The 115478-nt window shown below is 41.9% G+C and overlaps 2 protein-coding genes across 4 annotated transcripts; one reads left to right on the top strand and one right to left on the bottom strand.

Annotated features, from left to right (window-relative positions):
• Nucleotides 1-9734: 9734 nt before the first annotated feature.
• On the top strand, nucleotides 9735-29332 carry TAF7L (TATA-box binding protein associated factor 7 like; the record flags this gene model as incomplete). Its single annotated transcript, XM_082865124.1, has 13 exons — nucleotides 9735-10014; nucleotides 10687-10874; nucleotides 13980-14045; nucleotides 14881-14959; nucleotides 16312-16445; nucleotides 17087-17213; nucleotides 19313-19365; nucleotides 20857-21004; nucleotides 21337-21450; nucleotides 21877-22095; nucleotides 22292-22404; nucleotides 23709-23768; nucleotides 29288-29332. The coding sequence occupies 13 exons, from the start codon at nucleotides 9735-9737 to the stop codon at nucleotides 29330-29332; spliced, it is 1626 nt and encodes a 541-aa protein (XP_082721250.1).
• Nucleotides 29333-36845: 7513 nt separating this feature from the next.
• DRP2 (dystrophin related protein 2) lies at nucleotides 36846-64362 on the bottom strand (the record flags this gene model as incomplete). Of its 3 annotated transcripts, none has more annotated exons than XM_082864487.1 (22): nucleotides 36846-36970; nucleotides 37280-37400; nucleotides 38563-38800; nucleotides 40589-40732; nucleotides 41622-41687; nucleotides 41952-42017; nucleotides 42339-42475; nucleotides 43729-43840; nucleotides 45724-45890; nucleotides 46236-46393; nucleotides 48298-48383; nucleotides 48606-48807; nucleotides 49721-49795; nucleotides 51245-51306; nucleotides 51622-51682; nucleotides 53371-53449; nucleotides 53893-54039; nucleotides 54409-54677; nucleotides 56684-56804; nucleotides 58219-58375; nucleotides 59961-60124; nucleotides 64246-64362. In XM_082864487.1, the coding sequence occupies 22 exons, from the start codon at nucleotides 64360-64362 to the stop codon at nucleotides 36846-36848; spliced, it is 2874 nt and encodes a 957-aa protein (XP_082720613.1). The 3 variants fall into 3 exon arrangements, with proteins under 3 accessions (XP_082720613.1, XP_082720614.1, XP_082720615.1); XM_082864488.1 differs by having other exon boundaries at nucleotides 48298-48402; nucleotides 48649-48807; XM_082864489.1 differs by lacking the exon at nucleotides 64246-64362 and adding an exon at nucleotides 61388-61396.
• Nucleotides 64363-115478: the final 51116 nt, after the last annotated feature.

Below are 115478 nucleotides of genomic sequence, written 5' to 3'. Positions count from 1 at the left end.
GAAATCGACAGTAACACAATAATAGTGGGGGACTTTAACACCTCACTTACACCAATGGACAGATCAACCAAAATGAAAATAAATAAGGAAACAGAAGATTTAAGTGACACAATAGACCAGAGAGATTTAATTGATGTTTATAGGACATTCCATCCAAAACCAGCAGAATACACTTTCCTCTCAAGTGCGCACAGAACGTTCTCCAGGATAGATCACATCTTGGGTCACAAATCAAGCCTCAGTAAATTTAAGAAAATTGAAATCATATCAAGCATCTTTTCTGACCACAATGCTATGAGATTAGAAATGAATTACAGGGAAAAATATGTAAAAAACACAAACACATGGAGGCTAAACAATACGTTACTAAATAACCAAGAGATCATTGAAGAAATCAAAGAGGAACTCAAAAAATACCTAGAGACAAAGGACAATGAAAACATGACTATCCAAAACCTATGGGATGCAGCAAAAGCAGTTCTAAGAGGGAAATTTAGAGCTATACAAGCCTACCTCAAGAAACAAGAAAAATCTCAAATAAACAATCTAACCTCGCACCTAAAGGAACTAGAGAAAGAAGAACAAACAAAACCCAAAGTTAGCAGAAAGAAAGAAATCATAAAGATCAGAGCAGAAATAAATGAAATAGAAACAAAGAAAACAATAGCAAAGATCAGTAAAACTAAAAGCTGGTTCTTTGAGAAGATAAACAAACTTGATAAACCATTAGCCAGACTCATCAAGAAAAAGAAGGAGAGGACCCAACTAAATAAAATTAGAAATGAAAAAGAAGTTACAACAGACACTGCAAAAATACAAGTCATCCTAAGAGACTAATACAAGCAACTCTATACCAATAAAATGGACAACCTGGAAGCAATGGACAAATTCTTAGAAAGGTATAACCTTCCAAGACTGAACCAGGAAGAAACAGAAAATATGAACAGACCAATCACAAGTAATGAAATTGAAACTGTGATTAAAAATCTTCCAACAAACAAAAGTCCAGGACCAGATGGCTTCACAGGTGAATTCTATCAAACATTTACAGAAGAGCTACCACCCATCCTTCTCAAACTCTTCCAAAAAATTGCAGAGGAAGGAACACTGCCAATCTCATTCTATGAGGCCACCATCACCCTGATACCAAAACCCAACAAAGATACCATAAAAGAAGAAAATTACAGACCAATATCACTGATGAATATAATGCAAAAATCCTCAACAAAGTAGTAGCAAACAGAATCCAACAACACATTAAAAGGATCATACACCATGATCAAGTGGGATTTATTCCAGGGATGCAAGGGTTCTTCAATATATGAAAATCAATCAATGTGATACACCATATTAACAAATTGAAGGAGAAAAACCATATGATCATCTCAATAGATGCAGAAAAAGCTTTTGACAAAATTCAACACCCATTAATGATAAAAATTCTCCAGAAAGTGGGCATAGAGGGAACCTACCTCAACATAATAAAGGTCATATACAAAAAACCCAAAGCAAACATCATTCTCAATGGTGAAACACTGAAAGCATTTCCTCTAAGATCAGGAACAAGACAAGGTTGCCCACTCTCACCACTATTATTCAACATAGTTTTGGAAGTTTTAGCCACAGCAATCAGAGAAGAGAAAGAAATAAAAGGAATCCAAACTGGAAAAGAAGAAGTAAAGCTGTCACAGTTTGCAGATGACATGATACTCTACATAGAGAATCCTAAAGATGCCACCAGAAAACTACTAGAGCTAATCAATGAATTGGTAACATTGCAAGATACAAAATTAATGCACAGAAATCTCTTGCATTCCTATACACTAATGATGAAAAATCTGAAAGAGAAATTAAGGAAACACTCCCATTTACCACTGCAACAAAAAGAATAAAATACCTAAGAATAAACCTACCTAGGGAAACAAAAGACCTGTATGCAGAATACTATAAGACACTGATGAAGGAAATTAAAGATGATACCAACAGATGGAGAGATATACCATGTTCTTGGACTGGAAGAATCAATATTGTGAAAATGACTATACTACCCAAAGCAATCTACAGATTCAATGCAATCCCTATCAAATTACCAATGGAACTAGAACAAAAAGTCTTAAAATTTGTATGGAGACAAAAAAAGACCCCGAATAGCCAAAGCAGTCTTGAGGGAAAAAACGGAGCTGGAGGAATCAGACTCCCTGACTTCAGACTATACTACAAAGCTCCAGTAATCAAGACAATATGGTACTGGCACAAAAACAGAAACATAGATCGATGGAACAAGATAGAAATCCTAGAGTTAAACCCACGCACCTATGGTCAACTAATCTATGACAAAGGAGGAAAGGGTATACAATGGAGAAAAGGCAGTCCCTTCAGTAAGTGGTACTGGGAAAACTGGACAGCTACATGTGAAAGAATGAAATTAGAACACTCCCTAACACCACACACAAAAATAAACTCAAAATGGATTAGAGAACTAAATGTAAGACCAGACACTATAAAACTCTTAGATGAAAACATAGGAAGAACACTCTATGACATAAATCACAGCAAGATCTTTTTTGATCCACCTCCTAGTGTAATGGAAATAAAAACAAAAATAGAGAAATGGGACCTAATGAAAGTTAAAAGCTTTTGCACAACAAAGGAAACCATAAACAAGACAAAAAGACAACCCTCAGAATAGGAGAAAATATTTGCAAATGAATTAACAGACAAAGGATTAATCTGCAAAATATATAAACAGCTCATGTAGCTCAATATAAAAAAAACAAACAACCCAATCCAAAAATGGGCAGAAGACCTAAATAGACATTTCTCCAAAGAAGACATACAGATGGCCAAGAAGCACATGAAACGCTGCTCAACATCACTAATTATTATAGAAATGTAAATCAAAACTACCATGAGGTATCATCTCACACCAGTTAGAATGGGCATCATTAGAAAATCTACAAAGAACAAATGCTGGAGAGGGTGTGGAGAAAACGGAACCCTCTTGCCCTGTTGGTGGGAATGTAAATTGATACAGCCACTATGGAGAACAGTATGGACGTTTCTTAAAAAACTAAAAATAGAATTACCATATGATCCAGCAATCTCGCTACTGGGCATATACTCAGAGAAAACCATAATTCAAAAAGATACATGCACACCAATGTTCATTGCAGCACTGTTTAGAATAGCCAGGTCATGGAAGCAACCTAAATCCCATCGACCGACGGATGGATAAAGAAGAAATGGTACATATATACAATGGAATATTACTCAGCCATAAAAAGGAATGAAATTGGGTCATTTGTTGAGACGTGGATGGATCTAGAGACTGTCATACAGAGTGAAGTAAGTCAGAAAGAGAAAAACAAATATCGTATATTAACGCATCCATGTGGAACCTAGAAAAATGGTACAGATGAACTGGTTTGCAGGGCAGAAATTGAGACACAGATGTAGAGAACAAACGTATGGACACCAAGGGGGGAAAGACGTGGGGGGTGTTGTGTGATGAATTGGGCGATTGGGATTGACATGTATACACTGATGTGTATAAAATTGACAACTAATAAGAAACTGCTGTATAAAAAAATAAATAAAATAAAATTTAAAAAAAAACACAATGAAAATGATGGCTATATATGTTCTGTGCAAGCTAGTTTGACAAGAGTGTTGCTTCTGGGAATGGATGTGATTGCTCTTTTTTAACGTTCTAGGGATTTGTTCAACAATACATCTAATAAAGATGAATACGAGTGCTAAAAAAGAAAGCCCACAGTGAGATACCATTACATACCCATTAAGATAGCTGTTGTTTTTTAAAAATGGAAAATAATAAGTGTTGGTGAGTAGGTGAGGATGTGGAGAAATTGGAACCCTGTGCATTGTTAGTGGGTTGTGAAATGGTGCAGTCACTATGGAAAACAGCTTGGTGTTCCCTCAAAATTTAAAACATAGATTTACCATATGATCCAGCAATTCAACTTCTAGGTATATAACCTGAACAATTGCAAGCAGGGGCTCAGATACTTGTACACCACTGTTCATAGCAGGATTATTCACAGTAGCCAAAGGTAGTAACATCCCAAATGTCCATGGGCAGATAAATGGATAAAGAAAATGTGGTATATCCGTACAATGAAATATTATTCAGCCTTTAAAAGGAATGAACTCTGATACATGCTACAACAGGGATGTACCTTGAGAATATTATGCTAAGTGAAAGAAGCCCGATACAGAAAGACGAATGTTGCACAATTTCATTTATATGAGGTACCTGGAATAGGCAAATTCATAGAGACAGAAAGTAGAAGTTACCAGGAGCTGGGGGAAGAGGGGGAATGGTGAATAACTGTACAACTAATTGTTTAGGGGAAGTCCGAATATGTAGACATAGACACAGAGTCAAATGGAACTGAACTTAAATTCAATATTGGCTCTGCCATTTACTAGATGTGTGACATGAGTCAAGATAACTTTTTAAAATCTTAGTTTACTCATCTGAAAAAAGCAAAAACAAAAACAAGAACAGGATCATAGTCACATCAAACTCACAAAGCAGTTGTGAGCATTAAATGAGATAATGCATGAAAAACACTTACTAAAGAGCTTAGGGGAGAAGGGGAAGATGGCGGAAGAGTAAGACGCGGAGACCACCTTCCTCCCCACAGATACATCAGAAATACATCTACACATGGAACAAATCCTACAGAACACCCACTGAACGCTGGCAGAAGACCTCAGACCTCCCAAAAGGCAAGAAGCTCCCCACGTACCTGGGTGGGAAGAAGAAAGGAAAAACAGAGACCAAAGAATATGGACGGGACCTGCACCAGTGGGAGGGAGCTGTGAAGGAGGAAAGGTTTCCACACACTAGGAAGCCCCTTCGCGGGCGGAGACTGCGGGTGGTGGAGTGGGAAAGCTTCGGAGCCGCGGAGGAGAGCGCAGCAACAGGGATGCGTAGGGCAAAGCGGAGAGATGCCGACCGGCACTCACCAACCCGAGAAGCTTGTCTGCTCCCCTGCCGGGGCGGGTGGGGGCTGGGAGCTGAGGCTCGGGCTTCGGTTGGAGCGCAGGGAGAGGACTGGCGGTGTGAACACAGCCTGAAGGGGTTAGTGCACCACGGCTAGCCGGGAGGGAGTCTGGGAAAATGTCTGGACCTGCCGAAGAGGCAAGAGACTTTTTCTTCCCTCTTTGTTTCCTGGTGCGCGAGGGGAGGGAATTAAGAGCGCTGCTTAAAGGAGCTCCAGAGACGGGCATGAGCCGTGGCTATCAGAGTGTACCCCAGAGACGGGCATGAGATGCTAAGGCCACTGCTGCCACCACCAAGAAGCCTGTGTGCGAGCACAGGTCATTATCCACACCTCCCTTCCAGGGAGCCTGTGCAGCCCGCCACTGCCAGGGTCCGGGGATCCAGGGACAACTTCCTTGGGAGAACGCATGGCATGCCTCAGGCTGGTGCAACGTCACACTGGCCTCTGCCGCCGCAGGATCGCCCCGCACTCCGTACCCCTCCCTCCCCCCGGCCTGAGTGAGCCAGAGCCCCTGATCAGCGGCTCCTTTAACCCCGTCCTGTCTGAGCGAAGAACAGATGCCCTCCGGTGACGTACACACAGAGGCGGGGCCAAATCCAAAGCTAAACCCCAGGAGCTGTGCGAACAAAGAAGAGAAAGGGAAATTTTTCCCAGCAGCCTCATGAGCAGCGGATTAAATCCCTTTCATTCTGAGCCGTGTGGATGAAACGCTCTTGGTGCTGCAGCCAGGAGTCACTGCTGTCCCTCTGAGGTGGGAGAGCCAACTTCAGGACACTGGTCCACAAGAGACCTCCCAGCTCCACATAATATCAAACGGCGAAAATCTCCCAGAGACCTCCATCTTAACACCAGCACCCAGCTTCACTCAACGACCAGCAAGCCACAGTGCTGGACACCCTATGCCAAACAACTAGCAAGACAGGAACACAACCCCACCCATTAGCAGAGAGGCTGCCTAAAATCATAATAAGTCCACAGACATCCCAAAACACACCAACAGACGTGGGCCTGCCCACCAGAAAGACAAGATCCAGCCTTATCCACCAGACAGAGGCACTAGTCCCCTCCACAAGGAAGCCTACACAACACACTGAACCAACTTTAGCCACTGGGGACAGACACCAAAAACAACGGGAACTACGAACCTGCAGCCTGCAAAAAGGAAACCCCAAACACAGTAAGAAAAGCAAAATGAGAAGACAGAAAAACACACAGCAGATGAAGAAGCAAGATAAAAACCCACCAGACCTAACAAATGAAGAGGAAATAGGCAGTCTACCTGAAAAAGAATTCAGAATAATGATAGCAAAGATGATACAAAATCTTGGAAATAGAATAGAGAAAATGCAAAATACATTTAATAAGGATCTAGAAGAACTAAAGAGGAAACAAACAATGATTAACAACACAATAAATGAAATTAAAAATACTCTAGAAGGGATCAATAGCAGAATAACTGAGGCAGAAGAACGGCTAAGTGACCTGGAAGATAAAATAGTGGAAATAACTACTGCAGAGCAGAATAAACAAAAAAAGAATGAAAAGAACTGAGGACAGTCTCCGAGAGCTCTGGGACAACTTTAAAAGCAGCAACATTCAAATTATAGGGGTCCCAAAAGACAAAGAGAAAAACAAAGGGACTGAGAAAACATTTGAAGAGATTATAGTTGAAAACTTCCCTAATATGGGAAAGGAAATAGTTGATCAAGTACATGTAAAAGTAGGAGATTAGATCACTCCCTAACACCATACACAAAAATAAGCTCAAAATGGATTAAAGACATAAATGTAAGGCCAGAAACTATCAAACTCTTAGAGGAAAACATAGGCAGAACACTCTACGACATAAATCACAGCAATATCCTTTTTGACCCACCTCCTAGAGAAATGGAAGTAAGAACAAAAATAAACAAATGAGACCTAATGAAACTTAAAAGCTTTTGCACAGCAAAGGAAACCATAAACAAGACCAAAAGACAACCCTCAGAATGGGAGAAAATATTTGCAAATGAAGCAACTGACAGAGGATTAATCTCCAAAATTTACAAGCAGCTCATGCAGCTCAATAACAAAAGAACAAACAACCCAATCCAAAAATGGGCAGAAGACCTAAATAGACATTTCTCCAAAGAAGACATACAGATGGCCAACAAACACATGTGAATGCTCAACATCACTAATGAGTAGATAATTGCAAATCAAAACTACAATGAGATATCATCACACACCAGTCAGAATGACCATCATCAAAAAAATCTATAAACAATAAATGCTGGAGAAGGTGTGGAGAAAAGGGAACACTCTTGCACTGCTGGTGGGAATGTAAATTGATACAGCCACTATGGAAAACAGTATGGAGGTTCCTTAAAAAACTACAAATAGAACTACCATACGACCCAGCAATCCGACTACTGGGCATATACCCTGAGAAAACCATAATTCAAAAAGAGTCATGTACCAAAATGTTCATTGCAGCTCTATTTACAATAGCCAGGAGATGGAAGCAACCTAAGTGTCCATCATCGGATGAATGGATAAAGAAGATGTGGCACATATATACAATGGAATATTACTCAGCCATAAAAAAACGAAATTGAGTTATTTGTAGTGAGGTGGATGGACCTAGAGCCTGTCATACAGAGTGAAGTAAATCAGAAAGAGAAAAACAAATACCGTATGCTAACACATATATATGGAATCTAAGGAGAAAAAAAAAAGGTCATGAAGAACCTAGGGGTAAGTCAGGAATAAAGACACAGACCTACTAGAGAATGGACTTGAGGGTATGGGGAGGGGGAAGGGTAAGCTGTGACAAAGTGAGAGAGTGGCATGGACATATATACACTACCAAATGTAAAATAGCTAGTTGGAAGCAGTCACATGGCACAGGGAGATCAGCCTGGTGGTTTGTGACCACCTAGAGGGGTGGGATAGTGAGGGTGGGAGGGAGGGAGACGCAAGAGGGAAGAGATATGGGAACATATGTATACGTATAACTGATTCACTTTGCTATAAAGCAGAAACTAACACACCATTGTAAAGCAATTATACTCCAATAAAGATGTTAAGGGGCTTCCCTGGTGGCACAGTGGTTGAGAGTCTGCCTGCCGATGTAGGGGACACAGGTTCGTGCCCCGGTCCGGGAAGATCCCACATGCCGCGGAGTGGCTGGGCCCGTGAGCCATGGCCGCTGAGCCTGCGCATCCGGAGCCTGTGCTCCGCAACGGGAGAGGCCACAACAGTGAGAGGCCCACATACCACAAAAAAAAAAAAAAAAAAAAAAAAAAAAAAAAAGATGTTAAAAAAAAGTGCTTAGCACCTAATAAATGCTTAATGATTATTAACCTTAGAACAGTTCCTGGCACATAACTCAAACTTCTGTTGAAGGAATACATGCAACTGCATATTTCCTATAATGATGAAATTGACTGAAGCCATAGTTAAGGGAGAGGGAGGAAGGCTTTGGAGGGAATGGGGGTTCAGAAGAAGATATCAGAGAGACAGCAACATGACAGGACAAAACCCAGAAAAATATTCTGACAATATGACAGTATGTATATGACAGGTTTTTACCTGTACATCAGAGCTACTTCTTGGATCTGCTCTCCCCTACCAACAGAAACCATAATTCGTGCCTTTTCCTTTTTTTCACTTTTCATTCCATTCTTTCTCAAGAAGGGGCTGGAAATCTGGCAGTAAAGGAAAAAATTACATATGTGTATGTTTGTGCCTTAATTTTTGCCTCCTTTCATGAAAGTCTTACCATATTTTAAGCATTTAATAAATATTTCAAATCAAGTCTGGCATATTAGATTATCAGTTAATATTTGTTGGATGATTGAATTTATAAGTGAGCAGTTACTTACTATGCTCCCCTCCTTCACCCATAGGGATACTCCCTGTGACACTTCTGTCAGAGCACTATTTTTATTTATCTAATATTTATATCTGCTTCTCTTCACAAAAAGTTTTGAAGCAGTTTTCAGTGTTATGTACCACACCAGATAAAAATAATTAGGGATTGGGAGACAATGTGATGATTCAAAACAAGAGATCAACATATGCCAGTGAGGTTCACAGTTGTTAGAGGTGGGTTGCAAAATTGATTCTGAGCTTCCTAGCAGCCATCAAAAGGAAAGTTAATTACATAATTCACATTGTCCAATGATTCAAAACACACTATTAATGGGGGTATTTCAGTTACTGAGAATAGAAATTTTCCTTTGAGTTATTATTAAAGAATAATTTTTGATATAAATGCCATCAATAATTTTCTACTGTACATGAAAAACGAGTTTCATTGGTCCATTCTGTATTATAATCTTCAGTGTACCTCACCACATTATGCTAAAGTAAAGATCAGTGGATGAATTCTCAAAGGGACAAAAAACGGTTTTGTCTCGGCCTGAAGCTCTGGCAATTTAGCTTCACTGAAGGGAAAAAAATATCACGTATCCAGAAGAAAAGACTGTACCACAATTAGTCTTCTAAAAATATTTATTCCTTACCATGAAGTTTAGATAAGTGAAGGCAACAGAGACTTCACGTCTATAATCTCTAAGAGGCACCACTTAATGTCTCTAATGTTACCCCTGTGTCTTTAAGGACACCATTTTAGGAACGGTTTCATTTTTAGGAAAGTTCTGGAAACTTTTAGGTCACATGACTCAATAGGAAGCCATTTTATGACCTCAGCGAGAGACCATGGAGTGCCCTGAGGGACGGCGCCGCAGTTCCTCAGAAAATGATTTAACACCGACTTCAACATCAGAAGTAATGAGCCTCCGATATTCCCAAACTGCCGTTAACCATGGAGCTGAAACTGCCGGCGGTTTTGGCGCCCAAACTGCCAGCGGTTTTGGCGCCCAAACTGAAGGCGGTCTTGGCGCCCAAACTCCTGCCGACTATGGCGCCCAAGCTGATGCCGCCATCGGCAACCAGGCTGCTGCCAGAACCCCTCTGGAAAACTTACGAGAAGGGACAGGTAAGTGGTTTTAAGATTTTTTCCGTACATTAAGGATCTATGGGAGAAACGAACTGCTAGAAGTTTATTTGAACCACGATGCCCATTTAAGAGAAATAAGCGGAGTACGCTGTATCTCTGTCCAAAAGATGTAAAATAGTGACTGTTTCGAAGGGATCAGCTAGTTAGAGTAGTTTGGGCGCGGATTCTAGTTATTTAATGCGTTTGCGCGGCGGTGTAGTTTTCACCAGGCGAGGTCACGTCACCAAGGAACAAATCGGTCCAACCTAACAGATTTGTGGAGCAACCGATTCTGCCACCCCTTTTACAGTTATCACTGTGTGCTGGTAAAACCCCCGTGGCCGACCCAAGGGTCGTCCCTGTGTAAAGGGTATTTGTTCTTTTTTTTTTTTTTTTTTTTTTTTTGCGTTATGCGGGCCTCTCACTGCTGTGGCCTCTCCCGTTGCGGAGCACAGGCTCCAGACGCGCAGGCTCAGCGGCCATGGCTCACGGGCCCAGCCGCTCCGCGGCATGTGGGATCTTCCCAGACCGGGGCACGAACCCGCGTCCCCTGCATCGGCAGGCGGACTCTCAACCACTGCGCCACCAGGGAAGCCCGGGTATTTGTTCTGAAGCCTTGCTCCTCGAGGTACTTGAGCGGCCGCAATCAGCACCCTTCGAGTTACCGCCCAGGCACGCGGCGAGCTGGCCGCCGCCTCGAGGCCATCCGCCTATCCGCGGTGGCGGAAGTGTGGGGAGGGGTTGCGCGCGAGGCTCCTCCCTGTCGCCACACGGTCCGCCCGCCGCCGGGAGCCCACTTGCTCCCTCTGGAACCACCCAGTGCAGAGAGGCCGTCCCGGCGCGAGTCGGCTGAGGGGCGTGTGAGTCCGGCGGTCGGAGGGCTCAACGAGGCGCCAAGGGCTGCTCGCTGCTCTTCCCTTGCCAGCCCACCTGGGGTGGCGCGAAGGCTTAGGGCCCCTTGGCCTGGTGGGAGGTTTTCTAGGGAAATGGGATCAAAGCCTAGGGCTGCGGTCTTCCCTTGGGAGCCTAGTGCCCCTGGGATAAGGATGGAGTGGTCATTGCCTCCAAACTGCAGCTAGCAGCTATGAACTTGAGAAACTACCAATTTAGTTTTGTGCTGACTTGTGCTAATGGGAGCTTGCGGTCAGGCGCCCTCCATTTAATCATAATTCTGATTCCAATTCTAATTCTGATGAAGTGAGATGGAGCTGGCTGGGTGGGGGCGGTGAATGGTGGAGAGAGGCCCTGTTAATTTAATTAGGTATCAAAGAGTGCTTGCTGGAAAAATGTGGATGGCTTTTCTTAAAAGAAATATGATGCAACCAGTTCATTGTATAAATGCAGATAGCAAATCTAAAAAATCATTAAAACTCATTTCTACCAGGGATGTCTACCTTCTCTGAAATGGTTCCAGTTCTTACATTCTTTCTTTCATAAGAGAGGAGTTGCCAGAAAGGCACTGAAATGAACAAAATGCCTTAGTCTTAATTCTGCTGATAAATCTAAAAGTTACTACTGATCTGATAAAATCTTGCTTAGCAGCTAGTTCTTCAAATCTGTATTTCTGCTTCCAACCTTAAATGTTTGTTACTCTTATGTTAGGCAATGTACCCAGTCCCAAGATTTTTTATTCAATTTATTTTATTTTAATTAACTTTCCCCCTTACCTTTACATTTAGTTTTGTGTGTGTGTGTGTGTGTGTGTGTGTGTGTGTGTGTGTGTGTGTGTATAACTGTATGAGGCAGGAAAAGGAGAGAAATGGCTATCACAAATAATCAATCTCTTTTTCTCCCTTTCTCTTTTTCTCTCTCTCTCTCCTCCCCCCCACCCCACCCTCCCATCCTGGGTGTCTGATTTTTCACTCCTGATTTCTCTTGTGCTTTCTATGCCTTTCTGGTAGTTTCTGAAGTCAGCCTAAAGGACTGAAATCATAACTGGTGAGTGGTTTACCTGTAATAGGGTCTCAGACTCACTTGTATGAGGTTTTGTTTGTTTGTTTTTCCTTTTCTCTATTTTAACTGGTAGTGCTAAATATTCTTTGTCCTCCCCCCACTTTTTCCAATTTTTTTAAATTGAAGTATAGTTGATATACAATATTATATGTTACAGATGTACAATATAGTGATTCACAATTTTAAAGATTATGCTCTGTTTATTGTTATTATAAAATATTGGCTATATTCCTCGTGTTGCACAATATATCCTTGTAGCTTATTTTATTATTTTTTTTCTTGTAGCTTATTTTATACCTAATAGTTTGTACCTCTTAATCCTCTACCCCTACATTTCCCCTCCCCTTCCTCTCTCCACGGTAACCACTAGTTTGTTCTGTATATCTGTGAGTCTGCTTCTTTTTTGTTATATTCACTTGTATGTGTTTTTTAAAAAGGTTCCAGTGCTTTTAAGTGAGATTCAAATTCAAAACTCAGAACTCAATTAATGGTTTACAGAGTATTAGGGGCTATACATTATCTGGAGCTTTTCATCTAACTTAAATTATAAGATTTTATAACTTGGTGTATAGCATAGTGTCCTTAGAACATAAGAAAACTTTTTCAGTTTTCATATATGTACACTGCTTTTTTCCATTTATTTATTTATGGCTGTGCTGGGTCTTTGCTGCTGCATGCGGACCTTCTTTTTAGTTACGGCGAGCAGGGACCATTCCTTGCTGCAGCGCGAAGTCCTCTCATTACGGTGGCCTCTCCTGTTGTGGAGCACAGGCTTTAGGTGCGCGGGCTCTAGGTGCATGGGCTTCAGTAGTTGTGGCACATGGCCTCAGTAGTTGTGGCTCGCGGGCTCTAGAGCGCAGGCTCACTTGTTGTGGCACATGGGCTTAGTTGCTCCACGGCATGTGGGATCTTCCTGGACCAGGGCTCGAACCCGCATCCTCTGCATTGGCAGGCAGATTCTTAACCACTGCACCACCAGGGAAGCCCACTTTTTTCCATTTTTGAGAAAAAATTTCCTCAGAAGTGGTGTGGGCCCTAAAACTCAAAATGCAAGCCACTACAGATATATCCCTAATAGATGGAAAATAAGATGAAAAAATGAAGATCAACTTGGAGATTATTCACTTTACAGAATGTGCATTATATATATATGTGTGTGTGTGTGTGTGTGTGTGTGTGTATGGATTCATCTTAGGATTCCTTCAAATGGCTCTTAGGGGTATTTCAAATAAGTGGTGGTTGTGAGGATTAAATGAAATAATAGACCTTATGCACTCAATGTAGAGCCTGGCACATGGAGTGCATGCAGTAAATGTTAGTGATGAATAAATCAAATTAGATTTTATGTTTTTTCATTATCATCCCTTCAGAAATGAGTCTATTCCATGAAGTTAGATGTACTTATATAGATAGCCCAGCCATAAGACTGGGGCTCCTAACTTTTCCCCGAGATAGCTCAGAGCTGTTGATGTTGGCTTTAGAGTCATAAAAAGCTGCCTGCTCTCACACGGACTGTTTAATTCCTACCATTTTATTGATCATTAAGGTGAAATACTGAAAATTAAGCTCTGTTTCCTTCAAATCATCATAGAGCATTTCTGCCAGTGGTTTTTGGGGTTGATTTTGGCCTTTGGTTGGCAGTCTTCTCTGCAGAGGTATGTAGCTTACTTGCTTTGGTAGTCACCACTGTATTGATGAGTTAATCCTTTACCGGAGAGTCTAAGAATATTAAGAAGACTAAATCATGTGTAACAGCTCTTACTTCATTTGTTATCATGTAATTAGTATTAACGTTGGAAAATCTGCACATATGGGAGGGGAGATAAGGTGACTTTATAAATAATCAAGTTATGTCAAATAAAGTGTTTTGAAGCTGTACACACATCATTCCAGTGAGGGTTATCAGCAAGATATTGTATAATTTTACCAGAAGTGGTCAGTAGAGGGGGCAAGAGGAGTTTTTGGTAACTCTGTTGGTTTTGTTTTTGTTTTCGTGAACTCAAAAACAAGAGATGAGTAGAAGCCAGGATGAACCTCCTTACGAATTTGAGAAGCAGTTTATATTGCGTCTGCCTCTGGTAAGAAACCCTTGTATCTCAGGCCAAATATCTTCAGGGCATAAGTATCAGCCCTGCTTGGATTCTGTAGCATTTCTGATTATTTAATGTAGGCTATAAAAACCAAGAACATTTGTTTCCCAGGAGTTGTGTTGTATTTAGCAGTCCTATTCTAGCGTGTACTCCTTTAAGCAGCATTTCTTTTGTCCTGCACATGCCACCTACTGTGTGGGTTGATTTCCTGGCAAACAGGTGGGACAATGATGGATTCAGTCACTTATCACAGATGCCAACAGCCTTGTTCACTGGACAGCCAAGATAAGACTCTTCTAAAAGAGAGTTCCTTTCTGTCACCTCAAAAAGGGGCAATGGAGGGGTTAGCACTGTCTCCTCAAATTCATCATCATGCAAGGCTGTTGAAGCTCATTTCAGCATTGTGTTAGGGTCTCTTCCCCTATTGACACCTGTATTTAAGTATTATTTAGTCTAAGAAAGGTACATTAAGGATGGGCTTCAGAAAGGTATTTCCCTAATTAGGGTTAGTTAATATAGCCAGTAAACTGCAGCTAAGCCTTCCCGTAGCAACTACAACTTGAAGGGTAACAGTGAGAAACAGGAAGGTACAGCTAGGAGAAGGCATTATCTGTAGCTACTAAAAGACAACAATGAGATTAGAGTCAACCTCATCCTAACTTGACTTACCCAGTGCACAGTATCTCATGGTACATGGCATTGTTCCTAACATTTGGGAAGTTTAAGGTTCTATTTAAGGGAGGACTGTCTCTGACATATCTGTTCTATTACCTGCTAAGTAGACAATTCATCCTTCTGATATTTCAATCTACCTCCTTTTTAGGAACATGCTTCTACTGCCAGAAAGATAATACGGTCTGGAAGTGCTGCCATGAAGGATAAACTGAAAATTGACTTATTGTGTAAGTAGTTAATATCCATTCACCATACATTGAACAGTAATTTATTAAGGGATTGCTATGTGTCAGGCACAATACTAGATAACAAGTATGTGACAAAGAATAGAATGTGGTCTCTGTCTTGATGGACTCAAAGAGAGGCTTCAGTCACTTCCATCTCTTCCTTTTAAGAGGAAAGGAAGTAGAACTTATACAACTTGAGGTAATTATCATGGTGTGTATAAAGAAGAACTTGGAGGTCAACTGTGGGATTTGCATACTGCTGATTGTCTCCTATATGAAACTTGTGATTTCTGACTGTCCAGGGGAATGACAGGTGGATGTACTATTCTTTGTTTACAAAAGTGACATATCTTTATCTTTTTTAAATAATATTTATTAGAGTTTTAAATACAGAGAAGTATATGAAGAATAAAATTTTAAATGGCCCATAATCCCACCACTCTGGTAGCCCTTACTGACACTTTTAAAAAAAGGAATACAAATGCATGGCTAGAAAATTCAAATAAAACAGAAAGGTTCAAAAGGAGAAGTGAAACTATCCTTCACAGTGCCTCAACCTCAATGCCAAGGATAACTAATATTGGCCTTTTCTCCTTGTGTTTCCTTATAGACAAAACTTTTATGCATAATACCAACGTATAAATAATCTCTCTATATTTTTAAAGATAATTTACACAAAAAGGATCATGTCAAACATAGTTCTGCATCTTTCTTTTTTCACTTAATATTAGAAGATTACAGTTGAATCCTTTTGTATCAAGAGACGTTCATGTTTGAGACATCTGGGCAGGATTCAGAGTTGTCAGTATATAGCTGACTCTCTCTCTCTCTCTGTCTCTCTCTCTCTCTCTCTCTCTCTCTCTCTCGCTATTGTGTAGAATTTTATCTAGAATTTTTATCTAGAATTTTAACTAGAGATTATAACTTGAGACTTATTAGTACTATTCTAGAATCAACCCTCCCCTTACCCAACCCTTTGAAAACACCCATGTACAATGACATGATCGAATGCTCCTAATGGTATCCAAACGAATGGGTTTAAATGAATGGAGTTGGCCTTTCAAGATGAGAATGAAACAGTTACCACTTCATTCACTTTAGTTCACAACCATGACCAAGAAACTCAGCTACTTTTGATGGAATGACATAAACTAGAAAAAAAGAGCTCCATATGCTCTGCCTTCTTTGCTGTGGGAAGTTACTAATTGCGTACACAATTCTGGCATTGTGAGAAATAGTAAGTTTCAATGAAAGACTCCTCTGTCCCCCATAAGTCTTCATTATTCAAACCCCAGGAGTCTTGAGAGTACATTGGGAAGATGTCAGCTTTAATCTTTTCTACTTCTGTTCAGCTGATGGACGTCATGCAGTTGTTGGGGTTGAAGATGTCTCACTATCTGCTAAGCTGGTTGATTTGCCTTGTGTTGTTGAAAGCCTGAAAACTCTGGATAAAACAACTTTTTATAAAACGGCAGATATTTCCCAGGTATGGACAAGTTTTCTTAATCTACTCGCCCACACATCCTTCAAGGATTTACTTTCTCCCTCCTTTTCTTTCTTTCAATTCTCTTTTCACCTGCTTGTCATTTCTAATTTCCAGCTCAATTGCACGGGGAATACAATGTCATGTTCTGGTTTGGTGTTTGATCCATCACTTTTCACTACTTTATCCAAATAGCTTTTAGAGCCTCCTGTTTGCCATTTATAGTGCCTTTCATTATTTGAAAAATATGAGCATCTGGGATCTTCGTCTGAAATTCCTGTTAAAGCAGTGTGCTGTTAACTCTGGAGGTTTACATTGGTTCTTATTCATCATCTCTACTGTTGATTTTTTGTTTCCTTTATAAATCAAAATGCTAAGATATATCTTGTTTTCAACACATTCCTTCCGCAGTGGTAAGCACTGGAGCTAAAAAAGACAACAACAAACTCAGAGTCCATATGCTGTGCTGCCGAGATAGAGAGAGAATGCATACGAGTGTATGTAATACTTGGTTTTCTGGAAATGCCAAGTAGCATTCTCCTTACTTTTGTGCTCCAGGATTTCTGGTGGTAAGAATGATCATTATCCATTACTAACCCAAGATTTGTGGCCACAGTCAACTTCTTTGTCTTTGTTAAATGCAGATGCTTGTGTGCACTGCTGATGGTGGTGTCCACTCTCATCCTGAAGAACCGGTTACCTCTACTGATCTTAAAGCAATCAGGAAAAGTAAAAAGGAGAGACAGAAAAAACATATCTGGAAGCATGGCAGTAAGTCATCAGTCCCTTGCTCATTCTGGCTAACTACATTTATCTGCTGGATCCTAATTACTTGTGAGCCAGGGATCTGTTACCACACTTAGGTATTTGGTTCAGTAGGCATCCAGACACTCTTACAGGAACGAGTCGTGTCATGAGCCAGTGGCTTAGAGCATAACCTTATCAAATTCAGACAGATATGTGACTACCTTCAGTCATATATACATTTCACCATGTTGAATTTATTTTAGTTACTCCACCACTTAGGAATGTCAAAAAGAGAAGCTTCTGCAAAACAACAAAAGAGGTTAGTGCCATGCTATTTCTGTGTCTACTGGTTGGATTGGAAGAGGATTATGAATGGGGGGGAAGGGAGACAGTCAGTTGGGTATTCATTTTTTCAGTCATTTATATGTCCAATAAACATTTGCTGAGTATGAGCAACATGCCAGGCACTGTGTGCTAACAATTGGAAATATGTAAAGAACAAAAACAGACTTGACCCTTGAAGTTATAGGGTAGTCACTTAGGGATCTAGATGTGTCATGAACTTGAAACTCCTGCTAACGCTTTTAAAAGTTTCCAACTGCAAAATCTTGTTTTAAAGTGAACACATTCAGAACCTGAGAATTGGGAATTGTGGTTGTATTTCTAACCTTAACTCAGACTTGTAGAACCCTGGGCAAACTACAGGAGTACTATACCTTGGCTTCTTTTTTAATTAAATTTTTTATTTTGAAATAATTGTAGATTTACATGCAGTTGTAAGCAATAGAAAAGAGATACTGTGTACCCTTTACCCAGTTCTTCCCATTGTAACATTTGCAAAACTATAGTACAGTATCACAAATAGGAAATTGACATTATTACTATTCACTAATCTTATTCAAATTGCTCCAGTTTTACTTTCTCCTGTGTATGTGTGTGCATGTGTTTAGTTCTATGCAATTTTATCCCATGTGTATGTTGGTGTATCCACCCACGCAGTCAAGATACTGAACAGTATTGTCACCACCAGGATCCCTCATCTTGCCCTTTTAAAGCCACACCCATCTCCTCCTCACCCCAAACCACCAGGCTCTAACCCCTGCTAATCACTAATATGTTCTCCATCTCTATAATTTTGTCATTTCGAGAATGTCATATAAATGGAATCATAAAAAGTATAACAGTTGAGACTGGCTTTTTTTTTCACTCAGATTAATTCCCTTAAGGTCCATGTGGATTGTTGCATGTATCAATAGTTCATTCCTTTTTATTGCTGAGTGGTATGCCGTGTTATGAATGTACCACAGTTTGCTTAATTGTTCACTCATAGAAGTACATCTTGGCTGTTTCCATTTTTTGACTATTATAAATAAAGCTGCCAGCAGGTTTTTGTGTGAACATAAGTATTCATTTCTTTGGCATAAATGCCCAGGAGTGCAATTACTGGGTATGTTGCATGTTTAGTTTTATAAGAAACTACCCATAGTGTTTTCCAAGTGGCTGCACCATTTTACATTTGCCCCAGAAATGTATGTGTGATCCAATTTCTTTACATTTTCACCAGCATTAGGTGTTGTCACTATTTTTTATTTTAGCCATTCTTATAGATGTGTAGTGATCTCATTGTGGTATTAATTTGCATTTCCCTGATGGCTAAAGATGTTGAGCATCTTCTCATGTGCTTGTTTGCTATCTATATGTCCAGTTCAGTGAAGTGTCTGTTCATGCCTTTTGCCCATTTTCTAAATGGATTGCTTTTATTGTTGAGTTTTGAGAGTTCTTTTTTATATTCCAAATACTAGTTTTCAGATACGTGGTTTGCAAATATTTTCTCCCAGTCTGTAACTTGTCTTTTTATGTTCTTCACTGGGTCTTTCAAAGAGCAAAAGGTTTTTTGTTTGATGAAGTCCAATTTATTGATTTCTCCTTTTAAGGATCATGTTTTTCATGTCAAGTATAAGAACTGTTTGCCTAGCCCAGATTCTGAAGATTTCTCCTATCTTTTTTAAGTTTTATATTTAATTTAAGTCTGCAATCTATTTTTGAGTTAATTTTTGTAAAAGGTTTGAGGGTTAGTTCAAGGTTGTTCTTTTTTTTCCCCTTTGCATGTCCAATTTTTCCAGCACCATTTGTTAAAAAGGCTACCCTTTGTCCGTTGTATTGCTTCTGCACCTTTGTAAAAACTAAGTTGGGCATATTTGTGTGAGATTTTTTTCTGGGTTCCATTAATCTGTGTTGATCACCGATTCCACAGTGTAGCTTTGTAATAAGCCTTGAAATCAGGAAGACTGATCTCACTTTTCTTTATTCAAGATTGTTGTAGCCATTCTAGAGTCTGTAACTTTCCATATACATTTTAGAGTAAGCTTGTCTATGTCTATAGAAAACCTTGTTGGAATTTTGATAGGAATTGCATTAAACCTATAGATCAATAGCTTTACTATGTTTAATCTATGAACATGGTTGTTCTGGTTTTATACTGTCAGTCAACAGCATTCATTGAGTGCCTACTAAATATAAAACTACATTAAGGGCTTCCCTGGTGGTGCAGTGGTTGAGAGTCCGCCTGCCGATGCAGGGGACACGGGTTCGTGCCCTGGTCCGGGAAGATCCCACATGCCGCGGAGCGGCTGGGCCTGTGAGCCATGGCCGCTGAGCCTGCGCGTCCGGAGCCTGTGCTCCGCAACGGGAGAGGCCACAACAGTGAGAGGCCCGCCCGCGTACCGCAAAGAAAAAAAAAAAAACTACATTAAGAATGGTTCTAGAACTCTTTAAGCTTTAGTAAAGTACAACAATTATAATATAACTTCATTGTTCATTGTGTTTTATTTCATAGGTCACTGATATCAAACAAACTGAAGAAGTCAGCTTTCCTGAGGTAGACAAATCGTAATATAACTTTATTGTTAACCTATGCTGTGTTTTATTTCACAGCTCTTTAATTTCAAACAAATAAAAAAATCATAAAGATTGCTTTCAAGCCTTCCTTCTCACCTGTAACCCCCACTCCCATACACATACACTGAATTTGATTCACTGAAAAATGAATTCATTGTTCAATGTCTGACAACTCCAAGAGCAAAAGATACAATTTGATCAGTGACCCTGTGTATTTTAATCTGCTTCTTTTCTGTGATATTTATTTTTAAAAACCATTTCTTGGAAGCCAGGGTTCACTCTTACCAGCAGTTGTTTGTAATTAGTTATTCCCCCTCAAAGTTCTAATCTCTATTTGTGGCATGATGAATTGGTTGCTGTGGAGATAATTGTCTAAAACTGGATTTAAGGGAGAATATGTGGCTAAGACCCAGTTTTTATAGGAAACTCTCTAATAATAAAGATGTGGAGAAGTGGAATCTGGGATTTTGGATCTTTAAACCAAATTACTTCCAAGTAACAAAAAAATTATAGTTCTTTGCCAGTGTGGGTCAGCACAAATAATTAACAACTGAGGCTTAAGGGTCATGCCTCTGAGGAGGTCTTTAATATAGAGTTGCAGATTGAAAAGATTAAATGTCTCAAGTAATTTGATTGGGAAAAAATAAGCTTACTGTACAAAAATATAGACCCTGATCAAAGTTTCCTTCATAAATAGCATTGTTTAAAGTAGAAATTTGATTGGATGTATCTTAAAGAGGCCTAATTATTTGAATTCATTTGTATGTAGGAAGAGGACATTTCTGCAGAACACAGGGTGTTAAGTGATGTTACTGGTATTCCTTCTTCTTCAACTTTGGTTCAGCATGTTGAACCTCCTGATGTGGAAAAGGAAGTGAAAAGACTACTGCACTCAGATGCTGAAGCTATCAGTGTCCGTATCCTTTATACTAAATATTTTCTGTGTAGTCTGGTCCACCCAGAATGCACTTGGTGACAAGCTCGCATTTCTGATATTGTGTGCTGATGTTAATGTACAGAACTTATGATTTTTGGAAATGTTACTTTCTAGCTAGGAACAGTACATTCATGTAATAGAAATTATTTACTTGCGTAATTCAGTATAAGGCACTTTTCTATACTAGGAATCCAGATACAAATGGCCTGAAGTTGGACCAAATTAAATAGCACTTTCAGCCAGAGAGCTCTTCCCTTTCAAGTTTGCCTTCTGCTTTCTTTCTGCTTTTTCCTTGACTGCCTCTCCTTTCAGGATGGGAGGTCATTGCCGAAGGTGAAACCAAGGAAATAGAAAGTCAAGGCTTCATTCCAGGCTTTGAGATAGCCTCAGAAATGAGTGGCTGTAAGCAGCGTCATACCTTACCAGGTGCATTAATAAAGGCAAAGCAGGAGCTTCAGAGAGGGCAGGTGTTGACTGTGTGTAGGACCATTCTCTGTAAACTCAGGCCAATCACAGAAAAAGGGTGCCTTTGCCCTTCTCTCCTCATATTGGTCGACAAGTTTAGGGGTTTTAGATTGGGGTTCTAATATCCCATCCATCTCTGCTATTCTAAATTCCTGTGGGCCCTTGGATTCTCTGAATATTTTGATCATTGAGTACATGAATGAATGTTACAGTGTTTTGCCTTTCCTGTCCTTGTTTTATAAAGGGAATAATCTTCCTGTGAGAAAAATTATTTTTAAAATTCATTGGTTGCCCAGTAAACTTGAGGGGGAGTATAATTGCAGCTGGAGTGGGAATTATTTGAAAAGCTTCAGATGGTTTCACCTTCCTTTTGCTTAAAACCCATAGAATATGGTGTGTTTCGGGAGATGGTCAATGACTCTAGCAGTAACAGTGAAGTTGAGGATGATAAGGAGGAAGATGAAGAGGGAGAGGAGGACTATGATGATGCGGATAAAGACAAGGAAGAGGAAGAAGATTATTATGAAATGTATATGGAAAGGGAGCTACAGGACAAGTTCACTGAATCTGGCCAGTATGAGGCAAAGGAGGGAACCAGCTCAATGGGTAAGTTAGGGAAGAACAAAGGGGTGGGACAGAGTGGGTGGCAGTACTAAAGACTGACTTTAAACACGTGTTAGTTGCAAAGTTAAGTTTGAGAAATTATTGCTCAGATGTGTAGTGGAGTTTTAGTTGATTTGGATCTTGGTCCACTAGTTTAGGCCATGTTTAGATACATGAAGTTTTTGTCTATCTCTGTTAGTCATGAAAATTCAGAAGCAGACTCATTACGTGGAGAAAAAACTCCAAGAGATTCAGTGCAAAGCACAAAGACAGAAGAAGCTCATTATGAAAGTGGAAAACCTAATGCTCAAGGTAAATTCTTGTTGGCTGGTATAAATATATCCTGATATCTTACTTTCAAAATCCCATCTTTGTGTTTCCACTCATGTCATCTCTGTGCAGCATTCTGGCTCATTCATGAACCTGAACAACCTCTTAGATACCCCTAATAAAAGATAGCCCTATTTCCTTTTACCTGAGTATTTTTGATCATCTTATATAAGCATTTTTGGGAGGGGACCAGGAGACTTGAGATAATAATTGCCAATATTGAACATTTAACTATGTGAAAGGCATGTACAGAGCTAAGCATTTTACGTGTATTATCTCATTTCATCCTGACATCCCTGAAATATAGGTGCTGTCACTATTCCCGTTTTATAGATAAGAAATTGAAATTCAAAGAGATTAAGTAACTTGCCAAGGACCACAGTAAGTGGTAGGGCATAGATTGAACCCTGTTGCTCTGTACCAAAACATATTCATTACAATGAAAGAGAAACTAAATTAATTTAAAATTTTTATGATGCCTGCTTGAACAAAAATTAATATCATGCTTTATTTTTATTAATATGCATTAATACATATTTTATTAATACACATATCAGCAAAAGGAAAATGTATGTTTAGGCCATGTTTGCTTCCCTTTTTATAGTGAGGGAAATTCTGAAGCATCTGGAGAATTCCTTGCCAGATTTGTTTTTCTATAGAGCTGTTGTCATCAAAGGGGAGCAACTTGACACAGAACTATACTTATTTAGAGTGTTGTCCTTCAGAATAACCAAGTTAGATAATAGATGTGGACATACTTTGAAAGATACAGATATATGGTATTATGATTGTTGTCGTGTGCAGTAGTAGTTAAGAATGGTAATATTCTGCCCTAGTGCAGGGGAATGAAGGAGTCAGCACCAGATTCCAAGCCAGCTCTTTAAGTAGGTCACCACAGTCAAAGGATTTGTGCTAAACTAGAAAAAGGTAACATGAAGGCATTCTAACTCTTTGTTTTAGGGCAAGAAAAAAAGTGCCATGTAGGGTGTATAAAATCAAATCGAATGGCCCTGCAGTTGGAGAGTGTAGTTTTTATACTCTAAATCCTTTTTAAAATGTGTTTTTATTGAAGTAGAGTTGATATACAATGTGCCAATCTCTGCTGTACAAAGTGACTCAGTTATACACATAGAGACATTCTTTTTCCAAATCCTATTTTAAAAGTACTCTTTTGTTATGACTGACAGTTTTCTTACTTATCAAATTATTTGCCAAACTCTTTGTCTCTCTTGGTTCTCTTTTCCTTTGAGACTCAACATTCATCTTTTATATAATTCGTTTTCCAGAGTCATTTACAGTCTGTGCTGGAGCAGCTTAAGCTACAGGAAAAACAAAAAAATGAGCAGGTGAGAAGTGTGTTTTCACATCAACCAGAAAATATTTGATGCAAAGAACCCCACCCCCCATCTCATTTCTGGCTGTTCTTTCACAGGAACAGTAGTGGCCAAATCTTCTAAATGAGGGTAGCAGGTTGGAACAAAGTCTTTGTGAAAATTTGTTCATTCAGCAGATATTGAATGTTTATTAAGTGGAAAGCACTGGATGTACACACAGTGTTGAATAAGACACATACAATACTTTTCCTCATGGAGCTAACAGTCTAGCAGGGAAGATCAACAGCAAACAAATTATCATACAAATATAAAGGTGCAAATCATAAAGAAGGGCTGTGAAGGAGAAAGAGTCAGTGGTGCTATCTGAATAGAGTCCTGAATTAAATTGGGGAGATCATAATCAGCCTTTCTGAGGAAGTGATACTTAAGAGACCTGAAGGAAAAGTCCAGGCAAAAAGTGTATGAAGAGCTTCTTGGGTGGAGTGTATGCCAGGTCCCACATTGGAAAAGAGCTTGGCCTCTTTGAGGACCTCTGCAGTATTTAAAGCGAGGAAGAGAGTGACTTAAGGTAAGGTTGGAGAAGTAGGCAGAGGCCATATTGTATGGTCCCTTGCAGTCCATGATAAGGAGGATGGGTTTTAGTCTTAAGTGCAATGGGGAGCCCTTGGAGAGTTTTAAGCAGGAGAGTCACATTTAATTTAGAAGTTTTAAAGATCACTTTGATTATTATCTGGAGAATGGATTGTGGGAGGGCAGGACTAGAAGCAGGGAGGCCAGTTAGGAGGCTGTGGGGTCGTCTAATAAAAGGTGATGGTAACTTGAAATAAGGAGGTGGCAATGGAGATGGAAAGAATAAATATTTTTTCTTTTTTTATTGAAATGTCGTTAATTTACAGTGTTGTGTTAGTTTCAGGTGTACAGCAAAGTGGTTCAGTTATATATATATGTATGTGTGTGTGTGTGTGTGTGTGTGTGTGTGTGTGTGTGTGTATTCTTTTTCAGATTCTTTTCCATTATAGGTTACTACAAGATATTGAGTATACTTCCCTGTGCTATACAGTTGGTCCATGTTGTTTATTTTTTATCTATTTTATATATAGTAGTGTGTATATGTTAATCCCAAACTCCTAATTTATCTCCCTTCCCCCCTCCTGCTATCCCCTTTGGTAACTATAAGTTTGTTTTCTATGTCTGTGAGTCTATTTCTGTTTTGTAAATAAGTTCATTTGTATCATTTTTTTAGATTCCATATGTAAGTGATATCATGATATTTGTTTTTCTCTGACTTACTGCACTTAATATGATAATCTCTAGGTCCATCCATGTTGGTGCAAATGGCATTATTTCATTTGGAAAGAATATATATATATATTTAACGGCAATAAAAATGTGTTATAACAGCTTTATTGGGATATAATTCATATACCATACAATTCATCCATTTAAATTGTACAATTCAATGGCTTTTAGTATATTCACAGAATTGTGCAACCATCACCACAATCAATTTTACATTTTTATCACCCAAAAAAGAAACCTGTACCCATTAGCAGTCATTTCCCGTTTCTTCTGACCCTCCCACTCACCACGACCCCCCCACCCAGTTCTAGGCAACCACTAATCTACTTTCTACTAGCCTATTTTGCCTATTCTGGTTATTTCATATAAAAAGGAAACATATGTCCATGCCTCTCTCTCACTTTGTCACAGCTCACCCTTCCCCCTCCCCATATCCTCAAGTCCATTCTCTAGTAGGTCTGTGGCTTTATTCCTGTCTTACCCCTAGGTTCTTCATGACATTTTTTTTCTTAAATTCCATATATATGTGTTAGCATACGGTATTTGTCTTTCTCTTTCTGACTTACTTCACTCTGTATGACAGACTCTAGGTCTATCCACCTCATTACAAATAGCTCAATTTCATTTCTTTTTATGGCTGAGTAATATTCCATTGTATATATGTGCCACATCTTCTTTATCCATTCATCTGAAGATGGGCACTTAGGTTGTTTCCATCTCCGGGCTATTGTAAATAGAGCTGCAATGAACAATTTGGTACATGACTCTTTTTTTTTTTTTAACATCCTTATTGGGGTATAATTGCTTTACAATGGTGTGTAAGTTTCTGCTTTATAACAAAGTGAATCAGTTATACATATACATATGTTCCCATATCTCTTCCCTCTTGCGTCTCCCTCCCTCCCACCCTCCCTATCCCACCCCTCCAGGCGGTCACAAAGCACTGAGCTGATCTCCCTGTGCTATGCAGCTGCTTCCCACTAGCTATCTACCTTATGTTTGTTAATGTATATATGTCCAGGCCTCTCTCTCACTTTGTCACAGCTCACCCTTCCCCCTCCCCATATCCTTAAGTCCGTTCTCCAGTAGGTCTGTGTCTTTATTCCTGTCTTACCCCTAGGTTCTTCATGACATTTTTTCCCCTAAATTCCATATATATGTGTTAGCATACGGTATTTGTCTTTCTCTTTCTGACTTACTTCACTCTGTACGACAGACTCTAGGTCTATCCACCTCATTACAAATAGCTCAATTTCGTTTCTTTTTAGGGCTGAGTAATATTCCATTGTATATATGTGCCACATCTTCTTTATCCATTCATCCGAAGATGGGCACTTAGGTTGTTTCCATCTCTGGGCTATTGTAAATGGAGCTGCAATGAACATTTTGGTACATGACTCTTTTTGAATTATGTTTTTCTCAGGGTATATGCCCAGTAGTGGGATTGCTGTGTCATATGGTAGTTCTATATATACACTACCAAATGTAAGGTAGATAGCTAGTAGGAAGCAGCTGCATAGCACAGGGAGATCAGCTCAGTACTTTGTGACCGCCTGGAGGGGTGGGATAGGGAGGGTGGGAGGGAGGGAGACTCAAGAGGGAAGAGATATGGGAACATATGTATATGTATAACTGATTCACTTTGTTATAAAGCAGAAACTAACACACCATTGTAAAGCAATTATACCCCAATAAGGATGTTAAAAAAAAAAGAAAAGAAATACAGTGATGCTGAAGAAATTTAAAAAAAAAGGAAACATACACTACAAGGTCTGTTGTGTCTGGCTTCTTTCACTTGGCATAATGTTTTCAAGGTTAACCCATGTTGTGGAATGTATCAGTACTTTATTCCACTTTACGGCTGAATAATATTCCATTGTACAGATATACAACATTTTGTTTATCCATTCATGCATCAGTCGACATTTGGGTTGTTTCCACTTTTTGGTTACCATGAATAATGCTGTTGTGAACATTTATATATGAGAGAATGTATTTTAAAGGTAGAATTGATGGGAATTGGGCCAATTACTGAGTGTTGAAGGAGAAAAGAGCATTAAGGATGTATGCCAGATTTCTAACTTGAAAGACTATCATTTAAAGCCACAAGAGAGTGAGCAGAGTGAAAAGAAAAGAGGGCAGTGTGGGATAAGTGAGGGTCAAGTAGCTGTATAGAAATGTATGCTGGTTCCAGCCCTATACTGTTGAGGGTAGAGTAACAGTTTTAAAGAGACTGGAGGTCGTATTATGAGGATGGACTTAGCATGGAGCTTTTTTAGGGGGGGGGGCCCACGCCGCGCATCTTGCAGGAACCCGCACCTTCAGCAGTGAAAGTGTGGAGTCCTAACCACTGGACCGCCAGGGAATTCCCGAGCATAGAGCTCTTAAGGTAGTGATGCCATCCCCCATGCTCATCCCCATACAAACAAGGCCAGGAGAATTCTTATGTTCTGTATATTCCCTTCCCCTCAGCACATCACTCATCCAAGTACTGCTTATAAACAGCCATGTGAACAGTTAATGCCAGGATTGCTTTAGCACCCACTAAACATCTTTGTTTTCCTACATGTAAGTAGTTAGTATTGGGGAGTGCTATTTTCAACATAGAACTACAGTTGTAAACTTTATTCACTCAGAACCCTTTATGTTAGCTCATTTATTCAACATAGATTTATTGGGCACCTACTTAAAGCTAGGTTCCACAGGGAACTACAAAATGCTTATGACATAGTCTCTGCCTCCAGTTGGGGAGAAATACATGAGAGGGATAGGAATTTAAAGGAATGAGAGCTCACTTTTGTCCATGGAGATTAGGGGAAGCTTCATGGAGAGATGGTGTTTGGGGCCTTAAGAGGTGGGTAAGGTTCTAATAAAGAGATAGAGAAATGAAGGCATTCTGTATAGAAAGTAGCATTCACAATGGCTCAGAGGTGGTGATGCCAGGCTTAAGAGTTTAGATTTTTGGTGTAGGTCATAATAAGCCCTAAAAGCTTTTTCACCTGGGGAGTTACTCAGGAAATTTTCTCTGCTAGCAGTATATAGGAGAAATTGGAGGGGGGAAAGACTAGAGGAAGATGCAAGTGATAGAAGGAATCAGAACTTAAAAATTGATTGGATTTCCAGGACAAAAAGGGAACAAGGAGCCTGGGTGACTGGAAAATGGTGAGCCACTAACAGGAATGAAGACAACTTGAAGAGGATTCTTGGGGGGTGGAGGATGGAGAAGATGATGAGTTGAGTTGGAAGCACTTTTTAAAATGGGAGATTGGAGAGTGCCTCATGCATAGAAATGATCATTGAAGCTGTGGGGATAGATGAGTTAGCCAGGTTGACTGTTCAGCAAGAAGTCTGAACCTAAGGAAAAACCTCCCTTTAGGAGGTGGTGGGAGGAGAAAGTGCCAATAAAGGAGAAAGAACTGGAGAAGTCAGTGGTGGTAATCATGGTCAGCATCTGAGTGAAAAGGTGCTCTCAATTACTACAGCTAGCAATTATAGCAGTTTGGTAGCTCATGTCCAGCACAGGATCATTTTGTAATGCTCCATTCCTGTCATTCCACAAAATGAAAATCCACACTGATATGGGGTGAGCTAAATTGAATAATACTCAAAAACAATCTTTGTCTCAAAGACAGTATACCTGAGTGTCATTGGTCACTTTGCCATTTCAAGTAAATAAAAAAAATAAATCTTACATCACAAAATGTTCAGGGCTTCTGACTTAAAAAGCATCAGGGTAAGTAGAACGTCATCAGACTTGTTATTGGTTAGGACTCTGAGCCAGTTTTCAAGGGTCTCATAACATGGCAGGAAGCAGCAGCCATGACTCGGTTTAAGACACGGTGCGTTCAGTGGGGCAATCGGCTATCACAACTGCCTTATCTTCTGAGTCTTAGACTATGGCTACAGTGATCCCATCTCCTTTGCCCCTACAGTGAGCTGTGACCTCTGTACACTCTTCCCAGAAGTACAAATTCTTAACAGCAAGCATATTTAATTTCTTTAGTATATTCAATTTTGAAGCTTCCTTTTATAAGTTTGGCATGATAAAGGACAGCATCATTGTTTGTGTTCTTGACTGTGGCACTGTTCTTTGGAACATTGTAAGACTAAGATAACCTTATAAATGCCAAATTACAGTCTTTCTTTTTGGTTTATATAAGTAAATTCTAGATCAAGTAATGGAACTTAAGATTTCAGATGAATTTTTCATGTTTTTCTGCCTCTCCCTACAGCTCATTTATCTACGGAAAAGACTGAACTATTTTCTGAAGAAGTGAGGAGAGCCTTCAGCCTGGCACACAAACCTTGGCTTCACCATCCAGACTGAAGACCTAGATGAAATTGTACCTGTTTCTTCTCCTTTCATTGCTTTATGTTGCATCATTTGTATTTGTTTCTCTGAACTTTTTTTTTTTGCTAGTTATATTCAAAGTTTGTAGCCATGTAGAAAGGGACAAAGTATTAAAAAGTAGTAGACCTGAAGACCCAACTTAACTATGGGACTTTGCTTCTCTTTATCAATTTGAGAATTAACTTAAATTGTTTCTCTTTTATGGTGTCTCAGATGATTCAGCCATGCTTGCCAAAGGCAAACAGTCTAACCTGAAGGCTATACAGCTGGTTTGCATAGATTTTTAGCTTTTTCTTCTTCTGTTTGTTCCAAATATTTCCTAAAACATAGAGTCAAACCATTTCTACCATGGGCTAGCACCTGCCACAGTGAATAAGTGCCTATCTGGCAGCAGTTGATACTAGGTTGTATCCTGTCTCTGTTCAGGCATTAATGGCTGCTTTCTGGCTCAGGGATGATTTCTTGCTGCTGCTATCTTTGTTCTGTTGTTAATGGTTTTAGGATTGTGTCTGGTTGTTATTTGGCAGCTATGGGACTAGTTAGAACAGAGATGATATTCTGAGCTGTTATCCTTATTCTGGGCCTCTTCTTCCTAACCCCCATCGGAAAAGGTTAGGAAAAAAAACAGATACCTGTGGGAGCTCCCTGGTTGCCTAGTGGTTAGGATTCCAGGCTTTCACTGCCATGGCCTGGGTTCAGCCCCTTGTCTGGGAACTCCCATAAGCCTCGTGGCAAAAAAAAAAAAAAAAAAAACCGAACAAAAAACAGATACTTGTATTGCCTGTGAAAACTTCCTTAAAAACCCTGGGCCAGTTTGGTGATTTTCAGCTATGTTAAGATTTTATAGTCTGTATTCCTTAAGCAATAAATAAATTCCTTAAGTGGATTACTGTCACTTTATTAAACAGCTCCCATGATAAGTACATTCATATCCAAAAGGAAACTGGTGAGACAAGCAATAAATTCTGCAGTTAGGAAATTAAAGAAGATGCTGTCAGCACTGGGACATCCTTCTAAAGAGCTCTTAGGATAACTCCTAATGAACTAAGCAGATCATCTCATATTCACCATAAATCATTGGGATTTTGAGAGAAGGTACAGAGAAGTAACAAAAATGGCAGCTCCAATATTTGCACTGAATTATGTTGTAGTGGAAGGAACACAAGGTTGGAATCCTGGCTCTGCTACCTACCTTGGGCAAGTCCCTACACCTCTTAGAGCCTCTGTGTCCTTATCTGGAAATCAAGGGTGATAATGCTTATCACCAAGAGACATCTGAAGGTTTTCTGGAAGTAGCCCAGCTAGACCCAGGTCTGGTCCCAATTGATGAAGTCGGTGCCACTCTAGGAAATGAACCCCCAAGATTTCTCTGCCACTTTTAGTTCTCTCATTCCAAGTTGAAGGTAATAAGCCAAGGGCAGAGAAGGGGAAGTCAGTATGCATGGGCAGGGCCTATGGAGAAGGGATGAAGGCAGAAGGAATGCTGGGGACAAATGCAGGGAAGAAGTGGGTCTAAGGGCGAGAGACATGGACAAACAAAATGAAGCCAAGATTAGGAGAAAAGTTAGAGGATAGCTTGAAAACCAAGATGGTTTTTTGAAGTTTTTTTTTTTCAGAAACCCAAAATTTAAAAGATGAGAAGAAAGAATAGGGAAAAGGACTTGTCAGAGGCAGAAGGTGGGGGAAGAGGCAGGGTTTGAAAAGAAGATAGACCTTTCCAGATGAAGGATGGCATAGGACTGGGGCAAAAACATAAAAAGTACCCTGGGGATGTGGCTGGAGAGACTGAGGCCGGAGAGAGTGGCACATAGACCACAGGTGGCATCCAGGGGTGAGAGAAGTAGAAGAGCCCTAGTCCAGCCTCTGTCCAATACTGTAGCCCAAGAGCAGCCAGAGCTCTGCTGAGAGGCAGTGGGGAAGGGAAGACAACGGGAAGGAGCAAATTCGTGTATCTGTGGTGCCCTTCTGTTCCCTCTACTACCACGTCTTGTAACCCTGGGTAACTGCTTCACCACTGCCCTCCAGTCACCCAAGGCTTGTTGCCGCCCTGACTCCCTCCCTCCCCCAACACATACACGTAATATATCATGAAGGTTTCCTTTTCTACAGCTCAGTGATTGTGACTTTGGCATGTTACAGAACTGCACTGTCCAATATGGTATCCACTAGCCATGTGTGGCTTTTGAGCACTTGACATATGGCTAGGCCAGCCTAGGCCAAATTGAGGTGTGTCTTTCCACATAGGCAAGGCTCAACTGCAGGTGGCCCCAGGCCTTGGCAGAATGCCCTGTGATCCTCCTGGAACCTGGGAAGACGGGCAATCTCACGAGGATTTGAGACAAGACCATTTCTCACCTCCCTGTTTTGAGGGAGGCTGTCATGGGGCAGTTTCTCATCTGCCTCCCTCATTCTGGTGAGCATGAGACTTTCTGCCTGCCTCCCCACTCCCCTGCCCTTGCCCCAGAGGGTCCAGCTGCAGGCCATAGAGCTGCTTAGCAGCGGTGTGGAGTTGGTACTCAGCAACATGGTGTCCTGCCATTCATGTTGCATGTCATCTGGCCCCTTTTGTTTCAGTGTCATCCTGTGCAACAGCGACATGGAACGGATCCCATTGCTGGTCTTGCTTTTGCTGTCTCTAAGTAATAAAGTGCCTGGATGTATGTGGGTTTCCTGTTCTTTTTTACCAGTTGAATCTGTCAGCTTACTTGACAATTTCCAAGACTTAGTAAAAAAAGAAAGAATATAAAATATCTCAATAATGGTTTTATACTGATTACATGTTGAAATGATAATACTTTGCATATATTGGGTAAAACGAAATATTAGTAAAATTAATCTCACCTGTTTTTTACCTTTTTAATATGGCTGCTAGAAAATTTAAAATTGCATATGTGATTCACATTATATTTCTGTTGGACAGTGATGTTATAGATCAGTGAAGAAAGAAAAATTGGTGGTGGGGAGGAGGGACTGACAGGGTTTTATTTTGCCAGAAAATGGCATTAAAAAAAAAAAACTATCGCCACCAATTCACAGGGACATTTTAACACACACCCCAAATATATAACCATAATCTCAGAATAAAGGATAGACTTTTAAATTGATTATATGTAACTTTATGGAAACTCACTGCATTGTCCAGATTTTTCTCTTAATGCTTTAGGCTGGTGAAAAATTCCTCAGATTGATGAGGATGGTGTTGAAGAACCATTGCTACAAAGAGCTCATCCCATGAGCTGATAACTAGCTAATTTGTGTGGGGCTTTGAGAGGCGACCAGTCCAGGTAACAGTGGTGGATGGGGCTAGTGGGGGGTGTCTTCTTGTCCTGTAGGTGTTGGACTCTTCTGGTGGCCTATGTTTTGCAGTGTTCCTGTGGCTTCTTGGCCCCACCCTCTTCTCCCACACCCAAATAAGGTAAAGATGTGGAGTGTCAGAGTCAAAGAGTGTAACCAGAGGAACCAAAGTAAACAAATACGAATTTATTCTTTTCAAAGCAGAATTTACGGGAAAGGGGAAAAGCACCACAGTGAGTGGCAAAGTTAACTAATTTGTCTCCAGCCCCGCCCCTTCATCCCAAACTTTTCTAGACTTGTGCGCGGCCCTTGCCACTTCCCCAAATCCCATCCTTGTGACCAGTCCTTGCAGCCAGCGAGCAGCATCGCAGGCTTCGGTCTGGCCTCAAGACTTCCCTGGGGACAGCAAGGACATTGAGCAGGTGCCCCTCCAAATGCGGCAGCTGTGGGAGGAGATGGAGACTGGGAGCTGAGCCCTGGCCTTGAGCCTTTCCCTCTCCCACAGTCATTGGTGTTTAAAGAACAAGAAGGAGCTGAAGTATTCCTTTGTTCTCAGGGCCAGATTTTGGCAGGAAGGCCCAGAGACAGAACTGCCCAGCTGAGCAGGTGAGTCTCCACAGCCCTAGGGCAGGGCCCCCACTTTCTCCTCCAGGACTGTTCATCTTAAGGTAGCTACTTTCTTGGTTATCTGTCACCTATGTCAAGGGAACTTTGATGAGAGTCTTGGCCTGAAATGGTCTCGGAGGTCGTGAGTCTGCCATTGAGAATGCCTCTTCAAGGAATGCTCTAGCCCAAAGCTGACTATGGAGCCCAGATCCCAAACACACACCTCAAGCATCATGGGTATTCCTTAAAATTCATCAGGAAGGAAACCATCTCCCAGGATTTGCCTCTGCTTGGCCTCAGGGTTTCGCATTACCATGGCCTGCCAGCCCAGCTCCTAAAGTACAACAAACTCAAACAGGTTTCTCTACAAGGAAATATCTCCAAACTTTGGGCCTGGAAGGAAATGGACATTTGAAGGTCTTTCCATTCTGGAGGGAAGGGTGCATATCCTCCTGGGTAGGACCCTCTCTAGGGAACCATACAACAAACAGCCTGATGTCCTCCAGCCAGTCAGCCTTCCTTAATAATTTCCCAGTCAACCTGACTCCACTCTGCTCTCACTAGAAGCAGAGGCACCCTCATAATGGTTTTTTGGCCTCTACCAGATTCTGTCGAGAATACATCACCTATCAATCCTAACTGTTCCCCGATACTATTTGACAACAACCCCAGCAAACACATTCCTTATCGCTGATGCTAATCCCACAAGCCAGGGGTTTTCATTAGGTTGCCTACCAAGCAACTCCCTTCACCACCCTTCCAGTACGGGGCCAAAAACTACGCAGCATCACACACAATACCTCTAGGAGACAAGATACACGACAGATGCTTAACAACATGCAACACATCTCCGTAAATCCCACCTTAATTTGAATTCACAGTGCCCAAAGACCCGTTTACCTCACTGTGGGAAAACTCTCCACACATGCTGCAGTGACTATCACTGGACTCTCAAGCGATATACTCACCTTGGGCATCAAGGTAAACCCAGGACCACTAAGTGTCATTGACCCTGTTACTGAGAATTCAACTCTTGACTTGCTGCTTCAGTCTACCTATAGCACAAATCCTACATAACGAGATCTACATCTTCTCTACCATGGCCTACTGCAGTTGCCACAGGCCCTCAACAGCCGAAGATCTCTTGTGTGGAGTAGCAGTTAGGAAAAGGATTTTCCAGGACTTTCCTGGTAAGATTGTTTCATAACCTCTGCCCTCTTTACCAGCTGAGCAGGTGAGTCTCCACAGCCCTAGGACAGGGCCCCCACTTTCTCTTAGGCAGGTGTATGCCTCAAAGACCCTGAACTCTGTGTCCTAGAGCAAATTTTCTCTATACTATTCCTACCTACAATCTAGGCTCCTACAAATATAGCTCCCCCGCGCCCGACCCCAGTAACTGATGTCCAGGCTCTGTGTTTGATGCCCACCTGCCACCTGCTCGCCATACATCACCAGTGCTCCTGCCCAGAGACCTCATGAGCTCTAAGGCAGATGTCATGATGAAGTCTGACACCCTGAACCTGTGGCTTAGTGCCCCCTGGTGATTCTAGAAGGAGGCAATCCTTGGCTTCTGGACCCAAGCCACTGCCTTCCCTGCCCAGCAGTAGATAAATCTACCTTCCCAGCAGTTCTACCCAGTGGCCTACTGCTTGGTTATAAGACAGCACCCCAACCGTCTCACACCCTCCTGACCTTGGTATCAACTGCTACTTTCTTTAAGGCCCTGAGCCAGACTTAGAAACTGGAAGGGGCAAGAGGATGTACTCTGTGTCTTAGCCTGGCTATTTGTTCCTCCCTTTCTGCATGGGGTGAGTAGAGCTTGGATTTGTTCTATTTTGGCCTCTGAACCATTGTTTAAAGGAGCCCAGGAAGATTCATCCAAGGCCCACGTCTCCAGGGAACAAGGTGTGGAATGAATGAAGAGAGCAGAGTGACTCTTCCTGTTAGATTCCTCTGTGGCCACAGGCTTCTGTTGCTTTGGTCTTGAGGACAGCTCACCTCAAACATAAATGGAGAGACATCCTAGGGGAGCAGCCAGGAGGCATCTGTCTGTCCAACCAGAGGCTGGGACTAACAAAGAGCAAGGCAGAACATTAATACTTCAAGAGGTATTAGAATTTAATGTGTGAGTGAGGCCAGGGGAGTACTGATGTACAGTAGATATGTAGGATAGATATGTATGTATATAAACTTAGGCAAATTAAGTCAATTGCAGGGTTCTAAGTTATAAAGCTCCTTTTGGTAGAAAGCTGCCTAAGTGGGTTCTGACTCTGTTCAAAGTCCCCAAGCCCACCCCCCCATCCCCCACCCCCACTATCTACTCTGAACAGTTTCTGGATAAAGGGATCATGGTATATGTTGCCTAGGAAGACTTAGCTCAGTTTGAGGACTGGGTTCACCTTCCAGAGTTAGAAAGAATGGTTTTATGCAAAGGAAGGCCTTGCTGTTGTCTCTGTGGAAAGTGGCCAACTTCCTGATCTGTAGCCCGTGGATACTAGAAAAGGGCCGCTATTCAGGATGGCCTGTGGCATCTGCCTTCTGACTAGCTGGGGGATATCAGCCACCTCATCTGATTCAGCCTAAGAGAAAGAAGGGTCACAGCCTGAAAGGGTGTTGGGTGGTCACGCTCCTCCAGTCTAGAGGGTGGCTTCCCCTTCCTCACCCAAGGAGAAGACCCCCTTGCTGAGCAGCTGCCGGCCCTCCCCCAGGGCTGTGAAGGCCAACTAGAAGAGCCAAGGGTGGCTTCAGCTGGGTTTCCAGAGCAACTCAGCTGGTCTCTTGGGATGCTGAGGTTTTCAGGAAAGAGGAGGATCTGGGGAAAATATCTAAGCCCATAAGTATTTCTTTAATGTTTCCCAATATAAGGTGAAAATAGGAACCTGAATGAACTGTTTCCCCCCTTGAGAAAGGTCTGCCAGGGACTGAGGCAGAAGGAACTGAAGATTTTCAAGGAGGAAACAGCATCTAGGTAGCATCGGGATGACTAGATCTATGCCTTTGAGCTGAAGTTATATGACACACGTTGCCCAGACTTTTTCAGGGGCACTTTGTGGGGGGAGCGGGAGTGTCTTCAGTGTCACCTCCCTGTGTTGGGCCAGAGAGTAGGGCTAAGTCCCGTGTGTTCACAGTGCTGGAGCCCTCGGGTCATTAGGCTCCCCCAAATCCATCATTCCATGGAGAATGGAAAGGGGCCAATGGGCACTGCTTCACTCTGCAAGGCAGCTTCTCTGCTCCCCATCTGAATGGCCTCCAAGTGCCATTAGCCTGGGCTGCAACAGAATTGTACTTAAGGGATTGATCTCAAACTTGAAGATTAAAGGGCACATTTCTAGAGTCAGAGGAATCATGCCTCTCCCTCCCCCGGCCCTCACACACCCACCTCGCATACCATCGAATCCCTGCTGCTGCCTGGAGCCCAGATAACTCCGGCTGAGGAATGTGGGGCCAGTGGGGACTGGAAAGGTTAGGTGAAGGCTGAGGGAAGGCTTTGACCAGAACTGAGAGAGGACCGTGGACTATAGGATGGGGATCTGGTTCCATCAGGAGGCCAGCAGAGTGTTGGTAGTCACATCAGAACTTCGCACACTGGGGAAGGCATGGCGGAGCTTCTCCATAATGTCTTCCAAGCACAGGCTGACATCTTGGCTCTTTGACCCCACATCATCTGAGATGGAGAAGAAAGATGTGGGAAGAGAACTAGAAATTCCCTTATGAGGTCAAGGGGCTGAGGTAGGATGCTGCCGGCTGAAGGTGAACCTATAGCATTTGTATCTTCCCGGCACGATGCTTAGGTACATATGAGGTACTCGACATACATTTGTGGAATAAAATGAATGAATCAGTCAATAAGCCAATCATCCCTGACCCTAAGCTCAAAGCCATGAGGAGAAACCAGTCCCAGCCCTAGCAGAACCAGACCTGGGGCAAGACAAAGCCATGGAGGAAGGGGTTGGGAGGGGCTGGGGGAACTCACCTGCAGCTTGAGTGTCTGGAGTAGTCTGTCCCTTCTCCTGGGGGTGACTGCCTTCTGACTGCTGTGGAGAGGAAGCCAGGGACGAGCCTGCAGAGCCATTGCCATCCGATTCAGTATGTGGCTAGCAAGAGGTAAGGCATGACTTAAGTGGCTTTGCCTTCCTGACCTTACTTTGACAGACTCCCGAGCTTAGAAAGGTCCTTAGAGACATCATGCCCATCCCTTTGCCCTGGGACTTTAAGAAGCTTTTGGTGGTGCCCCAAACAGTGGTTTTCCCTTTCATGAAACTTCTTAGAATATTTAATTACTGAATACCCGCTTCCTTCAACAACATGTATCAAAGGCTCCCAGTTCTTCTAAGGATACCATTGCCCTTAAATATCTCTTGCTGTCATTTCAGCTATAATTAAGCTATCTAGAACTCAATTCCCTCTGGAAATGTAGAGTTGCACACCTGATCCTTGGTTCATGACATAATATCATATGTTAAGACCTCCAGGAATTCATCTAGAGGCCATCCCTTGGAGGATCTGGGGAAGAGGCACAGTGTGGTATTACCTGGTATGGATAATGACAATAATTATTCATAAATTATTCATTTATGAAATGTTTATTATAGTCCTGGCATCATTCCAAATTGTTTAAATGTGTTATTTCATTTGACGTTCACCACAATTCCATGAAGTTGGTATATTTTTATCCCTGTTTTACACATGAGGGAACTGGGGCTTAGTGAGGCTAGGTAACTTTCCTAACATCCCACAGCCACTAATCAGCAGCACTACACTCAAACTCAGGGCTGTCTAACTCCAGAACCACACTACATCCTATACACTACCTCTCAAAGAGGAAAGCGGCAAAAAGTAACAAGTGATCCCTTCACAGCAAAAATCTTCCTCTTGCCAAGCATGTCCAAACTCGCTTCTTTCCAGCAAACATCAAAGTAGCAAAGTCAACGTTTTGGATGATTCTTTGAACTTTGTTCTTTCAATACCAGATTCAAATGGGTTGTGGGGAAGTGAGCCCTCAAAAGCCCTCCCTGTGCCCTAGGCCCCACGGTGGCTTGAGAGTAAACACACAAGGATGGAATGGAAGCTAGGTACAAGAGAATTGGCCAAGCGATGTGATATAGCAGCCCATTCCTCCCCCCAAATTTCCTGATTGCTAGCCCAGTTCTCTTTAGAAAGTCTTCTAACAGCCACCTCCCAGGAGCAAGGAGCACCTCTCCCCGGCCCACCTGTGCTCGGAGGCTGCTCTGATTCTTCCCCTGGCCCCAGACTCACTTGCAGGAGCAGCTCCCTTAAGCGCTGCAGCTGGGACTCGAGTTGCTTGTTGTGGTCTTCAAGAATCTGCATGCGTGTCTCCAGGCGGCTCTTGTGCTGCCGAAGGATCCGGGCCTCAGCCAGCAGCTCCTCATTGCGGTGGTCCTGTGCCACCTCGGCAGAGCCCTCAGCCAGGGTGGGTGCCTCAGCAGCCTCCTCATGCTGCCACTTCAGGCGCCTCAGCTCCCCCTGGAGAATCCTGCCAAGGATGGAGAAGCCAAGGCCAATGACCTTCACAGGGTATCGACTGTCCAGGGCTCAGTGGCCCCTCATACCTAGGTGTGAGCAATCTCTTTGCTCTCCCATCCCCATCCCCACCCCAGCCCCCAAGCCGTGCTTTTTTTTTTTTGGTCGCAGCATGTGGGATCCTAGCTCCCCGACCAGGGATCGAACCCATGCCCCGTGCAGTGCTGCAGCGGAAGTGTGGAGTCCCAACCACTGGACGGCCAGGGAAGTCCATCCCAGCCATGCTCTTGCTTGAATGGCCATATCCACTTCCTCTCCAACACATATATCATTTACTTTGCCATCATTAGGCCACAGAGCAGAGAGAGCTGACATTTCATATAACAAATGTCTCAGGGCTTTGATGTACTGCTTCGGGGATTAATTCTGACCTTAAAATCAGGCAGAAACACAGTCTGCAAATAAATGAGGCATTAGGGCCACTGACTCACCTACTCCATTTTTAGATTTTTAGATTCCAGGGGAAGACATAATATAAACAAAGGATCACCCATCTTTCCTCTTCTCTCTACTGCCCGCCTCTTTGACCCACTTTAAACACCCATGTTGAGTCATCAAGGAAACAGATTCCAAAGAGTTGGTCTTTGGAGGACATTACTGTTTTTTTCTTTTTTGCAACAGAATCACTCTCTCCCTAGTGTTTCCCAGGGCCTCCCCACCACTGCTCTAGTGCAGTGCTTCTCAAACTATCCATAGCAAAAAAAACAGGGGGATTTTTTTGATCCATCATGGATCAATACATGGTCTGAATGTGCATAGCTAGTACACAGCTCACGCCACACATGACTTGCTGCCCAAATTCAACAACACTCAACCTGGCCTATACCCAATTCAAAGAAGACAAGTCCACTAATTACGTGCGTGGATATTGTGGCCATGTCAAATTGCTATGAAAATTTCTAAAAGTTTACTCTCTATTTATGTATTTATCTTGTCTTGAACCAGTAACAAATACTTTGCAGATAGTCCCTGTTCTAAGGACTTGCTAATCCAAATACAGTCTGTAGGCCTGAGGCATGGGCATCCTTTAGGAGCTGGTTAGAAGTGCAGGAACTACGGCCCCACCCCAGACCTTCAAATCAGAATCTGCATTTCACCAAGCTTCCCAAGTGACTTGTATGCACACTAATGTTTGAGAATTACTTTTCTGGGGGTCGTTATTGATTCTACTACACACCCCCAAAGTGTCTTGGATGCTCCTCAGACTCCTGCTGCCCTCCATGCTTTACAGAGGTCAATGCCATCCCCATAATCTTCTTCACCTTCCCTCTTCCAGTCCTCAAATGCTCTATGCAGTATCATCCTCCTCTTATTACTTTCACTAAGTGATAAGGACCTCTTTCCATTTCCAACAACTGAAAGTTCCTTGAGGGCAGAGACATCATCTCTTCTGTATTCTCTATGTTTGCATTCTCTCTGCCTGTATCTGTTGGGTACTTGGAGATATTTGGGTTGAGTTAAAAAGATTCAAATAATTATTAGGATAGCTAGCTTTTATTGAACACTTCCAATAAGACAGACACTGGCTAACACATTATATGCCTGATCATTTGATCTTCACAAGTGACCTTAAGAGGTAGGTACTCTTATCATCATCCCCATTTTACAGATGAGGAAATGGAAGATCACAGAATATAAGTAACTTGTTCAAGGCCACATAGCTAGGATGTGGGAATTCAGGACTTGAATTAAGCCGTCTGACTCTAGAACCCACGCAGATCTGTGCCATTGCCACACCTACCGGTTCTCATCCTCTAAGTGGGCCAGGATCTTTTCGAGCTCCCCTTTGCTTTCAGTGGCCATGCTGCACGGAGCCTGCTGTCCAAAGGCTGGCTCCCGGTCTGTAATGGGGCTGGAGTGCCGCAGCAAGTACTGGTCCTCGTCTCTGTGTGGGGGTGGGGAGAGGAAAGAGGGACCCAGGCATTGAACTAAGAAACAGCTCAGGGTGTGAGTTCTCAGCTCCCACCTCAAGCCCCAGGAGACACATGCTGGAGGATTCCCTCTCTAAGATACATAGAGAGGGAAAAAGCCATGTATTCAGGTTTAAGAGGGATAAAAGTGTTCAAAGGTGGCAGGGGTCATTGTTGGGGGTAGTAGGAGAGAGTGTTTTCAGGATGCCAAGACTCCTGGGTTCTACTTATAGTGACCTGGGAAACAATGAGCAGGTCACTATAACATCTGTGATGTTCCCCCACCCCACCCCCCTTCGCTTTCCCATCCCCAGGGGAATTGTGGCCTGCCTGAGTCCCAGTTCCAGGGCTGGATTTATCCGTGTAGCCAACAATTTCTAGGTCCTCTGAGGAGGCCGGGGACCTCCCTAGAGATGAAGGGCCCCTTCTCTGGGCTATAGCACCAAGGAATCTCTCTGGCCACACTTCAGTCAAGTCCCTGGTATCTCCCCAGGGTTGATGTGGCACTAGATGGGGCATTGGCATTTTGAGCATAAGATAATGGCTCATTTCTGCAACTTTAGTTGAGGGCATATTCTTCTTCCCTCAGAGTTAGGAATAAAAGGATGGGATCTTGCAACAGAAAGGGACCTTGGCAGATGGAAGGGAGGTAGTTCATCCTTCATTACCCTGCTCAGTTGATAGAGGGCAGACTGCTTCTCTCATTAAATACTGTGCCCAGAAAGCAGACTTCCTTCCTTAGGGTGTCAGGGACCCTATCCACACACACCCCACCTCCCACTGAGGATATACCCTCCCCAAGTAGTGGTAGAAAGATCCCAAAGGAGAGCTATTCCTGGCAAATATGTATCTGTGAAAACTCACATGCTGTCGTCTGGGGACAAGCTGTCATTAAAGAAGGAGCAATTTTGACTTTCCATCTCAGCAAGCCTAGGAAGAAAGAGCAGGAACAGAAGGGAAAACAGTATGTGAAGACTGCTTTCATCTCAAGGACTGTAATCCCACAGTAGGATAATCACGTTTGGGGGGCTGTCCCAATTCCCCCTCCCCTGCCCCAAACGTTAGGCCTCGCTGGCTGCTGCAAAGCCCACTGTGCATGTTCCCCTGGCCCTGACTTCATTGTCTTTGCCCCAACTGAAAACTCCTTTCCCCCTTGGACTCCTTACAATTCCCCTCCCCAAAACCTGGTGGTACCTGCTGGCAAAATGCTCAATGCGGGAGTGTGTGTCAGCGTGTGGCAACATCGGGGAAGAAGCTGGCCTAGAAGAAAGCAGCAAAGACTCAGAAGACCAAGGACTGGGTAGCTGGGCAGCCTGTCTCCTCACCACCACCCTTCCACACCCCGCAACACCACCACCAAATTAGGGAGCTCCCAAGAGCTGATGGGAACAAGATACAGAGACTGGATTCTAGTCCGTTTCTCAGGTCAGATTCCTGGTCAGGCCCCAGCTGAACTGGCCTGTCACTAGTTGGGTTTGCCCTGGAAGACTGCCCTAGCCCATGTGAGACTCAGCCCCTTCACAGCACATCCCTAGGCTCAATGAGGATGCCTGCAGCCCCTGCTCAGCTACCGGTACTCACGTCTCACTGTAGTCAGCCTCCAGCACTGATTGCACAGGCAGATAACCTCGCTGAGGGTGTTTGCTGAAATAATGCTTTGAGCGGAATTTGTTCTTTAAGGTAGTGGCAAAGTCCCTCATGTTCTCACTGGATGTGGTCTGGGAGGAGACAAGATAGAGGGACTCACCCTAATGGGCTATTCTAGGGAGGTGTGGCCACTCCCCTGGAGCACGGACCATGACTGGTAGTCCACTCTTGTTCATATTTACCACACCTCGCTCCTAGAAAAAGATCTAGAAGGATACATGTCAAACTGTGAACACTGCTTGCCTCAGGGAAGTTAGACTTGAGGGGTGGGGAACGCACTGAGGAGAAAAAGGGACTTTGTTTTATACTTTAAACACCTCTATATAATTTAAGTCTTTTACATGATCGTATGTTTGTTAACTTTTAAATATCTTTTACATAAATTCTAGGGATGTAGAAGATGAGCAGGAGCTAGACAATTATCAGTCTACCATCTCTAGCCAGTTTCCCATGTATGACGTTAATAATGTTTATTTTAAAATGATAATAAAAGAAAAATAAAGGTCAAGGTCACTGCTTCCATTGGGTCACACATGTTTCTGTGTCAACAGAACTTGGAGAAGAGATGACAGCTCAGGGAGATGGATTATGGAGATGGGGAGGTAAGATGGGAGAGAGCAGTGGGGGGAGCTGGGGATATGCTTGGGACGTTGGGAGAATGTGTGCGGAGAGAGGAATAAAGGAGTTTAGGGAGCAGAGTCAGCTCAGGAAGCTAAGCCTGGAGGTCTGAGTCCTGAACATAGCAGAGGAGAAATTCTGTGGCTGGAGTTCAGGGATGCTGGGCTCAGGAGGCTATGAAGGGCACAGTTTCCAATGAAAGCCCAGTTGATTTTGGGGACCCAGGTAAAGAGCATACCCCCTTTTCACGCAAGAGACTGAGTAATGAAGTTGAGCACAAACTTTGGTATTGACTAGAAGGGATGGAAGCAATGACAAGGTAGCAGGTGAAGACCAGGGGACAGAAACATTCCAGGAAGCTAAGCAGGAAAAACTAAATTGAGCGATCGAAGGCTAGTCACCTGTAACTGCCTTGCTGTCTCTATTTTTTCCTGAGACTTCTCTCTGCAGGAGTATAGTGAGTGTCTTTTAGATGGCCAAGAATGTCCTGGGGTGCTACAGCCAGCTACCGCCCCGGTGAGGGTGAGGGAGAAGCTCTGCTAGAAGGACAGCCCTGGATCCCCCAAATTGGTCAATCACCAGGCCTGTTTGGAGGATGCTCCCCAACGGAGAGCAGAATACAGTGAGCTAATGCTGGACAAAATGGATCAAGCACCCAGAAGCTGAGAGTTGCCTGCCCCTCCCGCCCAGCCCAGAGGCTCCATACCGGGGTGTAATACTCCATGATGGGATAATGAAGCTTGTTGCCCTTGCTGGCCCTGCCTGTCAGGAAGCAGGTCTGGCAGATGTCCACGTTAAATTGTTTCAGACTCCGATACCTTGGGGAAAGGAGAGGTGGTAGGAAACAGGATGCAATGTACTATAATGACCTCCCCCTCCCCCAAACATCCAAATATACACATACATTAAAAGGGCGTGAGGCATGGAACCGTAACCTCCTATACGCGGAGCACTTAACCTCCTATGCATAGCAGTGATAGAGTCCTCACTAGATAACTAGTCTTACTCCAGAGACCACAAATCTCCATGAAATCACATGCTCAGAATCCCAGGAAGTTCGGGAAGTAGCCCTGTCTCACCATCGTTTTTAAAAGGAAGGATGGGATAAACAACAAGCTCCTACTGTATAGCAGAGAGAACTATATTCAGTATCCTATGATAAACCATAATGGAAAAGAATATAAATATATATATATATGTATAACTGAATCAATTTTCTGTGCAGTAGAAATTAACACAACATTGTAAATCAACTATACTTCAATGAAAAAAATAAAAAATAAAAGGGAGGTTGGGACGGGGTAAAGAGCTCATTATATCAAATAACCTTCTAAACAAAGGTGGCCTGAAAGGGTCCAGTTTCACAGGTATGACCACCTTCCTTGGAGAAGGCACACTTTCAATATGAAAACAACTGATTCTATCAGCCGTGGGCAAGTTGGCTAAAAATTATTCCCCAAAGTTATTTATAATAATAACTCTATTATGACTGAATATAGACTAGCCCTTAAGATCCAATTCCAAAGGCTGATTGGACTGCACAGACCTAATAGCATAGCATGGTGAAATGTCTAGACTTAGAACAGTCAGAGGATCTGATATCTTATCCTGGAGCTACACTAGCCAGAAGTGTGAACTCCACCTCTGTGCCTCATTTGCTTATAAAAAGCAGGGTGGTTGTAAAGAGAGTATGTGCTAGTGCTTTAAAGTGGTAAAAACAAGCATTTTATGATGAAAGCCAAATTCAGGGTAGCGGCTACCTTTGTGGGGACAGGAGGGAAATATAATCAAGGAAACTTCAAATATATTGTTTTATATATTATATAAAATATGTATGTAATATATAAATTCGTAGATATATAAATATATTATATAATATATATAAATATATTGTAAAATATTGTTTGTTTCTTCAGCCTGGTGGTGGGTGCCCACCATGGGGCGCTGGAGCCTGCTCATACAAGCTCACGAGAGCTGGTTGTTAAAATTTCAGGAATTTTCCAAGCCAGTTGTTAAATATAGCCATTATTTAAAAATTAAATTGTATAAACTCACAATTAAGCAAATGGTATTAAAAACAAAGGTAATAAATACTCAAACTCATCACTTCTTATTTCACTATTATATCTATGCTCTCGAGGTTGTCTACATCTGTTATACCTGGTGGTGGAAATACTATAAATGGTGTGCAACTGTGTGTCTCTTCCTGACCTCCTATGGGTAGCCTGACACTGGCCACAGTGGGAGTATTTACATCATGGAAATTAGCCAATGCTATATCACGTTTCTCTTTTGCTTTCTAGAGAGTAGCACATTTGCCAGCACACCTTTTGGTGCGTAGGTGTTCTCATATGTCAGGATGCTGGGGCTTCTGGGTTCTACTTAATGCTCCCTGGGAAACAATGAACAAATTACTTCCCTTTCTGTGCTGTTCTCCCACCCCACCCCCTTTTGCTTCTCTATACATTTTTATAGGTCTGAATACTTCATAACACAACTAACAGAAAAAAATTTCATCATTTTTGAGTTTTTTAAAAGTTAAACATTCTGCAGTAGAAAGGATTATAACAGTATATAACAACATACAATAGATTAATTGTAATTATATAATTATGTAATGCCCTGTTTTGCAATATATGGTTTATATGTAACATGGCCTATTTATTATTAATATCACTCCAGCAGGTATTGCTTTCCCTACCTGAAACCTTTGATGGGGCACTGCCTACAGATAGAGCACTTGGTCTGATGCTTCACTTGTTCAGCAATGGTGACCCGATGCAGAACAGCCAGCCACACCATGGACTGGGGCTCCAAGTTGACCCATTCCAGGAACTGTGCAACTTCAATGACTGGCTTCCCAGTGCTCTAGAGAAACAAGAAGCCCAGTAGTGATGTCTGAGGCCCAGTGTCTTGTGCCCAGAATGGCAGCCCTCAGGGGAGGAGGAGAAACAGCAAGACCTGGTTGGACTCTGGGTTAGACTGTTCTCCAGAGGTGTCCACCTTCTACCCTGTCCTAGTTGACCTGGTGCCTTCCCCTCAGGACTCTGACCCTAAAAGCCCAGAGAACCCTCTGCCCTGTCGCTCCAGCCCAACAAACTCCCTTGCATCTGAGTACTTCAGATCAAAAGCCCAGCTCTCAGTCCTCCCTCCCTTCTTCCCACCGTCTGTCCCATCATTCCTCCTTTCCTCCCTCCCCAGTTCCATACTCACAAAACGGAAGCAACTACGGACGCTGGGCTCCACGTTGCTGCCCCCAAAGGCCGCCACTTCCCCCAGCTGACGGGGCACCTGAATGGCTTCATGAAGCAGGACACCAAGGTGGCGTTGGTCACACTGGCTGCCTGAGTTGGCCACTTGGCTGAAGAGGTCTGCTGGCCCCACCATAAGTCATGGCCAAGCCCGATACAGGAATGGCCAGAGAATTGGTGTGAGGAGAAAGAACAGAAAAAGAAGACAGGGAAAGAGCACATTGACTTAGCTAATGACTTTTGAAGTTGGAATACCTAAAGGTCCATCCCTGACCTTCTAGAAGTCCAGGTGTTCTAAAAGCAGCACTCCTCTGGGTTCAGAGAGAAAAAAGTGAGTCAGACACAAAGACAGAGAGCGTCAGAAAGAGAAGGGGAGAGAGGGGTGAAGACAGAGAGCAAGCTGTGTGTGAGAGCGGTGCCAGACACAGATATGACACTGCTGGGAAAACAAAGTCTCAAGAAGAAAGATGAAGGGGTGTGGGATTCAAGGGTGCCTGAATATGAGTTGCAGTCAGTCTGCCCTATCCCCTCCTGTTCATGTAGCCCATGTAGTCTGATACTGCAGTAATCTCTCAGTTATCCACACAAATGAAAAGAAACACTGGCATGGATAATCCAAAAAAAGGGTATAATTCAAAACATTTGATCATCTAAGAATTCACTCTAAATCATTGTGGAACAGACTATGGTACTTATATATTTGAGCATGGTCTATATCTGCCCTTGTGGGAACTCCCCCGTCCCACCCCAACTTTAGAAAACCTCCTCCAGAGGTTCTTGTCTGTCCGTTTCATACCTCACCTAAGGCCCAGAAATGGAACAAAACCAAAAGGCAGAGGGCCTGGGGTTTATTTCTGGATCCATTACTGACCAGCTTATAAAACCTTGGGTAAGTCATGAACCACTCTATGCTGCAGTTTCCTTACTTATAAATGGAGACTAAATCATCACTGTCCATCCCGTCTCAAAGGAACATTGGGAGAAATAAATTATATCATAGATATGAACATACTTTGAAAAGTCTTCTTCCCTGTAAATCTTTCCTAGACGGCTGTCCTCACTCTTCTGTGATCTGATATAGCACATATCCTTTGCCATTCAGATTATTCTAATTAGCACTCTAAAAAATGCTTTCTGTGTACTTCTGTATCCTCTTCTGGACTGTAAACCACTTGAGGCAGGGACCATGTCTAACTGGACCTTGTACTCACCACATGTAGCACAGTGGTCAACGCACATTAAACACTTGACACTAATGATGCTGTTGCAGAAAAATGCAAAATGCTGTACAAAAGATGGAGGATGGAGGGGAAAGCAAAGGTACTGTACACCAGAGAGGTTCAAACCTACAGAATTGCACATAATGGGGATTATTGCACACCACCCACGTTATCACATGGGAAGTCTCCAACAGAATGTGTGACGTAGTTTTTTTTTTTATTAACGTATAGCTTTTTATTTTATTTCAGATGCCTGTGTTGATGATGCAGGTTCTCAGGAAACCCCCAAAACTATAAATGCCTTTCAAAGCTTTTGACAGTCAGGGTAAATTGAACAATTCTCAGTGATGTATTATATAGTGAAAACCATTCCATTTATAAAAACCAGCACACACCTGCCTCGTAAACAATAAAACTGTCCTCTTCCACATTTGTGTGATGTGGTTTGAGCTTCAGATTGGGAGAGGGCTAAGCCTGATAGGCCAAAGGGAAATGGAACTAGAAAGTCCAGGTCCTGGGTATCCCAGGATCCCAACTCAGATCCCTATCAAGTAATTACACCAGATCAGAAGAAACCAATGCCCTTGGAGTAACAGTGGGAATAATAACAGGACTTAGACCCATCTTGGCCTTTGGCTGTTGTGGATTCTTTGCAATAGTTTGGACCAGGAAGCATTACAAGGTAGCCTGAGTAGCCCTTTGCTGAGTCGTAAGACTCATCTTCTGCTTATCTTAGACTTTTCTTCCTCCCACCACACCTCTCCCTCCACACAACTCTACTCCAAACTTTGGAGTTGTACTCACACTGCAGTTTTTCCTTCACTTCTGTGCCACACAGGCATGCAATGCCAGTCTTAAAGGACAATGCCCGCATCTTTCCACTGCGACCACTAGGTTTAAAAGAAGAGACTGAGAATATGAATATCTATAAAGGGTTAACATCTTGGCAGTCATGTCCCTCACAGGGTTGATCCCAGCAGGGCTCTGTGCCAGACATGCCCCAAGCTGAGCTGAGTCCAAGTGCACCAGGGGAGCAATTCCTTCCCACCATGCCCACTCCAGATGTCCCACTGAATTTCACCATGGAGGCTGTCAGGACTGCAAGCCCTTACCTATCAAAAACATTGAGGAGCCAGTTGAGGCTCATGTCCACACAGAGTGGCACGTTGACAAGGATGCCTCTTTCCTCCTCCAGTCGTTCATATAAGGCAGTCAGGCAGTGAATGACCTCCACCACATCCATTACATGCTCACTGGCCTGCAGATCATGCTCATTGAAGATCTCCAGGGCTGTGGTTAAAGTTACCAGGTCCACTGGGAAGGAAAGGAGAGAAGGAGAAAGTATAGCCAAAAGTAGAACCCCAGGGACTTGACAGGAAGATATGGCCACCAGCATCACCAAATCTGGCTCAATCTCCAGACTAACCATTTGTAAGTATGAAACAAGCTTGCCCTTTACCAAGACCCTCAACCCAAGTAAGGAGAAGGCAGCAGAAGGCCCCCTAAATTAACCCCAAATGTTTCTTGACATCAGTTTCAAGAAGATGGTGGGATTTGGGTAAACTCCCAGGGGTTGAATACCATTATTTTAAACTTTCTTTGTCTTTACATGCATTTCAACTGCAAATAAGTTGGTCTGTGAACCTCATTCTGAAAACCTAGACACTGCTTATGAAGGCTCAGGTATGCCTGGGTAAATGTGACATAACTCAGGAGGATTTTTTAACTACCTCCAATGCTGGAATCAGCCTAGCCAGATAACCTGGTCCAGGAAGACTGAATGGACAGTGTCTCAGAGAAAAGACAGAAGGCACATTATATCTGCAGCCATGTTGTCCCCTAACCACTGGCATTCGCTTCAACAGTTCTTCTGCTACATTCAATAACCCCAAGATGGTGAAAGAACAAGCCTCCAGTGGCTCCAAACCATTTGCTGGGATACTTCTTGCCATAAAACACTTGCTTGATTATCCGTTTTGGGCAGGGAAGAAGGTAAAAGGAAGAGGATAGCTGTGCATTAATTTGGAAATAAGTCTGGGGGTTGGGGAAAATAGAAGGGCCCTGGAAAAATCAGGTGTCCACAGCCAGCATATCCCAGCCTTTGGAGAGTCCCCACAAAGCCAATCTACAACACTGGACAGGTGGGATGAAAGTGGTTAACAGTCAAAAGATGAGGAAGGGTAGGAGTGGGATGAAGGCTATAAGGGAAGTGTAATAGGAGACTTACGACGCAGTGCCTTCTGGACTCTGCGTAGCTTCATGGCAGTGCGGTAAGCTGAGAACTTAATGTTGTTCAGATCAGCTGCAGAGAATGGAAAGAGACCCACTCAGATCACGGAAATGCAAATTAAAACCACAACAAGATACCATGTTACACCTGCCAGATTGGCAAAAAATAAGTCTGACAATAGCAAGTGTCAGCAAAGATATGGATGAATGAGAATTGCTGGTGGAAGTGTAAACTGATACAATCACACTGGAAAACAACTTGGTATTATCTAGTAAAATTGAACATTCATATATTCTATGACCCAGCCAGCTATATATCCTAGAGCAGTGATTTTCACATGTTTTGTTTGTTTGTTTGACCAAGCAGCATAGTTCTTGTTAGCTCCAAACTAGAAATGACCGAAATGTCCATTAACAGTAGAATGGTTGAGGAACCTGTGGTATATACAATGGAACACTCCATGGCAGTGAAAATGAATGAACTATAGTCACATGCATCAACATGGGTAAAATTTACAACATAATAGTGAGTCTCTCTTGGCAGTCAAAGATAAGGCACATGAGAGTCATATTCGTAGCCTGGATAGTATCTTTCAAAGAAGCTCTAGTACACATCTATAAGCATAATTACCTAATGTGATGATAAAATCGTTCAGGGAGAGTATAGAGCTTCCAGTTGAGGGAGGTGCAGAGGGGAAAGGAAAGAAGGCTACTGGAAAAAGCACAAGCACTCACTTCCACCCTCACCTGCTTGTTGAATAGGATTCCCTTCTATTTTTTTAATTTATTTTTTATTGAGATAACATTGGTTTATAACATTTTGTAACTTTCATGTGAACAAAATTTTATTTCTACTGCTGTATACCCTACAAAGTGCTCACCACCAAGATTTAATTTCCATCTGTCACCATACAGTTGAACCCCTTTACCCATTTCAACTTCCCCCTACCCTTTCCTCTCTGGTAACCACTACTCTGTTCTCGGTATTTATGTGTTTGTTTTTGTTTTGTTCATTTATTTTGATTGTCTCTTTTTATATTCCACATATAAATGGAATCATATGGTATTTGTCTTTCTACTCATGTCACTCAGCATAATATCCTCAAGGTCCATCCGTATTGTCACATGTGGCAAGATTTCATCTTTCTTATGGCTGAGTGTGTGTGTGTGTGTGTGTGTGTGTGTGTGTGTGTGTGTGTGTGTGTGTGTGTGTGTGATCCAGCTATCCCACTTCTGGGTGTTTATTCAAAGAATATAAAAACACTAATTCAAAAGGATATATGCACTCCTATGTTCATCACAGCACTATTTACAATAGCCAAGACATGAAAAAAACCTAAGTGCCTGTAGACAGATGAATGAATAAATAGGATATGGTATATATATATATATATATATATACACACACACACACACACACACACACACACACACACACAATGGAATACTACTCCCTTATATTCTTATAGGACAAAGGCAACTGTATAGATCTCCACACTATACAGGAAACTTGAATTCTTACCTAGGGTTTGGTATAACTCAGTCATCTTGGGATGGTCCCAGCATGTGGTCTGAGCCTGGTGGCTACAAATAAAAGCATCAATAGTGCCAGGGTCTATACCACCCCCCAACCCCTCAAACACACATGCACACACCCCTCAGCAATAGGTTGGATGCAAGGAGCAACAGGATCTGAGGGTGAACCCTGAGGATCCCAAAGCACAAGGGTTCACCTTTACCAGGTAGAATCTTGAGCTCTTGAGATGAGTAGGAGGAAAAACTGGAGTGGATGGAGGAATCCCAACAGGTAAGGGGTGAGAGGGATAGATAGAAAAAAAGACAGGAAAAGGAGGGGGTGGGCAGGTGACTGACCCATTTCCGATTCAGATGGTCACTCACTTGATATAGTAGGGAACTTTATTGGGTGAAATTGCTCTTTCCCAAGGAACCTGAACAGAGGCTGGTGAGGGAGAAAAGAAAGAGAAAGAAGCTGACCACTAATGCTCTTCAAGCCCCTGGTTACTCCCCTGCTCTATCCTCTCAAAGAAGTAATTAAGCCCAAAAGGGGATGCCTGACTCTCATTGCCAGCTCTTAACAGCCCCTGAGCATGAGGTAAACACTTTTAAGGAACACACTTCTCTCCCTGACGTTTGGGTGAGGGAAGGAGAAGAGGTTGTCACTGATACCCTCATGTGCCAGAGACATGACAAGGGCATGAACAGGTGGCCTTGGCCACCCTATCTTCTCCCTGAGCTGTCTGCCATTTTATCCATTCAGCAGAAGGCAGCTGGTGTGCTGCTGTGGATATGAAGTGGACTCTACTTTCCTCATGGGGCTCAAAGCCCTTCCCCCAGAAGGTCAAGCTTCTCAGTCCTGTGGGACAATGGGGAATGGGACTGCTCACTCCTCTCTGGTGAGGAACTCTGGGAAAGGATATCTCTCTCTGCTCTGTGTCTTTAACATCCGGATGCTCCAGGAGAGGCTCAGTCACCTGGCGAACCTCCTCATTGCAGTTTCCCTGGGTACAAGAGCCCTCTGCAGGCATATCTGCATGCCAGTGATTATAATTCAATAGTTCTAATCACCATTAACATTGATTAAGTTCCTACTATGTGACAGATACTCTGCTGAATGCTCTGTGTGCATATCTAATTTTCCTATCTGTACATTCCCACTATCTCCACTGCTGCCACCCTGATCTGGGTCACCATCATCCCTCATCTAGATTGTTGCAATATGCATCCTAATAGGTCTCCTTCCTCCCACTCTTGCCCCCCAACACTCTGTTAAAACATAAGTCGGATCATGTCATCCCTCTGCTCAAATCCCTGCAATCGTTCTCCATTCCATTCAGAATAAAATCCCAAGTTCCTACCATAGCCCTCCAGGCCCTCCATGCTCTGGCCTCCTGCTCCCATTCTGACCTCTTGCTCTCTCCCCTCGTCACTCACTTCTACACTGGCCTCCTTGCTGTTCCTCAGGTATGCCCCTGCCTTAAGGTCCTGGAAGTTGTTGTTCCCTCTGCTCTTCCCTAAGATATCCACATGGCTCATTCCTTCACCTCCTTGAGGTTTCCACTCAGTTGCCTCCCTCGTTAAGTCCAGCACTCCCTAATTCACGTCTTCCCTGCTTTACTTTTTTTCCATAGCACTTGTCACCGATTGACTTTATATATATTTTACTTATTTGTTTATGGTCTGGCTTCCTCCTGTAGAATGTAAGCTCACCACGTCCAAGGATTTTTGTCTATTTTGTTCACTGATGTAGCCCCAGTACCTAGAACAGTACCTGGCCCACAGTAGGCCATCAAGAAATATTGTTGGAACAATAAAGTCATTTAATTCCCATAACTCTACCAGCTATGTAATATTTTCCCTCTTTTTACATATGGGAAAATTGAGGTTCAAAAAGGTTAAGCTATTTTTTTCAAGCTTGCAAAGATATAAAGTCGAGCAGCTGTGACTCAGATCCAGGTCTCTCTGACTCAAGAGCCTGTCCTTTTAACCACTACACTACACTGTTTTATCCTACTGCTTCTTAGATGCCAAGGTACACTCCGCTCCCACTAGGCCCCCAAGGGACAAGAGTAGACCCTCTTGGAAGGTGGCTGAGTTTCTACCAAGTGAAGCCCAGTTTGTCTCACATACAGGAGAGGAAGTGCTGTGACCCAGGCCCAAAGTCCCGGTGGGCATCCTGGAGCTGCTTAAGTCTCTCACCAACTGACACCTATGGAAAGAAGATGCAAGAAGTCAGTGGACTCATTTCAGATATCCAGGGTAGGATTTCCACATGCCTCTGGCAATCTCTGTGAATTCCCTCAAAGGCTGCCTCTTCAGTTCCAGATCCTCCCAACATTCACCCAAATCCTAGCCTTCCCATGGCACTCCCAGGGGTCAGAGAAGAGCATCCCTAATTCCAGGCCACAGACACCCTTCATCTGCCCCTGTCTACCCTGAGGGGCAGACAGGCCCCTCTCAGACCATTTTAATCACTTCCTGCAGTTTAGAGGTTGAGAAGCCTGTTTCCTAGCCCCAAATTCTCTACAACTCTTTTCCCACATAGATTCCATTTCAATGCCCCTTCACTTCCTTTGGGCCTGGGTAAGTTGCCCTCCAAGCCTAGTTATACCAAGCCTTTTCCTCATGCCTCACTCCAGGCTTCTCTTTTACCTGTAGCTGTTTCCACCGGATGTTGATCTGCTCCAGGGCCCGGGAGTTCTCCATTGACAAGTGCACATCAGAAATGGCAAGTTGATGGGCCAGATCATTCACCAACTTCACTCCATCTTTCATGGGGAAGAATTCTTCTTTGAATAGCTATAGAACCAAAACCCAAGTGCCACAGTAGGTAGAAAATAGGAAAGAGGAACCATTAGTCATTTTGTTTTAATAGCGCAACCTCAGTGCTTGCCTATTAGGGCAACAAGACTAAGGTGTGTGTGGGGTGGGGGCATTGTCCTTATCCTCTTCCTTTTCTACTCTCAGAAGACACCAGGGAAAGAGAAGCCAGTAGAAGGACAGAGGAGACTTCAGCTAAACCAGCCCCCAAATCTAGCACAGAAACTGGGACAGACTCTACTGAAGTTCAGGGCAACAATGGAGCCTCAGCAGCAGGAACACTGTCAGGGTCTGGGAGGAACATCTGGTCCCGGGGTGGACTGTAGCCACAGGAGGGGGCCTGCATACCTTAAGAGCCTGGATGTGCTCAGGAAGTGAATCAATGAAGAGATCCCCAATGGGCTCCCAAGTGGCTCGGACTCCCTCGGCCTGAGTCAGAGTCGCGCTTAATTCCTCCATTGCCCCTTGGATCTCCAACAGCTGCTCCAGAGTGCGCTCAATGTGGCGGTGCTGGTCCACACAGCGGGCTGTCAGCTTCTCCCATAGTTCACTGGCCACCGTTGCCTGCTTCCACACAAAGCGGCTAAGATTCTGGATCCGCTGTCTGGGAGAGGTATCTGCAAGGGCAGGCATGAAGTCAAGTCAGGCCAGCCAGGCAAGGATAGCCATGGAAAGACAGAGACAGATAGCCCTTTGTAAAATGTGTGTGTGTGTGCATGTACGTGTGTATATATATTCACACACACACAAATGCATTTTTTCATAGTTGAGCTCCTTTTGAAGATTCAGCTTTTTAAAAAATTAAAATTTTTATTTTGAGTTCATTATAGATTCACATGCAAATATAAGAAATAATACAGAGGGACTTCCTTGGTGGCACAGTGGTTAAGAATCCGCCTGCCAATGCAGGGGACATGGGTTTGATCCCTGGTGCAGGAAGATCCCACATGCTGCGGAGCAACTAAGCCCGTGCACCACAACTACTGAGCCTGCACTCTAGAGCCCGCGGGACACAACTACTGAAGCCCACGTGCCTAGAGCCTGCGCACCGCAACGAAGAGTAGCCCCCGCTTGCCGCAGCTAGAGAAAGCCTGCACGCAGCAACAAAGACCCAATGCAGCCAAAAATAAATTTAAATAAATAAATAAATAAATAAAGCTTTCCTGTGGTCTCACATCACTTCCAGCTCCTGCCTAAATTCTTTAAAAAAGAAAGAAAGAAAGAAAGAATACAGAGATCTTATGTACCCTTTAGCAAGTTTCCCCAAATAGTAACATCTTGCAAAACTATAGTATAATATCACAACCAGGATATTGACATTGACATAATTCACCAATTTTGTTCAGACCTCCCCAATTTTACTTGTACTCATTTCTCTCTCTCTCTCTCTCTCTCTCTCTCTCTCTCTCTCTCTCTCTGTGTGTGTGTGTGTGTGTGTGTGTGTGTGTTTTGCTCTATGCGATTTTATCACATGTGTAGGTTCATGGACCCACCACCACAGTCAGGAGACCATACTAGTGTTTTCCACTTATTATATCATGAGGATTTCCTCATATTCTTAAAAAATGGGCAAGGTAAAGAGTGAGTAAAATATTTAAGATGTGTAGTGAGACAAATCATTGAGTCCTATTCACATGACCTTGGAATGCGATTTTGCATTAGTGTCTGCTGCCCACTTCCTTCCGAAAAAGGGAGGTATTTTATGAAGACCCAACAAACGAGAGGTTAGTATAATTTGCCCAGCCTTTCCACCTAGGCTCCTAAATTGTAAGTTTCCTCTTCCTCCCTCAGACCTCCCCTCAGAAGTATATTCAGAGCCCCCAAACTCCAGACTAATTGGAATTGTCCTGCTCTCTTGAGCTCGTTCTATCTGAGGCCCATTGGACAGTAAATTGAGTACTAGTTAGTACTCAGTAGGAGGGGCTCGAGGTAAACTGAGAGGGTCAACAGCATTGACAAAGGGCTGCATTAACAAAGGGTCTTTTCAGGCTATACATAACCAATCTCAGAGGGTTGAAGCCTCTTTCTGGAGAAGAGGGCGTGCTGGGCCACCACTCAGACCTGAGCACCACGGATCCCACCCTGCTGCCTTATTTAAACCTAGACCTACAGTGACCGGCTCTATTGATGAAAGAGGGCCAGAACTCACCAGGGTCAGAATTAAAGAGCCACAATCATTTTTCTTTTCAAATGCAATCACCAAACGTTTTAGAATTTTTTGAAAGGTTTTTTTTTATTTTCTGGTTGATTATATCAGTGCCACATGCCTCTCTATGTTGTAATAAAGCAGTATGCTTTTAAAGGACATACTACTACTTTTACTTACTGAGTTAGTTTAATGCATTTGAGTCTTTCTTTTTCTTTTTCATGCCTTATTAAATGGCCACACATGATGCTCCAGAGAGCTACATACAGCTTTAGGCCACACGGTCATCTCCCCTGCTCCGGGCTCTGTTCTCTTTGCTTTATCTTATAGTGTGAATCTGGCTTCTTCCCAACTTTGGACTCCCAGGAGAAAATTATCCTCCTAGGTAACAGTTGAGAAAATGAGTTTGGGGAGGGCAGGAAGGTGTTTAATGGTTCACAGCTCAAGAAGAAGATGAAAGAGGGGAAGATCACCCACCTTTGCTCTCAGAGCGAGGCTCCTCTAATTCATCAAATGGGTGCTGGGACAGGAAGGCCTGAGCTGACTCCAACACAGAGTAGATATAGGGGCCCCGAGACTTGACATCTTCCATAAAGGCCTGTGAAGTTAGCAACGTGGTCAATGGGGAAGGAAAGTCTTTCAATTGCTTTGAAATCCATCCTGCAATTGACAATCTTTCTTCTCCTCAGTGCAGCTTGATCCTTTGGCGTTATCCTGTATCTTTGGGCTACTCAGACTAAAGAAGAGCAGTCTTCTCCTTAGGCAGAAGAATAACTCTGACACTGGAAGGTCTATTTACTCTGAAATGGGTCTGTCTATGCCACAGGGTAGAGTGAAATGTGGGGATTTGGTTCTGGGAATCTTGGTTTTCTGGAAGACTCAGAGAGTCCTCTGTGAGGGGCTTAGAGAAATCAAAGCCAGGATGGGCAAGATTTATATTAAAATTTTAATTAGTTTTTTGTTGAAATATACACTAATAAGAGTATACAAATCAAAAGTGTACAGCTCAATGACTTTCCATAAAGTGATTCAATCTCTGTAACCAGTACGGAGATAAAGAAACAGAACTCCACCAGCATCCTGGAAGGCTCCCTCATGACCCCTTCTGGTCACTCTCTCATTCCCCCCCTCCCCCAAGGTAACCACTATCCTGACTTGTAACACCACCGATTAATTTTGCCCATTTTTTAACTTTATATAAATGGAATCATACAATGTGTGCTCTTGTTTGTATTTGGCTCTTTTTTCACTCAGCATATTGTCTTTAAGATGTATCTATGCTGTGGCACACATTTATAGTTTATTTTCTTGTTGTATGGTATTCCGTTCTGCATTCATCTTTTAAATTGAGATATAAATGATATATAACATTGCATAAGTTTAAGGTGCACAATATACTGATTTCAAACATTTATGTAATATGATTGCCATTAGCTAACACCTCTGTCACATCACATAATTATCATTCCTTCCGGTGCATTCTGGATTCATTTTAAGAAGCATGTTGTTATTTTCTGATTATAGAGGTAATATATGTCACAAAAATCTTAGAAATCTCAGAAAAGTATGAAGAAGAAAGTTAAAAAGAACTCTGATTTCATCACTTGGATTTAACCATTGTGAAGATTTTGATACAATTTCTTCTTCTGTTTGTATACATGTGTATACATACATACATATCTATATCGATTTTTATACAGTTGAGATCCACCTGTATATAGTTTTATATCCTGTGTTTTTTCACTTAATATTATATTATGTTCATTTTCCCATGTCCCCATTACAAATCAGCACAGAATTTTAAGGGAGGTCAATATTTGATGGGAAGAATAGAGGGGAAAGATTTGACTTATTCTCTGGAGTACTATCCACAGACCAGTAGGACTGTACACAGCTTCCTGTGACTTTAAGCATCTAAGCAGAGACTGGGCATCCATCAGTCAGGGTGTTGCAGAAGAGATCCCTTCCCGATGGAGAGGCTACACACCACGGCCTCTGTAACTCTAACCTACCGCGTGCGTCTCCTTCTCCTGTTGCACCAGGGCCACATCCCCTTGTAGGGGCAGCTGAGCTGACAATTCCTCATCCTTTTGGCTGAGCCAGTCAATAATCTCTTGGAGAGGGAGCTGAAGCTTTCCACTGTGATCTGAGAAGGCCTCTAGGCGGGCGCTGCACACAATGGTAAGACCAGTGATTTTCAATCCTCTTGTTAAGTTGCAAAACATTTTTCCCCAACAAATACATATGTGGAACCTTAATATATAAACAGATGAAAGAGGTGCTGCTCTGGTCGAAGTGGGAGGAGGCCCAGAGCCCTCCCTCTGACCCACCCACAAAGGCTCCCAAGGCACCTCCAGAGGGAGTACGGTACCAAAACACTTGGCAGACGTCAGCTAATTCAGTTGAGTGTCCAGCATCACGCTGGGAAGGGTAGCGAACTGAGCAAGGCCATTAGAGGTGACAGCTGTCTGGTTGCCCTCTTGTCCTAGAGGACCTCAAGTCATGCCAAACTGCTCATCCTCAGAGGCTTCTTGGAGGCTGCCTTCTGAGCAGAAGCGGATGCAGTAGGTGGAAAGGGCGCGTCAGGTGGCTGAGTTTGGGCACGCACGTGTGTGAGGCTGCATACAAATACAAGCAGCCCAGGGGTCCCAAAGGATGAGGACAACATAGGCTGGAAGTTTGATATATGGAAGGAGGAAAATGGGTACCGCATAATCACCTCTGCTTGCCTTCCCCCGCAAATGAGCCATGAGCTGAGGTCCAAGTGGTAGGAAGCCAGAGGCCAGCCCAGGCTGTGTGCATCCATCGAGCTCATTCCCCTCAGCCGACAGTGCTAACTAGTCCTTGCGTCCCTACCACGTGGGCCAAGCCTTTTACTACATTTTTGCTTCCACTAATTCTCAGAGCAACCTCGTGAGGTAGGCACTGCTATTACCCAGAGAGGTTAAGTAATTTGTCCAAGGTCACACAGTTAAGTCACTGGTACAGCAATGATTTGAACTCAGGTTTGTCTGATTCCAGAGCCTGCATTCTTTCAACTTCTCCACACTCTTCATCCCCGCCAGAACCCACCAGAAGCCAGGAGCTTGGTCTTTGATGATAGGAAGTAGAAAGGAAAAGTGTGGGTGGGGGGTGGGGGCGGCAGGGGTTATAGAGAAGGGTAGAGGAAAGAGGAACAACTGATACAGAAATTGCCTGCAGGCTCTTACTGATTCGCCCTTACTTTGGGGAGGCATGGGTGGGTGATAAGCAATAGACAGGAATAGAGGGATAAAAAGATGGGAAAGAGAGTAGATGAGATCTACCAAGATGGAGGACAGTTATGAGAGGAAGAGGGGGAGGCAGTAATCGTATCCTCCATTTATACATCTGAACTTATACATTTAAGTTCAGAAAGCATTTTCATATCTTATTTGAGTCCTCACAACACTGGGAGACAGTTAGGACATCTATTATTCTTCTACTCATTTTTTTTTCCTTAAAAAAATACAAACAAGTGGAAGCTAAAATTCAGAGGTTACTCAAACCAATTATGCAAGGTGACACAGCTATTCAAGACTGAGGTTCAAATCCAAGTCTCCTGACTTCTGACCCAGTGTTCTTCCCCCAGTTCCAGAGAAGGAAAAGGAGGAGAAACAGAGGGTGAGGCTGACGAGAAGGCTGAGAAGAGGATGATGAGCTACAGCAGCAAGAGGAGCCCAACACCTTCCCAGACAACTCCCTAAAGCCCCTGTTTCGAGGGGCCAGGCCTTACCGGAGGCTGTGCGACTTCTTTTTGATTTCATTCCAACACAGATTCATGGCTGGTGGTTCCAGGGGTCCAGCAGCACCAACAGACCCGTTGAATAGCTTTGGGCTTAGGTAGGGCACCCCAGCACCATCATGAGGAGGCGCAGGGGTGCTGGCAGCAGCTCTAACCTGGACAGAAACACAGGCACCTCTGTGAGCCCTGGAGTGTGCCACACCCTGGTCTGCACCAAGCCAAGCGTGGGACAAGTGTGAACAGAGGGAGAGAAGGGCTGGTTCTGGGGTGTGTTCAGGGGTGGGGGTTGAGAGGAAGGATGATTCCATGGCTCTGTTAATGGCAAGGTCCTCTCTTGGTACAGGTCGGTCACTTTTAACTGCTGACTCCTATCATTATCACTCTTATTATTGCAAATTGTGCCAGGATTACTGCCCAGATGGGACCCTAGACGTATTTGTGTTAGATAAGAGCTGCTCAGAATTGCCCAAACATAGGCAACCATGACATTCAAGGTGAGCTGCAACTCTTACTTCAGTGTCCCACAGTTTAGCCAACCTTCTAGAAAAGAAAGCTGAAGGGCTGTCCCACAAAGTTCCAGAGAAAGAGAAAGAGAGAGAGAGAGAGCAGCCAGAGAGAGCCATCAGTAGTAGATGATGTCCTACTTCCAAGTGAATCTAGGCCTTGGTGCTCCCTCTTCCTCTTCCCCGCTCACATTTTCCGCCACAGTCAGGAAGGCTGGAAAGAGTCCTAAAGAGCACTGTTCATCTTCCATGGGTTGAGAAAGGGCTAAAGCAGCGTTTTGGATCCTGATCTCCAAAGGACTCTGACCAGAGTCGACAGCTAAGAGGACCAGCCGTGGAGCCTGCCAAAGTCTCGCCTTGGGCCATCAAGTTCAGAGCCCGTCACTTGCTCACCCCGTAGGGTATTGTGGGGTTTGGGGGAGTGTGGGTTGTGCCAAGTAGCCCTTCAGGAGTTAGCTACCTTCAACACAGTGCCAAACCTGCGCAGTCAGGGGCAGAAGCGGGTGGAGAGCAGGGGAGTGTGGAGAGGAAATCTCAGCCTCGGGAAACCCACCTGCCTGCCTGCCTGTCTACCTCCTCACCTCCTGTGGAAAGCACACGGTCCTGGTGGCTGAACCTCCTCTTGTCTCCCCTTGCCCCCAAACCATACCTCCTCCCCACACAAGACTCTCAGGAAGTTGGGAAACCAATCATCCCATTCAAACCACGGCTCGAAGTGCTTAACACACAGTAGGTGCTTAATAAATATCTGTTGATAAAATTAATGATGCCCAATCTATAGAATAAAAAATATTCAAGATTTAAAAAAGAACCCACAGCTCGCAGCCACACACGGAAGGAGAAGCGGGAGAGCAGCCAGGCTCTGGGGCAAAGCTCTGAGTTCAGTTGCCTTGCGTCCCTGGGAGCGGACCCTACCTGTGCCGCCTGGGGACCCAGTTGCAGGATTGGACAGCTCCATGATGATCCCTCCACACAAATCTGGACCCAGTGCCTGGTGAGCTAAAGGCAGAGTCCTGACAGGCTCGGAGCAGGCTCCCTCAGGGAGGGTGGGCAAAGCTGAGCCAGGCCAGGAGGCGGGATCTGTCACCCTGTTTGTTTACTGACCCCCCAGGAATCCAGAGGGGGCGGCTATGTCAGGACTCCAGACGGTGAATCAGGGCTTTGTCCCTGGGGAATTCCGGCTCACTCCCAACTGGGCCCGCCACACCGGGGCCAGGAGGGCCCTCCCAGACTGGCAAGGATGGTGAGAGTGGGACTGAGCATTCCATGGTGCTGAGGAGGGGCACGAAGAGGGGAGCTTCTGTTGATTTATGTTCCCTTTCCCTGGAAGACACAAAGGACTCACTCTGCCTCCACCCCCACCCCCTGAGGTGAAGGAAAGGATCAGACTGCTTTGGTGACAAACCTCTGGTAAGCAATTTCCCCAAGGTCTGGAAGGACAATGAGCTTGGTGATAAGCCTTGTCCTTGACTAAGTAAGCCTCCTCAGAGGCAGTGAGAGATGTGTGTGGCACACCTGGGGACAGAGCTGTGGTTGGGAAGGTGGGCAGCAGAAGACTGACCCAAGCCCACAGTGAAAATGAGAGAAGAGGGAGAGCCTTGTCCCCACAGACTTCCGCCTGCACTCTAAGGCCAGGGGGAGATGGATGGTCAATGGGCAATCCCCCCTGGACTTTTGCAGGGTGGGGAGAGGGCAAGAAGGAACCCAGAAACTCCATGCAGGGATCCAGCGCCAGAGAGGCTCCTGTGCCCTGCCTGTGCTGTCATAGGTCCCTGGCTTGAGGGGCAGGGCCCCTTCTGGAGGTGGCCACTCTTCTCCTTTGCCAGCAGACTTGGCTGGAGAAAGGTTAACATTCCCAAGCTGGGCCCCCACCCCTCAGCACTGAGGCAAAACACTTCATTTTGACCAAAAAGAGTTCTGTTCCAATCCTCATTTATCTCCCACAGAGTCTTCTGGGCTTTCCACAGTTCCACATTGTTTCCATGCTGAGGCCCACCTACAGGAATAGTTAGAGCAGCTGCCTGACCCTTTCTGGGACTACGGGGTAGAGCCTTGTGGGGTGGATGGGGGATGGCAGGGGACAGCAGGCCAAGAGCAGGGAGTGGCTCTAGCTCTATGTCGCAGCTTGGCTTATGCTGGGATAATTGGTCCCAAGCCAGTCTCACAGAGTTCCCCAGACTGGGAATGCCCCAGAGTTAGAAATGGCCTCTTGTGATCCAGCCACAGCCTAGTTGTCTGGTTCTGATGGAAGCACCCACGATGAGCTGGGCTCCACCCATGTTAGCCTTTCATTCCCTCCAGCCTTCTTCTCAGTTTCCTATGCCCCCATTTGGCTCCTTTACTATGCTCCATCACCCTGTTTTCCCCTCCGAGTTCCCCCTAATAATCACAAGTCCCCTGGGGCAGAGCCAGGCACACAATAGGCAAATAATGAATAATCATAGTTTTCTTTCCCTATCAATAGCCTTCTACTTCTGGCTTTTGTGGCCAAAATGTTTGCTTCTCACTCCCCACTCCCCATAGGGCTCTCTCCTTATCTCTTGAAACTTTAAGACAAAGTCAGAGCCATAGAAAAGGAAGAGAAGAAACTAGACAGTGACCGAGCAGAGGGCTTGGTCTCACCATTCTCTGTCACAAAATGAAGCCCTCAGGTCCCGTTGCCAGGTGGAGAAGTTTGGAGGGGGTGGGCAATGAGCAGGGCAAGCCTTATGGAAGGACCCATGCTTCTCAATCCCTCAACCTTCTGAAAGCCCCAGTCTGGGGAAGGGGTAGGTGCACAGGGGGACTCTCAGCTGACACTGACTTTGAGAATACGTTACAAGCAGCAAATTCTCTCTGGCTAGACATGTGAAAACAGCTTGGGAGGACCTGGGTCTTATGCCTCTCTGGACCTTGACTTTCCCTCATTATTCTCCCCCAAATGGGCTCCCCAGCACCTACATTCTCCATCCATGCCACCTCTCCATCCGTGTCGCTCTCTTCCTCCTCCCTGTATATTCAGCTGCTGTTTGCAGCTGAATAGTGACTCAGCGCTGCAGTCCATCTGTGAGATACTAAGAAACAGTACTTTCACACACTCCTGTGGCCTCTGGACCCCAAAGCATTGTAGGGCAAGCCAAAGTATGCTGATACTTCTCTCTTGTCTAGTCAGCTTTCCCTTGGACCTCCTTAATTGTCAGGAAAGGGGGCTGCCCTCTTGGGATTACTGCCTCTCACACATACTCTGACCACCTAGAACATATGCAGGTGGGCACACGCAGCACCACCACTCCACTTCTACAGGAGGAGAGAGACAGGAGAGGCCAGTATGAAACTCAGGGGAGCCTTAGTGGGGTTAACCCACTGTGAGTAAGACTAGGGACTTGAGAAGAAGAGCCAATGGAAGGAGAGGGAATATTCTGCAGGTGTGGAATATGAGGTAAGCCACAGAGAAGTCAAGACAAAGGAAGGTCCTGTCTTGTCCTTGGCTATACCCTGAAGGGTCATGCTTTTCTGGGACCTCCCTTGGGAGGTTAACATAAAACCAGCCCCCTCAGCCATTGTGGGCCCTTTGGCTTGTCCAGCTCAACACACCTCCTTTGCCCCATGCCCCCCCCATAAAAGGCCTCATGAGTGACAAGGATGGGCCAAAGGAGACCTCGTGCTGTCCAAGAGGTTTCATGTATATGGACAGTACCCCTGAGCCTTAGGAAGCATGGATACCCACAAGATCACACACAGATCATGTGTCCACCCTGTCTCCACAGGTCTTTCTTTTGCTCTCGGCCTCTTACCTGAGGCTGGGGGCAGGTGCTTCGGAGGCTGCTGCTGTGATGGAAGTGGTCAGCTGCCCGCCACTCATGACATCGTGGGAGGGTATAAGGGCATCCCTGCATGACCATAGGTTGCATCAGAACTGAGGCTCATGGGGGGGCGGTGAGGATAGGCAGTGCACCAACCGCTGAGCATAAGCACCTGGAAGAGTAACAAGGAGAAATTTAGAGTCAAGATCTAGAAAAGGACTGCAAATCCACCACTTCCCTAGAGGTGCCTTGACCAGTTATGTAAATAAGTATTCAAAGCTTACTTACCTATCCAATAGTTTTTCCCAGGCTATCATGTACCATCAAAATTTGATTTAATTATTGATCAAGGAAGTATTTATTGTTTCTCTATTGTGCTTTGTGCTAGAGACACAAAGATTATATGCTGAGATTTCGCTGCCTGGGGATGGGGTGTGGGAGATGGAGGGGGGCAGTCATATAAGCTGATAATGATAATAAAACACTTATGTGGAAAATGCTATAATCGAGGTTTGACCAGAAGGCTAGGGGAGCACAGAGTGGGGAACAACTAACTCTATCTGAGATTTCAGAGAGACTGCATTTGAGATGAGTCTTGAAGGACTCAGTAGATGTTTGCCTGTGCAGAGAAGGGAAGAAAGGGAGAAATGCATTCCCAGCAGAGGGACCCACCTGTGCAAAGGCGGATGTCACAAAAAAAGCACAGCATGTTCAGAGAACAGTAAGTTCAGTATGGCTGGAGTTTGGGAGGCACAGAGATGAAAAAGACATGGTGCCTGTCCCTGAGGAGTTCACATACGGAGAGAACAGACATGGGGAAAATCAAGCCATAAAGTGTTACTTGCATTAATTGTAGAAGTATTTATGGGTTGTAGTGAAGGGATGGATGAGGTGAGTTCTACCTGGTCATGTCAGGAAAAGTCTCCTTAGAGGAAATATACTTGAAGTGAGTCATAAAAGAGAAATCAGATTGCCATTAAGCAGAGAAGATAAAACAAAAAAGAACATTCCAAACAGCACAAAAATAAAATGTAGAGTGTGACCAGAGTACAAGGTAGGTGCTTTGTGGGGAGTAGCAGGTGAGGCTGTGGCCAGATTGGGTCATGCCTTGAATGATAAGCAGAGGATTCTAAGGCTTCATCTTGTAGACAATAGGAAAGCACTGAAGACTTTAAGCAGGGGAGTGACATGACTAGATTTGCATTTTAGAAAGAGCCCTCTGGCTACCTTGTGGAGAGATTCTCTTGGGCAAAAACCCATTGAGGAGCTGTCAAAATAGGCAGGCAGTTGCAGTGAGGAGGGAGCAGAGAACATGGCTTTGAGTTACATTGAAGAGGTAAAACACACTGGGCTCGGTGATCACTTGCAGGTGAAGGGTGAGAGAGGTGAAGGAGTCAAAGGTCTTTAATTTGGGAGCTGGGTGGATAATGTTGCCAACAGCAGGAAAGGAAAGACAAGAGAAGAAGCAAATTTGGTGTGGCAGGGGCAGGTGAGAGCAGTATTCCGTAATAAACTATTCTTTAGACATGTTCAGCTTTTGATGTCAAGAGCTAAGCTTAGAAAAGACATGAATGAAAAAGTTAAATGTACAGACCAACTGACAGTTTAGTGAATGTACACAAGTGTGATGAGGATGGGTGGCTAAAACAATGCTTGCAGATGATAAAAGTGATATCTTTTAGTGCTGGGCAAAGATGTGCCAGCTTTGATCCAATGGGCAGGAAGTGAACATCTTTGATTCCTGATCCTGATGATTAAATAGCCACCATTTTTAGTCTCTATTTCAGTGGTTCCCAACATTTTAGGTATAAGGGCCTCTTCTTAAAATAAAAACATCTCACTTCACCCACTCACACCTACATAGTAGCTGTACTTTTAGCACTTACGGAGTGAGAAAAACACTTATACATTTAAAGATCTGTGGACTCCTCACATTAAGTACCCTTCCCTCCTCTTCATGGGTCTATGGTCCAAAGATTGGGACCATTACAGATCATGAAGGTGCAAGAATTTATTGTCTGAAGGACATTTTACTGTAGTCAAAGTCCCTAGAGATCACACAACTACGTCATTCCTCATCCCCAAAGAGATTGCCCTAAAGAATGGTTGAAAAGGTGGCTCCCCTCTGATCCAACGCCAACATAAAAGAATTAACCACTCAGATCAAAAATGAAGTACTGCTATGGACATATTGTAAGTATGATGGCTACAAAAGTCTTGCTTTCAGCCCTCTTTTTACATTAATATTTTTATACAAATAATGCATGTTTATAGAAAAACTGGAAAATATAAAAAAACATAACTGAAACTAAAAATAACCTATAATACTAGTATCCAGAGATAACCATTACTAACAGGTGTGAATCCTTATGGTAGTTTTCCTATGAAAAATATATACTTACACTTTGGAAATAAAATTGTCATCATATTATTTATATATTCATTATATATTTATAATTTTGTATCATGCTTTTTTTATTTTCCTTTTATATCATGATCAGTTTAGAATTTCACTAACTATTCCTCTAAAAGATGATTTCTAATGGCTGCAAAGCTGTTAGAGTGCTATGGTTGAGGCCATGGGTTTTTGCATCAGACAGACCTAGGGTCAAACCCACACTATTCAACCTAATATCAGTGTGGCCTGGGACAAGTTAACCTTTCTGAGCTTCAGTGTCCTCATCTGTAAAATGGGGATGACTGCCCTCGTAGACTACTTCTAACGATTAAAATTAATAATGTATTTAAATAACTTAGCACAGTGTCTGGCAATGGCACACTGTTCAATAAATGTTAGCTGTAATCACTGTTGTATACTATCCCACTGAATGGATATACCATAATTTATTTTAACAATTTAACACGTCACACTGCAATGAACAGCCTTGTGCATATTTGTGATTCTTTCCGTAAGATAATTTCCTAGAAGGGAAAACTCCTGGATCAAAGTGCATGAACCATTTTCAGACTTGTAATACATACTTCTTTTTTTGTTAATTTATTTACTTTATTATTGGCTGTGTTGGGTCATCATTGCTGCACGCAGGCTTTCTCTAGCTGCGGCAAGCGGGGGCTACTCTTTGTTACAGTGCACCAGCTTCTCATTGTGGTGGCTTCTCTTGTTGTGGGGCACAGGCTCTAGGCACACGGGCTTCAGTAGCTGTGGTGCATGGGCTCTAGAGTGCAGGTTCTGTAGTTGTGGCGCACGGGCTTAGTTGCTCCGCGGCATGTGGGATCTTCCTGGACCAGGGATAGAACCCGTGTCCCCTGTGTTGGCAGGCAGATTCTTAAACACTGCGCCACCAGGGAAGTCCCAGACTTGTAATACATACTTCTAAATTGCCCTAGAATAAAGTTAGATCACTTTGTACTACTCCCAATGTATCAAAAAGCCAGTTTCCCAGCACACTGGCCGGCAGTTAGTATTCTTATTTTTAAAATATCTTTGCCAATTTTGTAAGTGAAGATGGCATCTTGAGGATTACTTTGCATCCTTAACTACTAGAAATGCTTAGCTTTTTCCTTCCATTTTTAGTGGCCAGTTGTAGTTCTTTCATAAACTATCCCTTTTTCTCTTTTGAGGTTCACCACTCTACAGATAAAATTCCTTCCTTCCTATTCTCCTCTACTGACCTGATGTCAGTTTGATGCTTCACAAAATAAAAATAAAACAAATCCAGGAATCAGGGAATTCAGATCTTCTAATCCCAACACAGGCCAAAAAGGGATAAACTCTTTCTAGTACTAGCGTGACTACCTTCTGTTATGTTCAGACTTTGCCACTGATTGTGACAAGTCATTTCACCTCTCTAGTCCTTGGTTTGCTAAAATGTTAATGTTTAACAGTTGCCACATATCAAAATGCTAGCATTTGCTATATTTGTAGGGCATGCTTTTGTAGCCTGCTGTACTGTTTTTCTTGATCCTCAATGGACCTGGTAAGGTTGGCCCAGCCAGAATTATGATCCCATCTGACAGATGAAGATGCTGAGACACAAGTGAACCTGGACCTCCTGACTCTTGGCCAGTGCTCCTTGTTCTACATAAAGATTCTTCTTTCTGCTTCTTTATTTATCTCCATCCTGTCCTAATTACTACCTGTACATACTGATTGTTCTCTTCCTATTCCTCCTTTTAACTTGCAGAGTCTGTGAGGAATTGGAGATGAATCTGACTTGGTACCCAAAAGGTCGAGTGTGGGAAATAAGACATATAAACAAGTATCACAGGGGAAAAATGATTCATACCTTACATGGGGCACAGAAATCATACTCTGAAAGGTCACAGAGCAGGAACTGTTCACTTCAAGCTGGAGGGATATAGGATATATTTATGGATGTTTTTGAGCTAAGGTGAGAGAGAAGCTTTGGATGCATGAAGTAGTATGGAGGATGCTTTTGCAGTGGAACCAACTCGTCTGTGCTCTCCCCTAGGTATCCTGCTAGATACCAAACTGTGGCTTTTTCCCAATAGGAATACTCTTTTCCTAGTTCTCAAAGCCATATACAGGCCCTTCTGGGAGGATTCAGGGAGGAGACATTGTTTAACTTAGGCAGAGATAAAAGCTTTAAATATTTGTGGAATACCAGGATTTCAGCATGAAAGCAAGTTTGCTGGCTGGTGGAGGACAAGATTCATGCCCAATATTTATTTCTACCTCACATATTTTTAACACAGAGCCAGGCACAGAGCAGGCACTCAGTGAATGTTTTCTGACTTGATTTTCTTAATTAAAGTATAGTTGATTTACAACATTATATTAGTTTCAGGTGTACAACATAGTGATTTAGTATTTTTATAGATTATACTCCATTTAAAGTTATTATAAACTAATGGCTGTATTCCCTGTGCTGTACAATATATATCCTTGTTGCTTAATTATTTTATGTGTAGACAAATACTCTATGTTATCACTTATATGTGGAATCTAAAAAATAAAACAAACAAGTGTATATAACAAAAAGAAAACAGACTCACAGATATAGAGAACAAACTAGTGGCTACCAGTGGGGAGAGGGAATCAGGAAGAGGTGAGATAGGAGTATGGGATTAAGAGACAAAAACTAACTTGATCTACTGAATTGAACTCCAAACAGGTGAGTGTACAGGTCCTCAATTTTGTAGGTACAAATTCCAAGGGGCATGAAGAGAAAGGCTCTGGATATACACATTTCTTACATTTGTGTGAAATGATGTATACAGAACATTAGCATTTGAAGCAAGGCTTGAAATGGCAAAAAAACTGCAAACAACCTAATTGTCCATTACTAAGGACTTGTTAAATAAATAATTGTGTATCCATACAATGGAATTCTATACAGCTGTTAAAAACAGAATTAAGAACTATTTATGTGACAATATAGAATGATCTTTTAAGATATATTTTTAAGTAAAAAGGAAACAAGAATAAAAAATAAAGTGGTTAGTTTACATTAGTTTTAAAAAAAGGAAAATATGTGCTTATATATGCAATAAAATATCTTTGGAAGTATAGAAAAGAACCCGTTAACATTGATTGCCTTTGGAGAATGGCATCAAGTGGCTACTAGACAGAGGTGGGAGAATTCCTTCCATTCCTTTGGGATTTTTCCTTATTTTCTCTCTTTCTAAAACTGAGAAATATAACTTACAAAAAAAGTGCATAAAACATATGTGTAAAATATATTGAATTATTACAAAGTAAATCCCCATATAATCATGGCTTGGGTTGAGAAATAGAATAATTACTCACACCCACAAAAGCCCCATATCACCAATAGGAGATATAGTTTTTACTGAATATCTTTTTGTACCTTTTGAATTTGGAGCTGTGTGAGTATATTAGCTATTTAACGGCTATTCTCTCCCTCCCTCCCCACTCCTCACCAAAGTGCCATGGACATCTTCAACTGTTTTATGGAAAGGTAGGTGTAGCAGCTTTTCCACAGTCAAATAAATAATAACAGTTAAAATTTACTGTATTCCATGTTTTACATATATTAACTAATCAGTCTACATACATCAAGCATTGAATCCTCAGGACAATCCTATGAAGTAGTTACTACTGTTGTCTGCATTGTGCAGGTAAGAACACGGAGGCACATAGGCAGTAAGTAACTTGTTCAAAGTGATATTGTTACTCTGAGGTGAGGAACTGGCATTTACATCCAGGCTAGTGTGTCTCAGAATACAAGTTCTTCACTGCTACACTATTCTGCATCTGTAAATTCTAGAACCCAGGCTCTGAGGCACTGTGGTCACTGACACTTAGTAAGTAGGGAAGATTCTTGGCTATGGGCCACCAGGTGGGAGCCCAAGGGCTGACTCAGACATGCCACTACCCAGGCAAAGACACAAGCAATTAAGAATGGACAGGATGCAGTGGGTCTGGGGTATCAGCCAGCTGGCAAATCCTACAGAGCATTTAAATGACCTCCCAAGGACATCTGGGAGGTAAAATGCTAGTCAACTCTCCCAGTCTGACCTCAGACCTTTCCCAGTGCCTTAGAGCTCAGTAAATGTTTTTTGAACAAATGAATAAGCTCTTTCCACCTATAAACTGGAGAAGCTTAGGAACCTACCCTACAGAAGTACTTGCAGAAGTGGACGAGAGTGTCTGCTACAGTATTGTTTGCAATAGCAAAACTGCAATTGACTCAAATCTCCATCAACAAGGGACTGGTTAAGTATCGGAGAGGTGGCACCGCATAGCAGTGTAGAGTGTGGGCTCTGAGCCAGCACACTAGAGTTTGCATCCTGGCTCCAAGACCTAACAGCACAGGTTTGGACAAGCTCCCTGACTTCATGCTTCAGTCCCTGCATCTGTAAAAAAGGGGATAATGAAAAGACGTACTTCATAGCCTTGTTGTAAGGAGTTAATTCATAGTTTCTGACATCTAGTAAGTACTGAAATCTTTTCTATTATTGCAGCCACTCATGCCATGGAATATTATGTAGCTGTTAAAAAGAAAGAGGTAGATCTATACTCACTGATTTGAACAGATGCTGAAGATATATATTTTAGGTTAAAAAAGTGTCAGAATGAACATGTCTGGTATAACTCCAGTTTTGTAAAAAACCTTCTTTCTGTGTATGCACAGAAAGAAAGCCTACAAGGATACACAAAACTGTTCAGCATGGGCTTCCCTGGTGGTGCAGTGGTTCAGAGTCCACCTGCCGATGCAGGGGACGCAGGCTTGTGCCCCGGTCCAGGAGGATCCCACATGCCGCAGAGTGGCTGCACCCGTGAGCCATGGCCACTGGGCCTGCGTGTCCGGAGCCTGTGCTCCACAACAGGAGAGGCCACAACAGTGAGAGGCCCGAGTACCGCAAAAAACAAAAACAAAAAACTGTTCAGCGACATTGCTTCTGGAGAGTTGTATGAAGGGGACCCTCATTTTGACTTTATACACTTTGTGTGTGTGTACATATATTATATATATATATATATATATATATATATATAAAATTTTTACAACAATCATTTATTATTCTTGGAAGAAAATAAATAAGGAAGACTTCTAAATCATGAGAGGCTCGGGAAAGAACAGGGAAGTGCAAAGAAGACCCCTTCTTGTGAGCTACAGTTTCCTCTCTCCAGTCCAAGGTGACATTGCATGATGGCCCTCCCTCTCACAGCACTGCCTTTCTACCTGACAGCATGACACTAAGAGACAAGACACACATTTCATTTGTACCAAACCTTGTTATGTGTTCCTAAAATAATTCCTGCAATGTAGCCAAAAACCAAGGTTCTGCTTCAGATGCTCTCACTAATGAATAACACAGGGAACACAGATTGTCAAGCTGGTAGGGACCTTAGAGCTTACTTAGGCCAACCTCTTCATTTACAAATGGAAACAATGAAATGTGTTCCTGAGAAGGTAGATGTCAAGTAATTTTGAGAAATACAATTTCTTTTCCAGTGGGAAGAAAGATCAGAGATGCATCCTCATGAGGAGAATTGTATTATAAGAACCAATTAATAAACAAACTTATGGTTACTAAAGGGGAAAGGGGGGAGGAGGGATAAACTAGGAGTTTGGGATTAACATATACACACTACTATATCTAAAATAGATAAACAACAAGGACCTACCGTATAGCATAGGGAACTATACTCAACATCTTGTAATAAACCATAATGGAAAAGAATATGAAAAAGAATATGTATGTGTGTGTGTGTGTGTTTATAACATAATCACTATGCTGTACACCTGAAACTAACACAACATTATCAATCAACTATACTCCAATAAAAAAAAGAAAAAAGAAAACCAAATGAAATAAAAGATATAGGAATTGGAAAGGGAAAAAGAAAGAACCAATTAATGCAATACATCTAAAACCTTTATACACTGCTGGTGGGGGTATAAGTTAGTAAACCATTTTGGAGAGCAATCTGACAATATCTCCCCAAAGTGAAAAATTCTCATACCCTGCAATGGGGCAATTCCCTCCTAGATATATACCCAATAGCAATAGTCACATAAGAATATCTACACAGGAATGATCACAGTAGCCCTAACTGTGAGCCAGAAACTGGAAACAGCCTAAATGTCCGTCAACTACAGAATGGATAAATAAATCATGGCACATTCATTAAATGGAATGCTATACAATAGTGAAAAATGAATGAACTAGAGTCACATATCACAATGTGGATGAATTTCACAAATATAACATTGAATAGGAAAAAACAAATTGGAAAAGAATACATACCATTGATATACATTTTAAAAACACATAAAGCAGTGGCATATGCTGCTTAAAGACCCATACATATATAGTAAAAGTATAAATAGATGCATGAGAATAATAAATGCCAAATCCAGAGAGTGGTTACTTTGGAGGGAGGAAAGGAGGAAGTTTGATCACAGAAGGATAGAGGGTTTCAAGTCTACTGGAGATGTTTTTTCTTAAGCTGGATGGTGGATATCCTGATTTTCATTATATTATTCTTTATACCTCTTTGAATGTCTAAAAATTTTCATAGCATATTGTTTAAAAGAATGCAAAAAATCCAAGGCTGAAAGGGAAATTCAGAATTTTCAGATATAACAAAATAACTAAAGAAATGTATAAGATACAAACATCTCACTCAAAATGACAGGATTATTCCTTCAACCTGCTTCATCTTCCTGGGACTAATTTAACAGGAGGGAAACTGCTAGAGGAGCAGCAAATGGGCACAGGGGGACTAAGAATCAGGAGATAAGGGTTCCATTCTCTCAAATACTCAGAAAGAACAATTTCATTAACCTCTCATTTTTTCACACTTAAAAATGTGGTGCTGGATTAGATTATTTTAAAGTTTTTTTTCCATATGTCAATTTCTTCCAGGATTTTTTTTTTTGAGCAGCAATTTCTAAAACTGTGTGTGCACGATACAAAAATTTTTTCCATGTAGAAAAGAGTTCCCTGGTCAAATCTGTTTGGGATATATTGGGTTAAACAGAATTAAACAGGGCTTCCCTGGTGGCGCAGTGGTTGAGAGTCCACCTGCCGATGCAGGGGATGCGGGTTCGTGCCCCGGTCCAGGAAGATCCCACATGCCATGGAGTGGTTGGGCCCGTGAGCCATGGCCACTGAGCCTGCGTGTCCGGAGCCTGTGCTCCACAAGGGGAGAGGCCACAACAGTGAGAGGCCAGCATACCACAAAACAAACAAACAGAATTAAACAGATTACAGCAGTACTTCTCAGAGCCTTTAACACATTTATATATATTATGACCCTTCAAGAGGATAATTCAGTTATGAAGCATTTTCAAAAAATTATTGGACCATAGAAAACGGCCCCCTGAGACAGCAGAAGTAAGAAGAACTACAGTTCTGCAGCTGTGGAAGGAAAACCACGTTCACAGAAAGATAAACAAAATGAAAAGACAGAGGACTTTGTACCAGATGAAGGAACCAGATAAAACCCCAGAAAAACAACTAAATGCAGTGGAGATAGGCAACCTTCCAGAAAAAGAATTCAGAATAATGATAGTGAAGATGATCCAGGACCTTGAAAAAGAATGGAGGCAAAGATCGAGAAGATGCAAGAAATGTTTAAAAAAGACCTAGAAGAATTAAAGAACAAACACCTAGAAGAATTAAAGAACAAACAAACAGAGATGAACAATACAATAACTGTCATGAAAAATACACTGGAAGGGGCTTCCCTGGTGGCGCAGTGGTTGAGAGTCTGCCTGCTGATGCAGGGGACACGGCTTCATGCCCTGGTCCAGGAAGATCCCACATGCCGCAGAATGGCTGGGCCCGTGAGCCATGGCTGCTGAGCCTGCGCGTCCAGAGCCTGTGCTCCGCAATGGGAGAGGCCACAACAGTGAGAGGCTCGCATACCTCAAAAAAAAAAAAAAGAAAAGAATACACTAGAAGGAATCAATAGCAGAATAACTGAGGCAGAAGAATGGATAAGTGACCTGGAAGACAGAATGGTGGAATTCACTGCCACAGAACAGAATAAAGAAAAAAGAATGAAAAGAAATGAAGACAGCCTAAGAGACCTCTGGGACTACATTAAATGCAACAACATTTGCGTTACAGGGGCCCCAGAAGGAGAAGAGAGAGAGAAAGGACCAGAGAAAATATTTGAAGAGATTATAGTCGAAAACTTCCCTAAGATGGGAAAGGAAATAGCCACTCAAGTCCAGGAAGCACAGCGAGTCCCATGCAGGATAAACCCAAGGAGAAACATGCCGAGACACATAGTAATCAAATTGATAAAAATTAAAGGCAAAGAAAAATTATTGAAAGCAACAAGGGAAAAATGACAACATACAAGGGAACTCCCATAAGGTTAACAGCTGATTTCTCAGCAGAAACTCTACAAGCCAGAAGGGAGTGGCAGGACATATTTAAAGTGATGAAAAGGGAAAACCTGCAACCAAGATTACTCTACCCAGCAAGGGTCTCATTCAGATTTGACGGAGAAATTAAAACCTTTACAGACAAGCAAAAGCTAAGAGAATTCAGCACAACTAAACCAGCTCTACAACAAAAGTTAAAGGAACTTCTCTAAGTGGGAAACACAGGAGAAGAAAAGGACCTACAAAAACAAACCCATAACAATTAAGAAACTGGTAATAGGAACATACATATTGATAATTACCTTAAACGTAAATGGATTAAATGCTCCATCCAAAAGACACAGGCTCACTGAATGGATACAAAAACAAGACCCACCTATATGCTGTCTACAAGAGACCCACTTCAGACCTAGGGACACATACAGACTGAAAGTGAGGGGATGGAAAAAGATATTCCATGCAAATGGAAGTCAAAAGAAAGCTGGAGTAGCAATACTCATATCAGATAAAATAGACTTTAAAATAAAGGATGTTACAAGAGACAAGGAAGAACACTATGTAATGATCAAGGGATCAATCCAAGAAGAAGATAGAACAATTATAAATATATATGCACTCAACATAAGAGCACCTCAATACATAAGGCAACTGCTAACAGCTATAAAAGAGGAAATTGACAGTAACACAGTAATAGTGGGGGACTTTAACACCTCACTTACACCAATGGACAGATCATCCAGACAGGATATTAATAAGGAAACACAAGCTTTAAATGACACAATAGACCAGATAGATTTAATTGATATTTACAGGACATTCCATCCAAAAACAGCAGATTACACTTTCTTCTCAAGTGCATACGGAACATTCTCCAGGATAGATCACAACTTGGGTCACAAATCAAGCCTTGGTAAATTTAAGAAAATTGAAATCATATCAAACATCTTTTCCGGCCACAACGCTATGAGATTAGAAATCAATTACAGGGAAAGAAACGTAAAAAACACAAACACATGGAGGCTAAACAATACATTACTAAATAATGAAGAGATCACTGAAGAAATCAAAGAGGAAATCAAAAAGTACCTAGAGACAAATGACAACGAAAACACAACGATCCAAAACCTATGGGATGCAGCAAAAGCAGTTCTAAGAGGGAAGTTTATAGCAATACAAGCCTACCTCAAGAAACAAGAAAAATCTCTACCAAACTAAACTTACACCTAAAGGAACTAGAGAAAGAAGAACAAAAAAACCCAAGGTTAGTAGAAGGAAAGAAATCATAAAGATCAGATCAGAAATAAATGAAATAGAAACAAAGACAACAATAGCAAAGATAAATAAAACTAAAAGCTGGTTCTTTGACAAGGTAAAGAAAATTGATAAACCTTTAGCCAGACTTATCAAGAAAAAAAGGGAGAAGATTCAAATCAATAAAATTAGAAATGAAAAAGGAGAAGTTACAACAGGCACTTCAGAAATAAAAATGGTCATCAGAGATTACTACAAGCAACTCTATGCCAATAAAATGGACAACCTGAAAGAAATGGACAAATTCTTAGAAAAGCACAACCTTCCGAGAGTGAACCAGGAAGAAATGGAAAATATAAACAGACCAGGGGCTTCCCTGGTGGCACAGTGGTTAAGAATCCACCAGCGAATGCAGGGGACACAGGTTCAAGCCCTGGTCTGGGAAGGTCCCACATGACACAGAGCAACTAAGCTCGTGTGCTACAACTACTGAACCTGTGCTCTAGAGCCCACAAGCCACAACTACTGAGCCCACATGTCACAACTACTGAAGCCTGTGTGCCTAGAGCCTGTCCTCCACAACAAGACAAGCCACCGCAATGAGAAGCCCATGCACTGCAATGAAGACCCAATGCAGCCAAAAATAAATAAATAAAATTTTAAATATATATAAACAGACCAATCAGAAGCACTGAAATTGAAACTGCAATTAAAAATCTTCCAACAAACAAAACTCCAGGACCAGATGGCTTCACAGGTGAAATCTATCAAACATTGAGAGAAGAGCTAACACCCATCCCTCTCAAACTGTTCCAAACAATTGCAGTGGAAGGAACACTGCCAATCTCATTCTATGAGGCCACCATCACCCTGATACCAAAATCCAACAAAGATACCATAAAAGAAGAAAATTACAGACCAATATCACCGATGAACATAGATGCAAAAATCCTCAACAAAGTACTAGCAAACAGAATCCAACAACACATTAAAAGGATCATATACCATGACCAAGTGGGATTAATCCCAGGGGTGGAAGGATTCTTCAACATACACAAATCAATGTGATACACCATAATAACAAACTGAAGAATAAAAATCATATGATCATCTCAATAGATGCAGAAAAAGCTTTTGACAAAATTCAACATACATGTATGATAAAACTCTCCAGAAAGTGGGCATAGAGGGAAACTACCTCAACATAATAAAGGTCATATATGACAAACCCACAGCAAACATTATTCTCAATGGTGAAAAACTGAAAGCATTTCCTCTAAGATCAGGAACAAGATAAGGATGTCCACTCTCACCAGTATTATTCAACATAGTTTTGGAAGTCCTAGCCACAGCAATCAGAGAAGAAAAAGAAATAAAAGGAATACAAATTGGAAAAGAAGAAGAAAAAGTGTCACAGTTTGCAGATGACATGATACTCTACATAGAGAATCCTAAAGATGCCACCAGAAAACTACTAGAGCTAATCAATGAATTTGGTAAAGTTGCAGAATACAAAATTAATGCACAGAAATCTCTTGCATTCCTATACACTAACAACGAAAGATCAGAAAGGGAAATTAAGGAAACAATCCCATTCACCACTACAACAAAAAGAATAAAATACCTAGGAATAAACCTACCTAAGGAGGCAAAAGACCTGTACTCAGAAAACTATAAGACACTGATAAAAGAAATCAAAGATGACACAAACAGTTGGAGAGATATACCATGTTCTTGGATTGGAAGAATCAATATTGTGAAAATGACTATACTACCCAAAGCAATCTACAGATTCAATGCAATCCTTATCAAATTACCAGTGGCATTTTTTACAGAACTAGAACAAAAAATCTTAAATTTTGTATGGAAACACAAAAGACCCTGAATAGCCAAAGCAGTCTTGAGGGAAAAAACTGGAGCTGGAGGCATCAGACTCCCTGACTTCAGACTATACTACAAAGCTACAGTAATCAAGACAGTATGGTACCAGCACCAAAATAGAAATATAGATAAATGGAACAGGATAGAAAGCCCAGAGATAAACCCACGCACCTATGGTCAACTAATCTATGACAAAGGAGGCAAGGATATACAATGGAGAAAAGACAGCCTCTTCAATAAGTGGTGCTGGGAAAACTGGACAGCTACATGTAAAAGAATGAAATTAGAACACTCCCTAACACCATACACAAAAATAAACTCAAAATGGATTAGAGACCTAAATGAAAGACCAGACACTATAAAACTCTTAGAGGAAAACATAGGAAGAACACTCTTTGACATAAATCACAGCAAGATCTTTTTTGGTCTACCTCCTAGAGTAATGGAAATAAAAACAAAAATAAACAAATGGGACCTAATGAAACTTAAAAGCTCTTACAAAGCAAAAAAAGCTACAAAGAAAATGAAAAGAAAACCCTCAGAATGGGAGAAAATATTTGCAAATGAATCAACAGACAAATGATTAATATCCAAAATGTGCAAGCAGCTCATGCAGCTCAATATCAAAAAAACAAACAACCTAATCCAAAAATGGGCAGAAGACCTAAATAGACATTTCTCCAAAGAAGATATACAGATTGCCAACAAACACATGAAAGGATGCTCCACATCACTAATCATTAGAGAAATGTAAATCAAATCCACATTGAGGCATCACCTCACACCAGTCAGAATGGCCATCATCAAAAAACCTACAAACAATAAATGCTGGAGATGGTGTGGAGAAAAGGGAACCCTCCTGCACCATTGATGGGAATGTAAATTGATGCAGCCACTATGGAGAACAGTATGGAGGTTTCTTTAAAAACTAAAAATAGAGCTACCATATGACCCAGCAATCCCCTGCTGGGCATATACCCTGAGAAAACCATAATTCAAAAAGACACATGCACCCCAATGTTCATTGTAGCACTATTTACAATAGCCAGGTCATGGAAGCAACCTAAATGCCCATAGACAGATGAGTGGATAAGAAGATGTGGCACATATATACAATGGAATATTACTCGGCCATAAAAAGGAACGAAATTGGGTCATTTGTAGAGATGTGGATGGATCTAGAGACTGTCATACAAAGTGAAGTAAGTCAGAAAGAGAAAAATAAATATCGTATATTAACGCATATATGTGGAACCTAGAAAAATGGTACAGATGAACCGGTTTGCGGGGCAGAAATTGAGACACAGATGTAGAGAACAAACGGATGGACACCAAGAGGGGAAAGTGGGGTGTGGGGGGGTGATGGTGGCGTGATGAATTGGGAGATTGCTATTGACGTGTATACACTAATATGTATAAAATAGATAACTAATAAGAACGTGCTGTATAAAAGATAAAATAGAATTTAAAAAAAAAAGAAAGAAAACGTCCCCCGCCACGTGCAACACACCACCAGCACTCCTTATTTTAAAATAGAATCTATTAACATTCTTTCCTAACAGTGTTCTGTGGAATATCGGTTTGGTAAATGTCATCCTAGAAGGATTTATCTCACTTGCTCTTTCAGTTGCTGATGGATGTTTAGAATCTTTTTAAAGAGTGGAATGTAGTTTCCTAGTTTAACTTCCACAGAGTGGGTTTCCTTTGAGTGAGTACTCCTGGCCATTGTAGAAGGCTATCTTCTTAGGCTTCATTAGTGAGAGCCCATCCTATCTCACATTTTGGCAGATTTAACATGAGAAACTTCTGAGTATCTTTGGTTAGAAGTGCTGCATCCCAGATGTGCCCTCTGTACCTGGCTCTTGGGCCTTTGCTAAGTTTGCTGCTTCAAGCCGTGCTCCCTTCCTTTGGGTGATTGCAGAGCTGAGGAGTGCTCTGGCCTGGAGCTCAGGGCCGAATTCCTGTGGGACAAGCCTCAAGGGAAGAGGAGCCCTCAGTGCCTTCATCGCCCAGCACTGGTTTGCAGTAGACAGGACTGCAGAGCTGAGGCCAGTCCACCCAGGAAAAGAGGGGATCCGACTTCTTTCAGGGACAGGACACTTATCAGTTCCACTGGCAGCACTGCCTTTTGGGGGGAGGGGTTCCTTAGAAGATCCCAGGGTTCTCTGGAACTATCTCCCCATCCAAATCCCAGAGGGGAAATCTCCTGAGGTTTGTGGCTCCCACAGGGCCTTTTAAAAGGTGATTTACCTGAGGGCCTTTAATCTAGAAACAAGGATTCCTTTGGAAAAGTCAGATGCTAAGGTGAATGAGGCAGAGAGATTTTTTTTAAAGGCTTTTGTTCTTTTGAACAATCAAAAAGAAAACATGAGAAAAGTATGTTCTTTTCCAGGCAGCTGCTGCTGCTGCCCTTCCTCCTTCTCTACCCCACTCCACCCCAGCCCGGCCCTGCCCAGCTACCTGCTTGGACCCAACACCTCTGAGGCCTGGCTCTCCCTGCCTACCAAAGGCAAGATAAGCCTTAACTACCCACACAGTGTCAGGCCCACTTACCAGGCTGGGGCATTGGGCCTGATGCTGGGGAAAGCTGAAGAGAGAAAAAGGAACAGGGTGTTTGATGCCAGAAGAGGTGATCCCCATTTCAAAGCTCTCCAAGCTCTGCTCTCAAGAATGGAGAGGAGCCTCCTGGTTACAGGGGGTAGAAAGGAAATCAAGGGAAGCAATCAGAGGAAAACTGCAACGGGGGAAGCCGGATTGAGCCAGGAAGTAAATGCAGAGATTAGGATGCACCTTCAACCCCAGGCTCCTAGGTCAGAGCCCGGTTTGCTCCAAGGAAGTGCTCCTGTGTCCTGTCTGCTGGCCAGACACTCATTTGTTCAGGAAACCTGCTCCAAGGTCCCGTGTTTCCTCTCTCCTCCCTTTTCAGCTAATGCTTTCCACACCCCTTCCCTTCCCTCCCTCCAGGAAATCCATCCATGGACAAAAAGCCTGTCATTGAGAACAGACATAAATAAATAAACAAACATGTAAATAAATAAATACCCCTCTACTCTCAAAGCAGCAAACTGTGGACCTTCCTCTTATTCATTTTTAGACCATAGTTGCTCAAATTGGATGGAGTTTCTATTCCTGGGCATCTTTTTTTTTTTCCCTCTATAAATCCAGGCGGTGGCTACTTCATTGTGGGCATTTTTTAAAATGCAAGTTTTCCCCTAAAGGCAAAAGCAGGTGGCAGGCAGGCAGGCAGGTGCATACACACACACACACACACACACACACACACACACACACACGGGCGCACACAGAGTACCTCTGGAGCTTCCCCTCCCTCAGTCATTTCCCCTCAGTGGGCTGAAAAAGGGTGAGGCTTGGAAATCATTTCTCTGTGGCCTACCTTCTGATTCCAGCAGGTCTGAGGAGCAGGCGACAACCGGGAGCTGGGCGGCCAGGGCTGGGTTGCCTGTGTGAATCAGCAAAGAAGTCCCTGAGACAGGGATGCTGACAGCTGCTGTATGCACACTCTCCCTCTGTCTCTCCCACCTCCCTGCCCTCCTTCTCCTGCTCCTCCTCCCCTCTCGGAACCGCTCTGTGTTGCTATGCAATCATATCACAGGACTAACAGCATCACTCCCACCTCAGGCAAAGATACCCTTGACTGGGCAAATGCAGGAAGAGGAAGGACAGTTTTGTAGAACTACCGGAGCCTTGGCAGCTCTCTCGGAGATTTCAGTTTATTAGAAGCAGAGAAGGAAAGCGGAAGACGCTGAGAGGCAGAGGGGGAGAGGGGGAGAGGCTTCCACTGGGGAGGAGGAGACAAAAGAGGCTGAGAGATCAATACAAGCTGCTGAGCGAGGAGCCTGGGCCTCAACTTCCACAGATCTAGCTCAGAGCCAAAGCCAACTTCAGAGCCAGCAGCTGGCAGGGCCCCTCATTAGCCAGTCCAGGATTCAGTTTCTGTGTTAGAGGTTGAAACACTCTGCTCTAGAATCATCACTTGTACCCAAGGTAGAGTCTTGGGCCCAGTGCAGTCTGCCAGTCACCCGTAAGTTCCATCCTTACCTCCGCTTAGATCTAAATGTAGAGAAAGCCTTGACAATGAGAGCAGCAAAATGCACCTTGAATGATTTAAGAAAATACAGCTCCTCCGTGCCTCCCCTCACCCACTACCCCAGTCACTCTCCTTCCTTCTGTCCATACCAGCCCTTACAACTTTAACTGTCACCCCTGTTAAAGAGAAGAGGGTATGAATGCCAAACACACTGAGAGAGCTGGGAGAAGCCACTAAAGGGATGGAGGGGATTATACCCCTTTACGGAGTGCCCAGCACACAGTACGTTAACTCAATAAATATTTGTTGAATGAGTAAATTGAAATGCTGGATGGATGGATGGATGGATGGATGGATGGATGGATGGATGGGTGGCTAGCAGTCAGAAGGCCCCCATCCCCATCCTCCTACACAGACATACTCATATTTAAAGCCCCAGCAGCTCCAGCCTGGGGCAAAGGATAAGAGAAGCATTCTTCTTTCCTCTCTCCATTTCTGAGAACAGGGTGTGTATGAGAAGGAGAAACGCGTTGGTTTGGGGGTGGATTGCTTAACTTTACTGATTTGCCTCTAAGAACTCTATAAGCTCTGATGGCAATGGAATTTAGAAGACAAAATACTTCCTGGCCCAAAGGACTTGGGACTAGTGTTTACAAAGTTTCTACAAAGACTGAGAATTATTATTATTATTATTATTATCTTTATGGAAAACCCTCAGGTAGGAAATAACTAGTGTGTATGTGTTTTCTTTTGAGATAAAAATGTTAAAAACTTAAGCTGCTGGTTTCAGTAAAAGATTAGCCATAAAGGTCTGATCTCCTCTTTAAAACGAGCAAAGAAAATGGGAACCAACTGCTCCCTCCCCCAAACGAGGCTTTTAGAGCTGTGTGAGTGGCCCCCCCTGCCCAACCCCCATGCAGGCGCAGAAAGGGCCTTTGATTTCTGAAGGGGTTTTGGAAGCACAACCGGCTTCTCAGTCTACACACCCCCGACAGAGCAGTTCTGAGCTCCCCAGCCTCACCCGGCCTGGCCCCAGTCTTAGTCCTGGCAGCGTGCAGGGTTTCTCAGTACCATCCAGATCCAGGGCCCCAGGAGTCCTTTACTACTGACTCAGAATGACTTGGAGGGGGCAGTTGGCTACAAGAAAGACCAGAGGAACACTCTGAGAAACTGTTTGGGCTGGCACAGCACAGAACACACACCAAACACATGCAGACCTGACTCCATGCTCACTCCTGGCACCAGTGCACTGGCACACCAAGTCAAAGCCGAACCTGAGTTTCGAAGGAGGAAGGAGAGTGAGCCGGATGGGGTACTTGCTGCCCACTTGTTTTTTTAATTTATTTATTTATTTTTGGTTACATTGGGTCTTCGTTGCTGCGGGCAGGCTTTCTCTCTAGTTGTGGCAAATGGGGGCTACTTTTTGTTGCGGTGCACAGGCTTCTCATTGCAGTGGCCTCTCTTGTTGCAGAGCACAGGCTCTAGGCATGCGAGCTTCAGCAGTTGTAGCATGCAGGCTCAGTAGTTGTGGCTCGTGGGCTTAGTTGCTCCGTGGCATGTGGAATCTTCCCGGACCAGGGCTCGAACCCGTGTGCCCTGCATTGGCAGGTGGATTCTTAACCACTGCGCCACCAGGGAAGCCCTTGCTACCCACGTTGACTGCACCTGGACTGACCCAGATCACCATGAGCAGTCAGAATCCTCCTTAATATTTCTATCTCTAGAGAAAGCATTCAGGCTGCTGTTACAAAAAGACAATACAAACCTCCAGGAAAATAAACCCACAGAGTTTGTTTTCAGGGATACAACAAAATCTTTCCCTAAATCTCTCTCCCGTTGACTCAATTATGATGGAAAAGACCTCCCCTCCTTGTTCCTTTGCTTTAGGCACTCAGAGTTCTTGTGTAAAATGAGGGTATTACCAGTGAGACAAAAAACGTTATGCTATTATCAGCTAGCAACACTTAAGATTTAATTATTAGATTATAATTATGGCTAACATTATTGAGCATTTACTCCAGGCTAGGCACTGTTTGAAGTGCTTTGAACATGTTATTAGCTCATTTCATTCTCATAGCAGATTAAAAATAGCTTCTATTATCCCCCCCCCACACTTTATAGATAAAGCACTGTAACACAGTGAGGTTACATGACTTGCCCAAGGTCACACAGCTATGCATTATGGAGCTAAGACTTATCCTAGATCTCTCTGGGCAATGCCCACATGATTAACCATGATGCTATACTGTCTCCATCTATCTTGTAGTGGCCTGATCAGATGTCAAGCCTAGGTAGGTCATTGAGACAAATGTGACTAGGGCAGAAGTCCCTGGATAGTTTTTCTAATCTTTTGTGTCTTTTCTCAGGCTATTTCCTCTACTCAAAATGTCTCCCTTCCCTTTAGAGGTCAGAAACACAAGGGACCTTAGACGTAAGATTTCTCTCTCTGAGAAGTTCCAAGTGAGTAGACTCCACACAAATTTTGGTTAAGACTATGAATGGAGTATGAAAGGGAAAAGACAAATGACCTTGAGATGAGGTGGAGTGCTCCAGTTTGCTATGGTTCCCACACTGCCCACTGTACTCTAGTCGTTTATATTACCTGTTCAGCTCCTGTGGCTTTTCAGTGGGTGCCGTCTCATAGGCTACCGAAGGTACATTCCTTACTGTCATTGGTCTTCTGGTGTATTTAGAAGAGGATTGTTTGGTTTTTGCTTCCTGGAGAGTGTCAGAATGGGTAGAGTCTCTAGCTGTGTTTCAGGAAAGGTAATATCTTGGCTTGAACATCGCAACTGGATAGAAAAGTTCACTCTGACATTTAAATCCCAGGGAGAGGCATTTTTACCCAGGAGACATCTCAACAAACCAGAGCAAGCACATAGGCTAGCTTCAACTAGTTTTCTGATGAGGACGAAGAAAGATGAAAGGGGGTCAGGCCACAAGCTTTGATTGTATCTCCACCCTGGTAACCTACAGGAGGATGTTTGAGACCCATCCTAGTATCACTGAGCAGGACTTTGCTCAGTGGACAAGGATAGGTGGGGCATTTCAGGCAGAGAGAAAGCATGTGAAAAGGCACAAAGCTGAGAGAACACAGCTTGCTAAGGGACTGCAAGTACTAACTCACTTTGATTAAGCTAAGATGGGGTTACAGGTGGGAAATGGCAGGATGTGGCAGGAGGTGAAGCTTTGGAAGCACACACAGAGGCACTAGGGTCATTTATGTTTTTGTTGTTTTTGTTTCAAGCAGGGAAGTGGCATGGTCAGATTTATGTTTTAGAAGTATCATTCTAATGGATTTCATTGAAGGAACAATTTTTTTAAATTGAAGTATAGTTAATTTACAATATTAGTTTCAGGTGTACAACATAGTGATTCAATTTCTTTTATAGATTATTACTCCATTTAGAGTTATTACAAAATAATGGCTATATTTCCCTGGGCTGTAAAAGATATCCTTGTTGTTTATTTATTTTATACATAGTAGTTTGTGTCTCCTAATCCCCTCCCCCATCTCACCCCTCCCACCTCCCCACTGGTAAACACTAGCTTGTTTTTTGTATCTGTGAGTCTGCTTCTTTTTTGTTATAGTCACTAGTTTGTTGTATATTTTAGGTTCCACATATAGGTGACATCATACAGTATTTGTCTTTCCCTGCCTGACTTGTTTCACTTAGTATAATACCCTCCAGGTCCACTCATGTTGTTGTAAATGGCAAAATTTCATGAGCACTTAGGTTGCTTCCATATCTTGGCTATTATAAATAGTGCTGCTATGAACATAGGGGTGTATGTATCTTTTCTAATTAGTTTTTTTTCTTTTAATATATACTCAGAAGTGGATTGCTGGATCATATGGTAGTTCTGTTTATAGGTTTTTGGGGACCCTCCATACTGTTCTCCATAGTGGCTGCACCAATTTAGAATCCCACCAAAAATGTCCTAGGGTTCCCTTTTCTCCACATCCTCGCCAACATTTGTGAAGAACAATTATTTATTGCCCGCTACATGCTAGGTCTGTGCTAGACCCCAAGAGCACAGAGAAAACTTGAAAACTACCTTCAAGTTGCTCACAGTCTAATGGGTGAGACAACTAATGAAACATAAATACAATCGAGTGCAATGAAGGATGAATTGGAGGGGAGGAAGGCTGGAAGCTTGGACACCTAGTAGGAGGTGGTTGTAGCACTCATCTGATGAGGGCCTGAAGCAGAGCAGTTGGTAGTGAGGGTGGGACAGTGCCCCCATCCTTAATGAATCTTCCTCATATTCTCCTTCCCTTTTATCATTTCTTCCTAGCCTAGCTTTACTACTTGCCAAGTTGCTAAAAGAGAAATAAACTGTGAATAGCTTTTTTGTCCTTGGTGGGTGGGGGAGAGGTAGTACAGGTAATTCCCATTGTCATTCCACAACCTTATTCATTGCCCGCCCCCCCCACCATGTTTACCAAAAGTATTACTTCAAATCATTTCTACTCTTCTCAAACACCCAACCCATGCCCACCTACCTCAGCAAATAACCTCCATTCTTGTTTTGCTGAGAAGGTGAAAGCTATCCCTGCAAAAGTCTTCTCTGCCTCAGAACTTCTTTCTATCTTCTTCCCCTTCCATTATCCCCAGACAAAGAACCTCCCCCTGCTTTTGCCTCACCAAGGTCAACGCCTCTGCTCATGACCTCACACCATTCTCTTCCTATCTTCTCTGGTAACTTCATAAATTTTTGTCTCTCTCTGGCTTTCATCTTCAACCTAATCCTTGCTTTTGACACTTTTCCCTGCTTTCTAAAAACATGTGAGGAGAAGGAAGTTTGCTGACTCCAGTGAGCTGGGAAGGGGGAAGAATGTTCCCCCACTAGAGAAAGCCCTCCCCTCTGCCCTGTAGGAACCCACCACACACACAACCAGGTCAAAACTGTCTTACCAACAAGTTTGGAGGGAAGAAACATCATCAGGGCAAAGAATTCCCAGGTTTCAGGTAAGGCTAGGACATAAAAAGTAGAACTAAGAAAATGCAGAGAATAAGAATAATAAACATTTTTACCAAAAGGGAAAGGGGGGAGAGATAAATTGGGAATTTGAAATGAACATATACACACTATTATACATAAAGTAGGTAAACAACAAGGACCTACTCTATAGCACAGAGAACTGTATTCAATATCTTGTAATAACATATAATGGAAAAGAACCTCAAAAAGTTATATATATATATATGTATAATTGAATCACTTTGCTGTATACCGGAAACATTGTAAATCAACTATACTTCAATAAAAAAAATTTAAAAGTAAAGAATAATAAACCTTTGCCAGTTATTTGCAGAGTGCTTTTTGCCACATTGTTTTTTATTTTGGTTTTTTTTTGTTTTTAAATAAATTTATTTATCTTTGGCTGTGTTGCTGCATGCGGGCTTTCTCTAGTTGCGGAGAGTGGGGGCTACTCTTCTTTGCAGTGCGCGGGTTTCTCATTGCGGTGGCTTCTCTTGTTGCAGAGCACAGGCTCGAGGTGCGTGGGCTCAGTAGTTGCCACATTGTTTTATTTATCTAGCAGAGATTGCTTCCAACGAATGGGAATTTCATGTAGCAAAATAGAAAGGATTAAGTAGAGGGGCAGACAGAGGTGAAATGCCTGAGAAGTTGGGATTGTGAGAATGAGTCAGAGAGTAGAGGGGAGGGAGTTTCCCCAAGTGTGTATGAAATAGACAACGGAGCAGGAAATTGGGTGATAAGTTGGAGGAACATGTTAGGAATGTAGGGGCGCACTGCTGAAAAGGCTGAATTTTGTCATTGAAGTTGGTAAGGAATAAGGCGAAGCCACAACAGAGAAGGGCTGAAGAATCAGTGTTGTCCCAGTCAATGTCCTGAGCACCCTCTGCTGTTTCTGCTGAACATCTCAAAATGTGGAACTCATCTTACACACTTGGTTACCTCCCACCCTCTTCTCCTGCTTTTCAAGCTTCTGCTGCACCAGACCCAGCAGCTGGGATGTTATATAACCAAATATTATGTTCTATTTATGTTTTTAAATATATTCCATTTAGACCAAAACCATTCAAGCTATGGTAAAATTGGTACAGTGGAAAGAACACTGAATTAGGAGTCAGAAGACAAAGGTTCTAGTCCCAATTTTGCTATTAAATTGCTGTTAACCTTTATGAGCCTTAGGGTTTTTTTCCTCCACCAGAAAGAGGGTAATATCTGTCCTATTCACATGATTAGGTTGAGAATCAAACAGGATAATGGATATGAATATATATTGAACATACTGAAATTATAAAATGCTATTTAAATGTAAGAGATTACTATTTCCATTGCTTCAACGTCCTGGTGATTCTTCTATCTGCAGTTGTTGTGAGTATTACACCTAGTAATTACACCTAGTGAGTATTACAAGAGGTAATAGCTGTCAAGTGTCTTACACTGTGTTTGGCACAGAGGATGAGCTCCAAAAATGTTAGTTCCCTTCTCCTCTCAATGCAAGTTACAAGCAAGAAATGCTCATCTTGGGGCTTCCCTGGTGGTGCAGTGGTTGAGAGTCCACCTGCCAATGCAGGGGACACGGGTTCGTGCCCCGGGCCGGGAAGATCCCACCTGCCGCGGAGCGGCTGGGCCCGTGAGCCATGGCCGCTGAGCCTGCGCGTCCGGAGCCTGTGCTCCGCAACGGGAGAGGCCACAGCAGTGAGAGGCCCACGTACCGAAAAAAAAAAAAATGCTCACAACAACTAGGTGAGGTAAGGACTATTGTTCCCAACTCTATAAACAAGGAAACTGCATGTCGGAAATGTTAAGTAACTTGTTCAAGTTCATTAAGCTAATAAGACATGAAAGCTGGAATTCCATCCCAAATCCATCTGACTCCAATGCTGATGCTCCTCCCACTTCTCTCCTTCTTCTAGGCAGGACATCAATATTCAAAGCAGGGCACATCCTAGAAATTACCACTTCTTGTTGCACTCAAAAGTACATATTGGCATAACATCTGGCAAGTACCTTGGCCACCAACAGGTAGAGTCCCCTTTCAGTGATGCCTCTAAATCCTGAAGTTGTTTTGGAATCTAAAGAAAGCCAGGACCTGGACTTCCCTGGTGGTCCAGTGGGTAAGACTCTGCGCTCCCAATGCAGGGGGCCCAGGTTCGATCCTCAGCTGGGGAACTAGATCCCACATTCATGCTGCAACTAAAAGATTTTGCATGTCACAACTAAAGATCCCTCACACCACAATGAAGATCCCACACACAGCAACGAACATCCCACGTGCTGCAACTAAGACTTGGCACAGCCAAAATAAATAGATAAATAAATATATTTTTAAAAAGAAAGAAAGAAAGCCTGGACCTAACAGACAAGAGCTATCTTTTACATCAAGTAGTGAGCTCTACACATCTCGCAAGACAGGCAAGATATTTGCTTGGCAGAGGCAAAGTGACAATTTCAAGCTGAGACTATCAGTGTTAAAAGGATGCCTCACACAGTGTTCTCTGGCCAATAACCAATCAAACTCAGAGCTACCACACTGGCCACTCCTTAGATTCAACCTTATAGGGGTGAATAGATTTGGTAGGTATCTACCTGGTATGATTTGAGGAGAACTGAAATGCTATCACTAATCAAAATGATTTCCCCTCCTGGCCTTGCCTTGAGACCTGGAATTTCCTACTAACCACTTCTTTCAGGTTAAGGCATCTGCCAAAATGTAAGTGCTATCTTCAGTCATGATATATTATAATCATTCATTTATCACTTTCATTCTAATCACCAGACAGGTATGGGATACAGGGCAAATCATATTGAAGGACAAGACAGAGAGGAAGCTTCAGTGTGATATATAATGGGCAGCTAGAGTCAAGCAAGTCCATATCAAGACATTTAGAAACACTAAGCACCGAAGAGATAGTGTTACAAACTCTATAAACTAAACATAAGATGGAAACCTATAAACTAAGCACAAGATGGTTCAACACAATCTGACCTTTCCCGTAATTACAACTGCAATTCTTTTTTTTATTATTTTTTATAAACTTTGACTTCACAAAAACTAAAACTGATTGCTTAAGTTTTTAGCACTGATGAGTGCTAAAAAAATAGCACTAATTATGCTATTTTTACCCTATTTTTCATGTGTTCTTATTTGCATTACTCCTGATCTCTTTTTTAACATCTTTATTGGGGTATAATTGCTTTACAATGGTGTGTTAGTTTCTGCTTTATAACAAAGTGAATCAGTTATACATATACATATGTTCCCATATCTCTTCCCTCTTGGGTCTCCCTCCCTCCAACCCTTCCTATCCCACCCCTCTAGGCGGTCACAAAGCACCGAGCCGATCTCTCTGTGCTATGCGGCTGCTTCCCACTAGCTATCTACCTTACGTTTGGTAGTGTATATATGTCCATGCCTCTCTCTCGCTTTGTCACAGCTCATCCTTCCCCCTCCCCATATCCTCAAGTCCGTTCCCTAGTAGGTCTGTGGCTTTATTCCTGTCTTACCCCTAGGTTCTTCATGACATTTTTTTCTTAAATTCTATATATATGTGTTAGCATACAGTATTTGTCTTTCTCTTTCTGACTTACTTCACTCTGTATGACACACTCTAGGTCTATCGACCTCATTACAAATAGCTCAATTTCGTTTCCTTTTATGGCTGAGTAATATTCCATTGTATACATGTGCCACATCTTTTTTTTATTAACATCTTTATTGGGGTATAATTGCTTTACAATGGTGTGTCAGTTTCTGCTTTATAACAAAGTGAATCAGTTATACATATACATATGTTCCCATATCTCTTCCCTCTTGCGTCTCCCTCCCTCCCACCCTCCCTATCCCACCCCTCCAGGTGGTCACAAAGAACCGAGCTCATATCCCTGCGACATGTGGCTGCTTCCCACTAGCTATCTACCTTACTTTGTTAGTGTATATATGTCCATGCCTCTCTCTCGCCCTGTCACAGCTCACCCTTCCCCCTCCCCATATCCTCAAGTCCATTCTCCAGTAGGTCTGCGTCTTTATTCTTGTCTTACTCCTAGGTTCTTCATGACATTTTTTTCTTAAATTCCATATATATGTGTTAGCATACAGTATTTGTCTTTCTCTTTCTGACTTACTTCACTCTGTATGACAGACTCTAGGTCTATCCACCTCATTACAAATAGCTCAATTTCATTTCTTTTTAGGGCTGAGTAATATTCCATTGTATATATGTGCCACATCTTCTTTATCCATTCATCCGATGATGGGCATTTAGGTTGTTTCCATCTCTGGGCTATTGTAAATAGAGCTGCAGTGAACATTCTGGTACATGTCTCTTTTTGAATTATGGTTTTCTCAGGGTATATGCCCAGTAGTGGGATTGCTGGGTCATATGGTAGTTCTATTTGTAGTTTTTTAAGGAACCTCCATACTGTTCTCCATAGTGGCTGAACCAATTCACATTCCCACCAGCAGTGCAAGAGTGTTCCCTTTTCTCCACACCATCTCCAGCATTTATTGTTTCTAGATTTTTTGATGATGGCCATTCTGACTGGTGTGAGGTGATACCTCATTGTAGCTTTGATTTGCATTTCTCTAATGATTAATGATGTTAAGCATTCTTTCATGTGTTTGTTGGCAGTCTGTATATCTTCTTTGGAGAAATGTCTATTTAGGTCTTCTGCCCATTTCTGGATTGGGTTGTTTGTTTTTCTGTTATTGAGCTGCATGAGCTGCTTGTAAATTTTGGAAATTAATCCTTTGTCAGTTGCTTCATTTGCAAATATTTTCTCCCATTCTGAGGGTTGTCTTTTGGTCTTGTTTATGGTTTCCTTTGCTGTACAAAAGCTTTGAAGTTTCATTAGGTCCCATTTGTTTATTTTTGTTTTTATTTCCATTTCCCTAGGAGGTGGGTCAAAAAGGATCTTGCTGTGATTTATGTCATAGAGTGTTCTGCCTATGTTTTCCTCTAAGAGTTTGATAGTTTCTGGCCTTACATTTATGTCTTTAATCCATTTTGAGCTTATTTTTGTGTATGGTGTTAGGGAGTGATCTAATCTCATACTTTTACATGTACCTGTCCAGATTGCCCAGCACCACTTATTGAAGAGGGTGTCCTTTCTCCACTGTACATTCCTGCCTCCTTTATCAAAGATAAGGTGACCATATTTGCGTGGGTTTATCTCTGGGCTTTCTTCCTGTTCCATTGATCTATATTTCTGCTTTTGTGCCAGTACCATTCTGTCTTGATTACTGTAGCTTTGTAGTATACTCTGAAGTCAGGGAGCCTGATTCCTCCCGCTCCATTTTTCGTTCTCAAGATTGCTTTGGCTATTTGGGGTCTTTTGTGTTTCCATACAAATTGTGAAATTTTTTGTTCTAGTTCTGTGAAAAATGCCAGTGGTAGTTTGATAGGGATTGCATTGAATCTGTAGATTGCTTTGGGTAGTAGAGTCATTTTCACAATTTTGATTCTTCCAATCCAAGAACATGGTACATCTCTCCATCTACTTGTATCATCTTTAATTTATTTCATCAGTGTCTTATAATTTTCTGCATACAGGTCTTTTGTCTCCTTAGGTAGGTTTATTCCTAGATATTTTATTCTTTTTGTTGCAGTGGTAAATGGGAGTGTTTTCTTGATTTCACTTTTAGATTTTTCATCATTAGTGTATAGGAATGCCAGAGATTTCTGTGCATTAATTTTGTATCCTGCAACTTTACCAAATACATTGATTAGCTCTAGTAGTTTTCTGGTAGGATCTTTAGGATTCTCTATGTATAGTATCATGTCATCTGCAAACTGTGACAGCTTTACTTCTTTTCCAATTTGGATTCCTTTTATTTCCTTTTCTTCTCTGATTGCTGTGGCTAAAACTTCCAAAACTATGTTGAATAAGAGTGGTGAGAGTGGGCTACCTTGTCTTGTTCCTGATCTTAGTGGAAATGTTTTCAGTTTTTCACCATTGAGGATGATGTTGGCTGTGGGTTTGTCATATATGGCCTTTATTATGTTGAGGAAGGTTCCCTCTATGCCTACTTTCTGCAGGGTGTTTATCATAAATGGGTGTTGAATTTTGTCAAAAGCTTTCTCTGCATCTATTGAGATGATCATATGGTTTTTCTCTTTCAATTTGTTAATATGGTTTATCACATTGATTGATTTGCATATATTGAAGAATCCTTGCATTCCTGGAATAAACCCCACTTGATCATGCTGTATGATCCTTTTAATGTGCTGTTGGATTCTGTTTGCTAGTATTTTGTTGAGGATTTTTGCATCTATGTTCATCAGTGATATTGGCCTGTAGTTTTCCTTCTTTGTGACATCCTTGTCTGGTTTTGGTATCAAGGTGATGGTGGCCTCATAAAATGAATTTGGGAATGTTCCTCCCTCTGCTATATTTTGGAAGAGTTTGAGAAGCATAGGTGTTAGCTCCTCTCTAAATGTTTCATAGAATTCACCTGTGAAGCCATCTGGTCCTGGGCTTTTGTTTGTTGGAAGATTTTTAATCACAGTTTCAATTTCAGTGATTGTGATTGGTCTGTTCATATTTTCTATTTTTTCCTGATTCAGTCTTAGCAGGTTGTGCATTTCTAAGAATTTGTCCATTTCTTCCAGGTTGTCCATTTTATTGGCTTGTAGTGATCTCTCATGATCTTTTGTATTTCTGCAGTGTCAGTTGTTACTTCTCCTTTTTCATTTCTAATTCTATTGATTTGAGTCTTCTCCTTTTTTTTTGATGAGTCTAGGTAATGGTTTATCTATTTTGTTTATCTTCTGAAAGAACCAGCTTTTAGTTTTATCGATCTTTGCTATCATTTCCTTCATTTCTTTTTCATTTATTTCTGATCTGATTTTTATGAGTTCTTTCCTTCTGCTAACTTTGGGGTTTTTTGTTCTTTCTCTAATTGCTTTAGGTGCAAGGTTAGGTTGTTTATTCGAGATGTTTCCTGTTTCTTAAGGTGGGCTTGTATTGCTATAAACTTCCCTCTTAGAACTGCTATTGCTGCATCCCATAGGTTTTGGGTCATCGTGTCTCCACTGTCATTTGTTTCTAGGTATTTATTGATTTCCTCTTTGATTTCTTCAGTGATCACTTCGTTATTAACTAGTGTATTGTTTAGCCTCCATGTGTTTGTATTTTTTACAGATCTTTTCCTGTAATTGGTATCTAGTCTCATAGCGTTGTGGTCGGAAAAGATACTTGATACAATTTCAATTTTCTTAAATTTACCAAGGCTTGATTTGTGACCCAAGATATGATCTATCCTGGAGGATGTTCCATGAGCACTTGAGAAAAATGTGTATTCTGTTGCTTTTGGATGGAGTGTCCTATAAATATCAATTAAGTCCATCTTGTTTAATGTATCATTTAAAGCTTGTGTTTCCTTATTAATTTTCATTTTGGATGATCTGTCCATTGGTGAAAGTGTGGTGTTAAAGTCCCCTACTATGAATGTGTTACTGTCGATTTCCCCTTTTATGGCTGTTAGTATTTGCTTTATGTATTGTGGTGTTCCTATGTTGGGTGCATAAATATTTACAATTGTTATATCTTCTTCTTGGATCGATCCCTTGATCATTATGTAGTGTCCTTCTTTGTCTCTTCTAATATTCTATTTAAAGTCTATTTTGTCTGATATGAGAATTGCTACTCCAGCTTTCTTTTGGTTTCCATTTGCATGGAATATCTTTTTCCATCCCCTTACTTTCAGTCTGTATGTGTCTCTAGGTCTGAAGTGGGTCTCTTGTAGACAGCATATATATGGGTCTTGTTTTTGTATCCATTCAGCCAATCTGTGTCTTTTGGTGGGAGCATTTAGTCCATTTACATTGAAGGTAATTATCAATATGTATGTTCCTATTCCCATTTTCTTAATTGTTTTGGGTTCGTTATTGTAGGTCTTTTCCTTCTCTTGTGTTTCTTGCCTAGAGAAGTTCCTTTAGCATTTGTTCTAAAGCTTGTCTGGTGGTGCTGAACTCTCTCAGCTTTTGCTTGTCTGTAAAGGTTTTAATTTCTCCATCAAATCTGAATGAGATCCTTGCTGGGTAGAGTAATCTTGGTTGCAGGTTTTTCTCCTTCATCACTTTAAATATGTCCTGCCACTCCCTTCTGGCTTGCAGAGTTTCTGCTGAAAGATCAGCTGTTAACCTTATGGGGATTCCCTTATGTGTTATTTGTTGTTTTTCCCTTGCTGCTTTTAATATGCTTTCTTTGTATTTAATTTTTGACCATTTTATTAATATGTGTCTTGGCGTGTTTCTCCTTGGATTTATCCTGTATGGGACTCTCTGTGTTTCCTGGACTTGATTAACTATTTCCTTTCCCATATTAGGGAAGTTTTCAACTATAATCTCTTCAAATATTTTCTCAGTCCCTTTCTTTTTCTCTTCTTCTTCTGGAACCCCTATAATTAGAATGTTGGTGTGTTTAATGTTGTCCCAGAGGTCTCTGAGACTGTCCTCAGTTCTTTTCATTCTTTTTTCTTTATTCTGCTCTGCAGTAGTTATTTCCACTATTTTATCTTCCACGTCACTTATCCGTTCTTCTGCCTCAGTTAGTCTGCTATTGATCCCATCTAGAGTATTTTTCATTTCATTTATTGTGTTGTTCATCATTGTTTGTTTCATCTTTAGTTCTTCTACGTCCTTGTGAAATGTTTCTTGCATTTTCTCTATTCTGTTTCCAAGGTTTTGGATCATCTTTACTATTATTATTCTGAATTCTTTTTCAGGTAGACTGCCTATTTCCTCTTCATTTGTTAGGTCTGGTGGATTTTTATCTTGCTCCTTCATCTGCGGTGTGTTTTTCTGTCTTCTCATTTTGCTTATCTTACTGTGTTTGGGGTCTTCTTTTCACAGGCTGCAGGTTCATAGTTTCCGTTGTTTTTGGTGTCTGTCCCCAGTGGCTAAAGTTGGTTCAGTGGGTTGTGTAGGCTTCCTGGTGGAGGGGAGTAGTGCCTGTGTTCTGGTGGATGAGGCTGGATCTTGTCTTTCTGGTGGGCAAGTCCACGTCTGGTGTTGTGTTTTGGGGTGTCTGTGGACTTATTATGATTTTAGGAAGCCTCTCTGCTAATGGGTGGGGTTGTGTTCCTGTCTTGCTAGTTGTTTGGCATAGGATGTCCAGCACTGTAGCTTGCTGGTCGTTGAATGAAGCTGGGTGCTGGTGTTGAGATGGAGAACTCTGGGAGATTTTCGCCCTTTGATATTATGTGGAGTTGGGAGGTCTCTTGTGGACCAGTGTCCTGAAGTTGGCTTTCCCATCTCAGAGGCAGAGCACTTACTCCTGGCTGCAGCACCAAGAGCCTTTCATCCATACAGCTCAGAATAAAAGGGAGAAAAAGTAGAAAGAATGAATTACTAGAAGTAGAAAGAAAGAAAGGAGGGAGGAAGGAAGGAAGGAAGGAAAGAGGGAAGGAAGAAAAAAATAAAGAAGATAAAGTAAAATAAAGTAAGATAAAATATAATAAAGTTATTAAAATAAAAAAATAAGGCTCGCCGTGCGTTCTCCTGGGGAAGTTGTCCCTGGATCCTGGGAACCTGGCAGTTGCAGTTCTTTTATATTGCCATATAATTCAGTCGTTAGAAGTGTACAATTAAATGGCGTATAATATATTCAAAGTTGTGCAACCCTCACAGCAATCAATTTTAGAATATTTCCATCACTTGCCCCCAAAAACACCCCATATCAGTCACTCCCTTTACCCCCCACTCCCTCCCAACCCTAGGCAACCACTAATCTACTTTTTTTTGTGTGTGTGGTACGCGGGCCTCTCACTGTTGTGGCCTCTTCCTTTGCGGAGCACAGGCCCCAGACACTCAGGCTCAGCGGCCATGGCTCACGGGCCCAGCCGCTCCGCAGCATGTGGGATCTTCCCGGACCAGGGCACAAACCTGTGTCCCATGCACTGGCAGGTGGACTCTCAACCACTGCGCCACCAGGGAAGCCCACTAATCTACTTTTGGTCTATGTAGATTTTTCCTATTCTGGACATTCTCCATAAATGGAATCATACAATATGTGGTCTTTTGTGTCTGGCTTCTTTCACTCAGCATAATGTTATTCTCAGCATAATGTTATCAAGGTTATTCTTTGTTGTAGCATGTATCAGCACTTCATTCCTTTTTATGGTTGAATATCCTTGTATGGATATAACACATTTTGTTTAGCCATTCATCGGTTGATAGACATTTGGGTTGTTTCCACTTTTTGGCTATTATTGAGTATTGCTGCTATGAACATTTGTGTACAAATTTTTGTATGGACATATGTTCTCAATTCTTTTAAGTATATACCTAGGAATGGAATTGCTGGGTTATATGGTAACTCTCTGTTTAACTTTTGAGGCACTACCAGACTGTTTATCAAAGTGGCTGTACCATTTTACATTCCCACCACACCAATACTTGTTATTGTCTTTTTGATTATGGCCATACTAGAGAGTATGAATTTGTATTTCATTGTGTCAATCCTTTTTTGAAATACCAAATATCCAATTCTTTAAAAAAATCTTTAATGCCTCTATTTAGTTGGTTTCCTAAGTATATGCTTGATCTGCCTATTATTAAAGCATCCAGGACTGGGATCAGCTAGAACTGATTTGGTTCCTCGGGTTGGAGGGCTATAAGGGAGGGCCTATCAGGTAAAACATTTCTAACACCAAACCAAGACACAAAGATGACTAAGCCACATTTCCTGTTTAATAGGGGAGCCAGTCACGTACCCAAAACAACTACAAAACAAAGTAGAATGAGGAAAGTGCTATAATAAGGCAAGGGAAGTACAGAGGGGTATCAGGACAAACCAGGTGCAGTTCTCTCAAAATACAGTGCTAAGCAACTCCAAACATCACCAAAGCAAACTGGCTCTCCACCCCTACCCAGCCACAGCGTGAATCCAGAGTCTTCTTGGAAACAGTTACAAGAGCAGGGAACAAGGCTCTTAGAGATATACTGTACTGAGCCTGAGAAGTATATTTGTCATCTTCTCATTTCAATTACTATTCATACTTACTACCCACTGGCTGGCTCTTTCAGACTTGGCCTCATTACTTTCAGTCTTACATCAATTTGTAAGACTGAACTGAAGAATGGTTGTAAAGTACTTTGTAAATCTAAAGTGCATTATAAATAATAATCTCCTATTGCAACCTTCTTAGCAACAAAAAACAAGTCCTATTCCGGAAGTTCCTCATTGCCGTCTCCCCAATCTACCATTTTACCTGAATTGTTCCCATCACACCTCTTTGTACCAGTACACCCCAACTTCTGGAGATGATGCTTACAATCAGCTAAGCCTTCAGAGAACCTTTGCAGTCTTAGAAGCATTTTGATTCTGTATTTTGCTTTGGAAATAGAAAGCAAGCCAAGGAGATTGCTCCCATTTCATCATGGAGAGGCTGAGGCATATGAAGATTAAGTGACCCAATAATTTTAAAGAAATCATTTTATCAGACTGAAGTTCTGTGTGTCCTCCCTGTTTTACCCCTACCTCTACCCATGAGAAAACTACAGCTATTGAGGTTGTGGGATTGGGATACCTACTCCCCAGGTCCCAAGCCTTTCTCCTGAGAGTAGCTAAGAGTAAGCAGGCTGCCTGAGCACAGCTCACTCATATTCAACAGACCAGAGAAGGTAATTTCACTTTTTTTTTTTTTTTTTTTTTTTGCGGTACGCGGTCCTCTCACTGTTGCGGCCTCTCCCGTTGCGGAGCACAGGCTCCGGGTGCGCAGGCTCAGCAGCCATGGCTCATGGGCTTAGCTGCTTCGCGGCATATGGGATCTTCCCGGACCAGGGCACGAACCAGTGTCCCCTGCATCGGAAGGCGGACTCTCAACCACTGCGCCACCAGGGAAGCCCAGGTAATTTCATTTTTGAACTGCTCTCTACTTTTCTGAAGTGGAACTCAATTGTGCTTGAAAAAGTCAAGCACAACCTAATTGCCCTCAACCATCTGTCTAAACCCTGCTCAGGGCAATGGGCCAGGGCGTTGTAAAAACACATGATTCTGCCTGAGGGAGCACTTGGAGGAAGCTCTTTGGAAAACAGAGACCTCTAATCACCTCTTTGTTTATTCAAATATTTATTGAGCACTTACTATCTGAATACTTCAGAGTAGTAATAGCAGAGGGGTCACCAGCACAGGTTCTGAAGGCCAACTGCCTGGGCTCAAATCCTGACTCTAATGCCTGCTTACTGACTTTAGTTTCTCTCTTGGTAAAATGAAAATAAAATTACTCATGCCATAGAGTAGACATGAGGACGAAATGAGATCCACATGTGAAGTGGCTAGTGCACTGCTTGGCCCGTGGGAAGTTTTCAATAAATGCTAGCTAATATTGCTATTCATGCAGAATCAGAGCAAACTTGTCAGGGATCAATGGATGAGAGTAAAATTTTACAGCCCTTCGGCCAGTTTCATGGGCCCATTGCTAGAACTTCTCTGGGAAAGAAGCACATGCTGAGAAGAGTGGTAGGAAAAGTGTCATGATTGGAGGAGGTAAAGTAGAAACACTTGGATTTCAGGGAACTACTTGTTGCACTATGGAAGTTTCAGAAGAATATCAACACCAAAGAAGAAGTTATTGCACATCAGTGCATTCTGCTCTAGGGTAAATGACTCCTGCTAACACAACCCAGCCCCTCCCTGTCCAGTTTTCCATCACACGACAAAGAGGACAATGCAGACTTAGGGAAGTGATTGTTAGGTGCAAAGCCCAGAACCTAACAAATTATTTTAACTTCCTCCCAGCAACACTTTTCCTGGAATTAGTCCTGTGAGTTGGGGTACCCAATTGACCCCAAGGAAAGACAAATATGGCAGAGAGAAAATCCAGTTGATGAGCCAACTTAGGAGAAGACTGATTTAGGACTAACTTGAGGGAGTAGAGGGTCTTTTGCTGAGACAAGGCTCAAAAGGAACGAGGGAGGGTGGGGCATGAAAGTGAGAATACTGTTTTGACCATGCTAATGGCTGTCAAGCAGGAATCTTTAAAACCCTTTCCTGCTTTCATGTTTATCGAGTGTTTCCTGTGTGCACAGTAATGCTGAGTATTGCAAGGGTCCCAAAAGAAGCAACAAATGTGCTTCCTGCTTCCAAACTGTGATTAAACTGAAGTGGGGAAAATAGTCTACACTTTCTGCCTGTAACTTAATTCCAGATTGGAGAGTACAATGGTAACAGCTGCACTAACTGCTTTCATTTTACATACAGCACATAGAGTCAGAACCTCTTGAACTCAATTCACATAAATTGACATAAAATCATACGTGGGCACTTCTGTTTGTTATAGGATTGTAGCCAGAACTGTATTAAATTCTCTGTTTATGTTCTCTACTGCACCAGTCTCTCATTGAACTGGCATTCCATAGTCTTTAAACAACAACCAACCCAGTAAAATGTCTCTGGTCTTCCCAGGGAAGGGCTGGAGGGCCCCAAGGGCATACACACAGTGTGTTAACATCATTGGGCATTCCTGTGCCAGGTCTGCTGTTTCCTCTCAATCCCTGTGCCATTTGAAAGCCCTGTTTTTGTTTTCCACTCATGATGGGCTGAACCTCAGAAACAGTGGACTGGTGAACAACCATTTGTGACCAATCTAATTGTGAGGGAACGAAGGCAATGGCAGACTGAGCAGAATGAACCCAAAGCTCCAATGAGCTACCAACCCACGCATCGGTACACTCTCTGGATTCCTGTATCCCAGTTCCTCACACGTCTCACTTAGGGTAACAAGGCTCACAGTGAGGAGGAGGTACCAGGCAAGGCAAGTAGTTTGCTAGGATTATTTTTCTCTTCTATATGACATTCTCAAAAAGTTCTCCTTTGCTTGTCTAAAGTGGGTTAGGTGTAGTTCTGCTGAAAGCAAAGAGATGGCCCCTTCCAGCCATGTGAACCTCTGGTTATACTTCCTGAACCCCACAGAGATGAGCCACCTTGTTTAGTGTCCATGCTGTCTAGTCTTTTTTTTTTCTGTTTAAATCTACCAAGGACCAAGCTATCCAAAAGATCTCTGCTTATTGAAAGCTTGCTGCTACTGCTATTACTACTTTTCATTTTTTACATCTTCATTGGAGTATAACTGCTTTACAATGGTGTGTTAGTTTCTGCTTTATAACAAAGTGAATCAGTTATACATATACATATGTTCCCATATTTCTTCCCTCTTGCATCTCCCTCCCTCCCATCCTCCCTATCCCAGCCCTCTAGGTGGTCACCAGGCACCGAGCTGATCTCCCTGTGGTATGCGGCTGCTTCCCACTAGCTATCTATTTTACGTCTGGTAGTGTATATATGTCCATGCCACTCTCTCGCTTTGTCACAGCTTACCCTTCCCCCTCCCTATATCCTCAAGTCCATTCTCTAGTAGGTCTGTGTCTTTATTCCTGTCTTACCCCGAGGTTCCTCATGACATTTTTTGTTTTTTTTCTTAAATTCCATATATATGTGTTAGCATACGGTATTTGTCTTTCTCTTTCTGACTTACTTCACTCTGTATGACAGACTCTAGGTCTATCCACCTCATTACAAATAGCTCAATTTCATTTCTTTTTAGGGCTGAGTAATATTCCATTGTATATATGTGCCACATCTTCTTTATCCATTCATCCGATGATGGATACTTAGGTTGTTTCCATCTCTGGGCTATTGTAAATAGAGCTGCAATGAACATTTTGGTACATGATTCTTTTTGAACTATGGTTTTCTCAGGGTATATGCCCAGTAGTGGGATTGCTGGGTCATATGGTAGTTCTATTTGTAGTTTTTAAGGAACCTTCATACTGTTCTCCATAGTGGCTGTACCAATTCACATTCCCACCAGCAGTGCAAGAGTGTTCCCTTTTCTCCACACCCTCTCCAGCATTTATGGTTTCTAGATTTTTTGATGATGGCCATTCTGACTGGTGTGAGATGATATCTCGTTGTAGTTTTGATTTGCATTTCTCTAATGATTAATGATGTTGAGCATTCTTTCATGTGTTTGTTGGCAATCTGTATATCTTCTTTGGAGAAATGTCTATTTAGGTCTTCTGCCCATTTTTGGATTGGGTTGTTTGTTAGAGCTGCATGGAATTTTATCACTGTTTCCTCCTCTTGGGGAAGCTCAGCCTGATAGCACAGTCACTAAGAAATTATTCTGACCACAATGGGAGAGTCTGTGAGACTTCCAACAGAGGCTGATATTTAAATTGGTCACCAGACGGGGAAGGGCATTCCAGGATGATAGCAACATGAGCAAGGGTTCAGGGGTACGTAAGTGCATGGTGGATTCAAGAAAATGAATAGCTGAGCAGGACTACAGTGGAAGGTATCAGTGAAGTGAGAGTGATGCCCAGGAGACTGTAACAAGGTAAGGTGGGGCAGAATGTGAAGGACATTGAAAGCCAGGTTAAGCGGGTGGACTTACTCCTCTAGGCAATGGGGTGTTCTAAGCAGATGAAACACAATCCAATCCACATTTACAAAGAGAGCTCTGTGGGAGTATGGAGGCTTGATAGACAGAGGTAAAGAGACCATTGAGGAGGCTCTAGCAAAGGGCTAGATAAGAAATGAGAGCTATATCTAGGGTAGTGGTAGTGGGAACTGAAAGGTGGCAGATTTGAACACACTAAGAAGCAGTGATGTGCTGGTAAACAACTGGCTCTCCAGAAAAGAAAAGGAAAAAAAAGCCCCAATTTACAGTGTTTGTTGATTTCCATGGTGTAAATACTTCCCCATGGCTGATTTCAAGGTAACACTAGACGTCGCTGGATGTGGAATTGTGAAGAGGTGCGCTCAGTCAGCTCTCTTGAGCCAGCGTGTGCCGGCATACCACTACCAAGTGACCAGTTCAGTATGGGGGAAGAAAGAGAAAAATCAAATGTGATGGCTAATTTGGATGACTCCTTAGATGTTAATAGAGAAAGGGAACTCAGGAGGAAAAACAGACTTTATTTATTTATCTGTCTGTGATGGGGGAGGATTAAGAGGTAAGAGGCATATCAGGAGGGAATTATGACTTTGGTTTTGGACATGTTGACTTGGAAGTCCTACCCTTGGAATTCAATTTTCAATGAGGCTCTGCCTTATAACAATAACTCACATTAATGGAATACTTATATTGTGCTAGGCACATTATATGTTTTTATGATCTTTCAGTTATACCACAACCCTATGGCTCTAGTAGAAAAGCTGGCACATAGTAGTTACACAACAAATATCTTTTAAATGAATGAATGAATTAGGTACTCTTGTTTTTTTCATTTTATAAATGAGAGAAATGAGACACAAATTGATAGTAACTTTCACAAGGTCATTCAGCTGGGACTCAAACTCAAGCCTGTGTGATTCCAAAACCACTCTGCTATACTATATGTGTGTGCTGTGGAGATGAACCATGGCAGGGACCTTTTCTTTTTTATCTTTCTAAATCTAATCTATCACAATGCTTATACATAGTGTTATAGACTGAATGTTTGTGTTCCCCCAAATTCGTATGTAGAAGCCCCAACCCCTAATGTGACTGTATTTGGAGATAAGGTCTTTTCGGAGGTGACTGGGGTTAGATGAGGCCATAAGGGTAGGGCCCTCATCCGATGGGATTAGTGTCCTTGTACAAAGAGGAAGGGAGACCAGTGCTCGCTTGTGCTCGCGCTCTCTCTCTCTCTCTCTCTCTCTGTCTCCATTCACATGCACCGAGGGAAGTCTATGTGAGAGCACAACAAGAAAGTAGCCATCTGCAAACCAGGAATAGAACTCTCACCAGAAGCCAAATTAGCACCTTGACTTTGGACTTTCCAGCCTCCAGAGCTGTGAGAAAATAATGTCGGTGTTTAAGCCACCCAGTCTGTGGTATTTTGTTTTGGTAGTCTGAGCTGACTAATACACAAGTACCGGATCATTAAATATTTGTTGACTGAATGAGGACTGATCCTAATATTTATATTGAAGTTACTATTTTTCAAAGATAAGGCCTAGTAGGACATAAGGAAGAGCTAGGAGTAAAAAGAGGCTCCACCTGAGAGATCTTTGGTAGGGGATTTTTCTCTGATGGAAGTTTTCCTCTGTGGGGCTGGTGAGGAGTTTCTTGCCAGGATTTTACAGCAGTATTACTGACCAGCCTCAGAAATATCCTTTCTTGGGGATCTTCATATTCTGCTTCCTCCATTCTTGATATACTTATGACATTAGGAATGCAATGGGATAATAAGAAAAGTATTTATTAATTTAACAAATATGTATTGAGTATCTTCTGTGCTGTACAATATGTCCATTATGGTATTTATTTTTTTACCACAAGCCTGGGAGGTAGTTCATATTATCCCGTTTTTGCAATGAAAAAATTCAAGTTAGTGAGGTTAATTTGCTCAAGGTTAAATTATAAGTGGAATCACACATTTGAACTTGTGTTTGACTTTTTAAAAACATTACCGTCTCTCTTTCTTCACCCTTCCTAACCAGAGAACACATTTTTATTTTAATTTTTTGCTGTTTGCAATCAAAGGACTCTGATTAAACCAAACTCAGTGAATGGTACTATTTTATTTACCCAGTAGGTTACATCAGAAACCTGAGAATTCTGGGCTGATAAGACACTCCTATATCATCAGTCACAAGTCTGATACTGAGTCTACTTCTTAAATCTTTCTAATCAGTCTCTCTATTCTTATAGCTACTGCCTTGATTCAGGCCCCGTCTTGCCTTAATTGCAGCAAAAACCTCTTAGTTGGTCTTCTTGCTTTCTGAAAACCCAAATTGATCATGTTGCTCCTCTATTTAATACCTGTTGTGGTTCTTCATACCATTTAATATGAGTTTGAATTCCTTAGCTTAGCACAAAAGGCATTTATGACTAAGCCCCTGCCCACAATTCTCCCTCTTGAATAAAATGTAAAGTAAACCCACTATTTTTGTGCTAACATTCAACTACCCCCCGACACACACACACAGTACAAACCAATAGGCAGGAGATATTTTCAAAATATTCACCTAAAAGACCTTAACTCCTGGAGGGGGCAGACCTTTGTACAGTGCCTACTCATCATAGACACAATACTTAATTCCCTTCACTCTCTTTCCCATGCTGAATATTCCCCAGTAATTCCTCAGTGGTATAATTTCATTCCATTTCCTTCTTGCTTCGACTCTTCTCTACAAGCCAAAATGTACACATTATTGTCTTTTCTTCCTGTGGTGGTCCCCCAATGAGCCCATGCCTCCCTGTATTCACACCCTATGTGACCTATCCCATATCCTTCCCTTCCCCTTGAATCTTGACTGGTCTCGTGATTTTCTTTTAACCAATAGACAGAAGTGACTGTGTGAATGCTGAGGCAAGGTCAGAAAAAGCCTTACAGCTTCTACCTGGGCCACTGGGACCATTCCCTCTCAGAACTCAGCCATTATATTGTGATAAGCCCAGGACACATGGAGAGGGAGCAGGTAGTTGTTCCAGTTGACAGCCCCAGCTGAGTTCCTAGCCCAGAGCCAACATCAGCCACCAGTGATATGAATGATCCACCTTGAACATCCAGTCCAATAGAGCCTTTTGATGACTCCAACCCCAGCCAAGAATTGCCCAGCTGAGCCTAGTCAGCCCACAAAAATGTGAGGAGACAAAAATACAGTAATTTTAACTTTGGGGTAGTTTGTTACGCAACAAGAGATAATCAGAACGCTTTTCTCATTCCACCTTGTATCTAAAAAAAATTCTCATAGGTAAACTAGCTAATGTTGTATTGAACTTTCTTTCCTAGTCATACTATCATCTAGTCTAATAAGTTTTTCATCCTAGGACAAGCATTCAGAGACTCACCTAGATGATTCAGCCTTAATCTACATCTTCTGCAGTTTCGAATTTCTCTTTATAAGATTGAATATACTCTTTTTAAACTTTTTAAAAAATAGGACTATTACTGATTACAGGATTTTAGTAATTGTAGGCTTGTGGTGAAGTATTCTGAAATTCATCCTAAGTAATGGCTGGTTACTTTTTTCTTTCAACTCTAAATGTCTGCCCTAGAACTCTTCTATTGGTAACTACAGATCCCATAGATATCTTTATCCCTACACTTGGTCTCCAGGAGTAAATCCCTCTTCTGTTTGTAATAGAAAGATGCTTAACAAGAGTAGACTACTGACATACCCATTTCTTTCCCAATGCTTCCCTTTCTTTTTTTCGTAGTGGCTATTCACTGGATTGTCAGTTTTACTTTCATTTGGTATGTTTTTCTGACAATATATATCAATGTCAAACGTTAAGAAGAACAAAGTTAACTATTTTCTCTATCTCACAACTCCTTCCTAAAAATCCTCAGTGTCTTCTTGACTAAAGATTCTCACTTCAAAGGAGAATTGCTAGGTAAGGATTCTGAGTCCATCAACTACTATCATGTTAAGCAAAATACTTCCTTCAAAACCAAACTGATGTTGGAGAAATGAAAGCTTATTGTTTCCTCCATATTAGTACTTAACGGTGGTAAATTGCATGAAGAAGTAATGATAATAATGGTTAACATTCATGAAGTGATCATTATATACTAAGCACTGTTCTAAGTGCTTTACATGTATTAATTCACATAATTTTTATAACAACCCTAAAAGGAAGGTGATATTATTACCCTTATTTTACATATAAGGAAACTGAGACACAGAGAAATTAAATAACTCGCCCAAAGCCACACACCTAGAGTGTGGCAGAGTCTAGATTCTAAACTAGACAATCTAGCCTCAGTGTCCACTCTCTTAACCACTATACCATTAGTTCAAGTTTTTATTCAAAGTTTCCAGATACTTAAACTTTAAAGAATGGAATAGAAAAAGCAAAATTACCCAGTATCTATTTTTCTTCTATTTTCTCTGTGTTAGAAAATGATTATTCATTGGTTTGGAAAGGGTAGAACAATTACTCATATGAATATTATATACAAAGATGAATTAAGCAACACTTAATACAACATCTCAACAATCTGTAAAAATTAAATTCTAGGGACCTGTGCCAGTAATTTACTCATTGCCCCTCAACTCTACTCCTACCATTCTATACTTCATGCATTTCCCAGGCTCTCTTGCTAACTAAGCTTACTGTTGGAGTCTGCCAATAAGAGGCAGTGACAGGAGATCAGAAGGTGGAGGAAGAGAGATGCTTCCTGCTTTTGGCTCTGATAGGTTGCAGTTGCTGATAGAAGATGTAGTGACAGCAATAGCAGTTTCTGGCCTTGGTTAGGTGATACTACTTTGGCAGATCTAGAATTGATTGTGATGTCTCTAACAGTGCAATAGTAGATACAAAATTGTGAACTACACTCCAAGAATATTAGTTTCTGATCTCTTGGTATCATCTTTTCTTCCTTTTGCCCACCCACCCTTCTCCATTTTGCTCTACCAGTCCTTTCAAAATTGTCGTAACTAATTCTTTTTATTAAATTCTCTGTTTGAAACACAAAGAGTCATTTCTTTTTACCTGTGTGGACCTTAAAACCCCAAAGAACTTACAGATGAGACTATTGGATCCCTCTCAATGATTTTTGAGAAACTGATGGTTACATCAGAAGATTGAAAGCAGCAAAACATTGTACTTAAAAACTTTTGGGGTTGGGTTTGGGGAAGGAGAGAAATAGCTGAGGGAAATTAAGAAGTACACACCTGCAGTTACAAAATAAATGAGTCATGGGTATGAAATGTACAGTGTGAGGAATATAGTCAATAATTATGTAATATCTTAGTATGGTGACAGATCATAATTAGACTTATGATCATTTTAAAATGTGTAGAAATATCGAATCACTATGATGTATAATAGGAACTAACATAATGTAGGTCAATTATACTTCAAAAACAAACAATCAAACTCATAGAAATAGAGATCAGATATTTGACCACCAGAGGTGGGGGCAGGGGGAATTAGATGAAGGTAGTCAAGAGGTACAAATTTCCTTTTATAAGATAAATTAAGTACTAGGGATCTAATGTACAGTGTGATAAAGATAATTAACACTGCTGTATGAAAGTTGTTAAGAGAGTCCTAAGTGTAAAAAAATCCTAAGGTAAAAATTTTTTTTCTATTTCTTTAATGTTGTACCTATATGAGACGATGTAATCATTTCATGATGTATGTAAGTCAAATCATCATATTGTACACCTTAACCTTATACATGTGCTGTATGTCAATTATATCTCAATAAAACTGGAAAAAAATTAATAAAAGTTTTAAAACTTTTTGTATTGTAAAGAATAACACATACAGAAAAGTGAGCACACAGAAACATATAGCTCAATGGTTTACCAAGAATCAGCCAAGTAATCAGCACCCAGATCATGAAACAGAACATTACCGGCACCCCAGAATCCCCCTGCCAATCACTAAGTCCTCTCTCTTCAGCAAAGGTAACCATTAACCTGACTTTTATGAGAATCATGTCCTCATCTTTCTTTATAGCTTTACCACCTAAGCATGTATACCTGAACATAAATGGTTTAGTCTATCTGTTTTTTGAACTGTTATATACGTAATCAAAAAATATGTGTTCTGGGCTTACCTGGTGGCGCAGTAGTTGAGAGTCCGTCTGCCGATGCAGGGGACGCGGGTTCGTGCCCCGGTCCGGGAGGATCCCACATGCCGCGGGGCGGCTGGGCCCGTGAGCCATGGCAGCTGAGCCTGCGCGTCTGGAGCCTGTGCTCCGCAACGGGAGAGGCCACGGCAGTGAGAGGCCCGCGTATCGCAAACAAACAAACAAACAAAAAAACCCTAGTCTTACAAAATTCTTAAAGAAACCTAATAACACAAAAATGCAAAATATGAAGCGTTTAACTTGTCAAAGTTAAACCTATTTGGTGTTAGAATAAGACAAAATGCTAAGAAAAAATTAACCCTTATTAATGTCAAGGAAAAATCTGAGGTCCAGGGTAAAAGGAGCTAATGTAGTTATTAGTCAATATGTCTCAATATGTCTACTCTTATGTAAATGGCTGATAGGGGTAGGGTTTTTCAAGTGTAGGTCCCAGCCAGACTCAATTACTGTCTGACCCCTAGACCCTAAGTCATAGACCAAGAATCCTCAAGCTGAGGGAAGCTCAATTCCTTTCCAAACACAAGGGAAGTGGATCTTTGAAGTCGGGAAGGGCAGAAATCAGAAGAATTGTACTCTAGCTCCCCATTCAGCTCCACACACTCATTTCCTCTTCTTTCTCTGCACTAGGCAGAGGCTAAGTAGCAGAGGTCGAATTCTTAATTCCTTGTAGTGGGGTAAACGTCCAGCAGGGGGAGATGGTAGGATATCCTAGATTCAATAGTAGTAAGGAATTCTAAACACAACCAAGAATGTTTTACACAGAGCATCTTAGAAACTCGGTTAAACAATTGAAATAAGGTTAACTTTTACAATTCTCACCTGAAATTAAATAGTTTAATAAATTTTTCTTTACAATTATCCATATAAAGACGTGAAAATTGGACTTCCCTGGTGGCTCAGTGGTTAAGAATCTGCCTGCACATGCAGGGGACACAGGTTCGATGCCTGGTCCGGGAAGATCCCACATGCCACGGAGCAACTAAGCCTGTGCGCCACAACACTACTGAGCCTGCGCTCTAGAGCCCGCGAGCCACAACTACTGAAGCCTGCACGCCTAGAGCCTGTGCTCCACAACAAGAGAAGCCACCGCAATGAGAAGCCCACGCACCGCAACGAAGAGTAGCCCCCACTCTCTGCAACTAGAGAAAGACCACACGCAGCAACGAAGACCCAATGCAGCCAAAAATAAATAAATTTATTTTTTAAAAAAACGTGAAAATTTTCCATTTCTATTTAAAATATCATTCACTCTGGCTGTATCCTCATTCAGAATAAGGAAAATTAACTAAATATTTTGTTAGAAATTCAGTTGCATTTTATCTGTTTGAATACATCCATTATAGCTATATTATATTTTTATTTTTGGTAGAAAAATATGCAAATACCTCTAAAATTGATCAGAAACCTTTTTAAAGAGAAACAATATTACAATGATTTTTACCCACTATTTCATAACCTACTTCCACTTGCCTATCTATACTTTAGAAAATTATTCCAGCCTATCTTTTTTCCTTACTGACCCTAAAATATCTCAAATAAACATGTAAATCTGGTATCTAACTTTAAAAATTCTTTAAAATGCTTGATGGCTGCACAATTACCACATAAAATTCTCTTTGCATATTCCTAATTTCCTAGACTGGAAGAGGACAAGGTATGACATAGAAGAGAACAAATAATGATTTTATGACTATAATTTTTCCAAGTTTGTTATTATACAGTTAAGATAATCATTATACAAACATGCGATCTTTAAGATTACTCATCTCATCCTTTCCCAAAACAGGAATTGAAACAGTTCTTATAAGTTTTTTTTAAGAGCTTTAGTGATATAATTTAATAACATAAAATTCAGTGGTTTTTTATTATATTTACAGAGCTTAGAACACTTTTAGCATCTTAAAAAGAAACCTCATACCCATTAGCAGTCACTTCCCGTCTTAGTCCTTTGGGGCTGCTATAACAGAATACCATAAACTGGGTAGCATATACACTACAGAAATTTATTTCTCACAGCTCTGGAGGCTGGGGAGTCCAAGATCAAGGTGCTGGCAGATTAAGTGTGTCTGGTGAAGACCAGCTTCCTGGTTCATAGACAGCCATCTTCTTGCTATAACATGACCTGATGAAAGAGGCAAGGAAGCTCTCTGGGGCACTCAACCCATTCATAAGGGGTCCACTCTCCTGACCTAATCATCCCCAAAGGCCTCACCTCCAAATATCATCACATTGGAAATTCAGCATATGAATTTTGGGGGCACACAAAATTTCAGTCTATAGTACTCCCCATTACCTCCACCCTATCCCCGTCAGCCCCAGACAACCATTTAACTACTTTCTGTCTTTATCAATTTGCCTACTGTGGAATTTTCATGTAAATGAAACCATACAATATGTGCTCTTTTGTGCCTGGCTTATTTCACTTTGTATAATGTTTTTGAGGTTTGTCCATATTATAATATGTATGACTTCATTCCTTTTTTTTTTTTTTGCTAAACAGTATTCCATTATATGGAAATAGCATATTTTATTTATCCGTTCATCAGTAGGACATTTGGGTTGATTCCACTTGGGGCTATTATGAATAATGTGGTTATGAACACTTGTGTACAAGTTTTTGTGAGGACATGTTTTCATTTCTCTTGAGTATATATCCAGGAGTACAATTACCATATCAGTCATTGATATGGAATACCATATCCGTCATATGGTATCTCTATGTTTAAAATTTTGAGGAGCTGCCAAATTCTATTCCAAAGTGGCTACAACCATTTATAGCCCAGGCAGCAATGTATAAGTTTTAATTTCTCCACATCCTCACTTCTTTTTTATTATAGCCATCCTAAAGGGTGTGAGGTGGTATCTCACTATGGTTTTGATTGAATTTACCTAACGACTAATGATGTTGAGCACCTTTTCATGTTCTTATTACCCTTCTTTTCTGGGAAGAAATATTCAGATCCTTTGCCCATTTTTTAATTGAGTTATCCTTATTAGTGAGTTGTAAGAGTTCTTTATGGACTCTGGATACAAGACATTTATCAGATATATGATTTGCAAATATTTTCTCCCATTCTGTAAATTTTCTCTTCACTTTCTTGGTGGTCTCATTTGAAGCACAAAGTTTTTAATCTTGATGAAGTTCATGAATTTTTTCTTTTATTGTTTGTGCTTTTGTTATCAGAGCTACAAAATCAATGACTAACTTAAGGTCATGAAGATTTACTCCAATGTTTTGTCTCGGAGTTTTATAGTTTTAGACATTACATTTAGGCTTCTTACGCACTTTAAGTTAATTTCTGTATTTGACGTGATAAACAGTCCAACCAGACTCTTTTGCATGGGGATATCCAGTTTTACCAGCACCACTTTCTTTCCCCATTGAACTGTCTTGGCATCCTTGTTGAAAATCAAATTGACCCTAGATGAATGGGTTTATTTCTGGACTCTCGATTCTATTCCATTGATCTTTGTGTATCCTTATGCCAGTACAACACTGTCTTGATTAGTGTGGCTTTGTAGTAAGCTTTGAAAGCAGGAAGTATGAGGCCTCCAATTTTGTTCTTCTTTTTCAGTATTGTTCTGGTTATTCATAGTACTTTTCATTTCCATTTGAATTTTAGGATCAGCTTGTCAATTTCTGCAAAATGCCAGCTGGGGTTTTGATAGGGATTTCATTGAAACTGTAGATCAGTTTGGGGAGTATTACTATCTTAACAGTATTCAGTCTTCTGACCTATGATCATGGGACATCTTTGCATTTATTAGATGTATTTTTACTTTCTTTAAACAACATTTTGGTATGGTGTATTACATTGATGTTAAGCCAACCTTGTGCTACTGGGGTAAATCCCAGTTGGTCATGGATTATAATCCGTTTTATGTTGCTGGATTTGCTTCGCTAGTATTTTCCCAAGCTTCTTGAATGTATAGAGTGCTTTTCATCAAATTTGGGGCATTATCAGCCATCATTTCTTTAAATATTTTTTGTCCCTTTGTCTCCTCCTCTGGTATACCCATCATGAGTGTGTTTGTGTACTTAATGCTGTACTACATTTTCATAAGGCTCTGTTCATTTTTCTTCACTGTTTTCAAGTCCAGCACTTCCATTTGGGGTGTGGTGTGTATGTATTCGATTCTTTACTGGTATTTTCTTTTTGATGAGTCATTGTCATTACATATTCCTTTAATTATTTAAACATGGTTTAAGTTCTTTGAACATATTTATAATAGCTGCTTTGAAGTCCTTGTCCACCAAGTTCAATATTTGATCCCCCCTCAAAGGCAATTTGTCTTTTTTTCCCCTGAATATGGGTCACACTTTCCTATTTCTTTATTAATCTGAACAATTAGGTAATATATTGTAACAGCACTGGATTGTCCCTGCTCCAGAGTCTTATAGCAACTTGGCTAGACTAATTCTGTGAAATCAGTTCCCCCATAGTGTGTAGCCTCTAATTTTCCTGTTTGGATTTTTTATTTTTCATCTTGACACCTGGGTTCCTAAGGGTAATCCCTGGGTCAGTATAGTTTAGCAGTCATCCACTGATTGATTGGAGTTGCACTTAAGCCCCTGAGCCAATAAGGTTTTCATTTTTTGCTGTTTGACCTGTGTGGCTTAAAGACTGCTTTCACACTTCAGGGAGCTTACAAGTTTGTCTCACATTTAGTCAAGGACTAATAGTAAAGCAGTTTCCTCTCCAGTTGCTCCTGAGAGAGTGTGGCCTTAGGTATGTGCACACTCTTCCTTATCACCAGGCTTCCTTTGCTGGCTCTTTCTCTGGTCTGTTAAACTTCTGGCTGGTCTGCCTCTATTAGTATCATACCATGCTTTTGGCCTCCACTGACTGTTTGCTGATTTTTATTTTGGACAGTTCCTTTGAGGCACAAATTGCTCCACAATACAAATAAAGTCAGGTCCCTCAGGCAGGGCCAGGGTGTTGCCAGCCTTTGAGGTTTTCTCTGACCCTGTTGGAACCTCTATATTATGGAACAGTATCTGGGAGAGATAGGAGCTGCCACTTGGCTGCCAAGCTCACTGTAATACCTCTTCTGCAACGCAGAGTTGGGTGGGAAAATGGGTGTAACCTCTATCTCACATGTTAAAGACTCCTACTACTATTACTGAATTTTGTAGATTTTGAATAAATGATTTTCAATTTGTTGCAAATCCCTTTATCATTCTCCAGAGACTTTGAATGACTGTCTTTGCTAATTTTGACTAATTAGGTAGATATTTTTTTCTGGGGAGAAGTTCCATTGAGCTTGACTATGCAGAAACTGACGATCAAGTTTGTGAATTTAACCTAGTCCACAAAACTGATTACAAATAGAAAAAGGATTCAGTTCTATTTTTTTAAGTTGAAATTCACATCTAATTAAACAATTATATACTACCTTCTTCCTCACTACCCCAGGTAATAGAAAGTTCACCTACAAATAGATACAAGGGGAAAGTACAGCATATTAAAAATGTAATCTTGTTCAATTTCATATGTGACATTAACTATGTTATTGTATCCAGGTTCTGTAATACTCATAAATGCTTAGGATGTCAAACTATTAAGTAGATGCTTATTCATTCATACTTTCAGCACTTTTCTCAGAAAGGCTCAGGAAACCTCTGTTCACACAGAAAGTAAAGTACAGAGAACGTGCATTACTTCAGTAAGCCAATACCTCCTGGAATAGTCTTTTTTGTTTGTTTGTTTAAAAAGCCTTTATTCATTTTTGATCAGGGAAAGGACAATCGCAATGTCAACTTGTCACCTAATCATAAATTTGAACTTACAGGATTCACTACCCTAAAGACACTGCACCTACTGACTTTGACAAGATAACTTAAAATGAAAATCTCCTTTCTGTTCCCTAAGGTTGCATGTTGAACGAATCAAACAATCCCTTGCAACAGCCAACATTGGTACTTGGCCTAGGTGTAAAGTCAAATAGCAAAACAGGAGCAAAAGGCCAAAAGCATTGTAACTTGATAGCCCAGCAAGTACAAACATCATCGGAACAAAGAAAGTTGCAGGCACCAAATAAAACAAGGCAGGTTCATTAGCATAAAAAAATTTACACTTGGTTGAAGGTGAGGTCAACTATTCCACATATGAACTTGTATGCCAATCCTAATGGCTAACATGGAACCACAGAAACAAAAACAAAAACCTTAAATTCAATAACTACACTGAATGTAAAATTCAAAACTTGAGTTTACCCAGGACATCCTCCAAAATCTACAGCTAAAACTTTTTTTTAATGCACCAGAAGATCTGTTGTAATGACATGACTTGGTCACACTTAGATTTGCATTTACATAAGATTTAAGGGATACCTTTCCCCACTATTCCTTTTACGTTTGAATATGGATATGCTTAACTATTCAGCTCATGCACTAACTGCGCTAAAAATGATGAAACTTACTACCATGATTTTTTCTAAGAACTCACACCACGTAACAGTTAACACCCAATATAGCTTCCTAAAAATGCCCCAACAGAAAACATTTTGTTCAGTTTGGTGCTTGCTGTGACATAATACCAACAGAATAGTATACAATTAATTTACTCATCCACTACGTCATATATTTTAATCTAACTTTTGTTCAAATTTTAGTAACTTCATACCTATTTGCCAAAATCCTTGTGTTAAATGTAACTACATCTGATATTCTTAAACTGTGGCTCCTATAACACAGTTCAAGTGTTTTTTCCCCTGGGTATATTTAGACAG

This window comes from Leucopleurus acutus, assembly GCF_964270905.1.
Source record: "Leucopleurus acutus genome assembly, chromosome: X".
NCBI lineage: Eukaryota > Metazoa > Chordata > Mammalia > Artiodactyla > Delphinidae > Leucopleurus > Leucopleurus acutus.
The sequence above is the reverse complement of the archived record's forward strand: the minus strand, read 5'-3'. Positions and strand labels throughout refer to the sequence as shown.